The 102,470-nt window shown below is 36.0% G+C and overlaps 2 protein-coding genes and 1 long non-coding RNA gene across 8 annotated transcripts; all 3 read left to right on the forward strand.

The window, feature by feature from the left end:
- Positions 1-9,982: 9,982 nt before the first annotated feature.
- On the forward strand, positions 9,983-45,738 carry LOC121418246 (transcription factor GATA-3-like). 2 transcript variants are annotated; one of them, XM_041612003.1, is made up of 6 exons: positions 9,983-11,454; positions 40,530-40,595; positions 41,092-41,237; positions 41,559-41,687; positions 44,250-44,459; positions 45,143-45,738. In XM_041612003.1, the coding sequence occupies exons 1-6, from the start codon at positions 10,302-10,304 to the stop codon at positions 45,602-45,604; spliced, it is 2,166 nt and encodes a 721-aa protein (XP_041467937.1). In that variant the 5' UTR covers positions 9,983-10,301; the 3' UTR covers positions 45,605-45,738. The 2 variants fall into 2 exon arrangements, with proteins under 2 accessions (XP_041467937.1, XP_041467945.1); XM_041612011.1 differs by having other exon boundaries at positions 41,562-41,687.
- A 5,702-nt stretch (positions 45,739-51,440) lies between these two features.
- LOC121418259 (activator of basal transcription 1-like) lies at positions 51,441-60,281 on the forward strand. 2 transcript variants are annotated; one of them, XM_041612025.1, is made up of 3 exons: positions 51,441-51,550; positions 56,927-57,225; positions 57,867-60,281. In XM_041612025.1, exons 2-3 carry the CDS (start codon positions 56,976-56,978, stop codon positions 58,361-58,363), a joined length of 747 nt encoding a protein of 248 aa, XP_041467959.1. In that variant the 5' UTR covers positions 51,441-51,550; positions 56,927-56,975; the 3' UTR covers positions 58,364-60,281. The 2 variants fall into 2 exon arrangements, with proteins under 2 accessions (XP_041467959.1, XP_041467968.1); XM_041612034.1 differs by having other exon boundaries at positions 51,444-51,550; positions 56,930-57,225.
- A 1,759-nt stretch (positions 60,282-62,040) lies between these two features.
- Positions 62,041-76,539, forward strand: LOC121418267. Of its 4 annotated transcripts, none has more exons than XR_005970441.1 (6): positions 62,041-62,517; positions 64,100-64,259; positions 69,185-69,257; positions 70,244-70,472; positions 74,928-75,073; positions 76,129-76,539. It is a non-coding gene; the product is annotated as an uncharacterized LOC121418267 (long non-coding RNA). The 4 variants fall into 4 exon arrangements; XR_005970439.1 differs by having other exon boundaries at positions 62,045-62,517; positions 70,296-70,472; XR_005970440.1 differs by lacking the exons at positions 62,041-62,517; positions 64,100-64,259 and adding exons at positions 65,830-65,983; positions 67,565-67,720 and having other exon boundaries at positions 70,296-70,472.
- The last annotated feature ends 25,931 nt before the right edge of the window (positions 76,540-102,470 follow it).

Genomic DNA, 102,470 nt, shown 5'->3' on the forward strand with positions numbered 1-102,470 from the left:
CTTTATATACCCTACACCTCCTCTTCGATCTGTACCTTCCCTTAACCATATCAACACTGCGCTGAAATTTTATTGGGGCAAAACTATTATACGCATGTGAGAAATAATAAATGTACAACAGCTTTGGCAACTCTTGTATTTAAATTCATAAAACAGTTGAGGCTAAAAGTTTACATACACCCATAGGATTCAGCGAAGTTTGCTTGCCAAATATCGTAAATTTCACTATATCTTCAAAAATATAAATAATATCATGACCAATTTGGTATCAAATGAAAGACTGTCACATGATTGGGATGCCGTTGGGACTAAAGTATATTTCAGGTGGAATTTTCTTTGAAGAAAAAAAGTAATATTCGTGCCAAATGTATTCTATTGTTTACCGGTATTATATTTTAAAACGTCGTTTCAAAGAAAAATATAAATGTCAAATTTATGATTTATATTACATTTTCTATCATGATATGTCACCACTGAACAAAAAAGTATGTGTTGAGAAATAACTAGCACAAATGTGAAATGTTTTTGTCAAGTTTTTATTTTAAATTTTTTTAAAATATGAAGTTTTTGGGAGAAAAAATGTCACCTAAATATTTTTCAGCTCCTGATGAAAAAGCAATGTGATGAAGGGGCATGACATTTTGTTTGATATCAAAATCGTCATGATAGCACAAATATTTTATAAGATACAGTAAATTTTACGATGTTTGGCAAGTGTCAACTTTTCTTGGAATTTCCTGGCCTCAACTGTATTTATATATATATATATATATATATATTCATATACACATATAATTTTATCATATAAAGCTCCCAGCAAAAGTTTTTAATGCTTTTGAATGAAATCAGATAATTATGGAAAATATCAAATAGAAAATGCACTCCTAGTGGGTGTTTCATAAAGCTGTTCGTAAGTTAAGAGCGACTTTAAGAACGACTGGTGATCCTTTCTTATGGTAAATGGTATATTCATTGGTGATGGTTTAGCGCGTAAGAAAGGTTCACCAGTCGTTCTTAAAGTCGCTCTTAACTTACGAACAGCTTTATGAAACACCCACCTGCTCAGAACATATCCCTCGAAAGTGAACATTGCATTTTATCAAATCTATTACTATTATTTTGAGGGCGGGGCATGAAATGTACATAAGGTATTTCTCTAGTCCTCTTCTCATGACCACTCAGTTATAATATACATAATGAATACATTGAATCATCTCCTATACATGTTTTGGCTTAAGGTTTGAGATTATTTTAATGATTTCCATTTTCGAATAAAAACCATGAAAGAATGCGATATTCTTTCGTGTTTTTCATTCTAAATTATCTGATTATTGTATACCTAATACCCTATGGAAATCCGATCCTCTCTTACCGCGTTTCAAACTTAGTAAAGAAAATTCAAATCACGTAGAAGATAGATCGTTATTATTCCCTTTGCTACTTTTTTCCTGTCGTTGAAAACAAGAGCGATTAAGGGCGAACCGTCCAAGCTTACATAGGCCCTATAAATCTTGATTGATTTGATATTTGTTTTTACCAAGATTGTCCAGAGAAACGGACACATGAGTAAGTAAAATCCTTCCTTCATCTTTTCCTTGTTTGACCAGCAGAATATTCATGGTTTGACCACTGGTCAAGGCGGAAATAAAACGGACAGAATTAAGGCCACGTCCGCCCTTATTATGTGCCTCCAGTCACGCTATATTTCTCTGATGTTTTCAACTTCTTTTTGAAAATTTGTTAACATTACAAAGGTATTCCAGTATAAATTCTTTTAAAAAATGTTTGTAAATCCCGGGAATCGAACCCCGAATCAGGGGCCACTCGACCATGGCACTTATATTGTTTAATTAAAGAACATTAATAATTGAATTGAAAAATACTGCGAATTGATTTCAGAGAATTAGAAGAACAATTATTGAAGGAGGTACTCCAGGCAGGAAGCAATAAAATTTGAATAAGTTTGTAAAGTAATATTTAACATACAAAGAATCATACCTTTATTTCAAGCAAAAATATTTCAACTGATTTCGATTAAATTATTGTATATTTCTAAATACCGAAATAACGAAAGGTAAACAATTATGTGAAATCCGAAAATCTTATATTTTTTTTCTTTCCCTTTTTAAAAGGTCCCGCGGAGCGCCGGGTATCGATATGTTCTTTAATTCTCCAAAGAAATGAACGAATCAGATATCAAATACTTAGTAAATACAGACCAGATTCGTAATATTTGAAGTTGAAGTTCTCCCTTGGTAAGATTTTCCTTGAAATGACCTAAACACGTGGGCCCGTCAGGGACGTTAAAACAATAGAGAGGATAACGTTACGTAACGATTGGTCGGCCTGACGTTAGGCGTGACGTAACAAAGTGCAACCGGTAGTGCTTTAACGGATATCGATATATCTCATGTCATTAGAACTTTTGAAAATGTAAATGAAGAAATTTATTGAATAAATAGGAAGAACCCTGGACATCAACTCATTTAAAATAAGAATTGAAGATTCTACCTTATTTAAAGCAAAATATTTCATTATCAGGAAAAATAACATTTCTCGAATGATAGGAGGAGTGGTGCCCTTCAAAGGGCAAAACGCAAAACGGGCCATTCTAAGATTATTAAAAGAGGAGGAGAGGAAGAAGAAGATGAAGAAGAAGAAGAAGAAGACGAAGAAGAAGAAGAAGAAGAAGAAGAAGAAGAAGAAGAAGAAAAGAAGAAGAAGAGGCGCGAATTTGTCACCGTTTTATTTTAAAAACAATTACGGGGTGGGCCCGCACCTTTCGCCAGCCCCCCCCGTCCCCCAACCTTGATAGAACTCTTATACATCCAAGTTTAAATCCACCTTAAAAAACATACCTATCAATATATATGTATATGAATGAGTTAGTGTTTCGCTTGCAAAAATGTTTCTTCATTTTTTCTGTCTTTTTTTTCCCCTTCCAAATAGCGCGTATATAGGGACGCATTTGGCAGTGATCATGGTGATAGGCGTTATAGACCTATATGCAGGCTATTATCACTAGTAACAACACTTTGTCATGTTTATATCCTCTGGAAATGGCGCTATATAAATCCACTCTTTACAAAAGTTTTAAACCTTATATCATAATCTACTCTACCTGGATAATTGAAAACATCAAATGACATAAAATTATTGTGCTCATTATTATCCAATAATAACTTATATAGAAACTTCATAATCATCAAGTCAATAGATCATTTTCGGATTAGTTCACAGTCGTCATCGATGTAATATAAGATAACAGTTTTGCTGATAAACTCGTTAATATTTCACCCTTATCAATCATAACCAGGTCTGGATTATATATATTTTATCATCATATTTTCAAAACTAAGAAAGGCTCCTATCAATGCCTTCATCCTAAAACATATAATTGATAATAAATTATATTGTTCATTATATATGTTTCTATCGTTGTGTATAGTTAAACATACATGTTTTTATATTTTTCTTTGCTGTTCGATGTCAGGTCGTTGCATTCAATCAGTTTTTGAAATATCAGTTTTTATATAGTTAAGGGTATTTTGTCCCCCAATAAAATTTCAAACCTAAGTTTTCTCAAAAATCCTAGTGAGGATTAGATCCTTCCTTTTCAGTTATAAAGTCCAAATCAAAAGAAAACAAACAAAAACTTCGATGGAGAGAGCTTGATAGCTCCGCTCCCTTGCCCCCTCCTTATTGGTGGCTATAGCCATGAAAAGGAATATAAAATGCGATTGAGTAACGAAAAAGTTGGTCTGGATTGCGCTTATCACTCCAGCAAGACAAGGCAATCGATCATCTCATCGGGAGCCCAAGACAAGTTGCACCCGAAACTCACCGGTAAACATGGTAAAAAGGTGATGGCCTCTTCGGTAGAAGAAGGGTGGCTAGACAGGATAATAGGTGGAGGGAGCAGGAGCGTCCGAGAAGAGACATGGCGGGAGAGGGGGTGGGAGAAAAAAAAGGGATGGAATGAGAAAGGGGGTGATGGGGGAGAGAGAGAAGGGGTAGAAAGGAAGAGCGGAGAGGGGAGAAAGAACGGGAGAGAGAGAAGAGAGAGAGAGGGGGGGGGGGGGGAGAGAGAAAATCAAACAGAGGAATAGAAAATGGTTTGGGGTTGAGGTAAAAGTAATTGCTACTTCATCTTGATCACGACTTATCTGATAAAAGTAAAATCAATTCAATCAATGGCACAGTTTCTACTTTATCTCTCTGGTTGGGGGAAATCCCTGCAAAATTTTACCTCCGACTTCATCTCCATGTTTGTCTGTTTTTTCTTGAATTCTTTCCTGTATAATTCTCGATATGGTCTCATTAATGATTACCAGATAGTATAATACAAGGTGAAGATACTCGAGAGAAAGTACAAGAGAGTTCTTTTTTTGTCTTAAAACCCGTCTTAATAATTTTTACGTCACTTTTAATTTGCGGGTCTGAAAATTCGTCTTAGGGTCAAGCCTCCATGTCTATTCATCTTGCTGTCTATCAAAACCTCTATTGTCTCCGGTAAGGGGCCCGTAACACAAACCTTAGCAATGATCGTAGAACATTTTTTATGAGATTGATTGCATTGACTACAATGTACAATCAATCTTGAAAATCAAACGTACGATTATTGGTGTCACGGGACCCTGTACAGCAAAACGTTGGTTTTTGTTACTCCGCTGTGCAAACTCGAGTTATACGTCTGGATGTGCAGTCTACTAATGCCTTGTGTACTGAAGGCCCTGAATTGAAACAGCATGTTTTGTATGTGCTAGACTTTGCGTAGAGACCCACTTGCTGATCAAAGTTTCAATCAAGGTCTGTGCCTGCAGACTAGGTATTGGTTGGTGTACAAGAGGACCGTACCTACCTCGGCAGTGTTAGGTCGACACCGAATGGTGTTATTACAACACCACTGGTTGTTACTTTCACCAAGAATATCTCCTTGCTTTCACACTCTTTGGTTAATCTATTTACTATCTCTAAGGTGTAATTTCAACGCCTCAAGGTGTGATTGCCACACCTTTGGTGTTACGTATAATATCTCGGGTGTAAATTCGACACCTCAGTGTGTGGCCCTCTATGGACATGGTATAAGTTTTAACACCCCAGTTTTTTAAAGTGTGCCCCCTCTCCTTCCCTTTATCTCTTGATTTGTCATTATAGTATATTCAAATGAAATATTTGTCTTTGTTGAAAATGTATATCACAAGACAACATTGAGGAACTGCTTGTCTGTGACGTCACAAAATAAAACTACTTTTTTTTAATCCGCCAATCTTTGACGGATTTTCACCCATATTTTATTTTTTGTCTAATTTGTCTACTTTTATACATAAAAAACAACTTATCGCCAGGGTGGACTTCAACTTTGACTAAAGTCATAACCCCTCGTCGCACCTGGGTTGTTTTCTACATGTCTTCAACAGACACCCCTTTCTACAATGGGACCCTTGGTAGAAACCACAGAGGGGTAATTTGTTGCCCCCATGTCATATTACCCCCGTCAAGGGAGTGGATCTATAAAGTGGTAGCGATGTCATCTTACAATGAACAAGAAAGAGAACATGATCGATGAACGCTCAACATGGCCAGCATCATGAGCCAAGCCAGATCAAATCACGACAGGTCATTCATGACTTACAATCCATCTCAATCCTGTGTTTTCTCGAGAAAACAAAACACAGACTATTCTCATTTTCTCCCCCGAGAACACACCTTTTCCCTAATCAGACGTTTCTAACCTTCACCAAACTTAATTTGAAAAAAAAATTCCTATATAAAGGGCTTCATGGCGGCCATTTTGAACTTCTGGAAATTGGAAATGTATCAAACAGCTCATTTTCATGTCACTTATTAATGCCGTGATGAGAAAAAAATGGGGGGGGGGGGGGGTGCACAAGATGGTGTATGTGGGGACATTTTTAAGAACTCGCGAGCGAAACGTTTGGTCTTCTGAAATGAAAACCAAATTTTGCCATAGATTCTTTTACATAAAATATACAGTATTTATGAAATGAAATCTTACTCTATATACCCCATTTCCTTTCTTGGTCGTGAAACTTTCCTTTTTAGCCCCCCTATTTATTGATGAATAAAGAGAAGAGAAAATTAAGAAAGGTTTTGAATCTTTAGATGTGACTTTCTTTTGCCATTACTATTGGCGAAATAAAATTATAGAATCCCACAAAAAATGCGAGGTTATTTGAATGCCCGTTATGTATCATGATTCCTTTCATTGATTTCCATGTTTGAAGGGGGTACATAGCACAATTTTCTCATATCCATGTTGACTGTATAATTATGTTTTGAAGACTGTTGCGAAAAATACCTATCGTGGGGATTATTAAACTGAAATGACGTGTACGCCACGGAGACACAAATTCCTAAAACATATCGAGATCACATTTGAAAATTTTATTTGCGTAAAGCACCTCATCTCCCCTCCTACTGAAAAACCCTTGTATCAGGTTGCACTTCCTCGTTTTGTTTCGTTTTTTCTCTTACTCCCCTCCCCCAAAGTTCATTCCATTTCAAGGACATTGTGCCCCTTTAAGGAGCCATAGCGAGACAAAGGGAAAGGGGGCTGAGTATCCAGATGAAGATGGTTTGCGATGGGACATCTTCCCGAGCCATCTTCCGCTCCTCTTATCTAACCAACACGCATCTGTCGCATTCTCCTCATTCATTTATTGGAGATAAGAGGGAGAACCAAGTCAAGGATTTGATTGGCAGAGTTATGCCAACTTAATGGACGTTTCACTTTTACATGCCCGTCCAAAAACACTTCTCGCTACAAACCCAATCACTGCAAGAACAGAGTAGTCTGCATCAGGCACAGACCCTGGTGGAAACTTTGATCAGCAAGTGTGTCTGCACGCAAAGACTAGCACATAGGGCCTTCACTACACAAAGCATGAGTAGGCTGCACATTCAGACCCTTAACTCGAGTGAAGGGTTTGCACGGCAGACTAAGAACAGAGGCCTAGTTTTCACTATCTTCCGAAGATGCGTTGCGGTCCACATCGCCATATTTGCAGTGGTGCTCGTCGTGGGGATGGGGGAACAAATCGTTCCGGTGTGAAGGAGGCATTTGAATATATCCACTTGGGAGGCTCTTTGTAGAACATTGCAATCATTTTACTGGGAAGATTCACATTTGACGACACCATCAATGTCAATCCCTTTAAAATAGATATAAACATGAACGAGTTAACTTCTACCACAATGACGAGATTCATAATGATACTTTGTTATATTAATATAATTTATACCACTCCCCTCCCCAATTCCTTGTTCTCAAAAAAATGATTCTACCACTCTCGAAGTATAATGTTTTTGATAACAGTGGAATTCACGAAAATTCCTTTCCTCTCATCACAAACTTTTCAAAGGTTAGATCCGGAATAGCCATGACAAGGATGATTTCAGACACATATTCCAATGGTCCGTGTATAATCGTCAATTCCACCTAATTTATCATGAAATTATTGAAATAATCAGAGAAAATTGCAGGAGAAAATTTCGGATGTAAAACAAGACCGCACAATTGATTCCGGAACATGTGAAATTGAGGACTCGTTAATGATTGACAAGATGTCGATTTGTGATCCAAAGGGGAGGGCACATCCGGTTCGTGCTCGCCCCCCCCCTTTTGAGAGTCATAGCAAAGTAATCCAGAATTTTCCAAAGGGGGTGGGGCACATATTCCCTTGGAAATTTTGACAAGCAAGCAAAAAAAAAAACAACTAAAATTGAAGGTTATTTTGTCCTACTTAAAATTTGACGAGAAAAAAAGTCCTCGTTTGTGTATTTATGACATATTCCCATTTAAAAATATTTGTTGTGACTCTCAGGGAGGGGGGTGGCACACTTGTGTATGAACGACATATTTACATTAAAAATATTGACTATGACTCTCAAGGGGGGGGGGGGGTGGGCACGGGGGGGTGAGCACGGACCGGATGAGCCCCTTCCCCTTGGATCAATATTCTGAACTCATGGTCTGATTTAAACTCTGGTCTAACTGTGGAACACCAATTGTTACACAAAATGTAAAAGTTCAGGTTCGATTTATCAGCTGAAAAAACCCAGAGCGAATAAACGTTGTCACCATCATACCCATCGTCGTCGTCTGTATAACATCCATGTCCACGACATCGTCAGCTACAGTATATAAATGGCAATAGACGAATTGGCAATTTACCACTGCACATATTATAATCGCACCAGTCATCTCCTATCACCCCCTAGTCCAGCTAACTGTTTGACATCAATGTTTGACTCGCGATCCATCTTTTCGTCACATGATCTCAACATCTTCCACGGAAGCTACATCTACCTCATAAATCATTTCGCGCCATTTCAAAACGTCTCCTGTCATCCGCATCCTTTCATAACTCGTCCATTTCTCGTTCTTGTTCATTTTCAACTACGTACAAGTTCCTGAAAATGAACCGAAATAAAGTTTGAATAATTATGAGAAACGCAAACATGACACTATACGCATAGCTTACATCGTCCATATCGGATCGATATACAAGCAAGTACCCGTTATTATCAGATCAAGGGCTTCATTGAACCCCGTTAGAGTAAAACCAGAATACACAGCTGTAATCAACATAGTTATTTCATTAATGGTTGGTATTCTACAATCAGGAGATCTAATTTTTTTTGGGGGGGGGGACGGGGGTGTTCATAGGCGTTGATATACATCTCCATAACCAGGTCACACTTTGTTACTGATTTCATGGATGTAGGCCTACTTCTGATAAATTGACGATGTAAAACGAAACCAGCCAATTGCCGAAAATCGGTCACGACACGGGGTAGTGCCTTTTCAAGGATTATTAATAACTTAATAGCTTAATGTGCATTAGCAAGCAAGCATCTAGCGGCTATTTTATAACTTTTACGAGGCAATCAAAACTTCGTGATAATGATCTGCATCACAACTCCAGAATATCAACCCCGACACCTCCATACCTCTGCTTAATGATTTACGACACCCAGACTTTGTTCATAGCATAATATGGAAATTAGTGTCATTAACTCTGTAATTGCATTGTAATTACATTCTTCGCAATATTTGATAAATATGTAATTTCTTCCAAGAATGATGAAATTGAAATTGTAATATTATTATGAAATGGAAATCCTACCATGTTTGATGAAAACTGAAATTGTTTGTCGGATGGTCAATGATATTGGCTAATAGTGAATGAAAAGTTTCAAACATCAAATCAAAAACATTAAATTTTTGATTTCATTTGAACGCCGGACTACGAGCACAAGTCTGTGATCGTATTTTCATTTGTTCTCTAAACTTTGTTTTTACAGATACCAATGGGTCTACAGAAGATCGTCCGCGCTTATTGACTCCATTGTTTCTTGAGGGAATAGGGAGTAATTCCCTGGTTTATTTGAACCACGTACAAACAGAGTCAGTGATTGGCAATTCATCTGCAAGTACACCTAACCCTGGACTTCACCACATAAACTGCACCCTTCTACCAGCCACGCCCATTCTATATTACCCCTCCTCACATCTCGGAATCTTCACCGATGCACATAAAAGCAATCAATATTCGGATTGTCCAATAAACTATTCATCTAGGAATTGGGGCATAGGGCCAAATGGTATAGGTTTGACACCAGAGACATGACGATCTACTACAAAAGATTACGTCAAAAGAAAACATTTTACCCGGGACATTTTACTGACAGCAATCTCTTCTTGTTGATCCCTCCATATATGATTATACATCTCCTCCCAACTCCCTAGACTATATACACCCTGCGAATTTGACCTATGTTACCACCCAATACGCTGATATATCCTGACTAAACTCAATCCACAAGCCAATACCCCCACCCATCACTGCACCCCACCCACCGTCAGCCCTCTTCCCACCACACGTCGCTAATTCGCTTGAGTAAGCACACCAATCAGAGATCGTAACGGCAACTCCAACAGCCCGTTGAGGTTTACTTTTGACCACTATCAGTCGAGCAAGGCTTCTGGCTCAAACGGTAAGCTCACCGGGTAGCAAGCTTGGCCGCCGTTATCATATCAGTCGTGTTTTATCCTACAAGGGAGATAGGACGTCGAGTTTGTTTGTGAAACATCACAACCGCTATCACTGCTAAACCTCGTTAATCTAGATAGTCGAGTATTACTACTCTTTTGGACTCTTCTCCACATTTTTTTTTTCATTAAATAGAATCTACTTTCGATACAGTTTTTCTCCCAGTTGCCACACTGTTTTGATTTTTATAGATGTCCAGTTTTTCGGCGAATTTCTCGATTCATGGAACAGAGTGCTAGCGTTTGGGCAAGCTCGGTCGAAGCTGGACCCGTCAAGCCCGCCTTACCTGATCATTCAACACCAACCAAAAAGTCTTATTCAGATAATAACAATAATAACAACAATAACAACAAAGTGATTGAACGACGTCGAAGCGAAGTGGACATTGATAGCCATCGTGAAGTGATCATCGACAGCGGGAGAATAGCTAGAGACGATAAGTGCGACGAAAGCAACTTTGATAGTGAATACAAAGAGAGAGTCGAAGAGGAGAACGAGAGTCTTGGGAGTGGAGACAGCCAGGACAGACCAGATATCCACGCTCCTGCAGTTTCTGAGTCCATCAAGAACGAGCCGTTGTCACCCGTTCAACAGACCCCAATCGCTAGTGGAGAGGCAAACCGGGAGTTCTGGGTGAAACACGAAGCGAAGCGTGGTATACCTCACCAAGTCGGTGTAGGCCATCACCAACTCGAACACAACAGCATCCTGCTCCCGGGCAAAGAAGACGTTGAAGTGTTCTTCAGTAATCTTGATAAGAACCCTGCTACAGGACTGCCCCATCAGCAGTATCTTTATCCCCAGTATCATCTGACAAGTGAATCCCAAATGTATCAAAGTTCGGGTAGTATCTCCCTGCAGAGTGCCATGCCGCCGACCGTCTCTCCGGGTGGCATGCCGACATCTCAGCAGCACGGTTACGAGGCCTCGCCTACCTCCTACATCCATTCGCAATCGAGCCCGGTCTATGTACCCACAACCCGACCATCGTTCTCCGGGATGCCCCATCCTGCACAGTTTATTCAGCATATTCCATCGGTGAGCAGCCCGAATCACCAGAACCAGAGCGTCATCATGCAGGCGAACGCTCACGCTGCCGCAGCCGTGTGGAGCCCGCAGTCGGATGGAAGTGGTGGTGGCGGCGGCGGTGGAGTTGTCGGAGGGGACAGCCATCATCGAGGATATTCCTTCCCCGCCAGTCCGGCGTTAACCACGGCCAACAGTCCGTTGTCCGGGCGACACCCTGGTTCGACGCCCAATGGTCTGACTGGCTACTCCCCTTATGCCGATCCGTGGTCGAGCTTGGATGGGTCGATGTTGCATTCGAGTATGGGACGGGGTGCAGGAGGAAACTTCGGCGGACGGAGACCAACAGGTGAGTTAATTTTATAATTTATGGATAAAAAATTCAATTGAATCATGAAAACATGTATTTTAGATAATAATCATGATGAGGATGATGATGACATGGATGATGATGATGATCACCAAATAAACTAGATGTTTACAATCATTAATGTTTTTTTTTACCAATGTGCGGCTAAATTCAAATCAATCACTCTGTTTATAATATACGTTATTACAGTTGTTTGCATTTCTGTTAAGTCTGAAAAGTTTATCATTCCATAAATAAAAGAATCCAAATTTATTTTGAATGCAATGGACACGTTCTTGCTCTTGTTAAACGTTTGCAAATAAATAACGTTCAATGAAAATAAAATCTAAGCATATTGGCATCCCCTTATAAAATCGGCCTAAAATAGTAATTAATAGAGAAACGCACGTACATGGCTCAGAATGGAAATCAGAATCAAAACGTGAAAGAAGACATGAGTAAAGGGAAGATTGGGGGAGATTGAAGGAGAAGGGGGGGGGGTATAACCGTAGAATATTGAAAAGAATAAAAAGTAAGAAAATTATAGGATGGTTGGAAAGAATTAAACAACCCAGGATCAAGAGTCAAAGATTAAAATGAACACTGAATAAAATTAGGAGTTATTCACTGCCCAGAACTCGACAGAAGTTAGCAGGGAATGTCTAAATAACGTCATTTGGTTCGTCACCCAAAATAATTCCATCTTGTTGGTTGATCTTTCGCTTAAAAGATGACATTTTTAGATGATTGTCATGATAATTGTGAGAGAATACGATGTTTCTATGTATTGTGATGTTCCTAGGATTCTCGATAAGAAACCTTATTAATATGCCACTTTAAAGAAAATGTTATTTGTAGTAATTTCACAATTACACTGCGCTATGAATTAATATTGTTGGTTATAATACTATTTTTTTTCTTTATTGAATAATACGCGTTTTGAAAAGAGTGAAAAGACAACATAAAATGATGCAGAAATTATATTTTGTAAAAATGTGTCTTTGATAAATCTTTAGGTATATGATACACGAATAGAAAATTTATTAATATTATAATTTTTAGATCACAGTTTTTTAGAATTCGTGGAATTTTTAGATAATTTTAGGCATCTGATGATAATGCACTCTTTCAGAAGATAGAATTTAGTTGAAAATGAAGTAGTTTCGGGTACTCTTGAGGGAACGACGTGTTCTTCGAATATCTATTTTCAGTTTATGAACCCAAATTGTCCTTGTTCATTTTTCTTTGCGTTCACCTGAATTTTCACCGTTTTTCCTAAATCAACTAAGTACTGTCTATAATATATTTTCTTTATTATCTCCTCACCCTTTCCATAGTCCGTCGGTCACTATTCTCCCCCCCCCCATTCTCTCGCCCTTCTACCCTGCAAAAACTGCAGTGTTGATTTAACACCAGCCCAGAATCTATATATGTCCACACCAGAGAAGTGTTAAACAACGCCAGATTCGTTTTGGTCTAACACCAGAAATGTGTTCATACAACACCAATTAGTATTAAAACAGCATCGGTTTGATTCCAAACTGGTGTTGTTTCAATACTTCTCTGGTGTGGACATACATAGATTCCGGGCTGGTGTTAAATCAACACCTGAGTTTTTGCAGTGTACCCTCTTCCAGTGATACACGTCTCGTGTTCAGCCTTATAATCATGATAATAAAGAATGAAACTGGAGAGCGAAAATCGTTTTGTTTTCATATATATATTATACACTTCTTCTCTTCCTCCAAGTATATAGTTGAGTTGGTATTATGACTAGCGTAACTAAAAACACGGGATGCTCGCCAAGTATGCCTTATCCGTTACCATGGCAATGGGGAAAGGTATCACTTTTCAAACGATGGAAGGGGCAACCCGTTTTTATATACCACAATAATGCAAAACTTGTTTATCGAACTGAGAAAAATTACCATTGGATTCTTCCAGTTTATCATTTTATTGAAAAATTTTACTGATAAGTATTGTACTTTTTTAGGGGAGAGGTTTAGTGAATAATCACATTTTTAATATCCACAACATAATAGTAAATACGCTGATATTTTTTAGACCTCGTTTTCTCATAACTTGTCATTGACTTTTCCTCTAAAGGCCAAGTCCACCCAAGACAAATGTTTTTTTTTTGATAAATAGAGAAAAATCAGACAAGAATAACACTGAAAATTTCATCAAATCGGATAGAAAATAAGAAAGTAATGAAATTGTAAGGTAACTAAGATTGTGCTTATTTTCCACAAAACATTTATATGCACATCTCAGTGACATGCAAATGACAGATCGATGATGTCCCTCACTCACTATTTCTTTTGGTTTTTGTGATCATTTGAATTACACAATGTCTAGGTTTTTACAGATTTGACAATAAGGACTAACTTGAATAAAACATAAAAATGTTAGAACAATGGTAATTCCGCATGTTCAGGGAAGAAGAAGACTCTGTTTCACAGAGAATGAGGAGAAAATGAGAATATTTCATGTATCATATAATAAAATACAAAGAAATATATAGTGAGTGGATGTCATCAGTTCCCCCATTTGCATTTACATCCGATTTTGATGAAAATTTCACTGTTATGCTTGTTGGAATTTCTCTTTTTATTCAATGAAGTTTTTTTGTTGGGGTGGACTTGTAATGTAAGTTAATGTAAGAAGTTGAACCCTCATTGATACCATGGCAACAAAGGCGAAAGCGAAAAAACAATTAATTTAGCTCGATTGGACATTCGTTTTTCAAGTTATCGTTTGTCTTGCCAATAAACCAAGTTTGTCTTGAAAAAACAGAAAATTAATTTATTCGAATTGAAGATATCATGCAAATGCTATTCAAGATGAATAAATAATTTTATCATCATGGAAAAGCGGCGCGTGTTAAACCTGTTCAATTTCCATTAAAAAAGGCCTAGAAGATTACCACATTTTCAAAATGTTCGAGTGATACTTTTGCTATATCAACTCGTTGTTAAGATAAAGCGTGATAACCTCTCAACAGCTAATTCTCTTCCCCATGAAAAAGTAGAATGTTACATGTAATCAGCATTATGAACATATTGTCAGACCTTGGCAATTGATATCATGGGATTTATGATATTTTAGTTTTCCATCGACGTTTAAGAATTATTTACTCATTCGACTGCTCTAATAAATGCCAACTGATATCACTTGGATATGAAGTAAATATGTATAACTTTTATTTAAAAATAATTGGTTATACGGTAATATAATATTTCGAATGTATTTGGGAAAAGCTACATGGTCTTACTTTGATCACATGAAACAAAACGAACCGTTGCATATATAGATCCTCCCATTTTCTTACAGGTTAAAGGGAAATGGATCTGACGAAAATCAGGAAATGGTCAAATCCGTGAATGACCAAATCCTTAGGCGAAGAGAAAGATTTCATAGTTTAAACGAGAGTAAAGTATAAAATAAAATGTCACATGTCTATATCTGTAAAGCCATTTTTAAACCAATCTGTCAGCGCGCTGCTATATATGCCTTATCAACGCTAATACCATTAAATTAGCAGTAAACGGTTAACAAGATAAAATGTTGACTATCATCTATTTTATCACAATTTATCATACTGCTAAATCGTACTCTGATTTTATTGCCATTTGAAGTTATTGTGATAAGGCTATGATAGCCTGTCTGCGAATGCTAATCGCATTATTATTATCTTTTGTTTTATGCAGTTTGCAGACATGAAATTGTTTGATAATGGCTCTGCTCTTGCTTCTCGTCCCAAGTCGTTGTTATAATACACAAAGTTATTGGATGTAACGACATGGAATGCTTCAAGAGATAATAAATTGGGATTAACATATATACCATTCGCCGATTGCAGAAGCCATTAAAATTGATATATTACTTTTACATATTTATCCGTATTTGAAATAAAGTTCGAGAACTTGAAATAAGTTTTTGTTTTAGCGGCGTACAAAAGCGCACGAACTCAAACAGAAATCTCGGCACGTGTACCCGTACATTGGCGGCGGGCTTTGTAGTCCTCAATACTGGCACCATTCCTGCCTCCACTTCTCCCACTTCCTTCCATTTTTTCTTTTATATTTTTTTTGCTAGATTTGATCTTGAAATTGGTTTGTTTCTTTAGAGTCAGAGTATCGAGTTCCCAGAGCAAATATCCCACGATGTTTGTCGCCGCACTTGAGCCGGGGAATAATCACAGCACTACAAAGAAAAAACACTCGGGCGCGAACTGCTGAAAAATCAATTCTTATGAATCAATGAATTGTCTTATTATGAAAGGGCTCGCGAGCGGACTCTTTGCTAGCCTTTGTAAGCTTTGTCATTTCGTGTAAACGATCCTGTACAGTTACAAGAGATTAAAAGGGTACCTATGATTGTACATGGACAGGGGATTAGTAAGAGATTAATGAATAAACTTGGACAAATTTTCGAATAAAGGGGTTGTTTTTAGATGACAACCCGTAAAATCTTTTTGATGAGCGCCGCATTATTTTAGTTCGATATATACCCACTTTACTTGACGATGACTAATGGTTGCACACAACTTATTATTCTATGTTAAGATGATGAGAAAAAAAATGTTATGAAAATAGATCCTAAAGACAAGAATAAAAAGTATTCATAGAGGTTTGTCAGAGCAATATTGGTTGTCATGTAATACACCATTTCGCCGTTTTCTTTTGAATTTTGTATTTCATATAGCATGGACATTGGGTGGTCATGATTGTGGCATTTGATCATTTCTTGCCATTTCTATCTAATTTCCCGAAGATTGTTCGTGACAAATCTTTCATAAGAAGTCTCGCGACCATCATTTTTTTTTCTCGTTAATAATAATTTTTGTAAGCCCTTCCTTCAATTCATATCCAAGTCCTTTGGAAGCGACGTTTATGACATAATGTGATAAGGACGTTATGACATAATGTGATATGCGCTATATAAGAACTGCGTTATTATTATATAATTCTTCTTAGTTTACTGTATTCTCTTCCCCTTCCTCTTCTCCCTCTTCCTCTCATCCGCTATTTCCTTATTGTTATTTTGTATTTCCCCTAATATCTAAGCACCTTTTACAGGTGCATATTTGCACCTCGGTCTTGTAGCCATTATAATCCATTATAGGATGTCCCTATATTGTATTCATTTATTTTGTTCTCCTTTTATTGATCTTTGATACCAATCTGAAGGTTCTTAATTTCTTTAACACCGAAGTCCGGCACTTAAAGTGATTGGTTAACATTGGTTTGACTTTTAAAAAATCTGAGCTAGAAGGTCACACTTGTCACCTGTGTCTTTGATATGTTCCAAAAATGAAGCCCAGAAAAAAATTGCGTTCGAAAATGATTATTTAGTGCTTCAAAAATTGAAATATAAAGTGACCGGAAACACCATCTTAATTTCATCCCATACACTTATGTGTACTATTTAGGTGTCTATAAGACGCCTATTTACAAAATCGGGGTTTGCCTTGTAGTTTTAGCTTTTCATTCTCAATAATGGTTGTTTTCAGGGTTTATCAGTTCTTGTACATGCACTTGCACACATGTTTCATCTTGGTTTGAGAATTTTTTAAATCGGCTGCTCACAAAGTTAAACAATACCTTTAACATACCCCCTCACCCCCACCCCATTCCGATGCAAAGAACCATATAACGCAATCCCAATTCTGCCTCTTACAATAAGTCAACGTGGTAGTATACCACGTTTATACGTGAAATAAACTTCCTCATGTAAATATATGGTATATCCTTGTAAAATGTATAGTTCATAGCTTGTTTAGAATCCTGTTCAAACAATCATTAAATTTAGGAGTACCTTCCTCATAAACCGCTCGTAAAATCCCTCTCCTCTTTTGGAAGCTGGCGACGATTCGATGTAGAGATTTGGGGTGTTAATACACCGGAATCGCCACCGATTCTGAAGACCCTGGGTTTGGCTCAGAACATATTCAGAAACGTGCTAAATTATAGAGAGGATTAAAATTACAATATGTATGAACATCATCATTATACAGAGCCAGACAAAAACGATACCATTCCTAAACCAACGATTGCAAGTCATTAGAAATAACGTACATGTATTATACACACTTAAATGTTGGGCAACATACTGTCCACTGTGTTGGGTAATGTATGTTGTTTAAAAAAATATTCTGGGCAATTATTTTCCAATCGAGCAAATTTGTTACCCAATTATTAGATTTATTACCCAATTTGGGCAGATTTTAACCAATAGTTGTGTGGACAGTATGTTGCCCAGGGTTGGTTAAAAGTTGGGCATTTTTTGCCCAACTATTTTAAGAGTGTATATTTAAAAATACTAATGATGAAAAAAATTGGTCGATCTAGGGTCGGTTTCGCCGTTGTCACTGTTGCATTATTGGTGTTTTAGGGGTCATGTGGTTCTTGGATAGACATCCTCTCCACTTGCAGGCCAAGGGTCGAATCTTCAATAATTTAGTTTGGTGACTTGAGCTAAGACGTGAACTAGATTAAGTATAATTTAACTTTGGAAACTGATTTTCCTCTAACATGCTTACAAGATATGACACTATGATATGAAATAAAAAAAAGTTATAAAGACTATAATAACCGAACTAAATAGAACAATTTTGACGAATTCCAAATATTTTTTCCAGATATATTCAAATATTGTTGTCTATGAATAAAAACCCAATATAATGTATGTTCATAATGAATTTATTGTCCGAAAATACATAAGTCTGCTTAGTATAAATGACAAGAAATTATCTTGAATCTTAACTTTAATCTCTTCGGCTTTTGTATTTACTTGCAAGATTAGTATAGACTTTGAAATATCTCGGGACTTATTCTCATTAGCGTCATCGAGTCGGAATATAGGTTGGAAAGCCTGTTTCACATGAAAAAAAAATCATGCCCTCAGCTTTCAAATTTATTACAGAGAAACGATTAAATAAAAAAAAATCTATACCTTATTTCAGAGGCATATTCATACTAGTCCAAAATAGAATTAAGATTTAACTTTTTTTCATTGATATTTTACTGTGTGGAATTGATAAGTGAACTGTTTATAAGATTTCTAAAAAATAGATCGAGTGTTTCTTTTATTTCAATTCAGCGATAATTGACTGATTCTTATTCAAAGCTTCAAAGCTTCATTATGTCATGAAATCTTTAAACAGTAGGACCTACACGAATGAGTAAAGATCTTATTAAACCATCAAATTATTTCATAATCGCACCAATTTATTTGAAAAAGTCTTGGACCTAAACGAAATATGAAATTAAAAAAATAAAACGTCTCAGTTTTTACCAACATCCGCCGATTCTTCGCGAACATTGCGTATAAAAAAATTCCTTCATATTAAGTGGGTTTATTTGAGTATCCCTTGAATGGTTACCGAGTCATTAAGACAATGCTAAATGTTCGCAGAAGAGGCGGGTTCTTAAAACCACTGCAAATATTTGACAAGCAGACCCCAAGATTTGTGATGACGGTCATTTATACCCTTCAAAAACCGGTCCAGGGATTCCAGTTGAAGCGCGGGAAGGAGTTCAGTTCTACATCAATCGAACGGTTGTTTGTCTTAAGTCGGTTATTTTCAATCATTATCAGGGATGATTGTTTAAAGCGACACATACCAACGATAATAACGATTTAAATCAGAAGTCGGACCCAAATTATCTTATTTATTACGACTAGAGCGATCTGAGAACAATGGGCTGTATAAATCTTTATACGAATATGAACTTTTTAATTTTTCAAAATATTTCTTTTAATTTCGAGTAACAATGATTATGTTGAATCTTGCCGGTGTAGCGCGTACGCGCTATATCCTGCGCAATATGATGAGCTTGGTACTGACTCATACTCCTGGGTAGAGTGCAGTATATATATATATATACGGACAAAATTGTCTGATAAAGGTCATTTGTTATACAGGTGTGTGATTATGTTATAACCCCTTTTTTCGTCTTTATAATCTGGGGGAATACAGGACCTGTACCTCAGGTACATGTCCTCAGACAGCGCAGGAGAAATAATTAAGGATTGACTTTTTGTATTGGAGAAGGGCAGGGTGTAGAAAATGATGGGGTGGGGAGGCATGCCCCATCCCTAAATGATGGTGAAGATATGTATGCCTAAGAAGTGAAGTGGCGGTAAAGAGGGAGGGTAAAACAAAGGGAGGGGTCAGAGGAGGAGGGTTGGGAGAAGGGGAGGGGATGGGAGAAGGGAAGTATCGGAGAAAGTTGTGAAGAGGGGGGGGGGGGGGGGCGGGGGCCACCGAACCTCGGTTTGTTCGGTCACCTCATCGTATAACTACAGTCGCCAAATTCTGTAAACAAGAGAGCGCGCTTGGCTGTTCTAAAAGCCCTTTTTGTCTGAAACGTGTTTTTTTCTCCCGAAATGACGTTTTAATCATTGTGGGTATACAGGTGGTGACATGAACTAGCCAGATACATGTCAAACTATTACACGACACGTTGCTCGTGGAATAGTCGTTAAGTCAGACTTTTTCTGTGTGGACAGATCGAAGAATTAAGATGGCTCGAAGGGAAAAAATCAAGAAAATGATATAAAATTCCTGCAAGGCTATTGTCTTATAATCATGGCAATTATTCATATTTCTACATTTCTATGTATGTTTTAAAATTTTGATAAATTGAAATTCAATTTGTAATAAAAGTAAAACAAATATTTCAATCTCACAAGGAGACTAAGAAGTATGTTACCATGACAACGAAAACGCTGTAATTTATAGTAAAACAAAGTAACAGCTTGAATCTGTTCGGCGTCGTGATTGAGACAAATAAAGTGACTTAATTGTCTTCTATAACGCTGTAATTGTTCGACGACCGCACGACAGTCCTAAACAATAATATTGTAGACAATTTGAAGTTGCAAAACGACAAGCCTCGATCAAATATTACAAATAAAGTTTGATCGCGATTAAAGCCGTGCTCCTGTGTGGTATGGCCCGTCAGAGATGGCAGCCGGGTCCTCTTGCGTACATCGTCAGAGGAGAAAGGGCGAGGTGTCGAAGGGAGACGAGGCAGACTTGATAGGAAGGATAAGGGATGAGAGGGATTTGGGCATCTCAAGGATAGAATGCAGAGGGTGAGAAGAAACAAAGGAAAAAAACGAATAAAAAATGAACAGTCACATGTATATCAAATAGGATAAACATTAGTTTTGATTTTATCACGAGGCGTATAGGCTATATATAACCAGGGGCGTTATTAGCCGAAAATTTATAGAGGGAAAATAATGGTATATGGAGCAAAGTTTCGAGAAAAAATCGCGAGTAAGCAAAAAAGATTAGACCCTCTTAATACGAATGCGTATACTTTTGCGATAGTTTTTACAATTTATTTTGTAAACAATATCATATTTCCCATTTTTCCTTTCCTTTTCTTTTTTTAAAATTTCATTATTATTACTATTATTATTATTATTTATTCCGGTTTTTTCGGGGGGGGGGGGTGGATCCTCCTGTTCGCCCGTGCCTATATATATATATATATATATATAATAGAAATAGTCTGCTTCGGCATATGGAATAAAATAATCATAAAAGGTATAGTAAATGCCGTAGAAATAAAATCATAGATTTTATATATGTATATATATATATATATATATATCGTATTATCGTCCGTGATCATTGTAAAATAAACACTTGTAATTAACAATGAAACAGTGGAGTGAATTCGAAATGATATTCATGATCACCATGAAAGCTTCGTTCGACCATAGAGCTATGGTTCGACGACAGTGCATAATTATGGTATTGTAATGCAGCTCGCGCAATAAGAAGGTTAATGAACTAATGTAACTCCCGGAAACCTCTGACAACTTCCAAACTTTCTCAAAGTGATATTCGCGACGATGTTAATGTGTTGATGACGTATGAATTGAATGGAACTCCGTATCAGTCTTTTACCAAGAGAGAGGGTCATTAGAGCAAGCAAGATGAGGGTGAAGTCCTCGTCTAACAAACACGCAACCAAATATAAAAAAGGGTTATTTTAATGTTTTTTTTCCCTCTATGAGGTGTTCTATACGACCCATTGAAGAACAGAATGACTGCCTTTGCGGTAGAAGAATGAGAAAATGAAAAGTTAATCATTTTTAAAAGACACGTCTGAATTAATATAAATTGCATGGAAAACGTGACTAAGAACAAGGGGCTTGAGTTTCAGAAATTAGTAGTTAGGTGAGAAAAAAATAATACATTTACCTTCTTGAACTTTTTTTTTTCAAAGAGGATTTTCGCTATATTTTGTATTTCTTAAATTTTCTAGAAAATTGTTATTACAAAGATAATGTTGAGAGAACATGTCGCATAAATTTCAATTACAAAAAAAAAAAATATCAAATAGCCATTTTTTATAAAGCGCTTTTCCCAGAATGGCCCAGTGCGCGTTACATTATATTAGTGTATTAGAGTTACAGTTTACATGATATATTCAGCAGTTATGTTTTATCGTAGGCCTGTACGTTGTAAGCATGTACATCTGTACAACAACACAACAACAACAACAACTACTACTACTACTACTACTACTACTACTACTACTACTACTACTACTACTACTACTACTACTACTACTACTACTACTACTACTACTACTACTACTACTACTACTACTACTACTACTACTACTACCACTACTACTACTACTACTACTACTACTACTACCACTCCTCCCCCTCCTCCTCCTCCTCCTACTACTACTACTACTACTACTACTACTACTACTACTACTACTACTACTACTACTACTACTACTACTACTACTACTACTACTACTACTACTACTACTACTACTTCTACTACTACTACTACTACTACTACTACTACTACTACTACTACTACTACTACTACCACCACTCCTCCCCTCCTCCTCCTCCTACTACTACTACTACTACTACTACTACTACTACTACTACTACTTCTATACTACTACTACTACTACTTCTACTACTTCTACTACTACTACTACTACTACTACTACTACTACTACTACTACTACTACTACTACTACTACTACTACTACTACTACTACTACTACTACTACTACTACTACTCCTCCTCCTCCTACTTCTACTACTACTACTTCTATACTACAACTTCTACTACTACTACTACTACTACTACTATTACTGCTACTATACTACTACTAACTTCTATACTACTACAGCTTTTTCTTCATAGCATATGAGTGGAAATTGTGGCATTTATAGAAATAAAAAATATGATTTGTGATATATCATTTTGACGTAATATTCACCAAAAATATAATATTCCACTAAATGTTTCTTTCCTTTTCTTTCTTGTCTTTTCTTTTCTTTTCTTCCCTTTCCTTTCCCTTTCTCTTGTTTTCTTACTCGTAAAGATTTTTAAATATTTTTGTTGTATTTATTATTATTATTATTATTTATTTATTTACTTATTTTTTTTAGGGGGCCTCCCAATCCCATCTGTAGGCCAGGGCTGTTATTATACAGACTACAAGTGCCACTGTTGCTGCTGCTTTTTCTTATAATGATACTGCTATTCATGCTAATAAAACTCACTTCCACTACCATCTCTACCACCACACCGCCATGTCGTCGCCATATCAGTACCCGGCGAAGTGGTTGTAGACTGACACTAACACTTTTTTCTAACACTTTTTGGGTTTACTTCCACTTGGTCTAATGCCAATTCGTCCAATTACCAACTCGTCTGCTATCATTTGGTCTACCATTTGTTCGTCCACTGTCCACATGGTCTAATTGTCAGTTCGTCCACTCACCATTTCGTCTAATAACTAGTTGGTCCAATAGCCATGTTGTTCATAAACCATTTGGTCTAATTGGATTAATTGGGCGAAATGAATGAAAAGAAAATGGGTATTAGACCAACTAATTATTAGACGAAATGGTTATAGACGAACTGGTGATTAGACGAAGTGATTATTGGAACAAATGGTTATTGGACCAAATGGTTGTTAGACGAAATGTTGATGGATCGAATGGCATTAGACTAAATGAAGGTAGACCATGTGACGAGTGGACAAATTGGCAATAGACGAATCGGCAGTTTACCTTTTTTTTTTCTTCTTCAAAACTACGGTAAGCCAAAAAAGGGTAACGTCTTTGAGCAATAAATCAAGTCGAATTGCGATCCCTAATAATGTATACAGCGGTTTGAGACATGGTGCCCCCTGCTTGAAAGTTCACTATTCGTTTATTTGAAATGTTGACTAATACGCCATCAAACACACGTCTCTAAACTATCATAGTCTCTACTTTCAAACGTCTTTGCTGTTTATTCATAAATAACTCGCAATTTATTATATTCGTAGTTGTTTTGCCAAATGAAAATAAGTCCTATATCTAAGAGGAAAACATTCGAAAGAAGGATGAAAAATTATATACAAATTGCTTTTACTTTGTCATGTATCTGCACCATTTTAAAGTCTTTTTTTGTGGTGTAATTCATTGATTTCATTGCACTAAAGTAAAAAAAAGAACAACCAAAATTAAACATGTGAAATGGACATAAAACTATTTTTAACCTTGCCTGTTAGGTGTTAAATTAACTGAACCCCCACCCTCTACAAAGAAGGAAGAAAATGTTGATGTCATTTCAACGTTAAGACTTTGAAGTTTCTTCGGTTTTCTATAGTTTCATCCCAACCTAATTGATGCCGGCATAATGATTGCATCCGACTAAAGAAACGTATGCTAATATCTGTGATTGAAAAGCGAATAAAACATATAATATAAAAAGAGGGCTATTTTCTTCTTGCAAAATATAGTCTGATTGTAGTAAGGCTACATGCGCGTCGTGACTCGTGCGCTTTTGACGGATACACTTGTAAGAAACGCTCCGTTTAGACTACGTTTCGATCGCTTTGTTTGTTTACATCCAAAGAAAGAGAGTGAACAACGTTTGGAGACTGAAAGTGCCTCGTTTTTCTGTCTTCACCTCAATACGACAGTCAATTTAGTCGCATTTCTGTTTAGAATTTGGAAAAGTAGGCATGATTCGGAAGAAGAAAGATGGTAAAACGTGATTTATTTTCATCAGGGTTATTTAACAAGCATGTAAAAATCAAAGCGAAGTACGGCGGTCGCAGTGGACCCGCATTTTGGAGTCAAGTTGATTTATTAGATTCTCTGTAAACAACGCTTGACGTTCCTGCCAATGGGAAAGGAAGGTGGGCAAATTAACCAAGAAGGCAAGGGTTTAAATTAAAAAAAAAAATGAAGGGGGGGGGAATGCTGAAGACTACAGACTAGATAACTTAAAATGTTGTGTCATTTTTTTGCAATATGTGTCTAGGCCTATACTTATTTTTTCCCAATAATTTGATATGCAATTCCCTTACTCCCCCTCCCCTCTCTCTCCCCCGTCTCCCTCCATCCCCACTCCCCCTCTCCACCCCTCTCTCATTCCTTCTCTCCTATTTTGTCCGATACCCAAGTATCCACTAAAATGTTGTAGCATCTTCGTGTTGGTACGTCATCAATTATTCTGTTTTCCTGCTGCATTTTTCTTCCCTGTCTACAATTCTGCTCATTCGTCATGAACGAAGAGAAACCTGATCACTGCGTGTTTCTTGTCAATGACAGCGTAAATGACTACCTCGTCGACATCGACAGGACTGCGACATTCTTTCTCGTCACAATAAAACCTTAATTAGGAGTCACCTAAAATAAACAACATTGACAAATAGCGTCCCATACTCCTCTCAGCCGGACCTTTTTTATCACTCTCTCGGAAAATGAAAATTTACCTAACTGTAATTGATTTGTAGTTGCATATTAAATATTGGACAGCTTAATTTTTCGTTTGAATGAATTTAACAGGAACACTCTTATAACTGTACGACCTTAATTTGTCTTTTTTAGTCTCTTCTGAGTTTTGGCTATTAAAAAGGTCATGAATTCCTATGGTAATTGTCGAATGAGACATACACTGTTAAAAACAGAAGGCTCTACAGAAAAAAACCTTTAAAGAAAAAAAATAACAGAATCATTCTGTAAATTTCAATTTTCCGCAATCCAAAAGCACAGGTCTATTTTAAAAGGAGGAAATGGTTTTTATTACAGTTAATTTGTTAGGTTTCATACAACAATTGCAAATTTTCTCTGATTTTACACAATTCATGTAAGATTGCACAGAACATTAAGATTACAAGTCTTTTGTTTTGTACTTTATTTATTTAATCACGATTAAAAAGTCTGTTATCAGCAAGGTCGTGAACAATGCACAAGAACAATACAAAATGAATTAACAAGCAAAAAAAAACAACAACGAAAACATAAACGAAATACAACAAAATACGACAATTATGCAAAGAACAATAGAAGCAAAATTGAAGTCAACAAAAATGAAAGTAAAGAAACAATATAATGAATGTTCTAACAGCGTACTTTGTCAGATGAAAAATTCGACGGTCTTTTCACAAGATGATCCCCGAGTGTTTGATTGCATCGGTTATACCATGGAGGGTCCATGGGTATACAATCTGGACCCCGATGTCCTCCACGAGCTGTCCATCTTCCATCAGAGTAAATTATCCTCAGGGCAGGAAAGATCTAATTACTTGCACCACTGGTCAGCCCAGTCTATTAAACTCATTCATTCGAATTGAAGTGATTGATAATTGGTCAAGAATAGCTCGTAAATCTTTCACTCTTCGACAGTTTTATATATAGTACTCAGTTTTAGTTGAGGAATTATGTTGGTATTTGATGTACATAGGCTAATCATGTAAAACCTGATAACTTTATTTTTTTATCATTACTTATTTCATAATTTTGTCTATACACATCATTCACGAGCGTACACAAGAATAGAGAGATAAAATGATTATTGCATGACACAGGAAATATTACATGCGAAAGTGGGAGTTTCGCTATTTTTGTCCTCAAAAAGTGTGGTTACTTCAGTGTATTCACCTTTTTTATTTGATTGATTTTTTTTGGGGGGGGGGGGTGGCATATTTCATTTAAGGAATAAAACTTTTTTTTATCGAGGTGGAAGGTATTTCATGAAGCGCATCTGTATTATTATGTTGTGATAGTTTTATTTTAGATTTCTAATTGTTTCTGTGAAGAGAACACTCTTAAAAGTGTTGGACAACATACTCCATACAATAATTGGTTGAAACTTTATCCACTTCCGGGTAGTTTTAAACCAATAATATATGCTTTGGGTGAAAACTACACAGAGTACAAAGTACCCAGAGTTGGATAATTGTTTTTACAATTTTTTCATTTTTGTGTGGACAGTATGTTGCCAAACATTTTAAGTGTGTATATATATATATCGTCGAAGTTTATATAGCTGAAGGCAACGCCTTACGCATAGTTGAATAACTATCATAAGCTAAAATAAGCAATTATAAGGAAAGTTAAGAACTATTAACTAGAAATGAATGAGTGTGTGAAGAAAGATTGGGAGTGGTATTTTGTTCTCTCTTTTCAGAACAAAGAGACACCTCTTTCCTTCTTTCCAAACCATCCTTCTGCTTTCAAGAGTAACTTTTTTCCGGATGCTGCCACACATCCACTCCCACATCGTTTGTGTACGAAGCTGTTCGATCGTCACTGATTTAGAAAGCATAACAATCTTCCCCATGGATTTATGTTTTGAGGAGATAATACCTCGTCCAACAGCTACATCAAATGCTGTATATTTGTTATCATTGTTACGTCATGTGCTCTGAAAATCATATGCCACTGCCACAACTTCTGCTGAGGGTCTTAAAGCCTTGCGTGCGGTGTTACCAATGCAAATAAATTTTTCTTTGGGGGTGATCACGCGAAAATAATGTCGGTGGCACTTTACTGCAATGTCTTCACCACCTAAACATACACAAATGCTTGTGGAGTAACGAAGAAAATAAATTAGGGTTGGTCATCCAGCGTGTAATTATTTACTGACGTCGATTGTTTTTGAAGAGCTATGCAGAGAAAGAGTTGAGACAAAGCGAACAGAAAGTATAAGTTCACTCCGAATTTCATGATTTTGAAATGAATTAAGATCAGCTGTGAATAATGGCCAGCCAAACTCGTATCTGGATCAAGATCGAAATTTCAAGATTGTTGGTTCGGTTCTTTTAGATAAGAAAAATAAATTTGTAAGCCCAGAAGTTCTATATCAGATCCAGAATTCATCACCGACACTTCCATAGACTTGAAGAAGCAAATTTCTAATTAGAACCAATATTATTTCAGTATCACTACACTCTAAAAACACTGAGTAACATTTTACCCAATATTGGGTAGAAAGGGAACATGTATGTTGGGTAATCCCCCCATATTGGGCTATTTCAACGTATCATTGCCTAGAATTTACAAAATATTTGGCAAATTGGGTATCTTTTACCCAACCAACATGCATGTTTACCCAATATTCGGTAAACCCTGTTCTTAGAGTGTATCAGGTTATACATAATACTTCAAGACATCATAATGCGCCTATTATAATTATGTATACACAGCTGATAATATAGGCCTATGAATTATATTTGTCATGTGCAGGATGATGCTTGTGGTTTATAATCATTAATTTGATTAAAATACAGTGCAATTTGGCTATCCATTTCAATATCAGGTATCAAACATGAGATTTCCCTTCTTTTTTCTTATCAATCTTAAAATGTTACACAAATCCAATCACTTTAACTGAAAGAAGCATAGTCTGATCCGAATATAAAACAGAGGTGTATATAAGATACAAGAGTTGGTTGAAAAAAAAATGCTGAGTTTTTCAGCCAATGTCTATTGCTCGTAGGGAGACGTTCAACATTTCCGTCCGATCGAACTTTTTCCAAAATTAAATTGCGAGTTGAAAAGTTACAAATGAATAAACGAGGAAATAAATATGGAATATTAGAAAGATACCGTTTCGGATGGGAAACATATATATAGGAAAGAGCCAGCCATGTGAGTAGCGTATATTATCTACCCATCGTTATCATTGAACTCATGTTTAGGTGTGGTAACACGTTAAGGACATCCATGGCTATTTCCTGCGTGATAAACGAAGAAATCAATGATCCCTCTTTCGCCTTATCAAAAGAGAAACGGAAAAAGACACAAACATTTGCACTTATAGGACAAGGGATATGAGATATGCTAACACCGCACTAACTATGCTCTTACACCGGAATCTTAATCCGATACACATTCATGATATGCCTGTAAAGGAAGAAAAATAATCATTTTTATTGTTTTATTTTGAATATTTATCACTGCCGATGAAATATGATGGAGATTTTATCGCTTGTATCGTCACACGATGCATTTTTGTATTGATTTCACCCACGCTGGGTAGTACAGGGGGAAAATGATTTTATCTTTTCTAACGATTTTCAATATTTTATTTTTTTAGTATTTCTTCCTTCTTTCATCACCTTATTTTCGTAAACGGTTAGGAAAAATACTTCTTCGTTTTTAGTGAAACCGCTGATCAATGATATTTGTGGCCCAACAGCTCTCAAAACGGCATCTTAACCATCTTGCAAATGAAGAAAACACTGTTCTTGTTTACCGCGGTATATCTCTGGCATCTAGCCGGACAGACACGGCAGGAATTATCCGACAAAACTGTTCAATGTTTGTAATTGTACATAGGCCTTTACCCAACAGGTGCATGTTAAATGATTTTATCTAGTTTTGTAATAAAACAACAAAACGCAATTTAAATTTTGTGATTCTTGTAACTCGCGGGAATTACCACGACATATACCAGGTATAACCTTTGAATTCGTATATAGTATGAAATATTGTAATAGGTGTGAATTAACCTGCCCAACTTGTCAAACAAACACCCTTATTTGTTACAGTGAAAATGAAAGTTTTAAAATAAAAGTAATTTCCAATAGTACTATTGAATATGATTTTTACCTATTTATTTATTCGTTTATTTATTTATTTATTCATTTATTTATTCATTCATTATTCATTACTTATACTTTAATTAATTAATTCATTTCTTCATTCATTGATTTTATATATTATTTCATTCATTATCCATTCATCCATCCATTCATTCATTGTTCATCCATCCATCCATTCATCCATCCATCCGTCCACCCAGTCATTCTTTCTTTCTTTCTTTCCTTCTTTCTCTCTCTCTCTCTCTTTCCTTCCTTCTTTCTTCTTTCTTTCTTTCTTCCTCTTTCCTCCTTCCTTTCTTCCTCCCTTCCTTCCTCTTTCCTTCCTTCCTCCATTACTTTATTTCATGACGAAACATAATTAAAGCATTTCATACTTTGGCGACAAACATATACTGATAGCAATTTTTGTGTGATTTAATAGCATTTATTCTATTCATCAAAAAACCAGAACAAAAACAAGGTACAAACAAAGTTAACATACACTACAATTTACAAAAGAAAAATAAAATAATTCATTGCTAAAATCTGGAAAGCATTAAAAAAATATTCAACATAACCATTACAAAAATTCTTGACATGAAATTTGTAAATTCAAAAGAAAAAAAAGGACGAAAGGTTTGTTAAAAAAAAATCCCGAATAATTAAGGGATAGTATACCTTGGTTGAAAATTATCATAACTAATTACATATAATTTCCAGCCTGGAGCATGCCTATATCACTTTAATAATAAGGAGCAAATTTATTCAATCATTGAGCTACGATCATGGCTCCATGATTAAGTCAGGGAAAATGTGGTACATTGTACTAGAGTACAATATATTATAGGGGGAAAAGAAAGAGAAAATCGAAAGAAATTAATGAACGATCACGTCAGAATTTTTTTGGGGAGTTTGGAGTAGCTCAATAGAACCTTGATGTTGGTTGGTTTGTTGGTTTAAGCACGCTACCACTGGGATTAGGGGGTGTCCGGTGATGGGGACCATCGGGGCACACTTTCACCCCTGCTTGGGATTACGTAATTAAAATTATCTTAACCACGTGTGGTCGAAGTGAAAGACACATGTCAAACTCACTAGATTGATTGGGAAGTCGGCTGACTGACAGGTTAAAGGAGTGGATAAATAAATCAAACATGAAAATAAAATGACATTCTTCAATCGAATTCCCCATTTCCAAAGGCACTCAGTATTTCTAAGTTATGTTGTTTCATAGAATGAATAAAGAATTTGAACTCAGTTCGACAGATTTTTCCAGACGGTGTCAGCTGATAGTTTACCCGTCTCTATTGGGCTCCAACGTAGCATTCTCCGCTTAACTTCGTGCATATTTTTGGATTCCGTGCTCTCCCAAAGCATAGGTCCATGCCCAAAGTAAAGGCCTATCACTTCATCGAAGACAATGTTTATGGAGACATATGTATGTACTAGTAAGTCTTTTATTTAATTACGTAAATTATTGTTTTCTTCTTCTGATAGGCTTAATTATGAACCCCTTTTCTTGTACCTGTGAACGTTTAATGTTATAATCAATGGATCTTTATTGGTATTGTATTATACCTCAAAGCTTATGAACTTGGCAAATTATTTCTTTTCTCGCGACACACTAAAAAAAGTTTGAACCCTAAATTGAACACTTGGACCAACCTTTTTGGATCTAATCTTGCACCCTAAGTGGCAAAAGGTTCAAACATGAACCTTTATCATTATTTGCACCAAGAAATGCTCGTTTGCACCTTAACGGTGCAAATTTGAACCCTTTGAGGTGCTTAATATTTCAAATTTTAAAAAGGTCAAATTTCAACCTTTATTTCATGGTTCACTTATGCATCCTATTGGATGCTTAATAGCTAATTGCACCCATAAAGGTGCACAAATAAGCAAAATTGCACTCATTGGCACCCCTTGGGTGCTGCTTTTGTACCCATCCCTATGGTTCAAATTTGAATCCCTGTTTCTTATTGTGTATGTTAATTTTTCATTATCATTATCGGTGCAATGAACACCATTTTTCTCAGTGAAAATATTATATGCAATCCTACATGGAAATAAATGAAATATAAGTGTAAATGGCTCATGTTTAGTATACACACCGGAATATCATAATTAAAAAAACTTTAACATAATAGTTTTATAACAAACTTTCTTAAATGCGAAAATCTTAGGTAAATTTTCCACATGATGTTTGCATATTTCCCGGCATATTTCTAAGACTGAGGCGCGCTTTCCCCTGAAGTACATTCTCAATCGCGAGTATCTGATTTGATATGCCCGTCAAAATAAAAGTTAAGGATAGGAAAACTATTATTGTTGTAGCCTTGATGATAATATAGTTGAATATCTTTTTCCGGGGGAATCACCGCCTATTAATACTGTCACAATCTCGTGTTATTACTGATACGGGTGATAAAACTTGGGCGATTAAAAAAAAACGAAGCTGTTATGTCTGCAATGAGGTATTGCGATTAGATCTCAAGTTTAAGTACAATTTCAACCCATAATCTGTGTGAAGGCTATATAACTTTAACGTGCCCTAAAGATATGAACGGCTAAACATACAGCGATATACATGTCCATATCTTTTTCGGTTATGATACTCTATCTTCGGTCGTGTGCTACTGCTACTTCTCGTGGCGATATCGCGTTTACATACCTAATTTACCCCAATATAAATCGAGATAACTTGATTTTCGTCTGGAACCATATAAATCTGTCAGTCGCACACAGTCTATATAAAGAAAATCACGCCAATGTATCTTTGATCCCAACAACTAATCTTTTATATTTTTTTCCGAAGACATGGTATATAGGTAGGCCTATATTGTATCATGGATATTAGCCTGTGTTGTATTATGCGATTATCAAATTACTGAACGTAATGTCATGTGACTTATCTTTATCCCGCTATCTAAGTTAGAAGTTTCTTAGAAATTACTATCCCGGGTCGCGACACAGTTCCTTTTGATGGTTTCCGTCATTATGTTCATTTCATTTTAATTGCGTTTTTAATCATTATTTTATTCAAGTAATTCAAGTAAAGAAAGAATGATAACTAATGATTTTAATAGTCAGAATTCGATATTCAGGGTATGATGATCGCTCGATGAAACGTTATAAAATTATTTTCTATTACTATCTTCAACATTGTTCTAAGAGTACTTGTCATTATCATTGTTAAAACATTTATTAAGCATGTTAGGTCAAACGTAATTGTTTAAACGGCTTGGTGAAACAATAGTATTAGTGTGCACTATTTTAGCGCTATCACCACCCTTTCCCGTTATTTTCTTCATTATTCCAATGTTTCATTTTTCATAAGTTTCTTTCATTATTGATAGAAAAAACAACAGTCCGTGATTTTCGTTGATCGAAGATTCCCCAATATTTCTATAAAGTACCTTATTTTTTTCTGAATATATTACATCATTAATCAGTTTGTTTATATATGATTTTTAAATTGAAAATATCTTTTAATTTCTATAAATTATTCAGATGTTAGTTACCTGAAAAATTAATTGTTTCTTCCTGAGATTTCCCCTTCAATTTGATTATTCTCGGAACGATTTTTTTGGTTGAAATAATTATCACAAAATAACTTCTATATTTTAAATGAAACATTATAATGCCATTTTGTGCACCCAGCTGTAAACTTTGCAGGCGCACTTGGCCATGGCGTGAGAAATATTAGCCACAGAACTGTTCGCTTAGCAACCTGTTACAGAATGTACAGAGTACTTGATTAATACACATTTAATAGAAGACGGAGAAGCCGTGTAATTATCATCTAATCACAACTCAAGTATCCATTTACTATCGTACAATACCACGAAGCCAATCTCCCCCTCCTCAACCCCCTTCAACCAAAGACGTATACTTCAAACTGGAGTGGAGCGTGTTGTTATAACTAACTACCTTTGTCTTTTTAGTTCATCGCAATTCTCACGAAGGTCTTATGTCATTTGTTATAATAAATTGTTAGCATTTATATGTGTAAAATTTGAATCCGGTTTACAAATGCCGCCATATATCATTCAAAAATTTGAATGATAACGGTACCTTGATTTGATCATGTTAATTACTTGTATAGATTTTCTAGCTCTGTATTGCCAAAAAAATGGAGAGAGACAAGAGAGAGAGAGAGAGATTAAGTCTAGAGAGACAGACAGATAGACGAAAGAGGATTACGGATAGGAAGGATGAAAGATATACTTAGAAAGAAGGTTGATGCGTATTTTAAAAAATCTAGGTGAAAAGTAAGAATCAAGGATACGGTGTCATTTTTGTTAGAGAGGTTAGTTATAAGAGAGAGAAAAAACCTAGAAATATGAGTGGTTTGAGGAGGAATTATTTTGGTTATTTGTCTTTGCACAAGAGCGACCGACAATCGGTAATGAGTGATTCATTAAGTCTATAAGTAAATGTAGCTTATCTCAAGAGGGACAAAATACCCTCAGATGCCGCTTTTCACACACACATACACAGGGGCGGAGCGACGGAGGGGGGGGGGGGGGCGGCGGCCACCCCCAACAATTTTTTAAGTATACAGTCAACAATAAAAAAAGTGTGTGGGGGGGACAAGAAGAAATGATAAAGAAAAATATGAAAAATGTTGTTCTATATAGTGGCCCTGTTAATCACATTTAATAATGACATCACTGTTGTGTCATCTTTACCCCCTCCTCCCCAAAAAAATAAAATTATATTAGCACCACCACTACGTATAGACTTTCAATCAAAACTATTAACCAACTAGTGAATGGATTGCATTTCGACAAATAGGTCAATTTTAAAGGTAAAATACACCCTCCAGAAGATATTCCGCTTGCTGTGGCACTCATGACCTGGGCTAACTTAAAGGAAACCAAAAACACAAGAAGAGAAGCAATCTTAATGGAAAGAGTAAAATTAGAGGAACAATTAAAAAAAAGTCTCATCAAAATCGGTTATGAAATAAGCAAGTTATGGACGTTTAAAGTGTCTTTCTATGGGGATCCTCAAATTGGCAAACGGACTTAAAAATGGCTGATTTTGTGGACATTACTCTCCATTTGTTTTATTTTACATATTTCACATTTATCTCCTCCTGACCTTGACACAATTGTGGTGTGAATTATATTTCCCATGACATATGTTGTGCTCAGAAGGAAACAAGGTGCAATTTGAAAGATAATGAGGAAAATATGAAAATTTGTGTACAAAATGAATGGAGAAATGTATATCTCTTTGAGAGTTGTCCACATAATCAGCTAGTTTGAAGCACGTTTTCCCAATTTGAGGATCCCCAAAGAAGAGTTTTCAAACTCACATAACTTGCTTATTTCATAACCGATTTTGATGTATTTTTTTATAACTGTTCTTCTCATTTTACTCTTTCCAATAAGATTATTTCTCCTCTGGGTTTTGGTTTCCAAAGTGATGTTAAAGAGCATTCAAAATAAAAATAATATAAACGATGTTAAGATAAACAACAGAGTACTTGCCAAAATTTAATCTTTTGCGAGGTAATGATCTAATGGTTATTTTTTGGAGGGGTAGAATAAAAAAACGAAATAAAAAAAACAACAGTTTCTCGTCAGTCAACATGAAAATATTGAAATCATGGATTATCATGCAAAAATAATTACTTAACTTAATGAGCTCACTTCTTTCTGAATGTAATTCAGGTGAACATTTTAGGACGATCCTTCTGTTAAATGCTATGCAAAATCTTCAGGCGACTAGCGCCCTTCGTTCTCCAGTCAGTAAATATGTGATAAAATAATGAAATCTAGCTTTATATTTGGTTGCTGTGATTGCGTCCTTGTCCTTGTATAGGCCTACTGCTGTCACTGCATGATCATTGATTGCATGACGAGGAAAGAGGTTTGGGATGAGTTTTTGTTAATACCTCGTTCACACTGTCGTGCAATCCTGCGATTGACCTCACGTAACTGATCGCGAAAATTTGTTAAGCATTCAAAATTCTTCTGCGATCAATAAGATTACCACGACTGATATGATAAGATCTGATACGATCTTATAAGATCACTACGATTAACTCAACGATTAAGTACGAGGTTTGAATTGTGTCGCAAGTCGTGAATGTGGGAACTGTATAGGTATAAAACGAACATAGTACGTGCTGGACGATTAGTATGGTGATGACGAGACGAAGTTCAGTTAGATGAAATGATGAATTACTTGGTCCGCTGGGATGACATGATTAATTAAATGAGATTCCTGTCAGTTTCTTAAAGATACAAGGCCGCCCAGGTGAAGAATGGGAGACATGATTGATGACGGGGAAGTCAGAGGTTTCAAACGAAGCCCCTCAAACAATGTTGCCAATTTGAACTCTGTTTCCTGTGTTTTCCGAGTTTGTGGTTTCATGAAATCAATCCGTTGTTTTTATTGGAGGGTATCTTGTAGGATGACCTTTGACATGGCTTCTCATAGCCCGATTTCGAAATGCAACCCAGGTCGTGGAAGTGCCTATTGTCTTATTGTTATCCCCCATTCTTTTGAAATATCGAGTCAGGGACGATTTGTGTTCAAATATCATATTTTTTTATTGAATGCTAAAGTATTAGAACTTGAGTGTGCTGTTCCCTGAATCCTTGTTATTTTTTGTAATGTTTTGGTGTAGGCATTTGACCAAGTTCAACTTTCTCTTTATAATTTAAAAGAAATTTTAATCTTGTGTCGAAAAATATGAAAATACCAAATAATGTCATTTACGTTTTGTTCCCTGTCTTGTCAGATTTTTAGTCAGTGTCACAGACAGTTGCAATTAAATTTAGATCAATGAGACTTGATATGGGTCTTTGGATTGTAGATAATTACATCAAACTGTAGACCAATATCATTGAGCTCACATTCAAACGATAAATTATTAATCATCCCTTCTGTCATAACTAATTTATAAGATTTACCTAGTAATGGTTTTTATCAAAGCGACGCGATAGCGGGTGATAAGGGGCGTTGTTTGGGGATCGATTCGCGCAACCTTGCGTGCAACGCAGACAAAAATGATGCGAAGTTTCTTGTATAGGAGTCAGCGAATATGTCGACCTTATGGGTTAATTTTTGATAGTGTAATTACAGGTAGCCAAAGTTGTCTATTTGCCTTTTGGCCAAATTTCAACTTGGTTTACTTTTCTGGTTTACATTCCAGATTAGAGATACGTGTTTGAAATGGCTGTCTATTGACTCGTCCTCAAACACCGTCGTGATCATTTTCAAAAGATAGAAAGAAAAAAAACTGTTACATTAAATCAAGAAAATAAAAGAGTAGGACTGACTGCGTGATCACATAAGATTTAATGAGGAGACAGTGTTTTCTTTTGGTAGAAATTTACTATTGGGGTGATTTTGAAACATTTTAGATTAATTTAAACTGAGTTCCTTGCGGACAGGACAAAGAAGGAAATAAAGTGACAAAGAAAGAAATAAAGAAAGTAGGAAAGGCAGAAAGAAAGAAAGGAAGAAAGAAAGTAAGGAAGGAAGAAAGAAAGAAAGGAAGAAAGAAAGACAGGAAGAAAGAAAGAAAAAATAAAGACAGAAATAAGAAAAGGAGAAAAAAGACTAAAGAGAAGTAGGAGGCGGAGAAGAAGAAGATGATGGTGATGATAGGATGGAAAATGGGGTGAAGGAGCAGGGAATTGAGATAAAAGAGGAAGAAGGATGGAGTGATGGTAACATTGATGACGATCGTGATGATGTAGATGCTGATGATGATATTGCAGTTGTGGTGATGATAATGACAACGAAGACAGGGATGATTTTGGGGGGATGTGGGGGTTGACATTCTCAAAGGCTTCTAAGTTACATACTCTTGTAGATATAGCCTTCGAATTTTCTTCGTTTTAAAATTCCATGTCTTTTGTGGAGAAAATAAAAGGTCCCATAAAAACATTTCAATGTCAAATTGAGATATTGGACCTTCAAGACCATGTCCACTCCACTTTCTGTATCTCGATGGTCTTTATTGAGATCAAAGATAAAGAGAACTTCTTTGGTCCACTTTGGTCGCAATCACGACTAATAATTTAAGAGTATCATGAGCTGCAAGCTTAGGCACTTTGATAATAAAAACATTATACCATTGTCATTCGTCGGCTAGATGATATATCAATGAAATGTCACATTAGTTCCAAGGCTTTTCGTTTGTGGTAACTTCCCTGGTTTCTCTGGTGGTCTTCCCCAGTCGCATGGTCGTCGCCTTGCCCCCGGCAGTTACGGCTGGGATGGTAGACCACACCCCGCTAGAGCGCTGAGCGACTCGATACAGGATTACGGGTAGACTACACAGACTCCATTGCGCTGTCTTCAAATGGCAAAACATTCTGGAGTTTTTGAGTGACATGCGTTTATATTTTTCCACTCAACTTGGATGCAAACAGAGTACTTCAAACGGTAAAAAAGAATGGTGAATGTCATATGGATCATCGCGTAAATGGACTTACAAATATCGTGTTGAATTCGATGGCATGTTAAGGAGGTTGAAAAGATCATTGTATCGCCCCAAGTGAAAATATTTTGCTATAATGGATTAATGAGGTGTTTACTTTATACATATGAGAATTGCTCGAATTTCAATATGCCGTTCACCAAAAAAAAGTATGTGGAAAATATGCCAAAAGAGATCAAACCCTCTTAAAGATATGTCAAAATTTGTTTGCAGTATGTTATATGTTCTAAAATTTGCTTTTCTCCCTGTCAACATCGACCCTATTAAAAGTAATATAGGATCCATGATCAGAAGAACCGTGAAATTTATAAGCCTTAATAAATGTCACTATCCCAAAGTTAAAACACAAATTCTACTTAATTCATTAAGGCATACTGTTCCTCGTATATGGAACAATCTTTTTGACAATAGGCCTATCAAGTTAGCCAAGCTAAAAAACGTGAATATTCAAAGTATTTTTTCCTGCCCCGGGGGGGGGGGGGGGGGCACTTCCATTCACGAGTGGATACCATGCGCGACCATGGGGTCTCGAAAAGCACCCTAATCACGTAATTTCCATATTCTGAAAATGCACCCCTTTACAAGTATTGGCGAATGTAACCCTACCCTTAACAAGTATTGGAAACAAAACGATACTCTTGGCAAATATCACCAAAAATGAACCCCTAAACAAGTACAGGAATGTTTTATTGTTACGGGTCCTTCGGTCGTCGGCTTTACCTTATTTGGTTAAGTACGACCCCACCTTCTACACCTCGCGCAAATCGGACTAAGTGTTGGGGCAAAAGGACATCCTTTATAAAACATTTTAATTTTGTTTTATCATCCCCGCAAATTCGACCCCAAAACACGTAATCTTCCTTAGCGAAATAGATACCCCTTTTTTCCTCATTTTTGTGTTTTTTGACACCCTTATCACGCTACGTACGTAACGTGCCCTATCGTGAAAAAGACATCCTTTTTACGTGTTTTTTTGGTCGCGCATGGTATCCACTCGTCAATGTAAGTGGCCCCCGGTTTCCTGCCTAATTCTTCATTTATCCCCCCCGCCCCCCCTTTATAGTATGCTGGTGATTGTGGAAGCTGTCACATATTTTCATTTAATTGTATTTGTATTTATTTTACTTTGGTTTACTAGCTGGAATCTTCAAATCACAAGCTTTTTATAAACTTTTCAGTAGTTTCCGTTTTTCTCATATACATGTCATTTTCAATCTTGTATATCATTGTTTTTATATTGATGGGAAAATAAATAAATTGAATTGAATTGAAATTTATCAATCTTAATTTCAATTGCTAAATGAAAAGAAATGGTTGTTAGTACCATTATTGAAAGGACTTAGGTGATGGTTTATGAATCACTTATAGGTCTGAATACAAACGAAAATACATAACAGTAAGATACGGCGACTGCGATTTCCATACAGCGTCAAAATTTACGACTGTATATGAAAAACGGTATACAGGTATATGATGTCGTAAAATTAGTTCTTTACAGGGCAGTTAGTCTAAACTGTGTGATGAGTGAAATTTGTATAAGTTTAGATTTCATGAGAGAAGTTTGCAAAGTTCTTAAAAAAGCTTTCAGGCATAATTGCTTCGAAAAGTGACAGACCACAGGCATTGCGTGCATGGCTATAGTATAATAATTCATCTTTTGTGAAAAGTGGATTTTTGAATAATGGAATATTTTCTCTTGAAAGAATATGGTTACATTCTCGAAGTTCTTAATGGGAATACGTATTCTCTTGGTCGCATGTATAAGATAAACGAAATGCAATATAAAAAAAAACATACACAATTTTTTTTAGTATAAGGTGTGTATATTATATATATTATATACATTAATGTTCAATTTTGGCTACATTATCTGACGATTTTGGATATCTCATCCTTGACTATCAAGTTTTGATCCCGGTTTCGTTGATAACATGAATAATGTGATATGAAAACAGAGGTTTATTGTTACCAATATACCTAAGTTTTTAAGATGTATGTATAAGATATTGAAGATTATGGTCGCATTCACATTTTTGAGTTTTCATATGGGAATACAAGTATAAAAGTTTCAGTCATTACATGTAATATTTTGACAGGAAATAATTGGATACTTTATTAGCCCATTTGGTTAAAGTAAGGGATATACATTAATCTGTTTATTCATCTATCATTTCATTCATTTATTTATTATTATTTATTTATTTGATTATTTAATAAAAAAAAAATTATTTTTGTATTTATTTATGTTTTTATGTATATTTGTTTTTTATTCATCCATTTATTCAAATATTCATTTATTTGCATAATATGGATTTGTTATAATGAAAGTAATAAGTTGCTTCATTGAAGGATGAAATGAACTTAGTAAGGTAATTTTAATTTTATTAAATTATAAACATGTATTAGGAGAAATAAAATGAGAGGAAAGATGTAAAAAAGAGGAGTGGATCGTGCCACTCTATTCTACAGCTGCTATTCATTCAAGAAAAACAAATGACGCCATCTTGAAGCGTATCCCCCCGCATCGACATTGTCCTCTCTCATCAAAATACCATGGCACAAATTCGCACAACCCACTAGAATATTGTAAATTAGCATAAATGTATATTAACGAACCAAGTTTCTAAATGTTTCTATGGTCACAAACTATTCCCAAATATTGCTTTTTTTTCTATTGAATTGATATTCTTGGCTAAACAAAACGTGTTTTTCCCCCATTTTTTTTAAATGTGCAGAAGCAGAAGCTCAGATGATGAAGAATATGGAAGGATATACAGCTGTCTGGCCTAATGAATATGGACGTAAGTAATATTCAAAATACAATTTTAGTCCCTTTTCTCTTAAATCTATTTGAAGTATAAAGGTCTCTTAATTGTTAATTAAATCAAGCTGTAACTTTATACCTTGCATGACTGATGGTGTATTATGTTACTTGTATCCTTTTCCATTTGCCCGTAAATTTACATCATGCATTAGTGTTGTTTTCGTTTGTAAAACAAACGTCAAACACTGCAAATGATAAACATAAAACATAAATGAATTGGAAAATAAAACATTTAAAACAGACTTAATGTTGCAGCAATCAACCACTTATATTATCATGATCATATAGGTAAAAAAAATACTTCAGACCTCCTGCTCTACTCTACTTCCACGACGATGACAACGATGTAAATGAAGTTGGGGATTATATCTCACTTAAATATGTAATATTCATCATGAAAGAGATATCCCTTTATTGAATCATGATTGTTTCATATAATTAACTTTTTGTTGATCGTTTTTGTCAATTTGCAGTGGGTCGTGAGTGCGTGAACTGCGGCGCCATCTCTACCCCATTGTGGCGCCGTGATGGTACGGGTCACTACCTGTGTAATGCATGCGGCCTCTATCATAAGATGAATGGGTACAACCGACCTCTCATCAAAAACCCAAGAAGACTGGTAAGCAATGATTTGAAAAATCAACAAGTTATGAGTAGATATTAATCAACTTGGAAAATACTGTAATTCACAGAGAACATAAACATTAACATATATTTCACAATTTTTCATTTGCTTTTCATCTTTTCTAGCTTACTCGCGACTCTTCAGGAGTCAAGACTCCTGAAGATAATATTCAAGAAATGAATATCTAATACCAACATACTCGATTTTTTTCGGGGGGGGGGGTTTGTTGTTTCGTTTTGTTTTTGTTTTTATTGTTATTTCTTCCTGTTACCTCCGGTCATTTTTCACTTATTTTTTTCCTCCAATACTTTTCAGCAGTCTGGCTCAAGACGAGAGGGAATCACATGTGCTAACTGCCACACCAGCACTACAACATTATGGCGTAGGAATAAAGACGGTGAACCGGTTTGCAATGCTTGTGGATTGTACTTCAAATTACACGGTGTAAGTATATTAATCTCTTGCCCTTTTTGCTTCAATCTTTGATATTTAGCCGTTATTTTGAAGATGAGCCGCTTACAGAGGTTCATGGGTTTAAATCCCAGCTCTGATGAATTTCCTTCAGCGATAAATTGATCCATTTGTGCTGCACCCAACCCAGGTAAGGTAAATGGTACCTGGCAGGAATAAACACTGATCGCATATAACAACAGCTTTGTTAAAGCCATTGTAGCTTGCTGCATTTCGTGTAGAGCGCTTAGATACTTCGGATAAAGAGTTGTTTTGCGCTACATAAGCAAGTATAGTGATTATTATTATAAACTTATTTTGTTGGTATAATGAAAGTGATTGAAATATAAAGGTTATGATTATTTTTAGATCGAATATCCATATTACAGAGGAAAATGGGATGAGACGAATGTTGCCCTTGATCATGTCAATACGATATACTTTTTGATGTTGAACTGCAAGTTTACCTCATTAAAAGTACAACTGACTTCCAAAACAAACGAAATATCCCTTACTATCTCGACTTATCGCTTGTTGAGGATGATAATAGACAATTTGTTTCGTAATATCAGTGAAAAGTGACCGTAGTGGACATCCTCCCGTTTCCTTAGGTCTTTTTGATTAGCACCAAATAGATGAGTGACCTTGCCTGCTTTGGGGTCATTGTAAAAGGACATTGTTTGACCGGACCATGTTACACAATATTATGGTCTTTTTATTATTTTTAACCAGGGAGTTGACAGTTTAGACGGCAGACAAACTTTTTGTAACTACTATTTTTCTTATTTTAAAGATTTGCACTGCGAATCAGGAATGACGTTATTAATGGTTTATTCAATAGACATGTATCGCAGTAAAAACTGAATTAACACATTCTTTACAGGATATCAATTAGAAATACATGGTAAGAAAAATACAGAGACATTTGAAATTATTAACATACATTTCCACAGTAAATTGTTGATAAAGATGAATAAATAACAGGAGAATTAATGCATATGATAGATTGATAAAATTATTCATTATTAAACTTTAAAAAACACGATAAGTCAATCGGTATTAAAAAAGAATTCGCAATTGCTAAGCATGTATATGAATTAAACGTTTAAGAATTATTTAAGTTATGATTTGTTATGTTTATTAAACACACGTACAAGATTAGGGAGGGCACTATTTCTAAATCTGTTTGTCTCGTATTTGAATTATGTATACTTGTTCGCCTTTCGAAGAAAATGATTATTTTTTGAGGAGGTAACAAAAACTGACATAAGTTATTTTTTCAAAGCACATAGTAAGTTTTTCTCTTCGGGACAGTCGATTTGGTTAGATAAGAAGATTGGATGGATGAAAGTAATTGTGATAAATCGAAGAAGAGAAAAGAAACGAAGGAAAGTTAGAAATTACAAGATACTTCACCGAATGGATAATGGGTTCAAGGGAGAAGAGAGAAGTTTTTCAGTTTCAGTTTTATTTTTTTCTCATTTCCAACGAAACAGTTGACAAAATCCATTATAAATACAGTTTAACAATTGAAATGTAATAAAGAAACAGTTGTATACTAACACTGGACGATTCGTGACTCAGGACTATTATAGGCCTGTGCACTATTATAAGTGGTTAGGCATATTACCAAAGCGACCTGTTCAAATACATTTACTAGAAATAAGTTGGCTCTTCATTTCGATGAAACAAACAATGGTAAATAACACTGTGAGCAAGCAGTTTCATAATGACAATAACATTTCGAGTTATGCTGTATCACGGTGATATGCAACAACAAAAATACAAAACGAACAAACGACCTTTTACATTCAGTATTTTCCATTCTGGCACTCATAAAGCAGTACAAATTAATGAACATTTTAATCACTCTTAAATTAATGTGTAAACGTAAAAATATAAAATATAAAATATCAATAAAAAAAAGAGCAGTTTCATTTACGTCACAGAACAAACCAATGTAAAGGAAAACGTTTCGGTCAATGTACTTCTTTGCTTTATCTCAAAACTTTACTACGATGCAAAAATGTCATGAATAGACTCCACCTTGTGTAAACTTAAAATTTTGATTGAATTTTTAACTGTATATCAAAGATAATTTCTCTTCATTTCATCCTGAATCCTGATAACATATTATACTTAACTGTAAGAAGATCTTTTTTTCTCTAATATTTCTGTAAACCAAATCATCATCTTTGTTTGAAAAGAAGTAAATTAAGTCTAGAAGGTTCACATCACTTTGATCATCAGAGATGACGAATCGAAATCCTCAATAGATATTTTAAAAAATGACAGGAATAATATAGTTCACCAGCCATGGAATGCATTCCTTACAAAAATAGGCATATATCACTTAGGAAAATCAAGAGAATTATTTTACAGTACAAAATACATTTCTGTCATGTCCTTTAGCGATTGATTAATGAGAGAACGGATAAGGACTGTACCAATATATTTTCTGTTAATCATGTCGTGTTTCTGTGGTTATCGCTATTATTATTATCATTATTATAATTGTAATTGTTGTTGTTGTTATTACTACAATTTCATCTGTAGGTAAACCGCCCTCTAGCGATGAAAAAGGATGGTATTCAGACACGAAAGAGGAAGCCAAAGAACCCTAACAAAGGAAGCCAACAGAACAATGCACGCAACGGAGGCGGACATTCATCACCAAACGATGTTAACATCAAGGCATCGTCACCCACCGGCAAGCAATCCTCACCACTGCCTACTTCCACTCCATACACCAGTCACCCGATCAAAGTAAGTAACTCCACGACGTGGGCAGGTGTTTGTCGTCCAATAAGTTGTCAGGTCGACAAGGTGTCAGATCTGACAACTCTCCTTGTCTTTGATTGGCAGAGATGCAATTCCTGTCGGATAAAACAGAACTTGTCGAATAAAGTCCTTTCATGAAACGCTACCAAGGTCGACAGGTTGTCAAATCTGACCCCCCAAAAAATCCTTGAATATGATTGGCTGAGCATGGTTCCTATGGTAACTGTCGGGTAAAACAGGATAAAAAATATCTGACAAGTCCTTTCATGATACGCTCCTTAGGTCGGCAAGTGGACAGATCTGACAACTTTCCTTGATTGGCTGAGAGGCGCAGTTTTTACGGTAACTGAAAATATCTGACAAGTCCTGCTTTATCCGACATTAAATCTTACCATAGTCATGATAGTAGGAGTTGTGATCACCTGACTATTTTCCTTGGATTTGATTGGCTGATTGCAGATGAAACAGACTACTGGGTGTTGCAATTGACTTGCAGTTATTGCAAGTCAATTTTGGGTAGAAAAGCAATATTGCAATTGATTACAAAATGTGCTCTTGATTGCTGGTTTACTTCTTTTAAAAAGCACTTCCCTCTTGTTGCAATTTGATTTGTTGATCTTTATACTGCTTCATCTTTAAAAGATCTTTTTGTAAACTTTCTGTTTAAGGTGGAACCTCAGTACCGTGTTGGCCTATCCCCTCCTCCAGCGATCAGCAACCCTGTGACGTCCTACATCCCTGGATTGGTACACCACAGCGGGCCCATCTCAACAGCCCAATCCCTCCATCACCCGCACCACCACCCTGGCTCCTACGCTGCTCATCTTGGAGCCCCACCGACACATCTCTCCCACGGTCTCGGTAGCAACAGCGAGCAGACCCTGCACCTCACCCACCAACCTGGGCAAACCATCCTCCTGCACAACGGACCCGTCAACTCCGCCATCAACCCTCTAAACCTCAGCGCCAATACCAATGGGGGCGCCGTGACCCACCACGCTGGAAGTCCCGGGGAGATGGCCGGCAACGATTCAACATCCCCTCACCATGTGTTGTTCAGCGGTGTCAACCCTTCTCCACCATCCGCCGTTGCAGTACCGGTCTCCGTTAGCAAAGCAGAATCGGAATGAGATGTTTAAATCTGTATACCCTGCAATATCGTGTAAAGAAAGAAAAATAACATCATTTTGACTTAGTTTTACCTCCTCGCCAGATTTCATGTATGCGGCGATTCTAAAGATTGTTATATCATTGTGTATAATAATTTCATCCACAAAGCGTCAATGAAACTCATAGATGATTGCGGATATTCCTTCCAGCAAAATATTGAGAAAGTTGCCTGTCAGAATCATACACAAAGGATGAATACTGATTGCTTGACATTGATCACTAGAACTTGAAAAAGAGATTCTTGCAAGGTTCGAATCATGTGACAAACTTGACAGAGACAAGAATGACGGGATTGAAAGTGAATGCGTTGTTACATCAAAGAGACCCACAACGGCGATCCCTTCCGATTTCTCGCAAGGTTTCGAGGCTTTCGAAACACCTGGACAACATCGTGGTCACCAAGTACATCTTGAATTCGTACTCGCCTTGCTCACCTGTCTCAGTTTCTTAAGCACCTAGCCTTGATAATTACGTATCAGCTGTGACCATGTAACTAATGTTACCTTTTTTCGGAACTCAAGTGATGAAAGATGAACTATGAGTGACAACATATTATTTTCGTCAGTGTGACAATATTCAATAGCTGCAATGAATAAGCAGCATCGCTGGTCATTTCAATCCTTGTTCATTGATGATGATGATGATAATGATGAGAGACGAACACTTTAATGAATTTGGTGTTGGATATACACGGATATACATTACAACGCCAACCATTGTACATTCATTAATAACATCATCAGTAACACACGTTAGTGTCATTTCAAAACTTTTAAAAAGTCTAGGGGATCAGCTCCCGTTTTCTTTTTTAAACAAGAACAATTATTTTCTCGCAGCCTTCTTGATGATGGAAAGAAATGGTTTACACTTTTGATACAATGAAGTAATCGCACACAGTGTGCCAGTGAGTCTTATTCACACTGGGTCGGTGTCATTAACACGTGTCGACGTGGTTCTCTATTGACACTCTGAGTGCTATATTTAGCACCCGTAGTGCTATCACCTCTCTTGTTGAAGTGAACTATGTTGATGGCCTAATGTATAACTGCTTATTAAATATACGTATATAGACGTTTTCTTTTTTCTTTAAAAGTGATAATAATTCATTTAAGCTATTAAGATCTACCGGATCACCTGTAGGGCCTATCTAAAGGGCATCATTGAGTATTGTTACCATATTTGTAAAATAGATTTCTGTAAGTGATTTTATTGGATATTCTCTCTCCGAGAAACGGTTGTACTCTTTGATGTCACAGAATACATGTCGCTTTTGAAGAGTAGAATATTAGAAGATCTTCATTATTTACGTGCTAGCTTATGGAACATAACATTGTAAAAATAAATATACATGTATAATACAGTTTTTATCACACGTGGCATACAAGGCATCATTTTGCGAAGAAGATGACAATTAAAGATAAGTTGTAACTTAACATTAATCTTGCCAGGTGACTTATGATTACATTGCCAGAATATCCACTTTTGCCAAAATGATATGAATAAATACTTGCCTATAATTAGCAGTTGACAGCAAGTGCGGGCGAAATGATCAGTTATAGCCGTCCGTCTATTGGTTCATCATGTCAAACGATCTTGCTTGGTATGTTTATTGAATGAGACGTTCAGATAAAATTCGTCATTTGTTTGTTTTATTTCCGTATATAAAATAAAAAATACAAAGTACATGATACATACAAATACACATAACATAAAATGATATTAAGGTCAAGGTTGAAATACAGTAATAAAAGGAAGAACGGAAGAAAATGAATTATACGGCTGGTAGTCCATATTCTGCTGCAATATTGCATAGCTGCTGGTCTTCCATGGAGCCAGTTCACTTGCAAAGAGTCTAGGGTTACCGCAATTTTAAAGAAGTTGACCATCAAACATAAAAGTAAAAAAAAATTCTGTTTGATGTCGATTTTTTTTAATCATCAGACCTATCATAATTAATCATTCCTTAGGGTTCTTTTTTGGTTATTTCTTATAATAATCCTATATGTAACTGTCACTTTCTTTTGAACGAGCGAGTAGTTATTGCCACCTTATTTGCTCTCGATAGCTTCTGACTTTCTTCTTTCCACATTTTCGTTTTATTTTTTAAGAAACTGGCATTTGATATTATGTAATAATCAAGTTTTCGTCTCCCTCATTTTACCACTGTATGTTATTGAGTGATGGTAACATCTTGTAAATAGTTTTGATATGACGTCACATGATGAATATTGTTCCTGTAACCTCAATGTGTGTTGGTAAATGTTATTCCCCCAATAAGGATACGTCTTTGTCCTCTAAGATATGTTTTTTTTTCATTTGTAGATTCCCAAGTGAATATTTTAGAAGTAGTTTGTAGATGGCTCCTAAAATCATATAGGCAATTACGTGTGGTAAATGATAAACAATGATTATACAAACCTATCAAATTATATATTTTTTCAGTTATTACGCATGCTTGAAAGTGACAATCATTTCATTTAAAAGAAATTTGGGATAATTTCACATTGTATTAAGTTATTGTTATATGCTCCAATGCCCGAGATAATTAAAAAAAATGAGATGAACGTGATGAAAAAAATCATTTTATCGCACACTTTTTGAAAAATGTATATTTGTACTCAATTAGTAAAAACGAGAATATATTAAAAAATTACACAAAACATTTATCACTCAATTAGTATAAGATTAATGCAGGCCGCCAGGATGAACATTTGAATGGTTTTATTTAAAGGCCCTCTATTGTATATGCATTTTATATTGTGGCGATCTTGCTAGTGTATATTATTGAAAAAGTCCATATGAAAACCAAAGACTAGTGATCATCACTTTGTGTGTACTATATATGAATAGAACCAGAAATATGTAAAGTACTTGATTGTTATTCCGTTTAGTGTGAGGAGATAATTATCTTGATGTTATTTATTAATCGATGTATCATTTGAGAAGAATAAATTACATGAATCTTAATCGATTTAAAGGTTAGTGCAAATTTTACGCTTGTTCTGTTTTTGGATTTTTGACATTTGATGAATGGGTGAATGGTATTAACATTGCTCCCCAAATCTATATCTTTATGAGACAAGTCGTATTTCATTCGACAGTTACCATAGAAACAGTGCTTCTCAGCCAATCAAAATCAAGGAAAGTAATTATCAGACTGGACAGTTACTTGTCGGATGAAAATGTAGATGAAATGCTCCCCAGGAAGGTGTGAGTGGAGTATGTGTGCGTGTGTTTGAGAGAGGGAGAGGGAGAGAGAGAGAACGAGAGAGAGGGAGGTGAGGGGTTGGAGGGGGTAGCAGCAGATAAGCAGACGACATGCTTAACAAGAAGGTGTATAGTAATGGGGAGTGTGCGTGGGTGACTGGGTGTGCGTGTGTTTGAGATACGGATGGGGGGGGGGGGGGTAGCAGCAGATAAGCGGACGACATGCTTACCATGAAGGAGATGTGGTATAGGAAAATGGGGAGTGTTTGTGTGTATGTGTGTGAGGGTGTGTGTGTGGGTATCTGTGGGGTTTGAGAGAGAGAGAGGGGGGGGGGGGGTAGCAACAGCAAGCGGACAATTATGCTCACCAGGAAGGGGATGGGGTATAGGAAAATGGGGAGTGTTTATATGGGTGAGGGTGTGTGGTGGGGTGGGTATCTATGGGGTTTGAGAGAGAGATCTAGAGGGGGAGAGATCTAGAGAGGGGGGGGGGGGGGTAGCAACAGTAAGCGGACAATTATGCTCACCAGGAAGGGGAATCTGATGGGGTATAGTATAATGGAGAGAGAGAGAGAGTGTGTGTGTGTGTTAGGGGGAGGGGAGGGGTTAGTGGTGTAATGAGCCAAAATTGAAGAGGCCATGGAGAGCTTAATTTCCTGGGCTTAACCATCCTCAGACAATGCTATCGCTTAACAGAATTCCTCAACCAGCATTTGCCGACTCTCTTGGTAGATCCATCTTCGCTTGCTTTACCAGAAACAACTCCAGAACCTTCATGAAGTGCATGAAGAAAGAACAAACAAACAAACCAAAAATATTTAAAAAGAACAAACTTAATGGGGAGAAATAATGTACTAAGAGGATAGACGCTAAGGCCTATGAAAGAATATATAAAGCGCCTCTAAGTTTAAGATAATTTTGGCCCTTAACGCTTAGGTCTGATGTCAATTTGGCAGGAGAGATGGTCTTGCACAATTTCCTGAGAACTTTTCTTTCCTTTCTTTCCTTTACATTTCGAGCTGACATAATTTGAACAAAGAAATTATCATATTTTGGAAAAAAAAGAAAAGCATTGACTAGTTTGCCTATTCAAAATAACAACAACAACAGCTCTCCCTATAATTTTCAAACCAATTTGGCGCCCCCTCGATTTTGGGGTCGATTTGACACCCCCTCGAAGTTCAACACCAATTCGATGCCGGGGGGGGGGGGGATTCCAAGCTTTTTCTGTAACTGAGAACAAGATAGAAAACTTGCGCGAGTTGAAATTTGAGATGTTACGATCTTTTGAAAAACTACAGTTTAAGCACGTTTTCAATGAACAAGATGCATGTTTGTGTTTCAATAAACAATTATTACGAGCGCGAAGCGCGAGCTGAAAGTTTGATATTTAGACCTAAAAATGGGTCATTGTAATTACTTTTTGTAATCATGAAAAGAATGGGTATCTACCTATAAATAAATAATGCGAGCACGAAGCACGAGCTGAAAATTTTTGGTTTACCTATCTGAAAACTGGACATTTAATCACGTTTTTAAATAAGAAACATATTTTAAATTAAATCTATGATATACTGAACCGAAAGGAACATTAAAAAGATGATATGGGTGTCAATATATATGGTGCGAGGTGGACCCCATAACGGGTCATTCTCAATTCCGTTTGTGACACGATGCGTATCTAAATTAACATTAAAATACAAGACTATATATATATATATATATTGGGGGAGGGGGCAAGGGGGGCATGGCCTATATTAGCTCAAATAACATTTAGATATGTCTTGCACTATAAACAAAATTGGATAGGGGTTTCGTGTTATGATTTTTTATAATTCTATTTCATTATTAATAATGGAAGTGCATCATTAATTATTAACCATTTTATCGCAATAATATAGGCCAACCCCAGACGCTGATCCAGAATTTTTCTGAAGGGGGTGCATTTTAGCATCCCTGCCAACCACTGAGAGATCAGTGCTGCCGATTGCACGAAAGGGTCTTTCCAAGGACCGTCTTTCGTGTCGCCCATCTTTTATGACACGCTATAAGAGGGGGTGTTTCTGAAATTTATGATAAAGAATAAGATTCGTTAGCTTGCTTTTAAATCAAATTTTATACAATTTCATGATATATCACATCATTTCATAAATAAATATTTTTTTATTCTAACGGACGAATGAAATATGTTTGCAGATGATTTATTTAAAATGCGTATCACATGGCGCATCATAAAAGATGGGCGACACGAAAGATGGTCCTTGCAAAGACCCTTTCGTGCAATCGGCCCCAGTGCTGCCAACCCACTTGCGAAATAGCTAACCCCCAAAACGTTGAGGGGGCCCTCAGACATGAGGTTTATCATGTTTATGGTAAAATTGAGTAAAAAGCTAAATGGCCACCCCCATCTGTACGTCAGTGCCCACCCACCCCATCGTTCGTCTCTTATTTCATCTCTCCAGACTCCAGTGTTTTAATTGTTTTCTCAATGTTTTGTCCAAAGTTTATATTCACTTCTCTTCAAATTAATTCAATTCAAATCTGCTCTTTTACGGAAACCATACGAAAATAATTCATCGCCACTAACCGGCTGCTGGCTAACTTTAGTTAAAAGCGAGGACAGACGGTAAGGCCTAAGGGCGACACATTTTCGCCACGAATTGAGAACTTTTACTCGAGTTTAAAGGGCTGATATTCAGGTAAATTTACGTAATCAATATAATAAAACTAATAGAGGATATTTTTTTATTAAAAACTTTTTCTGTCTCATCTTGACGCCGGTATTGATGAATTTTCCAATATTTTTGTGATTTATTCAGTCCCAAACGTTTCGGATCGTGTACCGGTGCCGTAGTTACTAGTAGTAATAGAGCGTGTGCGTGTGTACGGTGTTGCCAGGGGCGTTGTAGGGAGTGAAAGTTATATACTGTACGTAGATCACTCCCCACTAACGCCAGGAATCACCGTACATGCCTTTGCGAATCGGACAGGATTACCCATGGTGAACCTAGACCTAAATCACCAATTTTAGTTATAGTTTTTCGCCCAAAGTCATGTACATGGCATGGGCAAGTTTTATGTTTACCCCCATTTGATAGTATTTTTTAAAGTTTTCATTAAATAAATAGGGCCTAGTCGTAAAATTGAAAGAAATTAAGAGCAATAGCGTTCACTTACCCCCGTCTGTTGACGAAGCCATTTTGATTTCTTTTGTTATGATACCTAGATACACACGCGTGCAGAGCTGCAACTTAGATTTAAAAAATACTTGCATTTGTCAATAAAAATAACGATTTGTAAAATATTTGTTTCGGTTGAAAAATATCATGAAATAATTTATATGATATTTATCGATAAAAAAAAATATTTTGCGATTCCTGATATCTATCGGCAGATGCAAATATTTTTTTAATTCAAGTTGGCGGTTTGACTGCCAACTTGAATTAAAAAAATATTTGCATCTGCCGATAGATATCAGGAATCGCAAGACTGCCAACTTGAATTAAAAAATATTTGCATCTGCCGATAGATATCAGGAATCGCAAAATATTTTTTTTTATCGATAAATATCATATAAATTATTTCATGATATTTTTCAACCGAAACAAATATTTTACAAATCGTTATTTTTATTGACAAATGCAAGTATTTTTTAAATCTAAGTTGCAGCTCTGCACGCGTGTGTATCTAGGTATCATAACAAAAGAAATCAAAATGGCTTCGTCAACAGACGGGGGTAAGTGAACGCTATTGCTCTTAATTTCTTTCAATTTTACGACTATTTATTTAATGAAAACTTTAAAAAATACTATCAAATGGGGGTAAACATAAAACTTGCCCATGTACATGACTTTGGGCGAAAAACTATAACTAAAATTGGTGATTTAGGTCTAGGTTCACCATGGGTAATCCTGTCCGATTCGCAAAGGCATGTACGGTGATTCCTGGCGTTAGTGGGGAGTGATCTACGTACAGTATATAACTTTCACTCCCTACAACGCCCCTGGCTAGTACGGTGTACACTTGGCCTAGACAGCTGGAACTGGAAGCCGTCTGTTTCGAGGAGTTTTTTAACATTTTTTATAATTTCTCCTCGTACACAGATGGCTCGCTATTTCGAAGCCACCATTAGGGGACTTGCAATGCAAAATCCCCCCGTCGGGGCTCTTCAATTTTTGTCTTAAAATTTTGAAAGTTAACACTATGCACTACCAAAATTAATATTCCCTCTTGGCATTAATTGCCAAAAAACTAAGAAAAATCAAGTTAAAAGGAACAAAAACAGTGACTTACCTGGGCTGTCGCGCAAATTCACTTCCCCGTTTTATCCGATCTTATGTACATAAACATATGGCCATTGGTATTTGGTGAGCTGAGTGAAGCCAACGCCGGAGTTCAGCTCAACAACCAACATAACAGAGACCGAAGCTTTTGGTCTACACTTAGCCATGCGGCTTCTAGTGCTAGAGAGTAAAAATCATTTACTGACGTAAGGTTACTCTCAATGAGGCCAGGTATTCTTATATATTTACGTGCGTGTAGGCTACCAACAACTTTATTTTTTTGTTTTGAATATTTTATTTTCTTCCTCTTTCAAATCAATAAGTTTACAATCACAATTCATAATCATAAAAATAAAGATTCTTTACATGTATACAATCAATAAACAAACAAATATATCAATGAGATTACAAATATTTTTTTAAATGATTACAAATGAAATTAAACTGCCAAATTTCTCTTCTATAACAATGTGAAAGCAGAGGAAAAAAATCCTTATCAAACGACAAAATAACAAAGAAAAAAAACTTTGAAAAGGAAGACTTTTTTCCCTGAATAGGATAGAAATCTCTTTTGCACATTATAATTGTAAAAGAAATAAATTTTAAAAGAGATAAAAGATTATTTCAAAGGTTAATTAGAGGAAGATTATTATAAAACATCCCTACACACTCACCTAAAACCCCCATACCCCCTCCCCCTCATCTCTCACCCCAAACACTTACACAAGCTCACTTCAACTCACCATCACCCACAGCTCCCCCCCTCTTCCCCGTCACAGAACTCACACATCCATCTACATACACACGTACACCCACACACGATGCATCCTGCTCTGGTACAACTATCTGTATTTGAACAAATAAACAACACAAAACAGAAACAACATGAAGCAACCAATATATCCATACTATTAAGAAAGGTGTGCATTGATTTGTTCCCATTTCCTTAAGTGCATCCCCAGCTTCCCTTTTTTAAACGCTATTTGATATTCCGTATCTCTATACTCTTTAACCAAATGTGTCACTTTCTGTACAGTTGGCAATATTCCCTGTTTTCTTGAACTAAAAATAATATACTTGATTAGGAATATAATACAGTTTATTAAAGCTACCCTTGTAGTATTTCCAGATATCCCCATGAAAATTGTTTTCCAATTGTCAGTGCCAAGTTCATTTTACTCATCTCTTCCCATAATTGCTTAACTTCAGGACAATGAAAAAATAAATGTTGGCAAGTCTCAACTTTTTTTTTACAAAAGGAGCACAAATTATCTGTCTCAAAACCAAATTTAAAAAGTTCCCTTTTGATGTACACAGCCCCTTGTAATTGTTTATATTGAAATTCTCTGTGTTTATTGCATAGAATTGCACATTTCAGTCTCAGAAATACTTCTTTCAGTTCCCCCATTCTCAAATCATAATCGGATTGCCCATCTGTAACATGAAATACATAATCAATTTGAAAATTTTCAATGAAGTGGTCATATATTCGTCTAGATTTTATATCACATAGTTTCTGAACATGCCCACATATCATCAATTGAATTTCAAAGTTTTCTGTATCCATTTCAATAAAATCACCTTGTATCCACTCTTCTGTTATTACTGAAAATATCTTTTGAATTTTGAGCAAGTTTTCAGATGAAAATTTTAGATTATACCAGTATGAAACTGGTCTTAATTGACCTCCAACTATTATATCCGAGACCTTAACTATACCTTTCTGAAATAATTCAATATAAAAAAGGTCTTAATATTGAGGCATATACGTTTGTTATTAAAAATAATGGGATTACTTTTCCCTCCAAAATGTCTACACTTATCCAATTTGTGCCATGCCTTCAACATATCTATGTAAAATAATGGTATTCCTTTCAAATTCATTCTACTCGTATCATAATCACACAGAAATATGATTCGACCACCTAAAGAGCTAAAAAAATATTCGAAGGTTGCTTTCCAACCCAAACTTTCCCCTCCATCTAGTATTAACGTTTAATCCACATTATCCATAAAATTTTGAGCTCTAAGTCCTCCAACAGAATAGTCTTGATATAGAACCTTGCGTTTTATTCTATCTTTTCCTCCCCAAATAAAATTGAAAGAAATTTTTTCTATTTCCTTAAAAAAGTCTTTTGGGACTGTCATCAGTGAAGAAACATAATTTAATTTTGAAAATGCATTCATTTTCAAAAGTTTTATTTTACCATACATTGTAAGATCTCTTCGTTTCCACCAACCAATAAGTCTTTTAATTTTACTCAAGATTTCCTTATAATTCTTTAATTTTTGGCATATTTTTGTGTAGGCCCTCTATGGTGGAAAGTAAAATTTCAAGAAAATTGTCATTTTTTAATCTCTATTTTTAATTTAGAATTAAAAAAAAATCAAGTTGATAAGAGCTAAAGTTATATGAGGAAATGAGGAATAGTTGTAATGGAATCTGACAATGTAAAAAAATCATTCTCCTTATAGGAGAATCGGAACCATACAAGAAATTTTAGAGTCTATACATGGGACTACATATATTGTTTTTTTTTACTTAATTTCAATTTAACATAAAACTATTGCTTGTTTTATGAAATTTTTGGATAATTTGAAGGTCATCATTTTACATCATTTCAAACAAAAATTTAAAAGTATAAGTTCATTTTATGTTGTTTTATGAGTGGATATTTCTCATGTTACTCTGTAACCGTCACTCCGCAACCGGGAATGGGTTTACGTTTTAAGTCGTAATTAATGAAATAATTCACAAATTTTTTAATTTAATGTAGCATATTAAAGCCAGAACAACTTAGAATCCAGTCAATAAATCAAAATTATGATAGCAATTCAAAATTCACAGAGTTTGAGCAATATGTTTTCTCCTCAAATATGCATGTCCATTTTGCATCACTTCGTAACCATGAATATGAATATTCATATCTCATTAATTCAGTGGATCAAAATAATGAATTTTATTTTTTGAAAAGTGGGTTTCATCAACTACTGTCAGGTACCATTTCTTTGCAAATAACTATTCAAATATGGGTGATATCTTTGTTTGAATGCAAAAATGTTGCTACTGAATGTCACTCAATAACCGTGGAATTGCCCAAGAGAAAGTAAGCCAAACATTGCCAACCTTATTTCTCCACACAGGGAAAATAACCGAACAAGGTTATATCATAACCTTGTTCATTGATTGAGTGGGTTTAGGGGAATAAATTATTTGCATCCATGGCATAAGTGACTGCTAACTTCACCAAACTTATACCTCACTGCCCTTTATTATTGATAGCCCCTCCCTGACCCCACCTCCCTACCCAGAGAGGAGGGGAGGGGTAGCCAGGATGGTCCAAGAGCTATAGAGATGTGCTTACTCTCCATGGAGCCAGGGATTGTGCCCATAACATATATGCATATAGGACGGGCAGCAAAATTGAAAATTTCACCCCTGAGATTACTACTTTCCCTGTAAAAGTTCTAGCCCTAAATCATGTAATTGGGCAAGAACGTCATTTCTGACATTTTTTTATACATTATTTTGATTACATTTGTAAAACAATATACATTAAAAAAAACCCCAGAAATTTATCATTAGAAGATGGGATGTAATTTAGCAATGTTTACTTCGCCATCTTGTCCTCTTTATTAGTAGCTAAGCTACGAGATGCATAAAGAGGGCAGCATGATGTTGTTACTTTCAGTAATGAAACTTCCAACAGGTAAGTTCTATTGTAACAAAGCTATACTTCTGTCACTGGCTCTTGCCGTCAGTTGTAAAAGTTTCTCTTACTCTTTCTTCAGCAGCATCAATCAGAGAGAGAGAAGAGTGAAATCCCCACCCCCCCACCAAATGATGGAGCAGGATAAAGATGGAATGGAGCCAGAGCTGGATGACTTCATCTCTGAAGAAGGTGCAGATGAAGACTTGAATGGAGATGATAAACCACTGAAAGTATCTGGAGGCGATTGTTCATCAAAGAAGGCATCTAAACCTGGGATCGTCTACCTGAGCCGAGTACCCCCTCTAATGAGGCCACAGAGAGTCAAGAAGATCTTCTCGCGATACGGTGAAATTGGGCGCGTGTTCTTACAAGCTGAAGGTAATAATGTATAGCCAACTCAATATTTTAGAGCTAAACATGAATAATGGATTGAAATGGCAGTGAGCAATAATTATTCGGCAACTTTGACAAAAGGAGGGAAGCAAGCAATAAAGGTGTAATTTCCTGAGCAAATATACGTCTGTCAGTTACAAAGATGCCAGAGCAATGGCATGATCATTACCCAACAGGATCTTTGTTTTCTCTGAAAATTTGGCCTGGAAAAAGAATATATTTGTAAAATTTAAAAAGTGCAATTTATTTAAGGTGTCAGCTGCATCCTTATGTCAATGTTAGGAGGTAATATTATTAAATACCAATCATACCCCCTTCTGCATCCCACAGTTCTGAAAATTTCTTCAAAATCAGATGTAAAATCAGAAAGTTGTTTAACATAAGTTTTGCTTAATTCAAAACGCCTTACGAATCAATTTGATATTCACATTGGAAAAAAAATTAATTTTTTATCTCTCTGTATAATTAGGTTGGTCTTTGATCTTGTTTCTTTTATTTCATTTATTATAAATTAACATTGCAGCCAATTTGAGGATTTCAGTGAATACAGTGACTGAAATAGAAACTGTGCACATTTTCACTCATTTTTATGTAAAAACTTTTAAATGTTCTAATTTTCATTTCAGACAAATTTAACCGCAAGACCCGTAAAAAGAAAGGCGGTAGTAAAAGCAAGCGTTTCACCGAAGGCTGGATCGAATTCATGGACAAAAAAATTGCAAAGAGTATTGCCCTGACATTCAACAACACTCCCATTGGAGGAAGGAAACGGAGCATCTATTATGAGGAGCTGTGGAATCTGAAGTATCTTCATCGCTTCCAGTGGGCACATCTAGTGGAGCGTCTGGAATACGAACGACAGGTGCGTCAGCAGCGAATCCGTACCGAGATCTCCCAGGTCAAACGAGAGACAGACTTTTACATGAAGAGTGTGGAACTCGGTGATCAGTTGGTGAAACAGGAGAAGAAGACAAGAGAGAAAGGCAAGGAGTGGATAGCAAGAGTTCGAGCTCATAAACAGAGGGTTACTCAAGATGAGTTTGAGGACACCAAGCCAAGGAAGTCTGGAAAAGTTTCAAAGAACACTTTGGGAAAGATCTTCAAGAAAACCAGCAAGTCATGACAAGACATTCTGTGTTCCAAGGATTACCGGTAATCATCGATAAATACCTGAACAAACTTTGAAGTTCATTTCTATTGCCAGGAGATAGGCCTGATTAGCCTTTGTAAATTATTGTAGATTTAATACCGATTCATGACTAAGTCCTTCTTCGCGATTTTATTATCTTATTGACATTATTATTTTATGGAGTCATGAGTATTATTCAAATAAGGTATTGCTGCCGTAATCTGGCATTTTTTTCTGCAGGAAAAATAATTCCCTTTGTCTGTATGATTGAGAGGAAAGTTATAAGGATTTCAGGAATATATTTTCAGGGTACACTTCTACAACTTGTATTTAACTTTGTGTACTAAATTATAGTCACAGCAAACAATCAGTCCATAATGAATTATTTAAATTCACAATCAAATGTCCCCATACCATCATACTTGTAGATCTAGATCTAGTAAATTAAATCTGATTTTGTTAAATTATGAAATCTAAGCTGATAGTGAACTGAGCACACTGAAGATCACAAACACAGATACAAGAGCTGTGAAAGCATCAAAGCAATTGTGATTTTTGCATGGTCAGCCCCCCCCATTTCAAAATCGTTCACAACCAATAAGCATATTTAAGAATCTTGTATTATTTCGCTTCAATACAGAGTAGGTGTTTTATTAAGCAGTTCATCAGTTACCTTACAAGTGACATATCAAATGACTGGTAACCCTTTCTTGCAGTAAATGCTACGCACCAGATTTTCATTAATGTTGATTTGGTTCCACAGAAAGGGTCACTAGTGGTTTATTAATTCTCTCTTAACTTACGCACTGCTTTTGCAAACATTTGAATAGCTTTTCAGACTTCATGTGAGTACATGTACAAATATTTGACTTTATTTACTAAATAGTGTTTCATAGAACTGTTCATTAGTTACTAATGATTTTACGAATGACTGGTGATCCTTTCCTGTGGTACTCATATATTATATGCACCAAATTTTCAACGGTGGTAATTTTTCTCCTGAGAATGGATCAACAGTCGTTTATAAAGTCCGCTCGTGACTTACAATGTACCTACAGCTTTATGAAACACTATCTGGTAAATGAAATCAAATGTATGTACTCACATGAAGTCTTTAATGCTTTTCAAATGATTCATTTGTTGTCATCAAGTTTTCATTTTAATGAAATTTCAGGGCATCGGATCAAGTACATTCCTTGATGCTTGTATGCGAAGAGTATTTTGTTTCAAGTTTGTGTTCTCTAGTAAATATCAGATCAAATTTTAGAAGCATTGGCATGTTTCCTGGCAGAAGGAGCTCCTACTGACTTCATAAAATCTCAAAAGTCAAAATCATATTGTATGATGTTTAGACAAGATGACCAAAAGAAACAGCCAATCCCCGGTTAATGCCTTAAATGTCATTTTTTTCATGGTAAGTCCACTTTACCTTAGAGCACTTTCATCTTTTTTATTAAATAATGGGTTGAATGGGCTAAATTGCTATTTCACCAAGTGGTTAGTAGACAAATTGTTTGAAGATGAAATAGTATTAGACCATTTGGTATGAGAAAAAATGGAAAGCATACAGAGTGGGGGTAGATTAGACTGAAAGATCTGCTGTTTCAGAGGATTTTTTTTTTTTTACCATTTTCTCATTTTTCCTCAATCCTCCTGGAGGTAAGGCATGCCGCGAAGCCAGAGGAAGTCTCAGCTGAGCATGTCCTGATTGAAATAGACTGATTTTTTTGTCTTGTGCAGAACATACATGTAAGCCTATTAATAGACACAGGATATTCCTCTTCTGGTTAGTCATGGTACATGGTAACATAAATGAATACTTTGTAAGAAAATAAAAATAAAGTAACCTACAAAATATAAACAAAAATGTGCCTATAGCAAAAGAATAATTAAAGTCATCCAAATTCAAACATTACATAAGAATTATGAAGTATTAACTTTTTTGTTCAGTTTCTATTGTTTATATATTGAATACATTATGTAATTAATTTCATTATTGTTTTCTCATAACATATCATTGTAAGACATACAATTTTTTTTAATGAATATTCAGAAAGAAAAACAATAATGTAGCAGTGAGGTGAATTGGAGAAATTGACAGAAAAAAAGAGAATAGAGTGGGATAGGGAGATTCATGTATCTACAAGTAACTCTGCTTAAATCAAACTTCCATAAGTCAAGTATTTGCCTTAAACAAAACAATTATTTTATTCCAGGACTATTCAAAAACTATTATATTTCTCTTCTACGCCAAATTTCTCCAACTTGCAGAGATGAGATATCTGTGATCCCAAAACATTTGACTTAAGTAGAATTACCTGTATACCTCATATGCCAATATCTTACAACTTAATGTATTGGCTCCAACAAGATAAAAAAAAAACAGTGACAGTGGAGGGTTGCACTATCAAGGTATATCATCTAAAAAACAATGTGCATCATAACAAGTAATGTGCATGGTGACAAGCTATAGTGCACTGTTAAAGCACGACGGGACATCTGCATGTAAGAGAGAACAAAATTATTGAAATACATTACATCCTCTTATTTCAAAATTGACCATATCTGGTATTTTAGGGAATAGTTGATCTCATGTTGTTTTGTTTTCAATATAATTAGGCATTACTTGACTAATTAAAAGTTGAAATGTGATTGTTTAAAAGCTGAAAACCCCAAAGGTACAGATGGGCCTACTGTCATTTATTTCTCTGACTGTAAACAAAACATAGGGTGCAAATTCTGTAAAAGAAAAAAGGGTAAACCGATTCTCACCAAAAAGCATGAAAAGTGTAGGCCTACTATTTAGCCTTAAACAACCCCATAAGTTTCATAAATTTATGTCTTTAAAAGGTCCCCTTTACAGCATGGGTGGCAATCTGTCCCAAAAGGTAGGGGGACCAGGGCCTGGAAAATATGACAAGAAAAAAAAATTATCACCAAAAATGTAAGGTCATTTTAAACCAAACAAAATTTGACAAGCAAAAAAAAAAGGTTTCAGCCTATTAAAAATGTAAGGTCATTTAGTCCAAAATACTTATGTTATTGAAGTGATGTATTTTTCTCCATCATGAAAAGACCAAAAATAGTAGGGGGACATTTGATATTGTGTCCCCCCTACTTTTTTTGGTGGGGGGGGGGGACACGTCCCCCCCTGGGATTTCACCCTATGTTTTACAGTAAGGGAGGCGTATGACCCCAGTTGGTCTTTCACACATTACCATGATACATCGTTATTGTCATAGTTATAACTTACAATGTAGACTACATTGAGGGAAAACTGGAGTGGGCTGTGTTCCAACGGAGATAGCTATGAGAAGTAGATGGATGGCTGGATGGAAGAGGTAGGCCCTAAAAATTAATCGACAAAGAGGTAAGGTAGACGTCCATGACAGAAAATCATTAATACAATATATTGAAAATCGTAAATTAAATGAAAACGAAATCGAAATCGAAATGCCCAAAGAGAGGAAGATATTAACCACTCTTTGTTTATTTTGTTTATGTATTTATTTAAGTTTTTTCATTTATTTATTCATCCATCCATCCATAAATTCCATCCATCTATCTATCTATTTATTTATTTATTTATTTCTTTATATTTTTCCCTCTAATTCCCTCTCTCTTCCTTTCTTAATTTCTTTCCTTTTTTCATATTTCTATCACGTGATCAATCAATCGGAATCATTTTCTCCCCCTCGGCCTCCGGCCTGCCGCGCCGGCGCCGGCGGGCTAGGCCGGCCCCCGAAATCGGTGAGGAGAAATCTGTCAGTAGCATGTCAAAGTCGTCGCTCCGTAATTTTTTTCACTCAGAAAACATTTTCAAGGCAGTTGGCAAATCATCAAAGGTTTGGATTTCAACAGGAAGAATTGATAAAGTGATCTTTGTGATATCAGCTGACGTCAAGAGACATGTTTGTTGAGCAATGGAAGTATATTTTTTCACTGGCACTGGATCTTCTTCGAATTCGATGGACATTGATTTGTTGGTGCTGAATTGTGTTGCTAATTCGATCATGAACATGAATGTGATGTTGCGAAGAGAGCTGAAAGGATGAGAACGTCGACACTCCACTGACTCCAGAAATATTTCTGTAAAAGTAACTAGGCATAGATCCTAAGTGAGTTTTTTACCCGTGGCCGTAGAACAGGTGCGTAGCCAGGCCAGGGGGGGGGGGGGCAGTGCCAGTGGACCGGTGGTCGCCGGGGGCGGCACTCGACCAAAAAAGTGGTGGGATGGGGGGTCGGGTGTCCGGACACTTTATATTTTTGAAGCCTTCTTTTTTGTCTTTGGATTACCCTAAAATAATATGAATTCAATAGTTGTAAATAATCTTCTATTTTGTTCTCTATATTTCCTACATTTATTTTGTACTAAAAATTGATGAAACTTTGCCTGTAAATTTCTTCAAATGACTTCCTAAAATTGATCGTCCGGACACACAACCTGTACGGACACACAACAACTGGGTATGGGGGTGCATGTGCTGCGGGCGAGACAAAAAACGGGAGCCTTGGAGTTGGAGCGGTCTTATTGTAAAAAGGAGGGTCCTCGGAACGACAAATAATTGTGAAAACTGGGGACGCGGTCATGGCGCGGCCTCTGCCGGGTGAGCTCTGCGGCCGCTTTTCATCAAAATTGCAGCTCATTGTACATGTAGCAGATCGATGCGATCGGAGCGCCGTAATGAAAAATATGCGAAGCTTTGGAGCGGATTTCTCTCTTTTTTCTCGATAGAAAATGCTATGCCTTGGACTAGCGACTATCTTTGTTCTTTTTCTCAACAAGACAATGTATTCCTCGGAACGGAAATTTGAATGTAAAAATGGGGGTCCCCTCCGCGGCACATACCCACTATGCATTATATACTGAGTGCCCCCCGGGGTCGCCCCCCAAAAAAACTTTTTCGCACTATTTTCCTTGTAATGAAGTTCAATAATTTTAGAAGATCAATTGAATTAGAGCCGATGGGGTATTAGAGATATCTGCATTTGATGAAATGTCCACCCGTTGAAATTTCAGAGATTCATTGCTCTGCGCGGGGAGGAATATCTTCCTCCCGGCATATACCATTCTCCACTGTTTTGCGAGTTAAAAGATATGCACTTTCACTAAATTGTTTGTAATCAAATCTGATATTTTCAAGGAAGCATTCAACTTTATAGAGAATAACCTTTTCTCGGGACCCATTTCTTTGCCAAAAAAAATGATAAAATGCTTTAGCTTCCCGCGGGGTAATTATTTATTTCCTCCATTTTATTCTTTTTTGTGCGTTCATATCACTTTTGAAAACAAGGTTCAAAATCACAATATTGTCATTTATTGGAGCTGATATAGGTACGAGAGACAAGAGAGACGGCTCCTTTTTCATTTTAATTTATAAAACACCGAAAGCTTCGCAGGGGAGGGGGAAACTCCTCACTGCACCCACCCCCTGTAAGTGTTGACACGCTTCGCATGCAATTACCGCCCCTGCCAAAATGAAATCCTGGCTAAGCGGTTGCTGTAGAATTATTCCTGATGAATGATGAACCTCATGATAATAGTCCTCATGATTCGTGACGACCTTTCTGTTTTATGATTAGATGTAGCGAACTGGCTGGGGAGTCTTTTTTTTTGGGGGGGGAAGGGATGTTTTATTTGTTATGAAATATGCAAATTTATTTGTGAAAAACATTTGCATATTCAGCACCCAATGTCACTTCAGATTTTCATTTGTTTGTCTTTTGTAGTGGCTGCATTCAAGACTGGAGTTGAAAGCTTGGCCCTTTATCTATTCTACATGACTAATATGCTGAGCAGGACATCAGGAGGGATATTGCTGTTGTGTTTTGGACAGCAGAGAAGGCAGGTACAGAGGTCTTCAAACCAGAGGAAGACAGGCAAAAACAGGTATGTTCATTCACGACTGAAATTCTGGACAGAACTTGAGCATAGTTGTAGAAGAATTGGCATTGATGGTAAATTGCCTTTGTCATGCTGACTTCCATGGAAATATTGATTCAATTGGATTTTTAATACCGGTATGTTGGGAACATATTCATTGAGACAAATGCTCTGAAAGGATGGCTGACTTTTTGCTGTGGAAATTACATACAAGCTTGTCTGACAAACATTCCACTCCCGAGGGGGGGCACTCGACCAAAAAAGTGGTAGGGGTGTGCCGCGGGCGAAGCAAAAAACGGGGGCCTTGGAGCGGGCTTATTGTAAAAAGGAGGGTCCTCGGAACTACAAATGTTTGTGAAAACGGGGTCCTTGGAACGGATCTCCGTATCTCTGTGAGTGCGTATGCATCCCTATGGAACGGGCAGTCGTGCATGATGCAGCTAGCGCGGCCTCCCCCGGTGCGCTCGCGCTGAGGCGAACATTCATATTGAACCTGGAAAGTTTAAACTCAACTGCATTTGCAAGTACCGTATGCTCTGCGGATAACTTCGGTGCGGACTTTGGATCGCGCGCCCAGCTGATAATGTACACAAACGTTGACGTAGACTCTTCACTAGTCGCTTTTTGGCTACTTTTCCGGAAAATGCCTTCGCCAGGGTGTAAAACGGAAACGCGCAGGCCGGCCCCCGAAATCGGTGAGGAGAAATCTGTCAGTAGCATGTCAAACAAAGTCAAAGTCGTCGCTCCGTAATTTTTTTCACTCAGAAAACATTTTCAAGGCAGTTGGCAAATCATCAAAGGTTTGGATTTCAACAGGAAGAATTGATAAAGTGATCTTTGTGATATCAGCTGACGTCAAGAGACATGTTTGTTGAGCAATGGAAGTACCGTAAGGGCACTAGTATTCAACCCGGCATAATTCAAAGATTTTGACATATTTCCAAAAATATTTAGAAATATGGAAACTATCTTAATTTCATACCTTTGTTATTTCCTGGGTAATCTGTTGTCGGTATTTTCTTTATCAATCTGTCGACTGTATGCGCGTAGGATTGAATTATGCGCCGATGGCCTTTTGCACTGAACTGCACTAGTATTCAACCTGGTGAGGATAGATAGCAAATCTCAGAAGGGTTTATATTGGTAAATTAGATCTAGATCTATGTAAGTCTCTGGCTTTGATTAATTCCCTGTTTGGTCTCATCTCAAATGGTCTAGTCCATAGTCGGATGGGACAAGGGCAGATTGAGAGACAGGACCATCTTTCATCGCTAGGTTGAATACTAGTGCAGACGGGTTGAATACTAGTGCAAAAAACCGTCGCCGCATAATTCGATCGCCCGCGCACACAGTCGACTGGTTGAAGAAAAAAATAACGGAAAAAGAATAACCAGCATTTGCTCTTGAAAATAAGATGGGTCTGAAATTCAGGTAAATTCTGTATTTCTATTTATTTAAGAAAACTCTCCAAACGGGTTGAATACTAGTGCCCTTACGGTACGGTACCTGGTACGGTATATTTTTTCACTGGCACTGGATCTTCTTCGAATTCGATGGACATTGAATTGGTGCTGAATTGTGTTGCTAATTCGATCATGAACATGAAGGTGATGTTGCGAAGAGAGCTGAAAGGATGAGAACGTCGACAGTCCACTGACTCCAGAAATATTTCTGTAAAAGTAACTAGGCATAGATCCTAAGTGAGTTTTTTACCCGTGGCCGTAGAACAGGTGCGTAGCCAGGCCAGGGGGGGGGGGGCAGTGCCAGTGGCGGTGGTCGCTGGGGGCGGCACTCGACCAAAAAAGTGGTGGGATGGGGGGTCGGGTGTCCGGACACTTTATATTTTTGAAGCCTTCTTTTTTGTCTTTGGATTACCCTAAAATAATATGAATTCAATAGTTGTAATCTTCTAGGCCTATTTTGTTCTCTATATTTCCTACATTTATTTTGTACTAAAAATTGATGAAACTTTGCCTGTAAATTTCTTCAAATGACTTCCTAAAATTGATCGTCCGGACACACAACCTGTACGGACACACAACAACTGGGTATGGGGGTGCATGTGCTGCGGGCGAGACAAAAAACGGGAGCCTTGGAGTTGGAGCGGTCTTATTGTAAAAAGGAGGGTCCTCGGAACGACAAATAATTGTGAAAACTGGGGACGCGGTCATGGCGCGGCCTCTGCCGGGTGAGCTCTGCGGCCGCTTTTCATCAAAATTGCAGCTCATTGTACATGTAGCAGATCGATGCGATCGGAGCGCCGTAATGAAAAATATGCGAAGCTTTGGAGCGGATTTCTCTTTTTTCTCGATAGAAAATGCTATGCCTTGGACTAGCGGCTATCTTTGTTCTTTTTCTCAACAAGACAATGTATTCCTCGGAACGGAAATTTGAATGTAAAAATGGGGGTCCCCTCCGCGGCACATACCCACTATGCATTATATACTGAGTGCCCCCCGGGGTCGCCCCCCAAAAAAACTTTTTCGCACTATTTTCCTTGTAATGAAGTTCAATAATTTTAGAAGATCAATTGAATTAGAGCCGATGGGGTATTAGAGATATCTGCATTTGATGAAATGTCCACCCGTTGAAATTTCAGAGATTCATTGCTCTGCGCGGGGAGGAATATCTTCCTCCCGGCATATACCATTCTCCACTGTTTTGCGAGTTAAAAGATATGCACTTTCACTAAATTGTTTGTAATCAAATCTGATATTTTCAAGGGAAGCATTCAACTTTATAGAGAATAACCTTTTCTCGGGACACATTTCTTTGCCAAAAAAAATGATAAAATGCTTTAGCTTCCCGCGGGGTAATTATTTATTTCCTCCATTTTATTCTTTTTTGTGCGTTCATATCACTTTTGAAAACAAGGTTCAAAATCACAATATTGTCATTTATTGGAGCTGATATAGGTACGAGAGACAAGAGAGACGGCTCCTTTTTCATTTTAATTTATAAAACACCGAAAGCTTCGCAGGGGAGGGGGAAACTCCTCACTGCACCCACCCCCTGTAAGTGTTGACACGCTTCGCATGCAATTACCGCCCCTGCCAAAATGAAATCCTGGCTAAGCGGTTGCTGTAGAATTATTCCTGATGAATGATGAACCTCATGATAATAGTCCTCATGATTCGTGACGACCTTTCTGTTTTATGATTAGATGTAGCGAACTGGCTGGGGAGTCTTTTTTTTTGGGGGGGGGAAGGGATGTTTTATTTGTTATGAAATATGCAAATTTATTTGTGAAAAACATTTGCATATTCAGCACCCAATGTCACTTCAGATTTTCATTTGTTTGTCTTTTGTAGTGGCTGCATTCAAGACTGGAGTTGAAAGCTTGGCCCTTTATTCTACATGACTAATATGCTGAGCAGGACATCAGGAGGGATATTGCTGTTGTGTTTTGGACAGCAGAGAAGGCAGGTACAGAGGTCTTCAAACCAGAGGAAGACAGGCAAAAACAGGTATGTTCATTCACGACTGAAATTCTGGACAGAACTTGAGCATAGTTGTAGAAGAATTGGCATTGATGGTAAATTGCCTTTGTCATGCTGACTTCCATGGAAATATTGATTCAATTGGATTTTTAATACCGGTATGTTGGGAACATATTCATTGAGACAAATGCTCTGAAAGGATGGCTGACTTTTTGCTGTGGAAATTACATACAAGCTTGTCTGACAAACATTCCACTCCCGAGGGGGGGCACTCGACCAAAAAAGTGGTAGGGGTGTGCCGCGGGCGAAGCAAAAAACGGGGGCCTTGGAGCGGGCTTATTGTAAAAAGGAGGGTCCTCGGAACTACAAATGTTTGTGAAAACGGGGTCCTTGGAACGGATCTCCGTATCTCTGTGAGTGCGTATGCATCCCTATGGAACGGGCAGTCGTGCATGATGCAGCTAGCGCGGCCTCCCCCGCATGCGCTCGCGCTGAGGCGATAGTTGAAAAGCGCTCTACGTCCGCTTTTCACGAAAATTGCAGCTCCTTGGAGCAGATCAATGAGACCGGAACGGCATAACGAAAAATTTGCGAAGCTTTGGAGCGGATTTCTTTCTTCTTTCTTCTCGATATGAAGAAAATGCTATGCCTCGGAGCGGCTTTCTTTGTTCTTTTTCTCAATAAGACAAAAATGCTATGCCTTGGAACGGAAATTTGAGTGTGAAAATGGGGCTCCCCTCCGCGGCATATACCCACTATGCGTTATATACTGAGTGCCCCCCCCCCCCCCCCCCCCCCCGGATTCCACTCTGCATTCTAATCAATCTCAACGATTTACCCCATGTATACCTCTTCACCCTTCGTAGCATTCCTAGAGCTATGTGTCTTCTACTCACCAGGACGTATGTCTTGTTCTATTCCTTTGCATTATTTTTTGTCTCCCTCAATTATTAGACATCAGGGGCCCATCTTACAAAGAGTTGCAATTGATCCAATCAATCACAACTATGGGAAGCCAGCAACATCAACATCAAAATAGATCTGTGTTCAAAATATTTTCTAGAAATGTTGTATATTCATACATTCTCTGTTTTGTCATCAATTCAGTATGCTTCTTTTCATTTTCAAAGGACATTGTGCAAAGTTTCTAAAGAAAAAATTATGACATTGATGGATTTCTGTATACATAATTGAGATTGATCGGATCAATCGTAACTCTTGTAAGATGGGGCTCAGATTCTTTTTTGTTGAAACCAAGTCATGGGGCTTCCCACTTTTACAAGCATTGCTTTTATGCAAGCCTTCTTAGTTTTGTTATTCATTTTTTTTCTTAGCTTGGTCAGATTTCTACTTATTAATTTCCTACTTTTTAAATTTCAGCCCCTGATTTTCTAATGTTTGACTGAATATTCAGTAAATATCTGACTTTATAATAATTGTATTTTGTTGACAGAAAATAGATAAGTATCAATCTATCAATTTTTTTTACAGGATATCTCCATGAAGGTGATCTGATAAAGAGTGTCAAGAATGAAAGTCATCTGAATATAGTTTCAAATGAATGGTGAGTTTTAACCAGGGTTAAGACGAATCTAGAGTAATTGTAAATCAAATATAATTGAGTGTTATTTAGATTAATTCACATAAATAGTGGGCCTATGAATTGAATGAAATATTCATGCTGGAACCATAACAACAAGTTTGTGGAATTAGAGCCCATGTGAAGAAAGAATGTATTAATTATTGAATTAAATCAAATCAACTAATGAATGAATTCTGCATAAACTATGGTTTCAAACCAAAGATTTGAAATTTACCTTTGTATGTCCAGACTGATATATCTTGTAATGTGAAATCTGTTAGGCCCATTTAGAAATTCCAATAAGTTTCTTATATTCATGATATTGTGTACACAACTTTGTATTTTAGGAAATATTCATAGATTAAAAATGTCAAATAAAATCAATTATCGACTATCGTGATTGGTATCTGTTTTTTAGTATCGCCTTATTTAATTCAAGTATTTTGATCATTCTGCTCTAACAAAATATAATTTACACCTCAAATCTGAATCTGAAGTGACTTGAAAAATAGAGTTTGATTGTCTTAGTATTTTCTTTCGACTCTTATAGCTATTTTGAGCATACATTGAAAAGGAGAAAGAGTGCATTAGGAGATTTTCTGTTTTTTTTAAAAGAATATAAGTATTCTCTTCTTCAATTTAAACCCTTTTAAAGGTAGTGACATTTTCAAGAAAGTTGGACATTCGTTGTCAGCTGTTTTGTGATTTTTTTGGAGAATGTCCTGAAAAAAATAGCCACTTGCAAAGGACTGTTGTCCCGCACACTATAGCAAATAACATCTAAAGCTGTTGGGTTGACAATTTCAGTGTAGGCATAAGCATGCTCTCTATGTGTAATGCATGTGACCTTTGAACTGAAGAATTGTTTTCATTTTGATAATTGTAAGAGCATTCACCAGATATTAGGTGCATTTTGAGCATAATTTCACAATCACTTTGAGAAAATTACTTCCATTTTTCAATAACAGCTCGCACTCACGGAGAACTAAATTTTATCTTAAATTTATGTTCTGTCTGCAGCAATCAGCAAGTGGTATCCATGAGAGCAGTACTCTGAAGGGTTGATCTGACAGTAGTGGTTCAACAGGAAGGATGGAGCATGGAGCTAGATTGTAAGGAGTCATGATGGAGAATGAACTCGAGAAACCTGGGTCAAAGGTCAAGAAAATGCCTGGAAAAATGCCACCAGAACCAGTGGTAAGTTGAGTAGTGTTTAGGGTGTTTTAGCGGTGCATTTAAAGGAAACCAGCACCCAAGAAAAAAAAACCAAGCTTATTGGTAGGAGTAAAATGAGAGGAACAATTAAAAAGAGAGATTCATCAAAATCTGTTATGACATAAGCAAACAAATAGAGAGATGTCCACAAAATCAGCCATTTTGAAGCACACTTGCCCATTTGAGGATCCCCATAAAAAGTACAACAAGAATGTTTAAATTTCCATAACTTGCTTCATAACCAATTTTGATTAAACTGTTTTTAAATTGGGAAAGAGTTCCATATGCACCCCCCACCAAAAATAACAAAAGATTGTTGAGAGAACTTCCGGTTCGTTCACTTCAGAGTTTTCTATCATTTTTTTTACTGTTGCTTATCTTAGTTGGGATCCGAACTCACCTCGATTTATCTGCAGTCAAGACCTTTCCCACTATGCTAGTGAGAAGCGCTGATACAGGAAGGGGTATTTTAACGATTATCACCCGATAGTTTGACTAGACTTGACTCACAGACCCTTTACTGACTAAATAAACCGATGTCTATGGACAATTACACGCAATTTGACAGAATAAAGCCATATTTTGTTATGTATTTCTACTCCCCCATCATAGGTCTAGATATATTATTGTTTTTATTTTCAATTTTAGTGGGGGGGGGGGTGCAAACGGAACTCCTACCTTAAATTGTTCCTATCATTTTACTCTTTCCAGTGAGATTGCTTCTCTTGGTGGGTTTTGGTTTCCTTTAAACTGCTTGGTAGGCAAGTTGTTGTGCAATGTTATACCATTATTGTACATTTATGAATGTGTTGTTGCAATGCAGCTCACCTGAGGGTATTTACACTATCCATCAAACGCAAGGTATTTGTTCCTAGAACTTGTATGAATACCTGCATTGTCGCTAACATCACAAATTTGGAACTGTGCATTATTTTTTTTTTATAAAAGGGGATCAAGGCTGTACCCAATGGTGATGAGCATGTATGCAAGTCACATGGTCAATACATAATTCTACGCAATTTTCTAGCTGTGCATATTTGTGCAGCACTTTGCATTTTTTTGTTTGCATATAGGCGTATGAAGACTGAGATGCCATCTGATATGTTTTTTTAAACATTATGAGAGGGGGGGAGGTGCCAATTTAGCCCCACCCTCGACAGTTTTCGTGATAATTTGCTGTGCAAACGTTTTTGTTCACGCTGCTCACCGAATATTTACTTTCAAGTCTCACGCAACTTTTGAGACCTTATTTGCGACCCCCTGATAAGCATTTATTACATGTATGTTGCTCAAAAGTTAGTACATGATTTCATGTACATGTAGATGGGTCAATGTATATTTAGAACCCTGAACAAATTGCAGCAAATGATATTACAACGTTTTTGGGGGTATATGATCTCAGGAACAACATATCAAAAATCTACCAAAATCGACCATGGGAAAGTTGTTTTTTCTAAGATGGCGTCCAAACTGGCAGTTTTAACCTAAAAATATCAATAAATCACACACTGTTTACCACATGAGCTATGTTTTTGGTTCTTTGTTATGGTTTTCTGGGTCAATGAATCTTTTTAAACAAGTATTAATGCAAATGGATAATCCAAGCCCATAGAAAATCAAAGATTTTTTTTTTCTTTTCACCTTCTGAGTTACTTTATTTCATAAAATCAAATAACAATATAATCACATGTATACAAAATTAATCAACAGGTGTAGACAAAAAAATGAGTAAATACAAATGCAGAAATGGTAAGAGTATCTAAAACAGAAACTTTTCAAGTTCTTCTAAAACATCTTTCTTATTTTTGTATTTCCACTTAACATACATGTAATTCCTGAAATCACTTTTAAATACCATCCAAAATCGATTGACTATTAAAAAATTATTCCTAAAGTAATTTAACATATATACTTTGTACACTGCATATTGTGCATAAATTAATAATAGGTTAATCAAATCAAATTTAGACTCACTGATCTTAAAACCAATTACAAAAATCTTTTCTTCTAAATAAATGTCTTTTCAAACCAATCTAATATAAAAATGTGAATGTGAATCTTCTATTTAAAAAGATTTTCTCTAAAAGGCAAAATATTGTGCAGTAATTTGAAATTAAATTGTCTTGCTTTATTATCTCTGACATTTTGCAACTTAAAATCTAATACGTGCTTCCATTCATAATCTATTGGTACAGTAATTGACAAATTTCCTCCCACCACCCAGAAGCAGGGGGGTTCTCTTGTTCTGATTCATTTAATAATAAATAAAAATGTTTTGCTTTCATGCGACAAACTTTAATGAAATCACTAGATGATATTTCAAACATTTCAGGTTCAATTTTTGTTTCAACTTTGGTGTAAACTGTATTTCATATTTTACTCACCCATACTTTTGGAAATGCCTTTTTCAATTTAGAAAATTTAGAATTTATTAACAATGAATTTGTGCCCAATCGTCTTTGTAATTAGTAACACGATATCCACTGCCCATTTTCAAAAAGGTCACTGACTTTTTCACTCTCGTTAGCTTTTCACTCTTTAAAATATAAGAGGTCATTTTCGTGTTTAAAATTGCTGTTGTACCATAATACTTGATCGAAACACATCTTTAACGTTATAAAAATGACCATATCTCAGTTCACTCCAGTACACAAGTAGATTGACATAAAACTCTGGTAATTTGAACTTCGTACATAAAAAAGGCATATCGTTACTCGAACAGTTCATTCTCTAAACCTCCGATACATCTCCGATGAGGTTTATGTGGAATTTAAAAATAGTCTCCATCGTGACTTGTCACTGTTAAGGTATTTTGTGAACCAAGATAATTGTAATGATAAAAATTTGGTTGTTAGGTTTACCATATCTTAACCCCAATTTGCTGAAGAGCAAGTAGCAACTGCTCTTTTGACTTTTTCTTTTTTTGGAACCCCAAAGAAAACTGTAAATTAATTTGTTAAGTGAAGTCATGGTATTCTTTGGAATTGGTAAACATGTCCCAATGTATACAAATTGAGAAAAAATAAGTGTTTTGTAATTGTTATCTTTCCATTATATGTCAGGTTTCTCATTTTCCATACCCTCAAAAGAGATCTCACCTTCTCAATTTTAAAATCCCAATTCAAACTTTTACATTCTTTTTGTTTGGCGGAAATGTATACTCCGAGGTATTTTATGAGCTGGTTTGTCCATGCTAAATTGTCCAGTTCCCTTTCTTGGAAAGATGTAGACATAGCATTTGTTTTCATTAAATTTAGTGTTGGGCCTGCTAAAAGATGGCATCCAAGTGATATCCAAAATGGCCGCCATCACATTGAAGTTGCCATAAATTGTTTTATTACTTATCCTATAGGCAAGGTTTTAATGTCAAACCCATGGTTTTAAGGGTCAAGGAATCTACTGAAACAAGTCTTTACACAAAGAGATAACCAGAATCTTTTAAAAAAACAGTGATGGCTTCCAAACGACGTACAAAATGGCCACTATCACATTGATGAAGCCCTACATTGCTTGTTATCAATCCTATAGCTAAGGTTATAATGTCTACCCCATGGTTTTAACTTTAAGGGCCAAGGAATCTAATGACACAATGGCAGCAAAAAAATAAACTGTTATGACTGCACTTCTGTCAAAAACCAGTCGGTTTTCATAAAGTATGCAAACTTTTAAACTTTAAGGGTACACATAAAATTTAAATATACCTAAAGCAAAGATTGTGTGTTAACAATCTGAAAGCTTTTCAAAGAATTGTCTGACATAGCAACAAATAAAATATGTCATCCTGCGGACAATCAAGCATTCTACTGTTTCTGGTTTACAGTCCTCACTACACTCATTTCTGAAAGTTACTCTACTTTCTAGCCTCCACTTTCTTGCCTCTCCATTTCTTTTCCTACTCCATCTTCTCTTATCTCAGTCCTTTCCAGGACTTATGGGGTACCGTGTAAACCACTTCAACGATTGTTGTGCCCCCATGCATACATTCAAACATCTTCTGCTAAAAACACAGTTTGCATATATTATTTGTTGCCATGTCGGACAAGCTTCAAACAAACTTTAGTTGTAAAAAAAAATAGCCTTTGCTTTAAATACATTCAAATTTTAAGCATACCTTGTAAGTTTGAAAGGTTTACATAGATTTGAATATATTATGAAAACTGACTGGGGTTCACAGAAGTGCCGTCAAAACCAGTTGGAAACATGCTCTGCGATGTAATTGAATTGTTATTTAGCTCATTCAGTATCAATACATTTGCCTTTATGCAGAATGCAGTGTTATGTATGATTATATTTTATGTCTGAGGGTGGCCCCAAACTTTTTGCCTGTACTGTATGGATTAAGTGACTATATATTCTGAAAGTGTTTCATATATCACTTGGCTCATTATCATCAATCATTTCACTTGAATTCTCTCTGATTTTTTTGCTTCATTTTAGCTGTAGCCGTTATACCAAGGGAGAGAATGCTAGAAGAGGGACATACAGATTCTGACCAACTAGTCATCTTGCCAAATATCAAGGATCTGTCAACTTTTCAATAGAGGCTTAGGAGACGGTGAAGGCTGTGAAAGCTCTGGTTAAACGTAAGTCAAGAACATGCTTTTATCAGGTGCCCGTAACACAAAACTTAAGCAATGATCGTAAAACATTTTTCTACGATTGATTCCATCGACTTCACTGTACAATCTATCGTGAAAATCAAGCGTGCAATCAATCGCTATTACCTATGTGTTATGGAACCCAGGTGACTGTTCATGCTTTCTGCTATAAGGCAAGTAGGCATGATTACCCAGCATTTATCAAAACTCTTTAGGCAACAATTCTTCTATTTCTCATAAAGCTGTGATTTTTTTTCACCGTGTAATGATATCTAGGTTATTATTGTTATGTGATGATAAAAGCCGAGGTCCCATTTTTGGGTGAAAATTAATCTTCTGAAAAGCAACCCCTTCAAACTTTTTTCTGTGTTTTGTGTAACTGTCCGCAATGTTTCAGATACACAAGTTCCTACAACTTATTGTGTTTTGGTCGAATATTGCTGTTAATTTATGAGAAAAACTGAAATGTGATATCACCTAACTACATATCCAGAGAATTTTTATACTATTATTCATTCCATTTAACATGGACATAACAGATTGGAGCACAAAGACAAAGATCCACAGACTTCTTTGTGTACAGTATAGAAGGAGGGTCATTTGTAGGACATACTTAGCCAAATCATCACTGCTACCCACTCCTACTTTGGATAAAATAAATCATATCTACATCCAATATGATATAGGAGAAGAATAAGTGACATGTCTGAAAACAATTTTCTGACACATTTCAAAAATGCTTGTGTAAAATATTGTAAATACAGCAAATTGTGAAAAGGGAAAGGAAAAGCATCTTCTGGGGCCTGTAACACAAAACTTAGCAATGATTGTAGACCATTTTTCGACGATTGATTCCGTCGACTACAATGTATTGTCAATCGTGAAAATCAAGCATACGATTAATTGCTAACCTTTGTGTTACGGGACCCTGGTAGTTCATTTGTCCCAATGTAAACTTTGTTTTTCCAATATACATGTGTCACAGTTAAATAAATGTTTTTAAAAGGTATTGAATTAATTCTTTCCCCTCACACTTGCAGTCATCTCACTCAGTGTACAACAAGAATCCACCAGCTGGTGTTAACCATCTTGCTATAGTATCAGAGAGATTGTCTACCAGAGACAAGGACGTGACGCTAATCTTCAAGTCTTCAACTACATGGAATGTCCGGTGTGAACAGTTATTGGTCTTTGCGTGAAGTATGGTCATCACAAGAATGGCTATGACACCAAACTCTTCATATGCACCCTCAATCTTGTGTCAATGATCTATTCATGATGAAGAATATTATAAAGGGATGGAATCTTGACGTCAGTCATGATCTACTTTATATCTGGTGTAAGCCTGATTTAAATGCGCCCCTTCAGATCAAGTTTTTTACTGATATACAGTGTAGATGATGTTTGGTGTTAAAAGGATGGTCCGGGCTGAAAATATCTTAAAACATAGAGTAGATTTCACTGAGCAAAAAGCCGAAAATTTCATCAAAATTGGATAACAAATTATAAAGTTATTGAAGTTTAAAGTTAAGCAATATTTTGTGAAAACAGTCGTCATGAATATTCATTAGGTGGGCTGATGATGTCACATCTCCACTTTCCGTTTTCTTATGTAATTACATAAAATGATATTTTTTTCATTATTTCATACTTGTGTGAACAATATGTCTCCCCTATAATGAAATAAGTTGCAGCAATAAATATCTAATGCAATAAATCAGTTGTCAAATGTCAATCCAATTTTTCTAGTTCTCGGAGGAACAAATTTGAATAAACGTAATTTCATATAATAAAATACAAAAGAACAAGTGGAGATGTGACATCATCACCCCATATTCATGACGACTGTTTTAAAAAAATATTGCTTAACTTTAAAATTCAATAATTTTGTTATTTGTTATCCGATTTTGATGAAATGGAAAGTGGAGATGTGACATCATCAGCCCACCTAATGAATATTCATGATGACTGTTTTCACAAAATATTGCTTAACTTTAAACTTCAATAACTTTATAATTTGTTATCCAATTTTGATGAAATTTTCGGCTTTTTGCTCAGTGAAATCTACTCTATGTTTTTTTATTTATTATGCTATACATACTTTTAGCCAGGACCACCCCTTTAAGCATTTGGCCATGTGGAATTTTACTTGCATGAATGCATATAATATGCATTGTTTCAGGATTTTTTTTTGGTAGGTCCAAGGAGCAGGTCCAAGCTATTATTTCTTTACTGATATTACAGTGATAGGGCGGAGATGTCTATGGAGTTAATAATTCAATGCAACTTTATGTTGATGAAATATTGCATTTATTTTTATATTATGCTGACTATTCTGCAAAAGTGGATCCGAAGGTTTTCCAGAGTTTTTCCCTACTGAGTTTTATCTCTGGTTTTTTACCCTGGATCTACTTGTCGTAGAACTAGTCAGGGGGGGGGGGGGGGCCATGGGATGGGGGTTGGGGTGTCTTAGATATTAATTTTAGAGGAAAAAAAATGTCATTACATGTATTGAATACAGCAAATGCCAATGTATACTTACCTGCAGGACACTGCACGTTTTGGGTAGAATATCAGATTTTACATTAATTTACAAACAAAAAAAAGGAAACTTCCTGATCAAAGAGCCAATCTTCAAAGCATTATAAATGAATATGCCAGTATATGCAAAACACCTGATGCAGTGATGCCTTAGTTCATAAGGTTGTAAATAGTGTAACGTTGGGTGAATCAAGCTTTGTTTAGGTTAGGAAATCGGTATTGGTGTAAGATATGGGTTAGATAAATTTATATCAGCATTATGCAGAGCTGCCAGCTAGTACTGATTTTCAGTCATTTGTACTGAAAAATGAGAGGAAAACTTATGGTTTCATGCAAATTACTGATTAAGTTGAGTTGTATGTGTTGTCCTATGGCATTTCTTTGAAAAAAATATACTGGTGGTCAGCTTTTGAAATATCTTTAGTCACGTGGGTCATTATAAATGATAATATCTCGATAACTATGAAACGTTGGGGTCAAACTATGTAGATCAGTTTATACATTGTACATAGTTCTTGCATTCTGACGAAATATTTGAGTACATCTTCAATCTAGGCTCATGTACACATATGTGAGAGGATCTTAATAAGATTTTAGGGTCACGAGGTCAGGGGCCAAAGGTCACAGGAGTTGCTAATTCAAAATATTAGAAGTTGGGAGTGTAATATATTCTAGATCTATCAATATGGTAGGCATAATTTTTTTGAAGTATGTAGTAAAGAATCCCATCTGTTTCTATCAAATTTTGCATAGTCCCACTGATATACATTCATGGTTCAAGTCATGTGTTCCAGTCGGGTAGGGGGGTCTCAGTTTTTGAAAAGCTTTTACAAATGTCAGATCACTTTAAAGTAATGAAAAGTTTATAAAATTAACAAAAGAATTCTGGGAAGTGTTTCACAAATAGTTAAAACTGACTGAAACTCATGCTCAAGTATAAATGTGAACATAATAATTTGCAGTCTCATGGATTAATACATGAATAAAGTAGAGTTTATCCTCTGATTCCGATCCAACCAATTCGGTGATCTTTTATTTTCCACACACAAGTGGAAATGCAAGTGCAATTTTAGTCACTCTTACAAACTATTTGTGAAACACCTCTTTAATTTGTCTCTCATGTCACATTTTTATGTCATATAGCTTGGACCTGCTCTACTTGTAAATTAGGGACAGTGATATTCTGGTTACCAGTAAATCAAATTAGTAAATCTGTCTTGGTTCTTTACTTTCTGTACTTTTCATGTAAAAATTAATTGAATTTACTTATGAAAAATGGAATTCATGTTTTGCAGTACAGATTTTCTATGACAAAATGGAATTTCCATTTTAGATCAATTTTCAAACAGAGTTACAGGCTTCCAGAAACGGAATTTTTTAAAACTTAAAATCACTGTCCTTAATCTTATCATGTCTGATACCCTAGACCTGCCTTATATGCACCTATGTAGTGTATGATTGTGTGTACTGTATACTTGCTTTGTATTCACAATTTAATTTTTCTTTCTTGAAAAAAAAACAAACAATGTAAGACCGGCAGCCGAGAAGATTCATTCAAGTTGGAGGACCAGAGCAGCTGACCTTCTTGATTGCTGGGGTAGGCTCTAGACCTCACAAACATGGCTTCCTGTCTGGTTTGAGCTGGGATCTTCTTGCCAGAATCACACAATTATTGACATCACTTACCAAGAGATCTATTTTTCAGTGTGCAGAGGAGGGCACTAGACACTGCTGTGCATGGCATACAACCTCTCTAATCAATGTAAGTGCTTTATTGATGATTTTAATGATATTTTGTGTAGCCTAGTGTATATGAGACAAGACAATTGGTTTTCCAGCAATTATTATTGAGAGCAATAAGTAATTTGGAAATATTGGGCAACAACTTTACCTACATTGGGCTTTTTATCCATATTGAGCTTTATCTTGATTGCACTTTTTTGAATTCAGGATATTCTCTTGAAAATATATCTTTGGATTGATAGTCTGTTCATGAAAATCTTTCAAAAACAATACCATACCTGAAGGCAATTTGGGTAAATTTATAGGGATTTCAAAAATTCCCATTGATCTTTTCCAATTTCTATATCATTTTGTTAGCTATGTGTTTCAGTCTGATGATCTTTATTGTAGTCATTTATTCTCCCTAGTATCTAGCCATTCCTCTCTTATTCCATAATCTCTTTCTTTCTTTCTCATTACTTCACCCTCTTCCTCTCATGCTTCACTTTCCCCTCTCCCCTTCTACATCACTTATCTGTTGATCCATTGATTGCTGTCAGCTCTGTACCTCCCTGTACTATCTGCGCTACCCTTTAAATTCATCTTTGTTTCACACCGTTGCAACATAACATTCGCCATGACTGATTTAATGATGTGATAAGAAGACCTAAACAAATTCTTCTACTATTTATAAGTATCTACATCATTTGATATCATTTTAAGTATCAAATTATTTTGCAATATAGGTATTCCCTTTTCTGTACATGTTAAATTTTGGACAGACCAATTTGAGTAACTATTCCAAGATTCTTCTTGGTCGTTTCCCCTTTCACCATAAAATTCATGTTTGTGATGTTTGCTGAGTGTGTATCTATCATGAAATCAAAGCAATGTGTAGAGATTTAGTGGCCTGCATTGTAAAGACAAAGTGATGAATGTGGCTTCTCAATATTGGTTCGTCTGCCAAAATGAAAGTTGTATTTACTCAATTTTGGATATCATTCAAGGTTTTACTCTTTTTATTTTGTCTGCCAAAACAAAAATTGCATTTAATAAATTTCAAATAAATATCAAGTTTTAACACATTTTTATGGGGACTGTGTGCTTCAATGGTTTTTCCACAATGTACAAGACAAAAATGCTCCTTCGATTAAAGCAATACATGTTGAAATCTAGTTTCAGAAGTGCAATGTCAAATTTAGATTTCTATCCTGCCATCAGTTGTCATTTACATCCTTATCCATATTACAAGAGCCTTGCCATTGGAGTGTTTCTGTTTGTCCCTTATCGTTATTTGTAATGGGACATCAGCACGTTTGTGAAATTTCATCAATGGAGCTGTATCGATGATGGCTTTAGGGCTTTATGTCATTGTTCGAGAACTAGTTTGCACTCCATATTGACCCAGGTAACCACTAGTGTCTTCTGGATATTTGGTTCATTTGCATGTGACATCTTTTTATTTGGTGTTTGGAAATATTGTATTGTTGTGATACCTCAAGTGTTGTGTAGACAAGAGGAATGGTGTCCTTTTGAGTTTACTTATGATATCCGGACCTCTTCAAAACATGCAGTTTGCACATTATTGGGCATTCAAATGCTGATATTTATGCAGAGCTGCCAACCAATACATTTTTGCAGAATTTAGAACGTTTTTTAAACCAAAATATGACATTCCATTTTTTTCATAAGATACCATTTTCTTTTAAGAAAATAAACAAAAATATGAATGAAAAAAAGAAAATATTGTCACCTTTCATTGAGAAAATTCATGTGTCTGGATCTATTTTGTAAAACTTGAACAAGAATAGTTAATTTGATGAATGTAACTTCGGTTAACTTTCGTCTTTCAAGTATTAAAAAAAGAATTAATCATAGAACGTGAACCAATGTCTTTGAATTATTATAGAATACAGTTTTTAGGGCCAAAAATACAATTTCTCATCCCTAGAGGTTGGCAGGTCTGCAATTTTGAGGTGTCTGCCTTTGATGGTTTTACCAATTAATGTATGATGCCATACAGATGGTCTGGTGATGATTTCTATCGTTTCATTTTGCGTGACGTCATAGCACTTTGATATGCATGGTCCTTGTCATCTTAACTTATCGCCATTTTGAATTGTCTGATATGCTATGAGAGTGTTGGCTTCTTGGTGGTTGCATTTGAAGAGAGACCCAAGTTTTCCATTTCCTAAAATGCTGATTCTGTGTTCTATGCTGTTCCAAGCCTCACAATCTGTGTTCATCGGTGACATATCCCTGTATCTTGTACCACCTAAAGTCTTTCCTGGGAATCCCTGGATCTTCACTACCATGTAAAATCTAATCTGAGAACTTTCATCATCTTTGTAATGACACTCAGGGCATATTTGCAGACCATCATAGAGTCAGGTCCTTCTCCTTTGTGGTCCCTCTGATCAGTCTCAGGGAAGTTGATGATGTTTCTCAGTCAGTCTCGTGGAAGTTGATGTTTCTCAGCCAGGTCCTGGAGCTTGATATGAGGTGGTGTCGGGCTGTTAATCCACCTCTTTGGGCCCGTTTCATAAAGAACTTGCAACTGTTGTGAATTTGCAATTATGGCAGCTACCATGGTAACAGGGCTCAGCAGCCAATCAGAATCAAGCTTTCCATGGTAGTTCCCATAATGGCAAATTTACAACAACATTTGCAAGTCCTTTATGAAACTGGCCCTGGTCTGTGAGTAGGGCAGTGATCAACCTGGTTGTCAGCCTTCTGAATTGTCCAATCAATGATTTTTCTTTATGTTTTTTAACCATGTAATCCTCTGGTAGGTTTCCCTTGGAACATTTGAAGTTATATCCTGTTCGAGAGAGAAGTGCATTTATTCACTCAGCTGGAGAGGGATTACTATGTCAGGAAGGCATTGGACGGAATATGGCATATTTAATTTGGTCGACCCTGTTGTCTTTCATATTCACATACGCTCGCTCCTGGGCTTACACAAAAGCTTCTTCATGGCCTCCGAGGGGACCCAAGTATCATAACTACGGTGATTGATGAAAGAGGCTTCAGTGGAGATTACTTCTGTTCATTTTTTTTCAAACTGTCAATGCCCCTTCAGCTAAAAGGTTTCCTACATTCAGTCTGGAACGAGTTCTGAAGTTGTATTGGGTGCCATCGGTGAAAATAGACATTGCTTCCTTAGATCCTATGGCTAAAGAAATGTTTTTTGCATCCAGTCTAGAATGTGTTTTGGATGTTGTCTTTGCTTCTCATTGACCCTTTGGTTATTTTTTTTCCTGTCCAGCCTGGAATGAATTTTAACAATCTTGTTGGGTGCGTTCTATGAAATTTGACATTGCGCTTCATTACTAGGGTTCATACATTGTACTGTTATGATTGATGGGGTATTATAAATCACTGTGGGAAATAAAGTGCACTTCCTCAGGATTAGCCTATGTTGAGGGTCCGATAAATAGATCTAGATTCACATGTCGTTTCATTGCTGTGCCTTGTCTCTCGGAGTTCATGGTGGAGTGATGGAGAAGTAGCAATCACAAACATTTGATTCCTGTATGATGGTGAATGAATGAATTGGGGAAAAGTAAGACAAAGAAATAAAAAACAAAAAGAAAACAAAACCACCCAAAAAAGTTTCCTTGTTGGTTTCTTTCTACATGTTTGACCAACATGTTCATTTCAGTTCATAGAAAGTTACATGTACAGAAAAGGGTGAATTTATTTGCAAAATTGATTTTCACTTGCACATTTGAAGCGAAAAAACACCCCCCCAAAAAAAGGAAAATAAGAAAAATAAAGATAAAATGAAATATAACATGTAAATAAATAAAACTGGAAATACAAAATTTTCAGAAATTGTAAATGAATGCAAAAATAAGTGAATGAAAGAATGTTAAAAAATAATGCTTTTCTGTAAATGAATAAATATATGAAAGATTAAAGTAATAGTTCTCAAACTTTCTCTTTAAAAAAATTCAAAGATACAACTAAAAACATCAGTCATGGCAAGTAAATGTTGAAAGGATGTGAAATGAAGGAAGGTTGGCAGGAATGGGGAGCATTTCATGGAGAGGTTTTGTCAATGATTTTCACTAAATTAGCTCTCAGCCAATCAGATGCAAGAATTTTCAGTAGCTTGTAACATCTGTTGGTGAAAATCATTGACAGAAATCTTTGTGAAGCACTCCCCTGAGATGGATAGTACAGGGAGGTATGGAGATACCACAATCACTGGATTAACTGGTAAACCTGTAGAAAGAAGAGAGGGGAATAAGAAGAGGAGGGGATGGTAATGAGGGGGGAGGGGCAGATTAAAGGAATTTAGGTGGCTTTGTTCAAGGGTGAATAAAGAGACTACAAAGGAGATTAACAGGCTGATTCATATGGTAAACAAAGAGAAAAGGATAGGGGGTGGGGAGGAGAAGATGGGGGGGGGGAAGAGGGGGAGGGGTTGGAAAATCAATGCATTGTCTCACATACACTTGGCTACACAGAACATCATTGAACTTGAAAATAAAGCACCTAGATGATGAGGTACATCATGCATGGCTGTGTCCAGTGCCCCGCCCTGTACACTTAAAAATAGGTTGATTGGTAGTGATGTCATGTATTGTGTGATTCTGTCAAGGAGACCCCAGCTTCGATCAGGCTGCTGGCCATTTTGTGAGGGTTAGAGGGTCTGCCCCATCAAGAGGTCAGTTGCGATGGTAACCTTCATACTCGAATGAGTCTTCTTGTCTGCTGGTAATGTTTAATTTTTTTTATTCATGTATTGTTTAAAGAAAATAAAATATTTGAAAAATGAAAAAAATCTTGCTTGCTTTTCAGTAATGCTCATTTGTGCACCTGAATGATGTGATCTGCCCTGCCCCCTAATTTATCCATAATGATCCCCTACCCTTTTGTCTCCATGATGATCCCCCTTTCTCTTTATTATCCATAATGACCCCCCACCCCCTTTTTATGGTAAGGCGACATCTGCTCCTGCAACAATTGCTCCTCCACCAGTTGGGGTTGTGCATTGATTTTTGGTAGGAGCAACTGTCCCAGGAGCAAATCTGTTATCCAATGACAATACAAAGCAACTCGTCATTTTTTTTTTGATTTTGGATATTTTCTGTATACCTGCTGTAGCCCCAAATTTCTGAAATATATACCTTAGAAACCCATTTCAGAGTTGCTTTTTTTTGGCATGGACGGCAGAAATGTCGCAAAACCTTTTTTTTGCAAGCCAAAGTTGACAATGTTCCTAAAATCTCCAGGTTTCTCGGGGGGGGGGGGGGGGGGGGGGGGGTCCTAGGGGCCGTTTCATAAAGCTGTAAGTTAAGAGCGACTTTAAGAACGATTATCCTTTCTCGTGGTGAATTATATTTTCATTGGTGAAGGTTTAGCACGTAAGAAAGGTTCACCAGTCTTTTAAGTCGCTATTTACTTACAAAAAGCTTTATGAAACGCCCACCTGGTAAGGTAACACAACATTTACTCAGGCAACGATTGTTCCAAGCTTTAAGATGAAGGGGTTAGGGTTGCAATTATGTTACATGTTAGGTTTATTGTTAGGTTTAAGGTAGGGTATGGTGTTAAAAGGAAGGTTGAAGTTGGTCATAAGTGTGTGGAATTCATAGCAGAGCAATTGTTGCCGGAGCAAATGTCAGTGTGTAGAAGGTAACCCAAAGTCAGGCTGACGTTTATCATTGTAAAATTTCCTCTTTTTATCAATTATATTTATCAAGTTTTAATTAGGTAAGCCAAGATATAAAACTTTTATGAATGCCTCAATTTGAAAGTGAATTTTCACTGAATGATTTTCCTATTAACTTATTCAGTGGTACAAGTGCAGTATCAACAGAAAGTCAGTGATTTCCGCTTTATTTTTTTCACCAACCCTCATGCTTTGGATTACCTTACAGAGTACTTTTAAAGGATAAAGTCATACTTTGGCTTGCAGCAGGTCAAGTTTAACCACCCCAGGTGAGAGCCCCCCCCTTGAGGTTTGCACATTATCCACAAAAATCACTTGGGCCCGTATTCTGAAATCGGGTTTAAATTAAACTCAGGTTTAAAGTTGTGGTTTAAGTATGGATAGACAATTGTTACATAAATCATTAACAGTGTTTCAGCTCATTTGGCTCTCAAATCATTTACAATCGTCTGGGAAGTATAAATTTGATGATCGTCTTCACCATTGAAGAATCAAGAAAGAGCACAGTAAATAGGTGAAACATACAACTTAACAAAAATATTTGACACTTTTGGCTTCCCATAATTTTAGCACAGAGTTAGACCATGGTCTAAGTTAAACCTGATTTCAGAATACGGGCCATAGAGTCCACTTGGTGATTTTGTGGTTCTAAAAAAAAACCTTTGCAGATGATGTACAACCCTCAATTATCCAACCCTGGTTCCTATTTTTGGAGGAAATGTTGCAAAATGGATTGTTATTGATGACAGTTTTCCTCTTTTCAATAGACTATTTTATAATATAGCATCCACTACAGTCTGCATTATTCTTTTTTTTTGTTTTTAAAAGATATTTTTCAATATCCACCCAAATGAAAGTAAACATGGTCAATCCCAAAGTTTTTCATAATCGTGATAATCTGTAAGAAAAATTAATAGTATTTATTCATTGTGAATAACTCAATAACAATGCACTTTGCAACATGATAGGTATAATTTCATTGAAAAATAGGGGATGTTTCATCATGGTTAACATTTTCAAGAGTGAACTTCACAAAATGAAAATAACTTTTGTTGAATAGATTTAGACATTTGGTAAGAAATTATACTTTTGTTCGAGCCATATTTTCTAACAATGTGCGGTTTATATTGTCATACATTTCATTTGTATCCTTGAATGATATAATTAACAATGCGTGAAGAGACGCAATACAGTGCGTCCCAGAATAAACGAAACCGAGATTTAGCGATCATTTTCATAACTTAATCATAAATAGAATAGACAAATGACCTATCAATTTAAAGCTGAGAATCTCCTCTTTCATCTGATATTACTTAGGTTATTTCTCATTCACGCATGAGTGAGCAAAAACAATTTGAAGAAAGGATACCAAAACTCATTTGGCGGGGGGTATCTGGGTTTCAAAAAGAAAACCACATTTCTGAAAAGTTCAATATCTGCTCTTTAATTTGGTGCCTAAATTACAGAAAATGGTCAAGAAATAAAAAAGTTCTGGTCATTTGGAATAAGGCTTGTATTTCCATAATTTCATGAGATAAACGTGTTTCCACCGGTTTCTCACAGAAGCTTTCGTATGGTGAACAAAAGATTTAATGCATGGCTGATCGTCAACAAACAGAGTGTCGAGAGAGTTTGAAAGCCAGCCTGGAGAACCTCTTCATTTTATGAAATTATTGAAATTCAAGCTTTATTTCAAATGACCAGAACTTTTTTATTTCTTGACCATTTTCTGTAATTTAGGTATCAAATTAAAGAAGAGATATTGAACTTTTCAGAAATGTGGTTTTCTTTTTTAAACCCAGATACCCCCCGCCAAATGAGTTTTTGGTATCCTTTTTTCAAATTGTTTTTGCTCACTCATGCGTGAATGAGAAATGATCTAAGTAACATCAGATGAAAGAGGAGATTCTAAGCTTTAAATTGGTAGGTCATTTGTCTATTTTATTTATGATTAAGTAATGATAAATGATCGCTAAATCTCGGTTTCGTTTTTTCTGGGACGCACTGTACATTAAAATGCATCATGGCATTTTCTAACCAAGAATAAATATTGCTTCAAATTGGCAGTGTTAAAGGTTTTATTTATAGGCGTTGGATAAAGTTAATCATTCACAAGGTGTTTTGGAATTGAAAAGACTTGGAAGTTTGTTCCTATCTTTTGGTGAAGTGATTGAAGGTTCAATAATACATTCATTTGATGAAGTTCACTCTCACAGCACGTCACACAAAAAAGGAAACCAGTTTGAGTGATAAATATCACCATTACTATATATGTTTTGACAATAAACCTCTATTTTGTTGCATTTATGAGTGAGCAAGTGAGATCATTTAAAACAAAAACAAAACAATTGATTTCATGTCAATGAACGACCATTGTTTTCCAATGTTGACCCCCCCGCTGGTTTCCTCTTCTATGGGACGCTCTGTATAAATGGATATTGAAGGAGCTTTCAAAATTGGGCATCATGCGACTGTTGCGAACATTGCTATTTTGTGTAAATGGTAAAAAATGTTTGCACGACCAAATGTGAAAGTACCTTCAGAAGAGAGAGAGAGAGGGAGGGGGAGAGAGAAAAGGGACATAAAGAGTTAGAAAGGAGAGAGATCGAGGGAGAGGTCGGAAAAGGGAAGGGGGTGGGTTGATGGGGACAAGTATAATATGAAGCCGTGTACAAGAATAAATACAAGTAGCCAAAATGTGTAACACAATCATTTACTAATCATAGCAGGGCCCCCGTATTTCAAAGTGTTACTATTGATCCAGTCAACCACAACTATAGAAAGCCAGCAACGTCAACATCTAAAATACCCGTTTGTTCAAAATATTTTTAGATTAAAAAAGTTATGATGTATATTCATACACTCCCTGTTTTCTAGACAATTCAGTATGTTTCTCTTTGTTTTCAAGGACATTGTGCAAATTTCCTTAATTGAAAAATTATGACATTGATGGATTTCCATATACTTTAGGTAAGGTGATTGGATCAATCGTAACTCTTTGCAAGACGGGGCTCAGGTGGGTATTTCATAAAGTTAAGTTACGCATGACTTTACGTCAACTTTAGTTGGCGACATGGACATATAGCACAAGAAAGGGTCGCCAGTCCAGTCAGTCGTAACTTACAAACCGCTTTATGAAATACACACCAGGCAAACCAAAAATAACAAATTATAAAATTTAGTATAATGCACTATTTGTAGAATAACTTATTTTTCGGATTTCACTGGTGCAATTCTTTCTTAACCAAGGTGAAAATCTAATCATAATCGGTTGCAAAATAAGAAACTTATGGACTTTCAAACTTTCGCTTAATTCTGGCCAGTATGCAAATGAGGGAACTGATGACGTTAACCCCCCTCACTACTCAGTCCTTTTGCATTTCATTTTCATTGTGTGTATTATGAATTATCTTCACATTCCCTCTTTATGATGTGAAACAAGGTTTGAATCCTCCTTGAAGTAATGAGATTGCCATCCTTGCAATATAGGCCTATTGTTATTCCATGAAGATGCTCTACTGATCTGGTCAAATCTGCCAAAATTGAAATGGTCTATGTTTCATGAAACAAAATACAAGACAAAAAGTGAGTGTGTGACAGACATCATCGACTCTCTCATTTACATTTGATCCGTTTTTGTGGGTATGAAAAGAACCTTTTACATCTGGTTTTGATGAAGTTTTGACAGTTTGAATTTTTTTTTTCTAATTATTCAAATCCATTACCCAAACAATGAAAACGAAATTAAGCAAACTGGACTTTGTTCAGATTTTTCTTCTAATTCATCAATATTTGGGGGTGGTTTTTATAAAATACTAACTTACTTCCCAGTAAAAAAAAACGGTTACCCACTTTAACGACCCTATACTGAATTGTTTGCCTTATACCCGAGTTATCATTTTATCACATAACATGATAGGGGGAGGGGGTATGCACTATATAGAAATGTATGGTATTCCTGAAGTTTTAAACTTCTGTTTATGTTTTTTTTAATTTAACCATGTCCAAATGCATAGTAAATGAAGATACCCCCCCTTCCAAAAAAAAGAAAGATAAATACCCTACTGGTTCAAAAAGAGAAATCAGGTTTAAATAAATCCAGATCGACTGTGAAGAGTAATTAGATTTAAACACTGTAGATTCAGTTGTATATCTAAAAGATTGGAATATAAATCCTTTGATATCAAAACGTTTAAGGATCAACCCTTAAAAATGAAGATTATTGTATTATTTGCCTGGTCACTATATTCACAGCATATCTGGATTTATTTTAAATCCTTAAAATGTGTAAAGATCCTCGGATTCGGGGACCGGCAGAATAAACTGGATCCTTGATCATCCTTCACCATCCTTCACCATGATGAGAACTGCACCGGATGAACTTTCCAGTCATGGCATCGGACTACACTATCATCATGATATATCCGTCGGTCGAGTACACCGTTCACACCCCTCTTCCTTTTCATGTCAAAAACGGCGTACACATTGGCGTTAGACCTCATCTCACCACCAGACAACCGTGTCTTCTGGGGTCTTCTGCTATCCACCTGACCACGCGCCATCATCTCCAGATGAAAACCTATACGGCTCTTCAGTACTCGCTATCTATAGCCCCAGGGATGATGATGTGTATAATCGAGCTTACAGGGCTCAGAATATACAGGCATAAGTCGGTAAAAGCTTTGGTCGTCATCAGGTTAATTCTTGCAGTGATTGCCCGTGTGATGGTAACTAATAGAAACAGAAAATCAAAGTGAAACAGTCATACATATACACGTACTGTTTGTCATAAAGAGTTCCACCTTTATAGCAATAAGTAAATAAATAAATAAAAATAAATGAATAAATAAAAATAAATGAATAAATAAATGAATAATCAAACTAATAAATAAATTGAAAGAAAAAGACAAGAAGAAATGGAAAACATGAGCAAGCAAAAACCTATAAAAAAACAAAGCCCTAGACCTTTTCTTTCTTTTAAAGGATGAATTCAGTATTCTTTTTGTTAATCACTTTAAGAATATTTCCCTTATCCTTTCATCTGATTGGTTAAAAGTCGATACAGTGCCATTGCCATCGTATTTGCCATTCCTGTTAAATTCAACCATCCCACGGGACTTAAAGGTCTAGTCCTCCCCAGAAAAAAATAATTTGAATAAATAGAGAAAAATCAAACATGCAAAATGCTGAAAATGTCATCAAAATCGGATGTAGAATAAGAAAGTTATGGCATTTTAAAGTTTCCTTTATGTTTAACAGAACAGTGATATGCACAAGTCAGTGACTTGCAGATGAGTCGGTCGATGATGTCCACCACTCACAATTTCTTTTTTTTTATTGTTTGAATGATACAATATTTCTTTTTTTACAGATTTGACAATAAGGACCAACTTGACTGAACCGTCATGATGTTTTATTAAACAATGCTAATTCCACATGTTCAGGAGGGAATTAATCGCTGTTTCACTTGACAATGAGGGGAAAATTAAAATATTTCAAATAGTAAAATACAAAATAAATAGTGAGTGGATGACGTCATCAGTCTCCTCATTTGCATACCGACCAGGATGTGCATATAACTGCTTTGTGAAATTAAGCGAAGCTTTAAAATGTCATAAATTTCTTATTTTACATCCGAATCTGATGAAATTTTCAGTGTTATGCTTTTTGTATTTTTCTCTTTTTATTCAAATCAACTTTTTGTTGGGGGTGGACTTGTCCTTTAATGCGCTGCCTAGGAGGGGAGATTTATCAAAATTCTTATTGTTCGATCCCAAAGAGTTTTGACACCACCACCCTAATTTTTCTGGAAAATGAGCAATGGCCAAACAACTAGGGTGCACAATGGCGTATAAGACCAGCCGGCAACACTAAGAGAATGGAATCACGACAAGGAACAATCGAACCTATACAGGCCTGTTTAATATATAACATATTATTACACAATACCCTTTAGAATAAACTACATGAACATTAATTCATAACATACTAACATTAATGCTTCATATAAATGTTCATATCAACTGTGATTCCTATATATTCAAAGTGTAAAGCTATACATTTAAAAATTTGAAAATAATATGATTTGAACAGATAAAAAAAATCAGGCAAACAAAACACTGAAAATTTGATCACAATTGGACAAGGAATAAAAAAGTTGTGACATTTTCAAGTTTTGCATTATTCCTGTGAAACAGTTCTGTAATAGAGATGTTTTTATGAATATTCAATGAGCAAACTGATGTCATATCTCCACTTGTTCTTTTGTATTTTATCATATGAAATTAGGTTTATTATATTTTTTTCTCCAACAACTAATAAAAATTGATTAGTTGACAACTGATTTAGACTATATATAGTGCATTAAATGTCCATTGTTGCAACGTACGAGAGATATATCATTCACTCATGTGTATGAAACAATTATGATTTCATGTAATAATATGAGAAAAGGGAAAATGGGGCTGTGAAATCATCAACCCACCTGGTGAATATTCATGACGATGTGCATATAAGTGTTTTCACAAAATATTGCTAAACTTTGAAATTCAATAACTTCCTTATTTGTCATCAGATTTCAACGAAATTTTCAGTATTTTGCTCTGCGTGAATTTTACTCTTAACTCTAATACGTATAATTTCAGCCCTGAGTACCCCTTTTATATGCAAAACATGATTTTTGTACAGTTATGCAGATTGAGGCTGTTTCCCCCATTTGATTATGATTTTAAGGATTTCGCTTGTTTTTGGAAAATGAGTTGAAGGGGAAGTTCATCTTGAGTTTGTAGAAAAATAGTATAAAAAATATTAAAGATATATAGCAAATATGATAAATAATAAAGGATTTATATAGCGTACGGACCCATCTTGCTATAGTTGCTCAAGACGCTCCTATATTGCCCCGGCTAAGCCAGTCTACCGATTCCGGTGCTCACAGCTTATTGAGTGGGCATTATACAAAGGCAGAACGGTTTTGAAAGTGGCGGGGAGGGGGTGGGGGGGGGGGGCTGACCATGCTAAAATCACAATGGGATGGAAATTTTTACGTTTTTGTACATGCATTATTCAATTTCCAGGTCAATACATTGTAGGCACCAACTTGAAACACTTAATTAACCTCCACAATACAATTGTTTCTTTATGATGTGATACCTATTCTTATATTCCATTTCTTTCATCGTCTTCCTTAAAATGTGATCCTCCCATGCCTCAATCAGTTTACGCCCTTATTAGTTAGACTTTATTCTTACAAACAAGATAATGTATCTAGATCTTATGCCTTAAACTAGTTTGATATTTCATTATTAAGACTTGAAAATAGGACATTCTGATCAGTTAATTTTCATTCGAAGGCGTATGTAATTAAATAATTATTGCGAGCTGACATTAGCTGTTTGTAGTGTAGATGATATATATCTCATAACACATTTAAATAATACGAGCGCGAAGCGCGACCTGAGAAGTTTTGATATTCCGACCTGAGAACTGGAAGCCCTCAAAGCATTGTTTTTGTAACCGTAAACGGGATGGGTATTTGACTAAAATAGTAGATTTTTTTATTTTCAAACCTGAAAACTGGAGATTATAGGAACTATTTGTAACCATGAACTGGAGGTAATATCAGCCAAACAATTGATGCGAATGGGAAGCTCGAGCTGAATATTTTCAAAAATCCGACCTGAAGAATTTAGCGGTATTCACGATGTTAATAATGAAACAAAATATGTAACCTAAAAAAGCAATTGCGAGAGCGAAATATTTTTTTTCTCAGATTTAGACCTAAAACGAGGCTTTTCAACACTTTTTTTCTGTATCTGTATCATTTAGTCAGCAAATACCAGAATTGGCACATCACGCTAACTTGAAGAGCGCACTACTTAAGGAGTGGCTCGAAGTATTAATTGATATTTAAGTTACTTTTGGAAGAGTCCAAAGATAATGAGTTAACTATAGCTGCATGGAGTTTATTCCAGTCGAGTATGGTTGATACAAAGAAAGGCAAGCTGCGTGTATCCTAATAAACGATTATGCAAGGGCGAAACGCGTGCAGAATTTTTTTTGATGTACTGACCTGCAAGGAAAACTATAGACCCCCATTCCTTTCCTTACTTTCCCCCTTTTTCTTGTTTTTTGTGCCGTCAGTAGGGGCGGCCGCTTCGCTCCCTGGTTCCGCATTTATCGCCGGCACCCCCATTTAGCTACGGCTCTGTGCAACAACCTTATTCAGTAAAAGGCCAATTTTAATCTCACGAGTTTTTTTTCTTAAGTTCGTATAAAAACTGACATTCACTTTGATTTAGGCAAATGCCGATAGGCGTAGGCCTACTATGCTTTGACTTTATTTGATACTACACTCTAAAAATTGTTGGGTATAGGTGCTCCATAAGGGTAATTATTTGTCCAACCAACATTGTGAATTTCTTTTGGGCATTTTTATTAATCCAGTGTGATGAAAATTTTGCCCATTCTAAAGTAATTGCTGCTTATTTTTCAACCTTACCGGACAATACGCTTGCCGCATTCGGGTAAAATACTGCCCTAAATTGGTTGGAAACATAATTACCCCTCGTGTCGGTAAAATTTTTATCCAAGATTTTTTTACAGTGTATGCAGCAGAGGCAAACGTGTAATACTTTGAAGCATTTTAAAAAGTTCCTTAATTTTCTTTAACACTGAACAATGAGAAAATTACTTCACTTACATCCTAACCTTGCAATACGTGTGAGTTGTCACCGCCAAACTCATGTGACAGAAATCACTCCCCGAAGTTTCTATCCTAAATGGGCCCTGTCTCATCAACCTTGTTACAAACACTGAGAGAATACTGAGGAGATCATTTGGGTGTGGAAACGACCCACAACGAATAACAACAACAACTGTCTCGTACACACGTACAATATAGTCTTGAGGACTCCACGATGATGTCTTAAAAAAAATGACATTATACTTCTTCATCCAGTGATGAAGAAGCATATGTCAATTTTTGTTTAAAAGACATCATCATGGAGTCCTCAAGACTAGGTAAAATATCTCTATCGGTATCGATGTCTTCTTATTTGATCTGATTATTTGAGAAGACACGTGACTGTATTGCAAATGATTTTTCTTGCCAGTTACCTGCTTCAGAGGCCATAGTCCAGGATAGGCCCCATAGGAAATTGACCAAACCTTGTTTTTTTATATATACATTATGTTTTGATGGTGTCTTGTCAATTCGAGGGTGCTGATTACGAATCTGAATGATGCCACTCGTGTAACCTTGAGCATTTTCCGCAAATTGGCAAAATCCAATATGGCCGCCAAAATATGCAAATTACTCATGAAATTCATAAAATTGTCCGCACATTGGCTGTGAAATGCATGAAATTGTGTGGTAGGAGTGAAATACAATCTTAAAAAATAATTTTTGACAAAATATTTATCTTCCTGATATTCAAAATGGCCGCCATAGGCCATTGTATACACTATCATGTACAATATGAATAGGGAAAACTAATTTTCACAAAAATGAGCACTAAATTGCAAAAATCGCGATGTATGAACGAAGTAATATATGCAAATCATCATTACTAATGAGATATATTACTTATTATGTCAAATATGGGAACATTGCTGTATTTCGATATCTAAAATAGCCGCCACTGGCCCAAAGAGTATTATGTACAATGGCAATGGCCGGGGCCAAAAAAATGAGAAGATTGAGCATTAAAATGCATATTATTAAGATAAACGAGTGGAATACTGACTAAAACATAGTTGTAAATATGCCATTTATGTGGTAAATGCTGTATTTTGAAATTCAAAATGGCCATAGCCCCTACCTTCATCAATGGCCATCGCCCCTATCTTCATCATGTACAATGCGAATAGAGAAAGTAATTTTCACACGAGTAAGAAACATAAAATGCATGTAATTGTGATCTATGAGTAAAATATTGTCTGACAACATGTTTTATAGCAAGACATATCATTTCTTTTGTCATGCATGAGATAAATACTGTATTATGAAATTCAAAATGGCCCCTATAGGCCCTAACAGTATTATCTACAATCTGAATTGGGACATATAATTTTGTACGAATTTGGATTTGCTTGACTATGACATCCATATAATCCTGTTGTATGAGTAAAACGTTGTTTGAAAACATTTTTTTTAATCATCGCATTTATTCTTTCATATAATAATAATAATAATAATAATAATTGGATTTATATAGCGCTTTTTCCAGAGGATACAAAGCGCTGTTAATTGCATAAGACAAGTTAAGGTTTATGGTTATATAAGTGTGTTTTGAGATGTTTTTTGAAGAGATTAAGAGAAGAGAGGTTTCGAAGAGATGGAGGGAGTTTGTTCCAAAGACGGGGGGCAAGAGATTGAAAGGAGTTGAAACCGGCCTGTTTTCTGGACTTTGGAATTACATATGAAGGAGCAGCAGTAGAACGAAGTGAGTAAGTAGATCTTTGTTGCTGAAATAATGAGTGATATAAGTGATAAATACTGTATTTTGACATTCAAAATAACCTCTACAAGCCCTAACTAAATTATGTAACATGCGAACAGGGAAACTAATTTTCACAAGAGTGAGAATCATACTACTGTGATGTATGGGTAAAGATATTGTCTTAAACATTATTTCTAACTAAATACATCACATATGGGTCGTGGACATGGTGGAGGTAATAAATGGTGTACTTTGAAATCCAAAATGGCTGCCATAGGTCCTAAAAGTATTGTGTACATTGTAACATGGGACATATAATTTTGACAGAATTTGGCTTTGCTTGACTCTAAATATTGCATATAATTGTGATGTAAAGGTGAATAATTGTCTAAAACCATGGTTTCTAACTAGATATATCATAATGTTGTGTAATTAAGGTCATAAATGCTGCATTTTTAAATTGAAAATGGCCACCATAGGCACTTATCGTATAATATACATTTTGGGTGGAGACAAATCATGTTCACAAAAAGGGCATATGGCAGCCATTTTGAATGTTGAAATACAGTATTTATCACCTAAATTACATAAGATATGATATATTTTGTTATGAATAATGTTTTCAGACAACGTTCCACTCATACATCACCATTTGACCAAGCAAAGCCAAATTCTGTTCAAATGATTTGTTCCCATTCATATTGTGTATAATACCGTAAGGGACTGTAGCGGCCATTTTAACTTAAAAATAACCGTATTTATCACCTAACTGGCAGAATAAATGATATATCTTAATAGAAATTATGCTTTCAGACAATATTTTACTCATAGATCACTATTACGTGCATTTATGGTGCTCACTCCTGTGAATATTGGTTTCCCACTTTGCATTGTACATAATGTCGATGGCGGCCATTTTGAAAGTCGAAATACAATATTTAACACAAACTTAAAACCTGAATGATATATTTCGTAAGAAAATAAGTTTTTAGACAGTATCCAATTAATTTATCACATATATATGCATTTTAGCGCTCACTCTTGTGATTTCTTTTCTCCCATTTCTCATTTCTGTATAATACTTTTAGGGCCTTTGGCAGCCATTTTGAATATCAGAATACAACATTCACCACATACATGGCATATTAGTAATATATTCCGTTAATAATTATGTTTATAGTCAGTATTCCAACTGTTTAATCTTCATAATAAGCATTTTAGTGATCACTCTTGAGAATTTTTTGGCCCCCATTGCCATTGTACGCAATACTGTTTGGGCCAGTGGCGGCTATTTTAGATATCAAAATACTGCAATTTTCCCATATATGACATTACAAATGCTATATCTCGTTAGTAATGGTGATTTGCATATATTACTTCGTTCATACATCGCGATTTTTTGCAGTTTAGTGCTCATTTTTGTGAAAATTAGTTTTCCCTATTCATATTGTACATGATAGTGTATACAATGGCTTATGGCGGCCATTTTGAATATCAGGAAAATATTTTTTTGTCAAAAATTATTTTTTAAGATTGTATTTCACTCCTGCCACACAATTTCACGCATTTCACAGCCAATGTGCGGACAATTTTATGATTTTCATGGGTAATTTGCATATTTTGGCGGCCATATTGGATTTTGCCAATTTGCGGAAAATGCTCAAGGTTACACGAGTGGCATCATTCAGATTCGTAATCAGCACCCTCGAATTGACAAGAAACCATCAAAAAATATTGTATATATAAAAAAACAAGGTTATGCCTCTTCTATCCTGGACTACCACCTCAATTTTAAGAGATACAACCGCTGTAACTTTGCCGTTATGGCAAATATATGGTAACAAGTCTCAACAGCCAATCAAAATCAAGATTACCATGGTAGTGCCCATAGTGGCAAAGTTACAAAAGTTGTAGCTCTTTGTGAAACGGGGCCCCTGGTCAGTCGACCGCTACACCTTCTCATCATATAACATCAGATAGTAACTCCATGCAATGACTTCGATTTAGATCTACACGTGTGTTAGTCATACAGTTATCAATGATAAAAGGCAGACATTTTAAATGACTTTTCTTACCTGTGCATAGTCCACTTGATGCTGCATCTTGCATTCTGACCGCAAGCGTCAACATTTGGTAAAAAAAAATGGAAGAGTTGACAACACCAATAACACCAAAGCAACATCGGTGGATTTTCTTCCCTTTTCGAATTCGATGCTTTGTTAACAATCAACTAACCCTGGCTTGATCACACGGAATACAAAACGGGAGGACCCACTTTCCATCGAACATTCTTTCAATGTACTTGTATGTCGAACAAAAAGCAATCTGTTGATATTCAGATTTTCCCGCCATTGTGCTCCTGTGTCGCCCCGGGTGTCGGCTCAGAGCGCATTACGTAATCGCCAAGTTCAGCGCAAGCGAAAAGCCAGGGGGGGGGTCATCAACGTTTATCATCAGAGAAGTAATTGTCAGATCTGACATTTTCACTTGCTTCTTATTGGCTGAGAAGCACTGTTACCATGGCAACTGTACTTAGGATAAAACGGCCTTATTAGATAAAGCATCCGACATTTTATGTCCATGAAACGTTCTTCAGAATGGCTGTTTTTGTATAGACCAGTTTGTAATTATTTCATGGGCAATTTTGGTCAAATGACCTTTCATTTCTTTCATCATGATAGGCAGATTTCAAAGCAAGATATTACGTAAGCTTGCCTTACATAGCAGGATGAAGGAATTGAATAGACCAGGTGACCAGAATAGCACACCAATGAACGCTTAATGAAGGTATTTGTTGCATTCCTACTTTGAATGCATATCTTAGCATGTTGCACAATGTACTTGACAAACTGTGAAATACTAGTCGTTCGTGGAAGCATTGTTGTTTTTTGTGGATGTAAATGAAAACGACAATTCAAAAGAATATATGAATAATCAAGACATCAAAGTCGGTGCTTATCTCATTAGATTTTAAAGCACCATGTCACTTTAGTGCAAATGACCTTCTTCTGATCATGCGTAGAATCTTTTGATCATGCGCAGAAAGGAACTACGAACTGGCTTATTACGTATGAACATATACATAAGTTCTAAAATATTTCATCTAAATTTTGGGAATCAGCAATATTGTATTTTTTTCGTCCAAAATATATATATTTATTGTTTTGCTTGCCACAAAATAGTAAAAAGATCTATCTATATATCTATCAAATCTATCTATCTATCTATCCATCCATCCATCCATCCATCCATCCATCCATCCATCCATCCATCCGACTAGTCCACTGCTTACAATGTGAATGGAATGAAATACAAAATATGTTTTATTGGATGCAATTTACAAACATATATTATTTCCATTATCATTTTTCATTTTTGAGGGGTCAGTTCCAAATAAAAAAGTAATTTTAAAATTATTTATTTTGGCATATATAACTATATATATATATATATATATATATATATATATACATATATATATATATATACATATATACAGTGCATCCCACAAAAAACGAAACCGAGATTTAGCAATGATTTATCATAACTTAATCACAAATACAATAGACAAATGACCTACCATTTTTGAATTAAATTTTCAGTGTTTTTTCTTTATCTGTTTAAATCATATCATTTTCAGCCTGGAGTACCCCTTTAAACTATTGAAGAGTTTAGGCTCATTTTATCATTGTATTTTGCAAAGAAATATGCATGTGTAAGTAACCTATATAGAATATTGATTGGTATGTAAATGTATATCAATACTGGTATAGACAACAACACTGACAGGAAAAACGAATCAATTCTTTTTTTATAAATAAAATTATTTTATTCTACCATTCTTTTATTGCATAAAAATCTAGTCATACTTTGCCAAGAATATTCCTTCTCTGTCATTGAAATTATATCTCAGAAAACTATTTCTATGTATACAAATTAATATAAGATATTTACATGTTTTTACATACCGTACTCATGCAACACCTAGCAACATTTGTTTTGAAACAAAGATAAACATAACTTTCATTTACACAGGTACATGGAACATAAATACATTTTTTAAAATACAAGTTTGCTACATTCTGATTTTCAACCCTAGAAAATCTCTATGCACTACACCTTTCCTTGACAATGCACAAGGCTGAAACTCAACCTGAATTTTGATCAGGGTAGGGGGGAACCCACCCAAATGATTTTTCAAATAGTGAAAATAAAATAAAGTAGAATATCAAAAGAGGGTCTGTCAAGTGGTTCTGACTCTCGCCTTTCAAACAGAGGGTCGTAGGTTCGAATCCTAACCATGGCGTGTTTTCCTTCAGCAAGAAATTTATCCACACTGTGCTGCAGAGCACTTCACCCAGGTGAGGTGAATAGGTACCAGGCAGGATTAATTACTTGAATGCACGTACCAACGCTGAAAGGCAGCTCGAGCTAAAGCTGGGGTAATAATAACAACAATGCGCCTCAGAATAGATTGTTTCTAGATAGATGGCGCTATATACAAATGCCTATTATTATTATCATTAACTCTAACCCACCATTGATATTCAACTGAGAGAAAAATTTCACCACATTTAGGCTATTTCAACCCCCCCATCAAAACTTACAGGGGGGTGTTTCACATAGATTCAAGTATGACTTAAAGTCGTACTTAAATGCCCGGTTGGGTGCGGTATACAAGGTATAACCACATTAGTCAGATCATGCCAAGAGGACGCGCTCTACTGCGTATGCGTTGGCCTATTGATCAATAAGATCACACGTTGCATATAACGTACGCGTCGGCATTTAAGTGTGACTCTACATCATAAAGATCTTTGTGAAACACCCCCCCGCCCTGGTGCCCACTGTCTTTGATATAAAATAAGCCAGCAGCAAAACATAATGCCCACATTAATCAATGGTTACATTTGTAGTTTAGACATGGAATGAATTACGAAGTAAAGAGGATTAAAAAAAATTGATACGACTCTGAAAAGTATACTCTCTCATAATTTTTCCATCTCTATCTCATGATTGTATGATCACATGTCATTACTATTGCTACAAGGTCTGTGTACTTAATTGCCTGTATAAATCTCGAAAGCGATTTCAATTGTACCATGATAAAAATCTCTCGTGCAAAACATGGTGTCAAAGAAACTCTTGTATTCAACTTTACAAATTTTGACAGTGTAAAGAAGACAGTTTTACACTTTCATATAAGCTAATTTTCTAATCTTTACTTTTTAAAATACCAAATGACTCTTATGGCTATTCGAGAAACTTCCTTGGCGATTCATTGTTCATTTTAGGGAGGGTGGTCACAAATTTTGAGTCCTCTTTAACTTCTATCACCGTTGCTTTTTCTGTACAAGTACAGTGTATGTGTGGCCTGTATTACGTACCAAAATACTTTATCTTCATTTTCCTTTCGTGGAAACTGTCACAAACTCAGAGGTTATAAAAAAATTGGATGTATATAATGCAATCAAGACCTAGACCAGACCAAGAAAAATTCCATCACATACAGTATTTGTATTCAAACAATTATAAATATTGGGGACAAAGCATATTGAAAAAAGTTAAACTAACCAATACTGGTACCAAGGAGACACTTTACTTTTTCTTGAGAGCAAAATTAACACACGTACAAGTTCAGATGACTTCAGCCACATAATCTTACATTGAATAGTTCAACTACAAAGTTTCAATGATCTTGTTTCTCCTTTTAAATGTCACAATAATTTTACACTCTTCTGAAACCGATTTCATAAATATTGTTATAATAACAAATTCGCAAGAACAGTTAAGCTACTGAAATCTGCCATTCCAATCTGATTGGCTGAAGGTAAATTTGTGAAAGAAATGGTGTATTTGTTATTATATCCCTCTTATGAATATTCACAAATATTCTAGATAAACGATTGGTCAATTCGCAATCATGTGATCGTATAATTTCAATAGGAAAGCACATTGCTGCAAATAGCTCATAAGGGCGATTCCATACCTGTCGTACGGGACACTAAGCAATCCTTGAGCAATAAAATCCTTGAGCAATAAAATATCCTTTTTTTGATAAAGCTATAGTGCGTAGTGAAAAACAACACAAAAAAAATTGATTATGGGTAAATTATAGGTGAAAAAGCAACATTTTAAGCTGTAATTCAACTGTGGACAACATATGTTTGTTGGTTGTCAGTTTTTTGCATGTCTACTGAGTAGTACTTTAATTTTACCACAAAGCAAATTGAAGTTCTTTATTCGTTTGGACAGCAGGTTGAAAAATGTCGTGAAAATGGCTGATTTTTCTAGCATGGAATCGCCCATTATAGTTTTCTTCTAGCAATGTATATTTTTCGATATACTATCATAGGGAGGAGCAACCTTATTTCAAATCCCATACCTTCATATAAACATGAAGTACTTGGAAAAATATATTTTAATGTAGATTTTTTTTCTAGTTACTGAAGTAGAAACATAAATACTTACAAAAGATGTGAAATCTACCCTGACATCAAATTGTTACAATAGCAGAAAAAACAGGAAGTAAGCTTGATGAGATGCTTGCAAACATGAACATTATTTGCAAGTTTTCCATTAAAGCAATTTGAGAGTTGTAGAGTTTTTTTTTATACAGATTTTAGAGTAAACAAAGAATGAAGTTTGTAAAATTTGTATTAAGAAATCATAGATGAACAGGATAGATAATCCTGTCAAAAATACATGTATGTCTTTAATAGATATGGTACAGAAATGCCCATCATCTGTCATCTAAAATCTTATGTACACAAGACATTGGAGAGGAGCTAGTAAAGGACATGTGTCATCACTGGGCTCTTATAAACTGGTATCTCAAAGTATAAAAGTTCAAGAACAGTTCAGAGAAAAAGTTGATTTTAGAGGAATGACATACATTTTTTAAGTGACAACATTCGTTTGCCTAAAAATGGGTCTATTCTGGAATTAGGAGATTGCTTTTCAGACCACAGGATGTTTCCACCTTATACAGCTC

Source organism: Lytechinus variegatus, chromosome 1 (genome assembly GCF_018143015.1).
Source record: "Lytechinus variegatus isolate NC3 chromosome 1, Lvar_3.0, whole genome shotgun sequence".
In the NCBI taxonomy this organism is placed as follows: Eukaryota; Metazoa; Echinodermata; class Echinoidea; order Temnopleuroida; family Toxopneustidae; genus Lytechinus; species Lytechinus variegatus.

Excerpts from the sequence above, each read along its gene's own strand:
- LOC121418259 (XM_041612025.1), top strand. The coding sequence starts at position 56,976 with ATGATGGAGCAGGATAAAGATGGAATGGAGCCAGAGCTGGATGACTTC. Across the intron at positions 57,226-57,866 it reads CGTGTTCTTACAAGCTGAAG|ACAAATTTAACCGCAAGACC; the intron begins GTAATAATGTAT and ends TTTTCATTTCAG.
- LOC121418246 (XM_041612003.1), top strand. The coding sequence starts at position 10,302 with ATGGAACAGAGTGCTAGCGTTTGGGCAAGCTCGGTCGAAGCTGGACCC. Across the intron at positions 11,455-40,529 it reads CGGCGGACGGAGACCAACAG|AAGCAGAAGCTCAGATGATG; the intron begins GTGAGTTAATTT and ends TTAAATGTGCAG. Across the intron at positions 41,238-41,558 it reads TCAAAAACCCAAGAAGACTG|CAGTCTGGCTCAAGACGAGA; the intron begins GTAAGCAATGAT and ends AATACTTTTCAG.